The sequence below is a fragment of the Vicia villosa genome, unplaced genomic scaffold (assembly GCF_029867415.1).
Source record: "Vicia villosa cultivar HV-30 ecotype Madison, WI unplaced genomic scaffold, Vvil1.0 ctg.002372F_1_1, whole genome shotgun sequence".
Lineage (NCBI taxonomy): Eukaryota > Viridiplantae > Streptophyta > Magnoliopsida > Fabales > Fabaceae > Vicia > Vicia villosa.
In genome coordinates this window covers 168,416-312,594 of record NW_026705911.1, presented here as the reverse complement: position 1 = coordinate 312,594, position 144,179 = coordinate 168,416, and positions in this window count along the sequence as shown.

The following is a 144,179-nucleotide window of genomic DNA, read 5'->3' as shown; positions in this document are numbered from 1 at the left end:
GGCAAAAGCGCTTTCGTAGGTGTGCTGTTAAAAGCCAAATTTGGCGTAGTGGCAATAATCCAAAAGCAATAAGCCATAGTAAAAATCGAATAAATAATAACCAAAAATAAAAATCTAAGACCTAAAGGCCAAATTAGGGTAAACCAAAATTTTAAAACATCTTCCTCAGCAGAGTCACCAGCTGTAGCAAACTGCTTTAAAAATTTACGTTTAAATGAGCCGCCACCCACTACTTGTTTTATGGGTAAGAGGGAAACCCTTAATAAAATAAGAGACAGGTAAATTAGGCAAAGGAAGGTGTTAGGCACCCTTTGTTTCCCTTGTACTCAAAGAAACCCATTTAGCCTTTAGGTTTTTAAAAAGAGGTTTTTGACAATTGTTGACTAATAGATAGAAAAAAAAATAGAAGGAGGCCTCATATCAGGGGTTTAATCACCGCCAAAAAGGGAAAAAACCTAAGGGTTTGGAAAATAAGATTATGATCGTGAAAATGAAAATTTAAACCAAAGTGTAGCAATAATAAAACATGAAGGACAAGGGGAGACCTCATGTATCATCATTGGCAAAAAATAAATATTTTTTTAAAAAAGAAAGGAGCCTCATATAAAACTAGTGAGTTTACCCGTGCGAGGCACGGAATAAAAAACTTATGCTAAAACTTTTTTTTTATAATTTCTTATAATTTATAAATTAATCTATGGTAATATTAAAAATTGTTTTTCTATTAGTAGTAGACATAAATATTGTATTAAAGTTTATATAAAATTCATGTGGTATATTATTCTTTTACTATTAACTTATTTGGGTCAAGAAATCCTAGAAATTTTAAAATGTATTAAGAGTCTTACATTAAATTAAATAATATAAGTGTGGTAATCATCATTTTAAAAACTTATAAACTTATAGAAATCAAGTGAAAAGAGTTTATAAAAATAAGTTATTTAAGTAAACTATTTTGGAATAGTCTTATAAGTATGCTTATAAATATTAAAAGTTTTGAATTTTGTTAGCCTGACAAAAATATTTAACATTTAAACTGGGCACTTTATATGGACAAAAAAATACTTTAAATGTAATAACTTAGCTAATCATAAAAGAAACTATATATGCAATATACTTGTGAAAAAAACTCTAGCAGATAGTAGTCAACCTCAAGTTAGAAAAAGACGTGTAAATATTGATAGTTACATAGACTTATAGCTTAAAGGAAAACCAACTAAAAAATGTATTTGTTTAAGTTTATATCAACATAATATTTAACCTCAAACAAATAATAAAAATAGAAATGATACTGTAAATATTTAGGGTTATGGATAGTTGTAAGCCCTTATTGAGTTCCAATATTTTTCTTCCCCAAATCTCTCCTAAATCCCACATGAAATCCACTAAGTACATATTAAAGTCAATTATCATCCTTTGAAACAATGTTGTTTTGACCTTGTCGGAACTACTTCAAAACCTGCTAGTGATGTTGACAATTGAAAGGAAAATGCAAAATATCAAGGAAACAAATTTTATTTTCATGAAAGTCATTTTTTAAGCAATCTGTATAGTACATGACATCAAGACTTGGTTGCAAATAATTGATTCGAAAACTATATAACCAAATGACATGGCTTATTGATTGAACAACCTAACATAAATTAAAATTCAAATAGTGTTTAGTGTAGAATCAATTGGATGAGCATATAGTATTTTTTCTGCAAAATGTTTTTGATGTAGAAGCACCTATGTAAAATCAATTTGAGGGGCTAAGAATATTTATTCCATTCAATATTTGAAAATGTAATGCAAATAACACAAATAAAAAGACATTTAAATGCAGCTAGAAACCAAAATTTTCCTTAAATGTAGAGACATGAAGAAACTTTTTCTTAAGCATCTTAGTCATGAAAATTGGAAAAACCCAGACTTTAACTCATGTAATGTAATATGGACAAAATACACTCACAAAACACTCATTCACAAATATCTTCATTCAATTTTTCTAACTCACACATAGGTCTTTAACTCAATACATAAAAAATGAAAATATTGTTTAACTAATTTTCCTTTATTTTCAGCAAAACAAAGTTAAATGTTGATGCTCTGTCAGTTCTGTATTATTGTCTAATGTTTGGCTAAAACATATAATAGCAGTAAATGGTCAAAATGTGAATCTTGCAAGTTTAAAAAGAACAAAATGTTAGACGCTGGCCTATAGATCTAGAGGGGGGGGGGGGTGAATAGATCTCTCTAAGTTTTTACAGATTTTTCTACAGACTCGAGCGAAAGCGGTTCTGAATCGACTTGCGTCTATTCTGGACCGCTATTGCAAAGGTCGTATGTGTTTCAAAACCAAAGAGTGAGTGGAATTGATGGTGAAGTAATATGATAGCTAACCAATACGTTTAACAACTGAAATCCAATTAACTTCTAGATTGACAACTTTGATTTGCAATGCAGTAAGATTGGATTAAGCAAAAACACAAACACTTGGTGATACGTTCAAATTGATAGTGATTCAAGTTGTGGTGAATTGTGATGTTTGTGCAGTACTTTAATTCACAATTTTAACACTTGAATCGTTGATCAATTTTGCACTTATAACCAATTATGAACAGAAAGTAAAAGAGAAAGTAAAAGCGACAAGAACACGATATTTGTTTAGGCAGTTCGTCGATCGTCCTCGCTACGACTACGTCTGCCCCCATTTCCAAATTGAAATTGGGTAATCTTTCATTAATGTTGAAAGTAGTATATACAAAGAAGATAACAAAGCGATAAACGATAAACCAATTATGTCGATCCTTTGAATCTTCTTCCCCCTTAATCTTGAGCCAGATCAAGGTTATCCAAGAGCTTCACTTTGATTCCCTTCTGCAGTGTCTTGATTCCTTGAACTCCCCGTTCCTCAATCGTTACACTCAGCCGAATCCTCAATGAACGCCTCTTGATAAAAACCCCCAAGAACCACCCGTCGTGGAGGACAAAACCCGCAGATTTTATTCACCAACAAACCCCACAAACCTTCACCCACTAGGAATCTTCAATTCCGTTCCATGGACGTTATCGAACTCATCACTAACCCGCAACGCAAGAATGATTATGTGTAATTGTGTTGGAGATGATGAAGAACGAAGATGAGAAGCGTTTATGTATCTTTCAGTCGTTGGTGTTACTTGAATAATTACCCTTGCACAATATATATGATTGCATAACAGTTAGAACCAAGAAAAACTGATTTTTGAACTTTCTTGATCAGTTAGGTCGACCACTTGTAGTGCTTAGGTCGACCTAACAGAGCTTGCAGAATTTTGCTCCCAGTTAGGTCGACCTGTTGAAGGAGTAGGTCGACCAGAATCCTCTTCTGATGCATTCTGGGGACATTTTCACAGATTAGGTCGACCTAGTTGCCATGTAGGTCGACCTAGCAGACTGATATGAAGATTTCTTCATTTTGAGTCGACCTAAATGGTCTGTGAGTCGACCTAGCAGAGGTATATGGATTTTCCTTCATTTTAGGTCGACCTAGGTTGACAGTAGGTCGACCTAACTGCTGATTTTCTGCATTTTTCATGTCCAGCTTGTGTTGAGTCGACTTATATGCATAGTGGATCACCTTGTGCTTTCATGAGTGATCAAATGCTTTGCTTTTCTGATTCCTCCTTGTTGTTTGAATGCTCATTTGAGTTTGCCATAAATCAAAAACATCTTTGAGTGTAATCTTGTATTCACACAAAACAGGTATAAGCAAGATGTTAGATGGAATGTCATGACATCAACTCACGACATCGCGCCTGCAGAACTGAAAGGAAGATTCAGTTTGTACTTAACAGATACAGGATATTCATAGAATATTTTGTAATCCTGTGTGGCGCATATTTAAAGGTCAAAAGAATAATTGAAGAATCGGATCAGAAGATTGAAGATTAAGGAAGAATCAGATCAGAAGATTGAAGATTGAAGATTCATCAGTTTCTAATTTAGGAGATAAATTAGGAAACTCATGATTAAAAGACCTTATTTGTAGCAGAATATTTCTGCATATTGTAACAACAAGGAGTGCTGCGATTTGTAAGCCCAAATCCTATTGGGATCAAGTTATAAATAGGAAACTTTGTAACCTAGTTTTAAATAGAAATCCTTGTTTTTTAACGATGTAGTCATTAGGGTTTCTATAGGTAGACCACTCAGGTTGTGGGATGGCTGCCATGTCCTTCTCGAAACCTGTAGGTTAGAGAAGTGATTGTCCTCACTCGAAACCTGTAGGTAAGAGTTGAATATTGTAAACTTGATTGAAGCTGTGAAGCAAGATCAAGTATGTGTTCATTGTTAATTGTGTAAATAACTGTTGCAGGGTTGTAACAGTTAGGTATCACTAGGGAGTGAGCAGAGGTTCTCTCGTCTTGGATGGAGTTCGGAGATAAAGGTTGCATTGGGTAGTGACTAGGTAAACCAGAGGTTGTTTATCTGTAAACCAGAGGTTGTTTACATAAAATAGTACTACTGATAGTGAAATCTTCTTCATGGCTTGGTAGCCCCCAGAGTAGGTAGTTAGACCGAACTGGGTTAACAATTAACTGTGTTATTTATCTCCTGCATTGTTTGTTCAGTTATGAATGTTATGACTTTGTTTATAACATCAGGTTGAAAAGTGTTAGCTGTTCCTAAACAGAACCATATAAAGATTATAATCTGGTTATGTCTACTGAACGTGTGTGATCCCAGGTCTCATTGACTCTTATTTAGGAGTAATTAATTAATGGGGGATCCTTCTATTCTTCTTATGCTACATTAATAACAGATCTGATGTCTTGACATCGGGATTGACATCCGAGTCTGTCATACCAGAATTTTCAATTGGTATCAGGGCAGGCATCCTATCTGTTTCTGGATGAGATCCATAAGGGATAAATTCTGGTTGTGGTAAAAGTAGAAGAGTGTTTGAACAAAGAATGTTCATATTGTATGGTCCCTTGAAGTGGAGGGTGGACCTATATGATTAGACCTACCTGACCTAAGAGCTGTGTTGTTGGAACAAGGAGTGCTAAATCCAAAGACTTCATGCGGGAGTGAAGAACTTGAATTTCAGAACTAATTCGACCGTTATATATGGATAGAGGAGAACCGTTTCAAAACCTTCATGCGGGAGTGAAGATATTGATAAGGTAATCTCTATATTTTTGGGAGTTTTTCAGGTCAGGATTTTGGTTAGGTCTAGTTAGTTGCTTGGTGCAGAAATAAGCATTGTTCAAGGTTGAGCAGCAATCAATCTGTAGTTGTCATGCTTACTACTAACACTTAAAGTAAGCATTGTGTGAATTCTGTTGAGGTATGACTATTTTCCGCTGCATAGTCTCTGAGAAACCCTAGGGTTGTGTATAGTCAACAAAATGTATGGCAGGTATTGTCAGCTATAATTAAAGTGTCAAAGATACTTGAGTATCCTCTCAAGTCCACTCACAATGACATGGTTTATTAGAGCTAATGAATATCAACTGATCAATGATATTCATAATTATCTGCAAATGTGTACCTTGAAATCTTCAAGGTTGAAGTGTTCCTAGAAGGAGGACAAATGTTCTACTAGATGTTAGGACATTAAGAACTGGTATAAAGCTACCAGCAGAAGAACAGATGTTCTGGTGCTAAACTAATGTAGTGTGAAAACATTGGTTTGGAACCTACTCCTGGTCTGGAAGAGGAGACATCTGGCTAAGTTAATCAGGATACGATTAACATGTGCTCAGTTCCACTAAGAAAACTCATGAAGGTATTGCTTTATAATCCTTTGTGTTATACTTATGAAGAGCCTATATCTGTGAGTTTCCTCAGATCAACGAAACCAGATAAGTATTCATAACCATAGAGCAGTTGTTGGAGCTGAATAATGTGTCTCTATCACAGTGAAATATGGTTAAGAATGTATATTGCCCTAGTTGTTATCCAGAAAGGGTAGTGTTGTTTGAAATCAAGGAAGTCAGATGGATCTGACTAATTCAGTGTCATGCTATGACTAAGTCAGTTCCAGAAACCTAGCTGAGGGAATCTCCTCTATAGGTACAGACTATGGCATCCTTCATCTCAAAATCAGAATAAAAGTCTGAAAAAAAAGGTTATTAAGATGCTGGCTACTTTATCCCTTGATGTATCTGGATATTGCTGATAATTGGATTATTCTGTTACTAACCTGAGTGTTGTCAATTTGACATTAAAGATGTTAACCAAGAACCATGAAGGATGATGTCATATCTGATGTTACAACATCTCAAGATCTTTAGTTATTTTATTTATTTGCCAAGAACAGAAAGTATAAATGTGAAGAGGTAATCATTCAGAATGACCTAGTGTGAGTAGCAAATTCTAACTGAAAAGCTGGTAAGTACTTTGACGGGAGACTTAGTACTTATTAGGTTTAGAACCTGGATACTGAACTGAGAAGAAGTTCTTCTAACCATGAGTTCTCAATTATCTTCACACATCAAAGAAGAGGGCAAGAGTCTCTGATGTGGCATACTGATTTTGTTAAATATCTTGATGGAAGCTGGATATTTACAAGATCTGTATAAAACAACTCAGACGTGTATATTGAAGATCAATTTATGGTTATACAATCATAGTTTCTTCTATTTCAAGTTACAGAGTGTGGCAATCTGAATCTTGCGTAGCAAGCAAACTGAGGTTTCTAAACTTGGAAACTGTGACAATTCCAAATGAAGGGAACTTCAAGGACAAACATCAAAGATGCCCTAAAAGTTGTATATCTCAGGGTAAGTAAAAGAGTACGAAGATCAGCAAAGACAGTGTTTTTTGCTTCTATCCATTTACAAAGTCTTTTCAAAGACTAATCTTGAAGAAAGAAGAACAAAGTCACACAAAAACCTCGGAACATAACTTAAATCATGTTTATTCTCAAAGACCAGCAAAGAATATTCTTTGCATTATCATCTGACGACATGAATTGATGGTGTGTATCACTTGTTCTGATCTAAGTGCATGATCCAACCTATGCACAAGTCTGCCTGGTGCAGTTCGTTCTCAAATAACATTTCTTGATGAAGACATTGGTTAAAGTCCAGGTATGTTGTTTAAATTGCTCAGGTTTATCGAGTCTTTTCGTTTTGGTTGAGTCTTGTTTAAGTCCCTCATGTTCTTCTTTCGAATATGAGAAGTGTCTAGAGTCTAGGTTATGGTTGTCTATTTAAGTCAATCATAGGGTTTAAGAGTAGTGTCCAGGCATTGTTAAGTTTGAGGTCATTCTTTGCAACTGTTTGGTAAAGAATAAAGAGTCTTGTTTCAAGTCGTGGACACAAATTGTTTCTTGTGTTCCAAGTCCTCTATAGAGAAAGTGTCATCTCTATGGATAGTCAGAGTTTGTTTGAGTTAAAATGAACTTGTGTCTTAAGTGGTACTAACATCACAAGGTACGTATTTCCTGGAAGAAGGACTGGGAATATACATTAGAAGTTTGAAAAAGCAACATTATTGTCTAAAGTGACAGTTCAGGCATAATGTGGATTAGAATGGGCAGGTTTTGATCTGGATGATAGTAATGTGTTCTGGCAATACATAATTACTTTCATGATGAAGACTTCACTTTGCAAAAATGACTATGAAGACAAAAGTGAAGGATAGAAAAACACTTAGAAGGGGGGGTTTGAATAAGTGTGACTTTAAAAACTCTTAAGATAAAAACAATTGCACAATGATTTTTATCTTGGTTCGTTGTTAACGAAACTACTCCAGTCCACCCCCTTAGAGTGATTTACCTCGCCTGAGGATTTAATCCACTAATCAACCTTGATTACAATGGTTTTCCACTTAGATACCTTCTAAGTCTTCTAGAGTATTCTGATCACACCTTGATCACTCTAGGAACCTTTTACAAATAAATGTACAACAAATTCTTACAAGAGTATTACAATGCTTCTTATTAAGCTATAATCACAACTGTGATATTTCTCTTAAGTTCTAAGTGTCATACCCCAAAATTTGCCCGTCTCATTTCATCTTCAAGGGTTCAAGGCTCAATGGTTAAACTCAAGTCACTCTCTCCTACTCAAAGGTTCATGTCATACCCCAAAATTTGCCCATATTATTTCTCCTGTGCAAATTCAAATCAATACACAAAGCTCTAAGACACGCTCTCCTAAACAAAGGTTCAAGAAACTAGGGTTTTCGTTGTTCTAAGGAAATCAATGGATCAAAAGCTCTAATACATTTCATATGGTCTATGATATTCCAAACTACTTCCATAACAAAATTCAGGGCTCAATTCGAAAGACTGATCACTCAATTGTTCAGGAAGTCAACAGTCGTCTAAGTTAACCTAAAAGTCAACTGTGGTCAAAGTACAATCAAAACTCCTGATTTTTTGTCAACATCCTTATTTTGAAGTATCATTCACCAATTGATCAAGAATTGATCATGGTTCATCAAGGATAGATCAGAAATCAATAAATCAAAAAGTTTCTAAATTAGGGTTTTCATAGGAGAAAGTCAACTGAACTTTTACCAGCCATAACTCCTACATGGAACATCAGAAATTTTCCATCCATAGCTCATTTTGAAGGAAATTGAATCCTCTACAAATTTGTCTCTCACATGCCAAGTCTAAAAATGCTTCATTTGAGAGATATGGACCAAAACATTATAGGTCCTTTTCAAAAGTCAACCAAAAGACATTTTTTTCAAAAGAACACACAAGGAGAATGGAAAATCATTTTGACATGAGACCAAAAACACTGGTTAGAGGTCTCTTCAAGGTTTCTAAAAAGTCCAAGAACTTGGAAAAATATTGAAGTATGAGGAAATGGCAAGGTGTACAAGTTCACCTATTTCCAAGGGCATGTATAAAGAGAAAGGGTCCAAAACTCCAAATATTCCCAAATGGGCCTATTTTCCTTTTATCTAATCTCTATCTTAAGCTCAACCACGACCCAACAACATTTTCTTTTACTTTTATTATTATTATTTATTTTATATTGGAATTTAAATTACTTAAAAGTCAATATAAATTAAATAAATAGTAAAAATAGTGAGAGATTGGTTTTGATTTATTTCTATCAAATATTTCATGCCATAATAAAGTTTAAATCAAATCAAAGAAAATTGGAGAGAGATTGGAATTCAAATGGACCAAATTTAGAAATTTCTCAATTATATCAATGGCAAAGATTTAATCCAATTTTTGTACCCTAATGCATCCCTATAAATGCCCAAACGTGTTCAGAAGAAAAGGATTCGGTTTTGGCAAGGATTTGCAGTTTCAAAAATCTCCCAAAACTCACAAAAAACCTTGAAGAAAAGAGAGGGTGGCGGATCGAATTCTAGGGCGTTTCAGGCACTGCAAAGCGTCGCATTCCATTCCCTCGAGGTTTCTGTACGTGACTGTATCGTTACCATCACTCCGAACGCACAAAATCAACCCCATCGCCCTCACGGTTTGTTCTTCAAATTTTGGAATTCGATTTTGTTGATTCGCGATGCATAAGTTCATTCGGGTTGCATAAATTTGTTTCCTATGATGCTCTGAATGTTCATGATTGTTTAATTTAGTCAGTGTTTGCTTGCAACGTGATATGCCATGATTAGGTTTAGAGGTCTTTAAATTGGGGCTTTGCGGGTATAGGACGAATTGATTTCAATTACAGGTACAATGGAGTTCGTGATGAGTAAATTTTGGTTGCTTGTATGAAGTTCTGATGTTTGCAGGTTATTTAGTTGCCAAAAATTCGTAGCTAAATCCTAGCAATCCGTAGTTAATAAAACCAGTGCCCAGGTTGAAGATGATGGTGTGGCATGATCTCACTGGCCAATTTGAATCTGGCGCGCGTTTTGGTGTTGCGTTCTTTTTTATTTTATATATTCCATAACGCGCATTCTTTATATAACTAACAACGTGTGGTTGAGTTGGAATGACATTTCAGCGGTCAAGCAAGAGGCGAGGGTTCGATCCTCGTCTCAGACATATTTTTTTCCAGTAAATTAACCTTGCAGATCCTATGTGGGCCGTCAGTGGAAGCCTACCATATACTCTCGGTTTATGGCCTTCAGATTATCCTCTCTCCAGATCCAGCGTGCTAGATGCTGCAGGCACACCGTACACCATCAAGCTTTCACCACACAGGATCAGCTAAGTCTCTCTATCTAATTTATTTTTATTTTTTTTATTATTATTCTATCTTAATTACATCAATATTTTTACCTTTATTTTCTTATTTCTTTTTTATAATTATTATTTGTAACTTTTATTTAAATGACAAACCTTATTATTTTCAAATCACAATTATTTATTTTATCGAAAGTTCGATTTTTTACAATGTTACTAATATTTGTTTTTACTACTTATTTAAAATTCAATTCTTTTTCATAAATACTTTTAATCGATTAAATAATTAGGATTTAATCCAATAATTATTTAATTGGTATATTAAATCGAACCTTCGACTTTGGGCATTATTTAAATCTTTTTTAAATTATTTAATGGTTTCTAACCCTGATTTACGCCGATAAATCTGGGTTTCGATCAGTTAATGCACTAACGTTTCTCTTCTTGGCGCCCAACTTTCAGGATTTATCAGAATTCTTCAGCCACGTGCCTTGCCAGATCGAAACAGCTAAGTTTCTGATTCTATTTTATCATTTTATTTTGCTTAATTAAAACAGGGTTTACTTTAAATAACTAATAATTAATTTGGTGTTTATTTATTTTATTAACCATGGTTAACTTGTGCCCTAATCAGGGTTTATGAGAATCATTCCTACACTGAAAATTTTCCATTTTTCTTCTTTGTGCCCAATTGTCTGGATTAACAACAGGATTTTTCCTCCGACTACGCGCCACGCCCCTCACAAAGCTAAGTCCCGATTAAACTTCCTTTATTATTTCCTTTTCTTTTCTTTTATATTTAATATAATATTATTTTCCTTTTATTCTTTTAATCATTTATTTTACCCTCCCAATTTAAAAGAATTTACATACACTCACGCCTTTTTCTGTCTGCCTTTTTGCCTTTTCAGGGTTAATCTCGAGGCTACCCCTTACTGCCAACCATATCAGATCAAATTCAAAGCTAAGTGCCTATTTATTTATTTGTCTTAATTTCTTTATCTTTTTATTTTTTAGGGTTAGCTTTGTTTGCCTCCGAACCGATAATGCACTCACCCTATTTTTGTTTGCTATTCTTCCCACTTTTTTTTCAGGGTTTGCCAATTGCCAAATCTTTAAATATCGGTAAACCTAAACCCTGGTCTTGATTATTACTTGTGTTAGATCTATAATATTATTTTTATCCCGCTGGTTTCAATTCCCCTCTCCTCCGCTGGTTGCAATTTCCCTTCCCCCATTATCACTATTAATATTAATTGTTGTGGTTAGTAATTTTAGGGAGTGCAAGTCTTAAACTGAATTAGAATAACTAATTATAAGATAAATATTTGAATATAATCACGTGATTGCTGCACCCACGCACTCTTTTGGGGTAACCTCTATGTTGCCTTGTTGCTTGTTGCCTTCGATTTTGATCAAATAGTCAAGTCCCTCCGAGCGTAGGGATACCTTAGCTTGCTGCCTACAAATTCAAAATCATCATAGACCCTCGGAATAAAAGATCATAGTCCCTTCGAGTGGCCTACTAATAAAATGATCTCGTCCCTCGATGTTGACTCGATAAATGATGATAGTCCCTTCTATTGCTAAGGTATCCTTACTGTTGCCTAATGACTATAATGTCCTTCCCTTAGACAACCTGCCCTCTTCATCGTAGGGACAGTCTTATGGAGAACGATTATTCTCAATGACCCTTTGATGACCCGCGCATCCAATTGAAATACTTCCTGCCTTCTCATGGTATGGATAGACCCTTTCGCCCGAAAGACTTAAAGAACACGAAAGACAAATCTTAGGGTAGGTAGTTCTTAATTGCTTGCTCATATTCATACTCAACCAAATTCAAATGCTTTTCACACCTCCTTTTCAAAAAACTTTCAAACAAGGCTACACTTATTTACAAGCTAAAGTCCTTAACGAAATCTTTTTACTATTCACACACTACACTTTTCAAACAATTCAAACAAACAAGTGAGCTAAGCAATTAAGAGCCCATGGATAACCATGGATGCAAAGGGTGCCTTACACCTTCCCTTTGTATAACCTACCCCCGAACTCAAAATCTTTCAAAGGTCTTTCCTGTTCTTTTTGCCTTTCCAATTGGATAAAATAAAAGTCGGTGGCGACTCTGGCTATCCGCACATTTCAAATAAAGTTAGTTCACCGTATTACAGAACTGGCGACTCTGTTGGGGATTTTTCGATTTAAAAGAGGGGTTACCTTAAAAGTTTAGGATTCACTTAAATGTTTTCTATTGTTTGCTTTGCTTGTTTTATTTTTCAGGGCTGTTTTGGGAAAATTGAAGGACGAATCCTATTCCCGGATTCAAGAACAATTAAGATTAGGAGCGGCATAGTCATGGAGACCCCCCTTGTGCATGCTTGGGGTTGGTCAAAATGAAGTCCGCGCTTGAGTTAGGCCTCCACTAGTTATTGTGTACCTCTTTTGCATGAGAGAGGTTTACGCATGTATCTTTGGGTGCGTCGGAGCTCAAGGACCTTGAGTCACCTTTAACCCATCCTGACTTTTAGGAACGTAGTGGGAGGGCTATTCTTGGTGCATCCCATGTTATGGTCGCTACCCGATACTACAGCTCTGATAGGTTTCTTCCTAAAGTATCATTGCGTGGTATGCATGTTCCATGTTCAAGGGTGCTTTAGAGGGGGCTGACAATTCTGGGTCACTTGGTAGAACCCGTTGCTGAAATCTCTTTATCCATAGAAATACCCTTGGGAAAGACACCTGATCAGACTCCATACAAGCCTTAAGCCAAAAATTGTGTGACTTGTTTGCGTTTGCTACTAACCTTCGCTTCCTTGCAGGTTTTAAGGACTTATTTGTCCTTACTATCTCACACTATGCCAAATGAACTTCATTCGCATAAGATTATGACATCATGACATCATGACATCATAAGCATAACATGATTAACTAACCCTTTCAAGGATCTTAGGAATCTAGGGCGCACAATTTCAGGTGCCCTTATCAAAGACTGAATTCCTATCAAGGGGCAAGAGGATTTATTTTCCTCTGGCCGCATGCCTTCCGACTCTGAGACTCAGTACCTATCAAGGGGCAAGAGGATTTATCTTCTTGTAGTCATGTACTTGAAAATTCAGAAGTATCCCGAATCAGAGGCTATGACCCACTAGATATGGTGAACTTGATTCCCAAAGAAGAACATCCAAAAAACAGAGTTCTTCAAACGAAGATGCGACCAAATCATTTTCTATTGTTGCTAACTAAATTCCTAAAGATCCTTGAAAAGATTGCATTTGCATTCATAACATCACATAAAACTAACTTTTCCTTTCAAGTCGACCAACTGGTCAGAAAAATACCATCAACAAATCAATCTCTGTCAGATATACATTCTGGAAAGCATATCCCTCCAGACATTCTGAAAACACTTACATCAGATATACATTCCGGAAGCTCGAACTCCGGACATTCTGAAAGTTCCAATCAGATGAACATTCTGGAAGCTTGACCCCCAGACTTCTGAAACATTCCAATCAGATGTACATTCCGGAAGCTCGAACCCCGGACATTCTGAAGGTTCCAATCAAACGAACATTTTGGAAGCTTAACCCCCAGACTTCTGAAACATTCTAATCAGATATACATTCCGGAAGCTCGAACCCGGGACATTCTGAAACATTCTTATCAGATACACATTCCGGAAGCTCGAACCCCGGATACTCTGAATCTTTACACCAGTTCCATAACAACGACGCAAGCTAGATGCACCTAAGCGTCAATTCACCAAGATTAATATGTCATTGTCTCACGCATTACAACATCGGTTGAAGTTCGAATTGACTATTCTGAGGGACCCTCCTAAGAATTCTAACACCTCCACTCTTGGCTATAAACTCAATGCGAGGTGCGCGTACCATTCCAACAGTCCTAGACATGACACTAATAATTGTTAACACAGAAGAAAAAGATCCAAGACATGATCGATGCTGTTGAAGTCGAGTTCAATCCTCCTGAGACTCTTGTGGTGATTACCGCTCCCACGCCTAGTCATGACAATACTGATCGACGTCTAGAAGGATGCACTTTTTGGATCATTAGTCCTACTTTCATTTGCAATTTCTTTTCTGTTCGTTTAAACATTCGACTCATGATAGACATTATCTATTTTAATAATCATCATCAGTGCATTGCATATGCTTGCCTTGAATTAATTATTTCGCTATCACTCATTTTAAATTATGTCTTTACTTTGCATATGTTTTGTGATATTCAACTCCTGCTAAGTTGTAAGCCTTTTAAGGGAGGATGACGAAAACGATACCGCAACCTCATACAGTATGCTTTTGAACGGACCATGTTGACGATGTACATGCATTGTTTCAATTCCTAAACAGTGGAGATATAAGGATGTTAATCCCTCGTCAACCCCTTTGAGCCTAAGAAGTAGAAGTTTCTTTCTTGTACTAATTAAAACCCTTGATCATAACCTGGGGCAGGGTAGTTCTCAGTTAATTTGTCTGTGCATTCTATTTTTAAGAGAATCATTTAGCACACCTTTCGACAAAGGTTTCAATCACAAGCGTTCATCCGCACACATCAAAGAAGTGTTGGAGATGTCAATCAAAAGCCAATGATGGTTCATCAATCACTAAGTAAGGCAGTCAATATCTTTAAAAAAAAATGATGATGAAAAACATACATACAAAGAAAAGCCTGCTAATTCAAAAAAATCAAAAAGAAGACTTAGGCAAAAATCAAGGCATCCCGCTGACTGTAAGCCCAAAATAGACAGTTCGGGCAAAAGTTAGGGAAATCAAAAAAAAAAGAAAAAAGAGAAGTCAATAAATTCCAGAACAACACAATGTTGTGACTACCAAAAGGAAGAAGTGACTGCCTTCTCAAAAGTTCTCTGTGCTTGTGAACTATCATTATTATCAAAGGTGCAAATCCAAAAGTCTCTTGGAACCTGAATGCATAAGTTGAATTAACTGAGCTTAGGACTGAAGATCATCACGAAGAGGGGTGGGTACAAATAAACTTTGAGCCTTTATCTTTTGTTTCTTAAACCGTGAACCAAGCCACGTTACAACCCATAAAAGTCCTAATTGAAGCATGGTTAGTTCAAAAGCATCCTGTCACCAAAAAGGTATCCCGACTCCTAAAGGTTTACTAAAATGCTGTGTCGATATTTCGCTTCTACAAAAATAGCATGTTTTTACAAATATCACGCTTTTACCTCTCTTGTTTTAATGTTTTTCAAAAAACTCAAAACAAACATATGCATTGCATCTCATGAATTCATTATTAAACATATTCTGCTACATAATTTCAAATGTTAGCAACAGAAAGAATTTGCACAGGGTACAACTAATGACTGAAAGTTATCCCGACAGACAAAATTACTCTGAGAAGCAATGTCTCCTACGTATACAAGGGGCATGGCTCGCTTTGCCCAATCAATCTGGGGCAATCAGGGCAGGTTTCAAAAATCTCTCAGGAAATATCAGCAATCAGGGGCACGCATCCAAGTAGATATGAAGCTACCTCCCAATCTGGGGCATCATACTGATTACTAGGGGCATGTCGCCCATACTACACGTCTCATAAAGTCCTCGCAAGGCGAATCTTATCAAAATCTCTACTAGCGGGGGCAAATCTATGCAAGTCCAGTTTGACATCTTGATCAATACTCAGCGGTGTGTCCTAATCAAATCCAGGAATGGTAGTTACTATAATACTGGGGGCAATGTTCAAGGCATCCATGCCTTCCCACAGCTCCGATTTCACAAGATCATATCCCCAAGCAGAAATCATAAATCCCCAGCTGAGCATCTCCAAGAAAAGATCAAAACATCAAACTCACAATGGCATAGAGATTTATCTTCTCAATCAAGATGCTTCGAGTAACATAAATCATAGCCATACATCATATACATCACATGCATATTCATACATTGCATGCGGTTATAATTCATACATAACATACAAAGCGTCCCATTCATTTTTGAGAACTCCATCTCATTCATTACATACATCATAAACATTGCATAAAACTGACATTGTTACCAAGTGAATATTATCTGACAGGTACATTACAAAGGTTCGAATCTTATTCAAAGCAAAGCCTAACGCACGACCCTCCAGACATCTACGAATGCAAATCGAATTAGTCTAACGCACGACTTATCCATCAACCTAACGCACGGTTTTCCAGACATCTGAGGATGCAATTGAGATTAGTCTAACGCACGATTTATTCCTCGACCTAACGCACGGTTTTCCAGACATCTGAGGATGCAATTGGGATTAGTCTAACGCACGACTCATCCTTCGACCTAACGCACGGTTTTTTCCAGACATCTGCGGATGCAGTTTGGATCAGTCTAACGCACGATTTATCCTTCAACCTAACGCACGGTTTTCCAGACATCTACGGATGCAATGTGGATCAGTCTAACGCACGACTCATCCTTTTACCTAACGCACGATTTTTCTAGACATCTACGGATGCAAATTGGATCTGATCTGACGTACGACATATCCTTCAGCCTAACGCACGATTTTCCAGACATCTGCTGATGCAAACTAGACCCAGTCTAACGTACAACTCAACCTCAGTCTATTCCTCAAAAACAGTCTAACGTACGACACATTCTAACTCTCAAGTATATCAAGTCGGATGACATCTTTAAGCCCATCTCCGACAAAAAGTACCTACTTCAGCGAGGGCAAATTTCTGGGCATTCTAGTGTTCAATCCTCTTCTACCCTCAGATTCTGACAGGCACACATGCCAGTCTACATCTTCAGATATAAGAAAATTGAACAGGGGCAGCTGTCATACCCCAAAATTTTCCCATATTATTTCTACTGTGCAAATTCAAATCAATACACAAAGCTCCAAGACACGCTCTCCTAAACAAAGGTTCAAGAAACTAGGGTTTTCGTTGTTCTGAGGAAATCAATGGATCAAAAGCTCTAATACATTTCATATGGTCTATGATATTCCAAACTACTTCCATGACAAAATTCAGGGCTCAATTCGAAAGACTGATCACTCAATTGTTCAGAAAGTCAACAGTCGACTAAATTAACCTAAAAGTCAACTGTGGTCAAAGTACAATCAAAACTCCTGATTTTTTTGTCAACATCCTTATTTTGAAGTATCATTCACCAATTGATCAAGAATTGATCATGGTTCCTCAAGGATAGATCAGAAATCAATAAATCAAAAAGTTTCTAAATTAGGGTTTTCATAGGAGAAAGTCAACTGAACTTTGACCAGCCATAACTCCTACATAGAACATCAGAAATTTTCCATCCATAGCTCATTTTGAAGGAAATTGAATCGTCTACAAATTTGTCTCTCACATGCCAAGTCTAAAAATGCTTCATTTGAGAGATATGGACCAAAACATTATAGGTCCTTTTCAAAAGTCAACAAAAAGACATTTTTTTTCAAAAGAACACACAAGGAGCATGGAAAATCATTTTGACATGAGACCAAAAACACTAGTTAGAGGACTCTTCAAGGTTTCTAAAAAGTCCAAGAAATTGGAAACATATTGAAGTATGAGGAAATGGCAAGGTGTACAAGTTCACCTATTTCCAAGGGCATGTATAAAGAGAAAGGGTCCAAAACTCCAAATATTCCCAAATGGGCCTATTTTCCTTTTATCTAATCTCTATCTTAAGCTCAGCCACGACCCAACAACATTTTCTTTTACTTTTATTATTATTATTTATTTTATATTGGAATTTAAATTACTTAAAAGTCAATATAAAGTAAATAAATAGTAAAAATAGTGAGAGATTGGTTTTGATTTATTTCTATCAAATATTTCATGCCATAATAAAGTTTAAATCAAATCAAAGAAAATTGGAGAGAGATTGGAATTCAAATGGACCAAATTTAGAAATATCTCAATTAAATTAATGGCAAAGATTTAATCCAATTTTTGTACCCTAATGCATCCCTATAAATGCCCAAACGTGTTCAGAAGAAAAGGATTCGGTTTTGGCAAGGATTTGCAGTTTCAGAAATCTCCCAAAACTCACAAAAAACTGTGAAGAAAAGAGAGGGTGGCGGATCGAATTCTAGGGCGTTTCGGGCACTGCAAAGCGTCGCATTCCATTCTCTCGAGGTTTCTGGACGTGACTGTATCGTTACCATCACTCCGAACGCACAAAATCAACCCCATCGCGCTCACGGTTTGTTCTTCAAATTTTGGAATTCGATTTTGTTGATTTGCGATGCATAAATTCATTCGGGTTGCATAAATTTGTTTCCTATGATGCTCTGAATGTTCATGATTGTTTAATTTAGTTAGTGTTTGCTTGCAACGTGATATGCCATGATTAGGTTTAGAGGTCTTTAAATTGGGGCTTTGCGGGTATAGGACGAATTGATTTCAATTACAGGTACAGTGGAGTTCGTGATGAGTAAATGAACTCATCCATGCTCTCACTTTTGATTTTGGTTGCTTGTATGAAGTTCTGATGTTTGCAGTTAATTTAGTTGCCAAAAATTCGTAGCTAAATCCTAGCAATCCGTAGTTAATAAAACCAGTGCCCAGGTTGAAGATGATGGTGTGGCGTGATCTCACTGGCTAGTTTGAATCTGGCGCGCGTTTTGGGGTTGCGTTCTTTTTTATTTTATATATTCCATAAGGCGCATTCTTTATATAACTAACAATGTGTGGTTGAGTTGGCATGACATTTCAACGGTCAAGCAAGAGGCGAGGGTTCGATCCTCGTCTCAGACATATTTTTTTCCAGTAAATTAACCTTGCAGATCCTATGTGGGCCGTCAATGGAAGCCTACCGTATACTCTCGGTTTATGGCCTTCAGATTATCCTCTCTCCAGATCCAGCATGCTAGATGCTGCAGGCACACCGTACACCATCAAGCTTTCACCACACAGGATCAGCTGAGTCTCTCTTTCTAATTTATTTTTATTTTTTTTTTTATTATTCTATCTTAATTACATCAATATTTTTACCTTTATTTTCTTATTTCTTTTTTATAATTATTATTTGTAACTTTTATTTAAATGACAAACCTTATTATTTTCAAATCACAATTATTTATTTTATCGAAAGTTCGATTTTTTACAATGTTACTAATATTTGTTTTTACTACTTATTTAAAATTCAATTCTTTTTCATAAATACTTTTAATCGATTAAATAATTAGGATTTAATCCAATAATTATTTAATTGGTATATCAAATCGAACCTTCGACTTTGGGCATTATTTAAATCTTTTTTAAATTATTTAATGGTTTCTAACCCTGATTTACCCCGATAAATCTGGGTTTAGATCAGTTAATGCACTAACGTTTCTCTTCTTGGCGGGCAACCTTCAGGATTAATCAGAATTCTTCAGCCACGTGCCATGCCAGATCGAAACAGCTAAGTTTCTGATTCTATTTTATCATTTTATTTTGCTTAATTAAAACAGGGTTTACTTTAAATAACTAATAATTAATTTGGTGTTTATTTATTTTATTAACCATGGTTAACTTGTGCCCTAATCAGGGTTTATGAGAATCATTCCTACACTGAAAATTTTCCATTTTTCTTCTTTGTGCCCAATTGTCAGGATTAACAACAGGATTTTTCCTCCGACTACGCGCCACGCCCCTCACAAAGCTAAGTCCCGATTAAACTTCCTTTATTATTTCCTTTTCTTTTCTTTTATATTTAATATAATATTATTTTCCTTTTATTCTTTTAATCATTTATTTTACCCTCCCAATTTAAAAGAATTTCTATACACTCACGCCTTTTTCTGTCTGCCTTTTTGCCTTTTCAGGGTTAATCTCGAGGCTACCCCTTACTGCCAACCATATAAGATCAAATTTAAAGCTAAGTGCCTATTTATTTATTTGTCTTAATTTCTTTATCTTTTTATTTTTTAGGGTTAGCTTTGTTTGCCTCCGAACCGATAATGCACTCACCCTATTTTTGTTTGCTATTCTTCCCACTTTTTTTTTCAGGGTTTGCCAATTGCCAAAGCTTCAAATATCGGTAACCCTAAACGCTGGTCTTGATTATTACTTGTGTTAGATCTATAATATTATTTTTATCCCGCTGGTTTCAATTCCCCTCTCCTCCGCTGGTTGCAATTTCCCTTCCCCCATTATCACTATTAATATTAATTGTTGTGGTTAGTAATCTTAGAGAGTGCAAGTCTTAAACTGAATTAGAATAACTAATTATAAGATAAATATTTGAATATAATCACGTGATTGCTGCACCCACGCACTCTTTTGGGGTAACCTCTCTGTTGCCTTGTTACCTGTTGCCTTCGATTTCGATCAAATAGTCAAGTCCCTCCGAGCGTAGGGATACCTTAGCTTGCTACCTACAAATTCAAAATCATCATAGACCCTCGGAATAAAAGATCATAGTCCCTTCGAGTTGCCTACTAATAAAATGATCTCGTCCATTGATGTTGTCTCGATAAATGATGATAGTCCCTTCGATTGCTAAGGTATCCTTACTGTTGCCTAATGACGATAATGTCCTTCCTTTAGACTACCTGCCCTCTTCATGGTAGGGACAGTCTTATGGCGAACGATTATTCTCGATGACCCTTCGATGACCCGCGCATCCAATTGAAAGACTTCCTGCCTTCTCATGGTATGGATAGACCCTTTCGCCCGAAAGACTTAAAGAACACGAAAGAAAAATCTTAGGGTAGGTAGTTCTTAATTGCTTGCTCATATTCATACTCAAACAAATTCAAATGCTTTTCACACCTCCTTTTCAAAAAACTTTCAAACAAGGCTACGCTTATTTACAAGCTAAAGTCCTTAACAAAATCTTTTTACTACTCACACACTACACTTTTCAAACAATTCAAACAAACAAGTGAGCTAAGCAATTAAGAGCCCATGGATAACCATGGATGCAAAGGGTGCCTTACACCTTCCCTTTGTATAACCTACCCCCGAACTCAAAATCTTTCAAAGGTCTTTCCTGTTCTTTTTACCTTTCCAATTGGATAAAATAAAAGTCGGTGGCGACTCTGGCTATCCGCATATTTCAAATAAAGTCAGTTCACCGTATTACAGTTCAGATCAGGGTTTTCTAACTTAAAAGTCAACTCAACTTTGACTGATCATAACTCTCACATGGTTTGTCAAAAATTGTCCAACCAAAGCCTATTCTCAAGGAAATTTCATTCTCTACAACTTTGATGTTGGGCCCAAAATCAAGAAATGAAACATTTGGGAGATATGGACAAAAACATTACAGGTCCTTTTAAAAATCAACATAAAACACCTTTTAGGTCAAAGCTCATAACTTGAACATGGAAGATTCAATGGAGATGAAACCAAAAAGGCCATTTAGAGGACTCTTTGAGCTTTCCAAAAAGTCTTAGAACATGGTCATAGGGCAAATAACAAAGGAGATACATGGTTTAGAAGTTGGGCGATTTTCAAGATGTGCATGAAACCCTAATTACTCAAAACTTGGTTTTTTAACTAATGGGCGTAGAATTTATATTTCAAACACATCCATGATATATATAAGAGCCTACAAAACTATTCTTATCCTTTTTGTATTTTTTATTTATATCTTATTTGAATTTTATTCATATAAATGCAAAATAAATAAAATATAATGCAAGACATATGAATTAAATAAGGGGGCTTTCATTTTTAATCATCCAAGGGCCCAAATAAAATCATATGAAGGTCTAAAGTAGTGGGAGCTTGATCATGAATAAAGGAGGTCAATTTTAGAAGGAATTATACATAAGATTTATCAAACTTCTTTCTCTAAAAAAACACGAGATGACCAACCCAATTTAGAACCCAAAATTACTCTCCATATATAACCAACATGCTGCAGCCATAGGGCGGGGGGTTCGGAGACGTCCAAAAACAAGGGTTTGAAGGAGGAGAAAACGCAAGAAATTAGGGCACGGATAAAACTTCCTCTACAGCCATTATCAATTGATTCCAACCATTCCATCACACTCCTGGGAACTCTAAGAGTTGATACCACCCGATATACAGGCCTGGAGCACGTGAAAAAGCATCACACAAGTCGTTCACGGTTTGTTCAGTCTTAAGAAATCAAACTCTTATTTCTTGCATCTTTGCTTAGTTTTATATGCATATTACTTCTTATAATGATGTTTGGGACGGTTTAGACTCGTCGTTCACAAGTTTTGACGTAGGAACGGAGGTTAGCCATGATTAGGGCACAAAACCTATGCATGCTCGTTTTCATAGCTACGGTCATTATTGGTGCAAACTAACCATCCCATTGAATTCGTGGCACACGATTTAGTGGATCTGGGCGGAGCTGGCTTTCGTTTCGTTGTTATTTTGCAGGGTTCGAAAACCTTCTCGCCGGAGAAGATAAAGGTCTCGCCGGAGAGGGAGACTAGAAATTCTGTTCCGGTGACTGCATGTCTTGGGGTCACGCGTGGCATCCTCTTAATGGATGGTCAAAGGGCGCTCTGTCTCCCTCCAGGCGTGTGAAAACGTGATTGGTGGGTCAACGAAGAAAGCTCTCTCTCTCTCTCTCTCTTCTCTATTGGTTCGCACAGATGGATGGGGGGACCACGTCTGGTGTTTTGTTTGATTCAACCATTCATAACTTATATTGGTATTTATCAACTATTATGTATCATTTAAATGAATGACTAACGCAGCCTATGTGGTAAGGAGGGGAGATGTAGAATCATGAGGGAACCGGTTCGATCCTCAGGTTCCAATATTTTTTTGTGAATAACATGTTCCCGGATCCAGCGCCCCATCCCATACGTGGTGCACCATGCACACTCGTTGCCAGCCACAGGATCTCCTGCCATCTGGATCTAACGTACCCAAAGTTGAGGATTCACAATGGACACCCAGGGAGCCAACACACAGGATCTCAGCCCAGGTTTCCTTTATTTTTTTTTATATATGTTATTTATATTTTATTTATATAAATGTTTAATTACATTAATATATTTTAGTGTATATATTTTATTTAAATTAGGATTACATGTAATTAAATTAGGATTTAGGATTTGCCCAATTATGTCGATTATTCGATTTAATTAGTTTTTAATTATTATAATCACAAAAATTCTAGAAAGGTCATATGCACTAGGGTTTGCCCGATCCCATTGCCCCTTTGGCGAAACATTAACCTTCGATTAATTCTCTCCTCGATCCGACTAAAGCTATTAGTCGCACTAGACGAGAGATAAAATAATAAAGTGACAATTAATTTTAATTATCAAATTAAAATACATTTAATTTGCTGCCCGCGACGATCGAACCTATCGATCTGAGTAACCAGCAATGCCCCCTTAATCCGTTAGCTATACTAATCAAATCTATTGATCATCGCATCTAACGGTGACATATCAAATCAGGGTTGTACGCCCAAACCTAAAACACATCAAACCACAAACCACAGATTTTCATCTCTTCAATACTACAAAGGTAATTCAAAATACCTTTTCAAAACTGCGAAACGGTAATTCAAAATACCGTCAACACATTCATATCAAATTCTAAGGCGTACAACCCTGTGCCCAAACTACGTTGACTCTGATTCTCCCTAAGGAGATACGTAGGCACTTGGATAACCAAGGCGAGTCCCCTTCCTAAAAATCTCAATTTTCCCCTATTCACTTCTTTAGCTATTAACCTTAACTTTTAGCCATAAACTGTTACCTTAGATTAAAAGCCAATAGGAAAGGGTTGAGGGTGCCTAATACCTTCCCTCGACCTGATTATAATAACTTACCCAGATTTCTTAACTGCGTAGGGCTTCCTATTCGCCCTTCAGAATAGGTGGCGACTCTAAAATCTATATCTTTAGGGTAGGTTGCTACAGCTGGCGACTCTGCTGGGGAAGTACACTTTTGGTTAATTATTATGCTCCTAAGGCTTGAGAGGGTTTAGGTTTTTGGCAAACTTTTTTAGGTTTATGGCTAACTTTTTAGGGTTTGGCAAATTTGCCAAAATTAGGGTTTTGGAGTAGGATTTAGGTTTATTTCTTTTTTTTATATTTAAATATTTAAATTTATTTATATATTTATTTATAATTTCTATGGATTTAGGGTTTTATGTTTAAATATTTAAATCTTTATTTACCTATTTATTCATTTACAATTTTATTCATTTATATCAACTCGATTAAATATTTATGTTAATTGAATATTTGGTATTTTTATCGCATTCTTGGGATATATAAATTGTTGTCAAACCTAAGCGTGGGAATTATATTTAAGACCAGAGGGGAAATACATCGCCTACGAGTCTTATTTTAATTCCACTCAGAGTGGGTTGAATATCCGGAAAGGTCTGATACGAGGCTTGACCTTGTTGAGGGCTGGACTTGATATTTGGCTGATCTCTCTGGGAACCTACCCCTAAAACTCGAACCTCATGGATAAATGAGTTGTTCTAAAATCGAAAGAGACAAAAAGTCTCGGCGGCTATGAACGACCCCATGAGACCTTCTAGAACATACCAATGGGAAGGGTAGGCACCCTAAGCCGTTACGTCGATCCTATGAACCTAGGGCTTATGTGCTTACGTGCTTATTATATATGTGCAATTTATATACTGTAAATTCCTTGCATTTTAAATTTTGCAGGTACTCCTACGCGTTCCCTGGCATGCAGGGACTCTATTTCTAAGACCATGTCCTTCATACGAAGGACACCTCCATCTATGCACGTTGATTGGCCTCTCGATGGCCATGAGACCTAGTGACTGTCATGAACGGTCACTTCGCGCCTGTATCTACGCACTCCCTAGCCTGTAGGGACCTTCCTTATATATCCTTGTATTCTTACAACTATGTGTCCTTCCCACGAAGGACATCCTCGTTTACGCACGTCGATTAGCCTCTCGATTGCCATGCGATCCGGTGACTACTTTGAACAGTCACCATGTGCTTACATCAACGCGTCCCCTAGTCGGTAGGGATTCTACTTCTAAAAAATCGCATCCCTCATACGAAGGACAACTTCATTAGCATGCGTTCGATTGGCCTCTCGATGGCTATGAGATCTAGTGACTGTCCTGAACGGCCACTCCATGCTTGTTTTCGCGCACCCTCTAACTTGTAGGGTTTGGATTCCCATCTCTACGTCTTTCATCCCTAGGGATTTCTCTTCATCCGATATCGTCCTTAGATAAGTTGTGTTCCGCACAGAGAACCTTCCCACCAAGGACAACTTCATTGGTACACGTTGATTGACCTCTCGATGGCCATGAAACTTGGTGACTGTCTTGAACGGTCACCAACCGCTACCTTCTGCATACTCTCGAGTCTAAGGGATTTCCTTTAGCGTGTCATAACATTTATCTTGCAAAGATCCCACGAGGGTCTAATGTCGCCTCTAAGGCTATCCCTATGATCATATGTCACACGTCTGCATGGCATGCAAGGAGTTACAATACAAGGAGTCTCTCGCATACGCATGCATTTGCATTTTCATGCAGTCATACATTTACATTTGCATCTTCGCCCGCATCCACCCGTTCCGTGCTAGCCGATTTCCCGAGACTCACAAAAAAATCAAAAGGATCATAGACTATGGAGAAAGGAGGATAAATTATCGAGAACGAATTTGGTCTCACAAGGAGGAAAAAGGATGCCTTTCGTCATGTCACATGTCCATGCCTTGTCGTAAGAGGATCATAAATACAACAAAGGTTATCATCGAGCAAGGATTAGTTCAACAAAAGAGTTCCCTCATAGATGCAATCAAGGGGTATCTAGTCATAAAGGGGTTCGTCTTAGAACATATCAAATTTACAAGGATGCTCTACGATAACCTAGGGGCAAGGATTAGTCCAACTGGGGCAAAATCCTGGACAAACATGCATAAATACGATGGAGAGAAGGAGACGTGTGTTAACTCCACACCAAGGGGAAAAAAGGGTCATAGGGTCTCACTATCAATCTACAAACTCTGGAGGTTACGAACGGTGTGATACTATCCTTAGGAAAAGCAAAAGAGGTTCAGTCAAAGGAAACTCATGAAGTTCCGATACGACGAAAACCCACCGCTAACAATTTATTCCCGACAGGTTTGACATGCCTAAGGAAAATTCTAGGTTTCCCTTACTTCTACAAGTCTAAAGAGCTAAGGAGTAAAACAAGGTTAACAGATTTACAAAGGAGATTGCCCCTAGGATTAATAGGTTTTGTTATGCTCAGAATTTCAACCCCTACGATCGCTAAGTGTTTCTCAGGATAAAAGTTGTATCTTCAGATTAGCAATTCTAATGGGATGACCATGCAGGTTTTGGAGTCAATACATTCGCTCACTACTACGAATTTCAATTTCAAATTTAGGGTTATTAACAAACTTGAGGGAGAATGACGAATACAAATAACTAAATTTCGCTAAACGTATGCTTTCGAGGTAAGACCGAACCGAGGATGTACAGGCATTGTTTCAATTCCCAAACAGTGGAGATATAAGGATGTTAAGCCCTCGTCATCCCCTCGAGCCAGAAGTTGGAGTTTGTTTCTACTTTTTCAAAAAAACCCTGATTTTAACCAGGGGCAGGGTAGATTTCAATTAATCTAATGGTGTATTTTGGTTGTCAAGAGAATCAGTCAATTCAAGCAAAGGTTCAAGCATATTTTCTTCCTCGCGTTCATCCAAGGTTGAGGAAGCAATGGAGATAACATTCATAACATCTTCTTCCTCAATACATCATTCAAGATCGAGGATGTATCAAAGTTGAAGCATACAAATCAAAGTCAACATGGCAGTCACAACATTCAAAATCCAAGGATCAAAAGGAGCATTCAAAAATGACTTAGGCAAAAATTTGGGCATCCCGATGGATCAAACTTTAAGGAATTGGTTCATGCAAAAATAAGGGATACAAAGGCGAAATACAAAGGATAATCTTGTGACTGCTAAACCATTAAAGCTTCACATCAATGCTTGGATCTTCACAACATTTTCATCAATGCTTGGATCTCTACTGAGGCTTTTACTCAACATCGAAACCGAAACGATTCTCTTACATACAAAGCACATCCATTGGATTAAGCAAATTTTTAGGATCTGGAGAACATCAAGGAGAAAGGGGTGGGATAAATAAACTTTGAGCCTTATATCTGTTGTTTCTTAAAACCGTGAACCAGGCAAAATTACAACATTCAAAAGTCCTAATTGAGGCAAGGTTAACTACGAAAGCATATTAAGCAGGATTTGTTATACTGACTCCTAAGGTTTGTTAAAACTATTTCTAACAACTACGCTTCTTCAAGTATTCTTTTCTAATCATCCAGTCCTAATTCATAACGGACTTCGACTTCAAAACTTGCATACGCATCGCATTGGAGTTACTTTTCGAAGGGTACGACGTCGTCTACGAATATACACTTAGTATCAAGGAAATCTTGAGACTGGTTTAATTAAAGGCGATCATTTCGAATAAAGACTCTGGAATGGGGGGAACCACATCTAGAGGGTTCTCCTAAACAGGGGCAAAATTTCAAGGATCGCAGGGACATGTAATCGAATATCCTATTAACTAGGGGCATTCATCCTAAAGGTTCAATCGACTTGGGGAACACCTCGAAGCAATAACAAACAGGGGCATGTCAAACATGAGAAGAATTCAAATTCAAAAGGATAGAACACTATGGATAGTCTTCCATATACTGGAGATCAAGGGCACACCCTTTAATCTAAACGTCAAAGCATCTAACAAGTATATTTTCTCGGGGTACTTCCTTCATGGCTCGGAGATCATAGGCATCCTTTTCCACTAAACAGTGGGGCATTGGATAACAAATCCATAAGGAAAACAATTCAAAGGTTAAAGGCGTGGAGTAATTCAAAGGGTCAAACCGGGGCCAGGCGCACAACAAAAGAAAAAGGCTTTCTCACACTTTTCAAATCTTCCTCCCAACTACGATCTTCAAAAACAGGTATCGGGGAATCGCACTAGCATCCAACAACCTTACAACACTAGCAAGCTATATACGCTTTGGTTGTCAACAAGCTATCATTGGAGCATCATGCAAATACATATAAATCATACATTACATACGTTGGTTGATACATTACACCATACCTTTCCAGGTAGTCTTCTTTAAGACAAATCTTACGATCCTTTCTAAAGAACCTCTTCAGGTAGTCTTTTCTAAGACATTCATCATCCTTTCTAGGAATCTCTTCAGCAGTCTTCTTTGAGACAAATCCCACGATCCTTTTCAGGAACCTCTTCAGGTAGTCTTCTTTAAGACATTCTAAGAACCTTTTTAGGTAGTCTTCTTTAAGACATTCTCTTCTAAAAACCTTTCTAGGTAGTCCTTTCTAAGACATTCATCATTATTCCAGGAACCTCTCCAGGTAGTCTTCTTTAAGACATTCTAAGAACCTTTCTAGGTAGTCTTTTAAGACATTCCTTTTCTAAGAACCTTTCTAGGTAATATTCTCTAAGACATTTCTATTCTTGCTAAGAACCTTTTTAGGTAGTCCTTCTTAAGACATCTTTCAGCCTCTTCAGGTGGTCGTCTTTAAAGACATTCCTCATTCTTTGCTAAGAACCTTTTCAGGTAGTCTTCTTTAAGACAAATTTTCATATCCATTCCAGAAACCTTTCCAGGTAGCCTTATAGAAGACATTACTTCGTTCCACTCGTTACATCAATCAACATATACATAAGCATAAGCATTACCCGCATACATAAACATTACCAAGCCAACATAAGCATAGCCGTGGTTTAAACAGGCTCAATAAGGAGATAAAATCTTAGGATTGACGTCACCATCAGCATACATACATACGCATTAGCATATGCATATCATCTAGTGCATTCACATACTACAAAAGTCTTCCGACCCTTGAGTCGCCAGTTTCCAAACCTTGTGTTGTGATAGGTGTGTTTTCCGACCCTCAAGTCGTGAGTTTCCAACCCTCGTGTTGTGATTGAGGTGTTTTTCGACCCTCGAGTCGTGAATGTCCGACCCTCGAGTCGTGAGTCTCTAAACATATCGTGTCCTTCCGACCCTCGAGTCATGAATATTTGGCATGCTACTTTCTCCGACCCTCGAGTCGTGAGTCTCCAAACAGGTGAATCTTTTTCATGCAGGTACGCTTGTCAGAACCTTGGCAGGCAATTCCTTTGATACAGGTAAGTTTGCTAGAACTATAGAAAATGATCTCTTCTCATACAGGTACGCTTGTCAGAACCATGGCAGGTAATTCTTTTCATGCAGGTAAGTTTGCTAGAACAATAGCAAATAATTCCTATTGGTGCAGGTAAGCTTGTCCGAAGCAGGGCAAGCGACTCCTATTGGTACAGGTAAGTTTGCTAGAACTATAGCAAATAATTCATATTATACAGGTACGCTTGTCAGAACCATGGCAGGTAATTCCAAATGGTGCAGGTGAAATTTGTCTGAACCAGGGCAAATGATCCAAATGGTGTAGGTGAAATTTGTACGAACCAGGGCAAACGATCCAAATGGTGTAGGTGAAATTTTTCCGAACCAGGGCAAATGATCCGAATGGTGCAGGTGAGTTTGCGATAACCCTTGCAAATGATCCTATTGGTGCAGGCGAGTTTGCGATAACCCTCGCAAATGATCCTAATGGTGCAGGTGAGTTTGCGATAACCCTCGCAAACGATCCTAATGGTGCAGGTGAGTTTGCGATAACCCTCGCAAACGATCCTAATGGTGCAGGTGAGTTTGCGATAACCCTCGCAAATGATCCTATTGGTGCAGGTGAGTTTGCGATAACCCTCGCAAATGATCCTATTGGTGCAGGTGAGTTTGCGATAACCCTCGCAAATGATCCTATTGGTGCAGGTGAGCTTGTTAGAATCATAACGAGTGATCCCTCTTACAAGTCCGTGCTATGTAAGACTCAGGCTTTAGCAGGACGATTCTTTTCTCTCACACTCAAATAAAGGGGTTTTGCAAAGGGTTCTACAACAAGATTTTCAAAGGTTTCTTCAATTGGGTTTATCACGTGAGTCCCTCGGCAGTGACATTCTCCAAAACACCATCAATAACAATCAAAGGTGTTATCTTTCTTTTCAGAACTACTAACATACTTTAACTGACAATCATGCATCATTCAACTAACATACCTCATTCATACATTATGCATATACATACATGGCTCTCATTTATTTTGAGAAGCTCACTGCATCAGGCATCGCATGCATCATAACATTGCATAAAATTCAAGTTGCCTTTTTAGGCCATACTACAATCAAAGCACAGGGTTCCTTCCAGAAAGCATCTGGTTCACATTCACAAAAAGAGTGGTATTTACCTTGGGTGGCATCTGTAAGCCCATCTCCTACGGAACTTCTTCCCATGCAAATTTCAGGGCATTTCAGTGTCCAATCATCTTTTACCTTTAGATCACGATAGGCAGACGTGCCTATCTGACTCTTCAGGTTTAAGAAGATTGAACAGGGGCAGCTGTCATACCCCAAAATATGCCCGTCTTATTTCATCTTCAAGGGTTCAAGGCTCAATGGTTAAACTCAAGTCACTCTCTCCTACTCAAAGGTTTAGATCAGGGTTTTCTAACTAAAAAGTCAACCCAACTTTGACTGATCATAACTCTCACATGGTTTGTCAGAAATTGTCCAACCAAAGCCTATTCTTAAGGAAATTTCATTCTCTACAACTTTGATGTTGGGCCCAAAATCAAGAAATGAAACATTTGGGAGATATGGACAAAAACATTACAGGTCCTTTTAAAAATCAACGTAAAACACATTTTAGGTCAAAGCTCATAACATGAACATGGAAGATTCAATAGAGATGAAACCAAAAAGGACATTTAGAGGACTCTTTGAGCTTTCCAAAAAGTCTTAGAACATGGTCATAGGGCAAATAACAAAGGAGATACATGGTTTAGAAGTTGGGCGATTTTTAAGATGTGCATGAAACCCTAATTACTCAAAACTTGGTTTTTTAACTAATGGGCCTAGAATTTATATTTCAAACACATCCATGATATATAAGAGCCTACAAAACTATTCTTATCCTTTTTGTATTTTTTATTTATATCTTATTTGAATTTTATTCATATAAATGCAAAATAAATAAAATATAATGCAAGACATATGAATTAAATCAGGGGGCTTTCATTTTTAATCATCCAAGGGCCCAAATAAAATCATATGAAGGTCTAAAGTCGTGGGAGCTTGATCATGAATAAAGGAGGTCAATTTTAGAAGGAATTATACATAAGATTTATCAAACTTCTTTCTCTAAAAAAACACAAGATGTCCAAGCCCATTTAGAACCCTAAATTACTCTCCATATATAACCAACATGCTGCAGCCATAGGGGGGGGGGGTTCGGAGAGGTCCAAAAACAAGGGTTTGAAGGAGGAAAAAACGCAAGAAATTAGGGCACGGATAAAACTTCCTCTACAGCCATTATCAATTGATTCCAACCATTCCATCACACTCCTGGGAACTCTAAGAGTTGATACCACCGATATACAGGCCTGGAGCACGTGGAAAAGCATCACACAAGTCGTTCACGGTTTGTTCAGTCTTAAGAAATCAAACTCTTATCTCTTGCATCTTTGCTTAGTTTTATATGCATATTACTTCTTATAATGATGTTTGGGACGGTTTAGACTCGTCGTTCACAAGTTTTGACGTAGGAACGGAGGTTAGCCATGATTAGGGCACAAAACCTATGCATGCTCGTTTTCATAGCTACGGTCATTATTGGTGCAAACTAACCATCCCATTGAATTCGTGACACACGATTTAGTGGATCTGGGCGGAGCTGGCTTTCGTTTCGTTGTTATTTTGCAGGGTTCGAAAACCTTCTCGCCGGAGAAGATGAAGGTCTCGCCGGAGAGGGAGACCAGAAGTTCTGTTCCGGTGACTTCATGTCTTGGGGTCACGCGTGGCATCCTCTTAATGGATGGTCAAAGGGCGCTCTGTCTCCCTCCAGGCGTGTGAAAACGTGATTGGTGGGTCAGCGAAGAAAGCTCTCTCTCTCTCTCTCTTCTCTATTGGTTCGCGCAGATGGATGGGGGGCCCACGTCTGGTGTTTTGTTTGAATCAACCATTCATAACTTATATTGGTATTTATAAATTATTATGTATCATTTAAATGAATGACTGACGCAGCCTATGTGGTAAGGAGGGGAGATGTAGAATCATGAGGGAACCGGTTCGATCCTCAGGTTCCAATATTTTTTTGTGAATACATGTTCCCGGATCCAGCGCCCCATCCCATACGTGGCACACCATGCACACTCGTTGCCAGCCACAGGATCTCCTGCCATCTGGATCTAACGTACCCAAAGTTGAGGATTCACAATGGACACCTAGGGAGCCAACACACAGGATCTCACCCCAGGTTTCCTTTATTTTTTTTTATATATGTTATTTATATTTTATTTATATAAATGTTTAATTACATTAATATATTTTAGTGTATATAATTTATTTAAATTAGGATTACATGTAATTAAATTAGGATTTAGGATTTGCCCGATTATGTCGATTATTCGATTTAATTAGTTTTTAATTATTATAATCACAAAAATTCTAGAAAGGTCATACGCACTAGGGTTTGCCCGATCCCATTGCCCCTTTGGCGAAACATTAACCTTCGATTAATTCTCTCCTCGATCCGACTAAAGCTATTAGTCACACTAGACGAGAGATAAAATAATAAAATGACAATTAATTTTAATTATCAAATTAAAATACATTTAATTTGCTGCCCACGACGATCGAACCTATCGGTCTGAGTAACCAGCAATGCCCCCTTAATCCGTTAGCTATACTGATCAAATCTATTGATCATCGCATCTAGCGGTGACATATCAAATTAGGGTTGTACGCCCAAACCTAAAACACATCAAACCACAAACCACAGATTTTCATCTCTTCAATACTACAAAGGTAATTCAAAATACCTTTTCAAAACTGCGAAACGGTAATTCAAAATACCGTCAACACATTCATATCAAATTCTAAGGCGTACAACCCTGTGCCCGAACTACGTTGACTCTGATTCTCCCTAAGGAGATACGTAGGCACTTGGATAACCAAGGCGAGTCCCCTTCCTAAAAATCTCAATTTTTCCCCTATTCACTTCTTTAGCTATTAACCTTAACTTTTAGCCATAAACTGTTACCTTAGATTCAAAGCCAATAGGAAAGGGTTGAGGGTGCCTAACACCTTCCCTCGACCTGAATATAATAACTTACCCAGATTTCTTAACTGCGTAGGGTTTCCTATTCGCCCTTCAGAATAGGTGGCGACTCTAAAATCTATATTTTTAGGGCAGGTTGCTACAGCTGGCGACTCTGCTGGGGAAGTACACTTTTGGTTAATTATTATGCTCCTAAGTCTTGAGAGGGTTTAGGTTTTTGGCAAACTTTTTTAGGTTTATGGCTAACTTTTTAGGGTTTGGCAAATTTGCCAAAATTAGGGTTTTGGAGTAGGATTTAGGTTTATTTCTTTTTTTTATATTTAAATATTTAAATTTATTTATATATTTATTTATAATTTCTATGGATTTAGGGTTTTATGTTTAAATATTTAAATCTTTATTTATCTATTTATTCATTTACAATTTCATTCATTTATATCAATTCGATTAAATATTTATGTTAATTGAATATTTGGTATTTTTATCGCATTCTTGGGATATATAAATTGTTGTCAAACCTAAGCGTGAGAATTATATTTAAGACCAGAGGGGAAATACATCGCCTACGAGTCTTATTATAATTCCACTCAGAGTGGGTTGAATATCCGGAAATGTCTGATACGAGGCTTGACCTTGTTGAGGGCTGGACTTGATATTTGGCTGATCTCTCTGGGAACCTACCCCTAAAACTCGAACCTCATGGATAAATGAGTTGTTCTAAAATCGAAAGAGACAAAAAGTCTCGGCGGCTACGAACGACCCCATGAGACCTTCTAGAACATACCAATGGGAAGGGTAGGCACCCTAAGCCGTTACGTCGAACCTATGAACCTAGGGCTTATGTGCTCACGTGCTTATTATATATGTGCAATTTATATACTGTAAATTCCTTGCATTTTAAATTTTGCAGGTACTCCTACGCGTTCCTTGGCCTGCAGGGACTCTATTTCTAAGACCATGTCCTTCCTACGAAGGACACCTCCATCTATGCACGTTGATTGGCCTCTCGATGGCCATGAGACCTAGTGACTGTCATGAACGGTCACTCCACGCCTGTATCTACGCACTCCCTAGCCTGTAGGGACCTTCTTTATATATCCTTGTATTCTTACAACTACATGTCCCTCCCACGAAGGACATCCTCGTTTACGCACGTCGATTAGCCTCTCGATGGCCATGCGACCGGTGACTACTTTGAACAGTCACCATGTGATTCCAATAACGCGTCCCCTAGCCGGTAGGGATTCTACTTCTAAAAAATCGCATCCCTCATACGAAGGACAACTTCATTAGCATGCGTTCGATTGGCCTCTCGATGGCTATGAGATCTAGTGACTGTCCTGAACGGCCACTCCATGCTTGTTTCCGCGCACCCTCTAACTTGTAGGGTTTGGATTCCCATCTCTACGTCTTTCATCCCTAGGGATTTCTCTTCATCCGATATCGTCCTTAGATAAGTTGTGTTCCACACAGAGAACCTTCCCACCAAGGACAACTTATTTGGTACACATTGATTGACCTCTCGATGGCCATGAAACTTGGTGACTGTCTTGAACGGTCACCAACCGCTACCTTCTGCATACTCTCGAGTCTAAGGGATTTCCTTTAGCGTGTCATAACATTTATCTTGCAAAGATCCCACGAGGGTCTAATGTCGCCTCTAAGGCTATCCCTAGGATCATATGTCACACGTCTGCATGGCATGCAAGGAGTTACAATACAAGGAGTCTCTCGCATACGCATGCATTTGCATTTTCATGCAGTCATACATTTACATTTGCATCTTCGCTTGCATCCACCCGTTCCGTGCTAGCCGATTTCCCAAGACTCACAAAAAAATCAAAAGGATCGTAGACTATGGAGAAAGGAGGATAAATTATCGAGAACGAACTTGGTCTCACAAGGAGGAAAAAGGATGCCTTTCGTCATGTCACATGTCCATGCCTTGTCGTAACAGGATCATAAATACAACAAAGGTTATCATCGAGCAAGGATTAGTTCAACAAAAGAGTTCCCTCATAGATGCACTCAAGGGGTATCTAGTCATAAAGGGGTTCGTCTTAGAACATATTAAATTTACAAGGATGCTCTACGATAACCTAGGGGCAAGGATTAGTCCAACTGGGGCAAAATCCTGGACAAACATGCATAAATACGATGGAGAGAAGGAGAAGTGTGTTAACTCCACACCAAGGGGCAAAAAGGGTCATAGGTTCTCTCTATCAATCTACAAACTCTGGAGGTTACGAACGGTGTGATACTATCCTTAGGAAAAGCAAAAGAGGTTCAGTCAAAGGAAACTCATGAAGTTCCGCTACGACGAAAACCCACCGCTAGCAATTTATTCCCGACAGGTTTGACATGCCCAAGGAAAATTCGAGGTTGCCCTTACTTCTACAAGTCTAAAGAGCTAAGGAGTAAAACAAGGTTAACAGATTTACAAAGGAGATTGCCCCTAGGATTAATAGGTTTTGTTATGCTCAGAATTTCAACCCCTACGATCGCTAAGTGTTTCTCAGGATAAAAGTTGTACCTTCAGATTAGCAATTCTAATGGGATGACCATGCAGGTTTTGGAGTCAATACATTCGCTCACTACTACGAATTTCAATTTCAAATTTAGGGTTATTAACAAAATTGAGGGAGAATGACGAATACTAATAACTAAATCTCGCTAAACGTATGCTTTCGAGGTAAGACCGAACCGAGGATGTACAGGCATTGTTTCAATTCCCAAACAGTGGAGATATAAGGATGTTAATCCCTCGTCATCCCCTCGAGCCAGAAGTTGGAGTTTGTTTCTACTTTTTCAAAAAAACCTTGATTTTAACCAGGGGCAGGGTAGATTTCAATTAATCCATTGGTGTATTTTGGTTGTCAAGAGAATCAGTCAATTCAAGCAAAGGTTCAAGCATATCTTCTTCCTCGCGTTCATCCAAGGTTGAGGAAGCAATGGAGATAACATTCATAACATCTTCTTCCTGAATACATCATTCAAGATCGAGTATGTATCAAAGTTGAAGCATACAAATCAAAGTCAACATGGCAGTCACAACATTCAAAATCCAAGGATCAAAAGGAGCATTCAAAAGAAAAGAGGAGAAAAAAACGCCCGCTAAGTCAAAACGGAAAATTTCATAAAAGAAAACAAAAATGACTTAGGCAAAAATCAGGGCATCCCGATGGATCAAACTCAAAGGAATTGGTTCATGCAAAAATAAGGGATACAAAGGCGAAATACAAAGGATAATCTTGTGACTGCTAAACCATTAAAGCTTCACATCAATGCTTGGATCTTCACAACATTTTCATCAATGCTTGGATCTCTACTGAGGCTTTTACTCAACATCGAAACCGAAACGATTCTCTTACATACAAAGCACATCCATTGGATTAAGCGAATTTTTAGGATCTGGAGAACATCAATGAGAAAGGGGTGGGATAAATAAACTTTGAGCCTTATATCTGTTGTTTCTTAAAACCGTGAACCAGGCCAAATTACAACATTCAAAAGTCCTAATTGAGGCAAGGTTAACTACGAAAGCATATTAAGCAGGATTTGTTATACTGACTCCTAAGGTTTGTTAAAACTATTTCTAACCACTACGCTTCTTCAAGCATTCTTTTCTAATCATCCAGTCCTAATTCATAACGGACTTCGACTTCAAAACTTGCATACGCATCGCATTGGAATTACTTTTCGAAGGGTACGACGTCGTCTACGAATATACACTTAGCATCAAGGAAATCTTGAGACTGGTTTAATTAAAGGCGATCATTTCGAATAAAGACTCTGGAATGGGGGGAACCACATCTAGAGGGTTCTCCTAAACAGGGGCAAAATTTCAAGGATCGCAGGGACATGTAATCGAATATCCTATTAACTAGGGGCATTCATCCTAAAGGTTCAATCGACTTGGGGAACACCTCGAAGCAATAACAAACAGAGGCATGTCAAACATGGGAAGAATTCAAATTCAAAACGATAGAACACTATGGATAGTCTTCCATATACTGGAGATCAAGGGCACATGGTCATAGAACATGGTCATAGGGCAAATAACAAAGGAGATACATGGTTTAGAAGTTGGGCGATTTTCAAGATGTGCATGAAACCCTAATTACTCAAAACTTGGTTCTTTAACTAATGGGCCTAGAATTTATATTTCAAACACATCCTTGATATATATAAGAGCCTACAAAACTATTCTTATCCTTTTTGTATTTTTTATTTATATCTTATTTGAATTTTATTCATATAAATGCAAAATAAATAAAATATAATGCAAGACATATGAATTAAATCAGGGGGCTTTCATTTTTAATCATCCAAGGGGTCAAATAAAATCATATGAAGGTCTAAAGTCGTGGGAGCTTGATCATGAATAAAGGAGGTCAATTTTAGAAGGAATTATACATAAGATTTATCAAACTTCTTTCTCTAAAAAAACACAAGATGTCCAAGCCCATTTAGAACCCTAAATTACTCTCCATATATAACCAACATGCTGCAGCCATAGGGGGGGTTCGGTGAGGTCCAAAAACAAGGGTTTGAAGGAGGAAAAAACGCAAGAGTTGATACCACCGATATACAGGCCTGGAGCACGTGAAAAAGCATCACACAAGTCGTTCACGGTTTGTTCAGTCTTAAGAAATCAAACTCTTATCTCTTGCATCTTTGCTTAGTTTTATATGCATATTACTTCTTATAATGATGTTTGGGACGGTTTAGACTCGTCGTTCACAAGTTTTGACGTAGGAACGGAGGTTAGCCATGATTAGGGCACAAAACCTATGCATGCTCGTTTTCATAGCTACGGATATTATTGGTGCAAACTAACCATCCCATTGAATTCGTGGCACACAATTTAGTTGATCTGGGTGGAGCTGGCTTTCGTTTCGTTGTTATTTTGCAGGGTTCGAAAACCTTCTCGCCGGAGAAGATGAAGGTCTCGCCGGAGAGGGAGACCAGAAGTTCTGTTCCGGTGACTGCATGTCTTGGGGTCACTGTCATACCCCAATTTTTGACCTAAGATACCACCTCATATCATTGCATATGCATCATTTGCATCTCTAACAAATTGCATAGTTTGTGTTTGCTACTTGTGACTCAGCAGGGATTTAATCAAGAAATCACTCATCAGTACAAGCAACAATCAACTAGGGTTTTGTTCTCCCTTCATCTCAAATGAATCATCTTCATCAATAATCAACATTTGGTCCTCAGAGATTCATTTCAACAAGCTCAACAGCTTTGAATCGACTGAATTAGGGTTTTGACTGAAGACAGTATACTCCTGACTTTTGCTCAGAATTTGATCTAATGACTTGGGACATGACCTCAAGACCCCAAGCACATCATTTTGACCTAATCCATTGGCTCAAGACATCTCCTACACAAGGATTGATCAACAGTGAAATTTCAAATCATCAGATTAGGGTTTTGAACTATCAGGGACTAAAAATCAGGGATCACATTTGGGAAATCCTAAAAATCCCCAGGGAGTCAATCAAAGGTTTCAATCATCTTCAAATAATCCCTATGACAATATCCCATGGAAATTGCATCTCAATTCAAGATTCACAGTCATCAATTTCATCAGGTCGACAATTAGGGTTTTTGACCTAATTCACTGAACCACTGACTTTTTAATCAGGACATGGTGCCACAACTCAAACCATGGCTCAATATCCTCTAATGCTTCAATGTGATCCATTCATACCATTCATATGGTGAGGATAACCTGTTTCATTTGAAATCTCCAGAAACGCGATTCGTCTGAAAAAGTCAACTGTACAAGATCACCATTGACTTCTGGGGAATTTTGGTCAACCATGACTTTTGAAGTTAAAAATCATCAATATATGATATATGAAGTCATTTGATCAAGAAAAATCAAGAAAATCAATCAAGAATCAAAAAGTCAAAAGTTTGACTTTCATACTTAGAAAATTTTTCTAAGTGTTTTTCATGGTTTCTTCCAAACTTTGGAGGGGAATAACTCAAAATTTCACCTACAAACTGAAAAAAACTTCCAACATGAAAGTTGTAGATTTTGATCCAATAAACAACTTTGACACAAATAATTTTTTTCCATAAGATCAACCATTTAAGAGATATGGAGCTTCAAAGTTGGTATCTTATGAAAATTTCACTTAAAACTTCATTTTCTTCAAAGTTCATGGAACTTTTTCACCCATTTCCTTAAGAGACTTGAGGAAACTTTCAACTAGGATTTTGAAGTGTGTAACATGAGCTTTCCAAAATGTCAAAGAGCATGAAAAAATATGGAGTGTAGCCATGGTTTTGAATTTTGACATTAGTGAACTTTTCACTTGAAATTTCAAGTCATTTTGCCAAAGTTATGAACCATTTTGCCAAATGATCCAAGTAATGATGCATAGATGCAATAATTGGAGATATTTTTCTGATTTGAGATCAGAATGGAAGAGGATAAGAAGCTAGAGTTTTAACCATGGTTTAGTCACTTTTAACCATGTGCATTAAATGTAAAGATTCCATTTTATCTTCAAATGCCAAATCACCAATTCTTGATCAACTTGCAAAGCTTTGTATTCAGAAACCTTGGCCTATAAATAGAGGTCCTTACCTCATTCAAATTCACACCAAAACCTCACAAAAGATAGGTTTCTCTCTTCTTTCTTGAATTACAAGTTTCATAAAGTTTCAAAGAGGAGAAAATGCAAGTTTCATCCCTTGCAAGTTCTGACCAAAGTGATGCTTCCCACAAACCATAAACATCACATATGATGTGTTTGAACCATCCATACACCCCAAAAACACCTAAAACTCAAAATCACTACCTCACTTTACAAATATGCATAACATGAGACTTATCATGCCAAATTTTATTTAAGCTCATTTCTGACCAAGTTAATCATCCAAACACCATCCATGTACCATATATGAACTATCCCAATCATCATCCATGATCTGAAACATCAAAATCATCAAATTCGATCCTCACACCATAGCTCTGCAGATCGGGTGCCACAAACTGATCAAAAGGTTTTCAGTTCATTCCAAGACTTCAAACATGTTCCATAAGGTCCACTGAAGGTGTTCAGATCAAGAAACAACATCTGGAATCCCTCATTTGCAGAATTCGATTTCCAGTTTTGACATTTTTAAGGTAAGCTCTCTTGAACTTCAAACTCTATCATACATGCATCATAAATGAAAAACTGCCATACTATCTTGTTTCTGCACATGCATGGATCATTAACCCTCAATCAATTGCCAATTATCTTGCACAAACACGATTTCAGATTGAATTAGGGAATTAGGGTTCTTCGTGTTCATCAGAAAATTAATGATCTTAGAGTGAAAATAAATGAAATTAAATGATACCATCATGTTCCTTGTGGAAAATCGAGCAAGATAGGCTATTCACTTGATCAAAACAATCCAGTTTTCAGAATTTTCAAATTCAAATTAGGGTTGTGTTCTTGGCGCCATATTTTTGAAACTGAAATTTGGAAATCATCTCAAAATATATTTTAATTCGTTGCAAGTATTAACAGACCACGCGCGTGGTCCAGTTGGCCAAGTTTTTGGATAATAACCTCAAGGTCACGAGTTCAACACTCCTAGGGGCCAAACCATTTTTTTTACACTATTTTTTCTTCATTTTCTTTAACAACTTTAATTAATTATTTAACCAATGAAATTAATTCATTTTTCATTCATTTTTTACACACTTCTTGTTTAACACATATATTTTAAGAATATCAAAAAAAATCATCAAAAAATATTTATTTGATACATTTTTTAATAGTTTTAAAATGACTTGTTTTTAAGTAATTTTAATACTTTTAAATATTATTTTTCATTTGATTTTCAAAGTTAATCACTTGTAAATATTTTTTGAAGCAAACCCTAATCATATAAGTGTTAATTGAGGATAATCTTTTGTTTATCTTGATTAAATTGACTTCTTTCAAAATTCAAATCGTTTTTAAAACGAGCAATCGCGTTTCTTTTCAAAAAAAAAACGATAAACCATTTCTTTTTGAAACTACTGATTAAATCTTTTTAATTGATCAATTGATTTTCAAAACGATGTGGGGCCTCTCGAATATTAGAGAGTATAAGACCCACTCCTTTTTCCTTTTACAATTTTTCTTTATACAGAAAACTCTTTCAAAAAAACAAACTTTCAAGCAGTTTTTTCAAACAACGCGTCTGTAAATAAAACGATCAACCATGTTTTGTAAATATACCATGGGCCTCCATGTAGGTATAAGTCCCAAGCCCTTTTGTACATACCCATTCCAGTACATGAAATTAGGTATTTCATTGTACGCCTTTTGTACATATCTCAATCTGTTTTTCTAAACTTTAAATAACAAACCAAAAATGAAGGTTTTCTTTAAATCTTCCCAAAAATATACCACGGGCCTCCATGTAGGTATAAGTCCCAAGCCCCTTTGTAAATACCTGTTTACATAGCTTTGAATAAACTCAAGTGGACTTCTCCCCGAGTATAAGTCCCGAGCCCTGTGTATACAAATGGATCATGCTTACAGGTATATTTCCTTCATAAACTCCATTATATACACACACTTTGTCATATATGTATAACTGTTCATATTTGTTCATGTACTTGTTCATATTTGTTCGTACTTGTTCATACTTGTGATTGTGTTATATGCTTATTCAACTTAGTACAACACTAGGTTCCCCATAGCCTCCTATTGGGCTTCGTGCAAAGAATCTCCCTAGTTTAGGTTAGGACATAGAGTATGGTTTCCCGGTGAAATCGCTCTAAGAGCTCAAACCAACTATACCATGCCTCCCCTTGGGCTTTGTACAAACGAGTGTCCCTCCCATAGCCTCCTCTTGGGCTTACAATGCAAGGACCCTGGATTGTCCCTCCCATAGCCTCCTCTTGGGCTTACAATGCAAGGACCCTCGGATAGCCTCCTCTTGGGCTTCGTACAAGGACCCACGGGCTTCTTATAAGCATCCCCAATATCCAAATCAAATACCCTAGGAGATTAGACATTTATCATCTCTATGATAGGAGTATCTCATCTATATCATCACAAACAATCAAACAATCAATCAATCAATCAATCAAACTTTTTTTGCCACAAGGCTGGCTAATCAATCAAACTGTTTTACCACCGTACTGGATGATTAATCAAAGTTTTTGTCACAAGGCTGACTTCATTGAAACTTTTGCCACAAGGCTGGCTGATTAATCAAAACTTTTTGTCACAAGGCTGACTTCATTGAAAGTTTTTGCCACAAGGCTGGTTAAACAAACAAAAACATCTTTATCATTCTAAGCACCCTAAGTGGCATGGCCCCGGGCTTATAATGAAAAGATTTTCAAACAAAAACAAACAGATGTATGTGATGATATAGATTAGATACATCGAACATTTAGATGACATTTGTCTCTTTTCCTTTGCTTCCACTAGCATAAGTGGGAACTACGATTGCTCTGACTTTCTCAACATCCCTTTGAGAATACGTAGGCACAAGGTCGTATCCTTGGCGAGCAAAACTTCTCTCTCAAACCACTTCAAACCTTAGCACCCGTAGACCCGAGCTACAGATGCTCTGATTCCCTCTAAGGGATATGTATGCAGAGGATTGCGATGATCTTTGCGAGCATAATCAAACAAACACCTTAGGTCCCACCTCTTTCTCACAAAAACCTCCACCATAACAAGAATGGAATAAACAAAGCAAAGAAACCTATAGAGTACTATAGATACGTTGGGTGCTAATACCTTCCCTTCGTATAACCAACCCTCTTACCCAAGATCTCTCCCCCCACTTTTAGGTTATTGCAGCTTTTTTCCTTTTCCTCTTTTGGAAACAATAAAAAGTTTGGTCCGTACAAAAGAAAAATCATTTTTTGAGCACTCGAGCCCAAAGAAGGCATCAGGTGTCTCATTTAGAAAAAACAACGATTTTTCGCCCGCGACAGTCACGCGTGGCATCCTCTTAATGGATGGTCAAAGGGCGCTCTGTCTCCCTCCAGGCGTGTGAAAACGTGATTGGTGGGTCAACGAAGAAAGCTCTCTCTCTCTCTCTTCTCTATTGGTTCGCGCAGATGGATGGGGGGCCCACGTCTGGTGTTTTGTTTGATTCAACCATTCATAACTTATATTGGTATTTATCAATTATTATGTATCATTTAAATGAATGACTAACGCAGCCTATGTGGTAAGGAGGGGAGATGTAGAATCATGAGGGAAGTTGTTCGATCCTCAGGTTCCAATATTTTTTTGTGAATAACATGTTCCCGGATCCAGCGCCCCATCCCATACGTGGCACACCATGCACACTCGTTGCCAGCCACAGGATCTCCTGCCATCTGGATCTAACGTACCCAAAGTTGAGGATTCACAATGGACACCCAGGGAGCCAACACACAGGATCTCAGCCCAGGTTTCCTTTATTTTTTTTATATATGTTATTTATATTTTATTTATATAAATGTTTAATTACATTAATATATTTTAGTGTATATAATTTATCTAAATTAGGATTACATGTAATTAAATTAGGATTTAGGATTTGCCCGATTATGTCGATTATTCGATTTAATTAGTTTTTAATTATTATAATCACAAAAATTCTAGAAAGGTCATATGCACTAGGGTTTGCCCGATCCCATTGCCCCTTTGGCGAAACATTAACCTTCGATTAATTCTCTCCTCGATCCGAATAAAGCTATTAGTCGCACTAGACGAGAGATAAAATAATAAAATGACAATTAATTTTAATTATCAAATTAAAATACATTTAATTTGCTGACCGCGACGATCGAACCTATCGATCTGAGTAACCAGCAATGCCCCCTTAATCCGTTAGCTATACTGATCAAATCTATTGATCATCGCATCTAACGGTGACATATAAAATCAGGGTTGTACGCCCAAACCTAAAACACATCAAACCACAAACCACAGATTTTCATCTCTTCAATACTACAAAGGTAATTCAAAATACCTTTTCAAAACTGCGAAACGGTAATTCTAAATACCGTCAACACATTCATATCAAATTCTAAGGCGTACAACCTTGTGCCCGAACTACGTTGACTCTGATTCTCCCTAAGGAGATACGTAGGCACTTGGATAACCAAGGCGAGTCCCCTTCCTAAAAATCTCAATTTTTCCCCTATTCACTTCTTTAGCTATTAACCTTAACTTTTAGCCATAAACTGTTACCTTAGATTCAAAGCCAATAGGAAAGGGTTAAGGGTGCCTAACACCTTCCCTCGACCTGATTATAATAACTTACCCAGATTTCTTAACTGCGTAGGGTTTCCTATTCGCCCTTCAGAATAGGTGGCGACTCTAAAATCTATATTTTTAGGGCAGGTTGCTACACTAAGCTTAAATCTCACTAAGATATTACAAGAGTAGTGAGGTTGAAGATGAAGTTTTAGAGCTTTTGAATTTGACAGCTGTAGCGGGGAAAATCTGATATCGAAGCCATGGGATTGACTCGAATCAATATTTCATTTGAAATCGCCACCGCGCTTTATTTTTTCAAAGGAAAAGGGAAAAGTACGAAAAACCCAAAGTTTTGTTTTTAAAACAAGAAAGAGAACTCAGGTTCGGGTGTTGATTATATGAGGGGAAGGTTTTAAGCACCCCTCATATCTGTGGTACTCCACAAGAACCTTTTTGAAAATCTGTGTCGTGTGTGCTAAAAAACGGTTTGTTTTATTTTTAAAATAAGCTCGGCAAAGCGTTAAGCTTTGTGCCTACATACCTCCTCGGTGCAATGGAGAAGTCAGAGCTAATGTAGTTCCGCTTAAAGGGAAAAACGTTTTTAAAACGAATAAACACTTTATCGTCGTCGGAGAGAAATACACAGCCATTGATCTTGAGCATGAGAACAAATGAGTTCTTTGCTTCGCAAATGAAAGAAGGGCTCCAACTCGGATAAAATCGACGAGTATGCCACTAGCTCTCTCACGCGGAAAAGATCTCATTATATCAATCAATTTCAAAATCGTGGGGTATAACCACTCGTTCCGACAATTAACAGTGTCTAAACTTTTGAAGAAAAGAGGCCACTAAGGGCAAAAGATATTTTTTAAGAAAAAAGGTTTTGAAAATATTTGCAAACATAAGAAGGTTTTTGAAAAAGGGAGAAGATTTTGAAAATTTAAGAAGTGGGAGGAGATGAAGAGGCTATCCTGTTGCGTAAAATAAAAGCTAAGGAAAAGAACGGTCTAACCGAAGAAGAAGCCAACACTTGACATTATGAGTCAAGGTAGATTTCCCATCCTTTGGAATATCAATACTAAACCAACATTATCACTTGGGGATCCAGATGAACTTATTGTCTTAGCACCACTTTGCATTAAGCATATTAAAATTCTGACAAAAATCGGGCAGAGTAACGGCTGTTTTCGGGTAAAATCCTTATCTCAATGCCTTGGAATTAACCATCAAGGGCTTTCAAGGAAATACCTGCACACATAAACAGACAACAATCCAATGCCAGACAGACAGAACAATCACAAAGTAATAACAGAATGAAAGTTCAGAGGTCCTAAGTCCATAAGTCCGAATCTCCAAAATGCTCAGGATAGTAACCAATAGTCCGAAAGAGAACCTTATGTGTTTTTTAGATTTTGGTTGATTATTAGTGTTTTAGCATAAAAGTAAAGTATGGTCCAAGTGGACAAAGAGAAAATAGCGGAAACATAAACGTCCAAATGGACAAAGAAAAAATAGCGGAATGTAAATATGATGAAATGATAAAATAAAGCGATAAAGCGAGAAATATAAAGAGCGGTATAATAAAGTGCGGAAATTAAAGTTAGTTGTTAGATGTTAAAGATAACCATCTTGAAACTTGTCAAGTATGTTATCAAAGTTAGTAGTAAAGATCGATGGTGAGTGAAGGATGTTCTCGGATTTAAATTCAATGGAACTTTATCAGAAGCTTGATAAAATCATAGCGACTACACGATAAATTTCCATAAGTCTTAAATCAACCGCATACAATTCTCTTCCATATTTGATCTTTTTTGTTCGGGACACGAAATATTGTGCTATGTTAAGCAGATCGCCAAGTGATTTATGTAGAAATCACCCTACAACGAGGCCGGTCAAAACTTTATGTGCTAATGCATGCGAGAGAAATGATATGTAGATCATTCTCCGAAAGCAATACCGCACGAAAAGAAAATAGGTAACGATCTAACCTTTACTAAGAATCCATAAGAATTCTCAAAGTGTTAAGACTTTCATCGATCAAAAGAAAAAAAAGGAGAAGAAGAAGATAAAATGCATAAAGTAAAGTCAACTCACACTATCATTAATATCATTCATCTAATATTATGGATTTGGTCCTTTCAAACCTATCAACATCCTAGATCCAATGATATTAATGAAATGGAGGAAGAAGAATAAAATTCACAAAAGATAATCAACTCACACTATCATTAATATCATTCATCTAATATTATGGATTTGGTCCTTTCAAACCTATCAACATCCTAGATCCAATGATATTAATGAAATGGAGGAAGAAGGAAGCCAAAACAAGCATAAAAAAGGCCAAAAAACACATTCTGCCAGCAGGAAATCGATTTCATGCAGGGGGAAATCGATTTCCATAGTGCAGTTTTCAAAAAAAACAAGTTACGTTCAGCAGGAAATCAATTTCAGCCTTAAGGAAATCGATTTCATTAGTGTAAATTTCAGCAAAAACATCATTTAAAGGCATGAAACTTGATTTGAACAAATATACAAACACCTTATGATCACACATCAACTTGAGCACGAAATTTCCATCACAAAACCAGCAAATATCATCAATATAGCATCAAAGATGCATTGAACACAAGCAATAAAGATCTACATCATGGATCTAGCAAATTACCACTTCTTGAACAAAAGTCTTGGAGTAGCTTCAAGAGCAAGCACAAAGTGTATAGATCCTTCAAATTTGGAGATGAACAACCAAAGAAAAGAGAGAAATGTAGGAGGTTTAGTTCGAAATTAGCAAGACTCAATGTGAATCTCACTAATCTTATGAAAATGAACTTTGGGTGAGGGTTTTGGAAAGGGTGAGAAATGAATTTGCAATCAATTTTTTGGCTCTCCAAGCTTGAGAAATAAGAGAGTAGTGGCCTCTATTTATAGGATGAGAGCAAGAGTAGTGGCAATTTGGTCATTTGCTCTTAGTTTATTAACTTGTGTTTAATTGGTGATTAAAGTGGCATTTAAATGGTAAAAAATGGTAAAATGAGGTTAAAATGGAATTAATGAAGGGAATTATTTTAGTGAGGTGGAAAATTGGTATAATGAAAAAAATGGTCAAAGAAAATAGGTGCCAAAATCAAATCAAGCTTCCCTCTCTATTTTTTTTGAATTTCTCCTTAAGGAAATCAATTTCCCCCAGGAGTGAAATCGATTTCACTCTGTTCCAGAAGAGAATTTGGCGCAAAATACACTAGGGAAATCGATTTGCCCAGGAGGGAAATCGATTTCATGCTGTCCAAAATGTGATTTTGTTGAAAATTGCTGTAGGGAAATCGACTTACCCAAGAGGGAAATCGATTTCATCAGTCCAAAATGTGGAAAATGCTTTGTTTATTGCATGTCTTGGCTTGGTACCTACAAAACAAAAGCCTATAAAGAAACAAAGCAATATTTTTGGTATTTGGGTTAGTATAATATGCATACAAGATAAACAATCATTGGTGCTTGACGGTCCCTCTTATTGATGAGGTGAGTGCAACACCACAAACAAAACTTCCAAGTGAAGCTCTTGATTAATGATTGGGATATAAATGATATATGATCTTAGGGTCAAAAATTGGGGTATGACAACAGCGTTAATGTATTTTTGCGCAAGAGTTGTGTATTCAGCTTCTCATCAGAACTTCTATATATAGGCGTTTTGAGAAGATGACCGTTGGGAGCATTTAATGCTGTCGTCCTCGGTTTTTTTCGTGGGATACGAACTGACTCTTCTTTTTATTTTGAGTTGTGAAAATCAGAGAGTCGCCACCGACTTTTATTTTATCCAATTAAGGAAAGGTTTATAAAAGAAATAGAAAAAGACCTTAAAGAGATTTTGGGTTCGGGGGTAGGTTATACAAAGGGAAGGTGTTAGCACCCCTTTGTATCCATGGTTATCCATGGGCTCTTAATTTCTTAGCTCACTTGTTTGAATCGTTTGTCTTGCTTTGAAATGCTTGTATGTGGTTTTAAATACTTTTGTAAAGAATTAACTTTGTAATGATCCTTGTGCGGATGTATACAAAGTGTTTTATCTTTCGAAAGATGTTTGATGGTTTGAAAAAAAGATTTTTAACTTCGTAATGATCCTTGTTCGGATATATACAAAGTGTTGTCTTTTTGAAAGTTTTGTTTTGGAAAAACAGTGATATGTGAAAAAGCTTTTGTTGTCTTTGATTGAGAAAGCAATTAGGAGATCTACCTTAAGTTCGTAAGGTCCTTTTCTTATTTCTTTTAGAAAATTTTCTTTGACTGGATACAGAAAGAAATTATTTGAATCGCTTTTGAAACAGTAGAATTAATTTTGAAAAGAGTAACAGAGAGATTACACTAAGAGGTGCAAGTGTGATTGTGTTTTATTTTCAGATATTTTTGTCTTTGAAATTAGTGAAATTATTTTCAGATATTTCAGATATTTTCAGATATTTCAGATATTTCAGATATTTTAAGATAAAAGGAAAATATTATTTGGATTTTTGGATGGTTGATTTTAATTAAAGTTAATGCATAATTAATTTAATTAAAAGGTTAGGAATTAGAAATAAAATTTAAACCTAAAAAATTAAGTCTAAAATATGTCCAAGTTGTTTGTTAATTAATTTTAAAATAAAATTAATTTTTTGTTTGATTTTTTGGAATTAATTTGGAGATTATTAAGCTAATTAACATATAATTATACAAATAATTATACACATAAATTTAACTTAAAGAGAAAAATATTCTAAATATGTACAAAATTATTTTATAATATATAAACTAATTTTAATAAAAATAAAATATTTTTTTTGGTATTTTTTTATAGGTTAAAAATTAATTAAAAGATAAATATATAAATTCTAATTAATTAAACAAAATATTTTAATTATGAAGAAAAATAACATATTTTTATGTCAAAAAATAATATATTATTTTATCACTCTAAAAATATTTTTTATATAATTTTTTGATTTTTAAAACTATTTTAAATTAATTTTACAAGGAAAATCAAATAAAATAGAAAATATATTAAATATATGATCTGGTGTGGCTGATAGGAGGGTATATGATATGGATGCATGTTCAGGCGCGTTGGATGAGCTGGCAGGATGATCGTGTGGCTCAGATGTTGAGGTCACATGGCATATGCGTGGATGGCAAGCACAGAATCTGGCTGGATTTAAAAAATACACACGCGCGTTTTTTAGCCAATGGGGTGGGGACACCTAATCATCTTCTTCCCTCCTCCGTCGTTTAAACCCTGCAACAACCCTATAGCTACAGACAAGCGTTGCTATAGGCTATAGTGACGGTTTTCAGACGTAGCCATAGCTCCTTGCCATTAAAACCTGAAAATCAACAACAATAAACGACTACAAGCAGCCTAGATCGACTATAAATCACCTCACGAGTCCAATGGATCTATTAATTGGCTTGAAATTACTTCTACATGGAATCCCTAATTTCAAGAACTTAAAACCCTAACATGGCATATACCGATTCCTGCTTCAAAACTCAACAAGAACAACCCAGATACGTTCCAAACAATCATGTGAGTCATAATATGCAATCAAAACATGTTAATAATGAGTGAAAATATGAAAACAAATTTGAGTTTGAGTGAGACCAAACCGTGGCATGTATTACTCGATTTTGGGTGTTTTGATTGATGATAATGATTGGAATAAGTTCAGGGATGTTTGAGGATCGTGTTTAGATAATTATTTGGACTGGAAATTAGCTTAAACTAAAAATTCAAAATTTGAATTTCTTTGAAAATTTCAAGTTTCTACAAGAGTGATATAAGCATGTGTTTTGTTCTGAATTTGTCTCTCTTTTCTTACTGAAGTATGCTAAGCTATTTATGAACAACAAGAGTGCTGCAAACTTAAGCTAACAATTATTGATTGCTTTTGAACTTTTGAATTTTTTAATATAAAAAGCTTTGAATTCTTTGGCCATGGCTTCATTTTTCTTCACCCTCTTGCTCTAGGCCTGCTGTACATCTCTATGCTGCAGAAGTTAAGCCATCTTGGTGACTCAAGCTAAGGACAAAAGCTTTGGATAATTGTCTTGAACCATTTCTTTTTTAATTTAATTTTAAATGTAATACTTCAGCAGAGACAGCATTGAAATCTTTGAAGTAGTGTGCCCCAGTTGTTCGACAATATTGTAATCACTTTTGCAGATGATTTTTAATATTTCCTCCATTTCTTGCCTTGACGGATCTTCAACAGTGACTTCAATAAGTACTTGAACTGGTTCAACTAGTGGCTCTTTACCTCGAGCGTTGATATTTTGATTAGGAACTGGAACCTGGACTGGATTAGTAGCAACATTTGGAGAAATTTCTGGTGAAAAGATCCTTCCACTTCTTGTAATCTTACTAGTCCCCACAATATTATCAACAACTAGATTAGTAAAATTCACGGCCTCTTCAGTCAAGGTGTCTTGTTTAACTCCATGAACATAAACACTAGCGTCATAACTCCACGGGACAGCTTTGTCTGAGGAATATGGAAATGGAGCCGGACTGGTGATGATTACATATGCCATTCTGGGTGTAGCAGAAATCTTGAAGGGAACCTTGATAGGGATTTTTAATGGCATGTTAGAAACCACTGAGACGTCCTCTATCTTCATCCCATTTGAAAAAACTTCGCACAAATTATCTATAGAAGGAAGTTTCTCAAACATAATGATACGACGATCCATCCACTTTTGAATTCCTCTTTTCAGATTCTCACAACCATTGGGTAGGTGTGCACAATAAAAGCAATCAGGGTCACATCCTGGAAATCAACCAGCTTGTATTAGCTTTCTTTTGACTTCAAGGAGCGGAGTTGACAGCTCTCTCACATCATAGATATAAACAGTGTCCATGATAGCATTAACGGTCTTGTCGTGTTTTGGCATAGGCACAGTGATAACATTTGGAGTCTCTGGAGGATCGAATTCAATTTCCCCAGCATCTATCATGTCTTGGATTTTATTTTTCAGGGCCCAACAGTGATCTGCGTCATGTCCAGGACAGTTGGAATGGTATGCACATGTTGCGTCGGGGCGATAACTAGGAGAGGAAGTGTTGACATTCTTCGGAGGATCTTTCAATGTAATCATATTTGCTTTTAACAAGTGTTGCAATGCTTGAGAGATTGGCATATTGATTCTGGTGAAGTTTCTTCTCGGTGCATCTGGTCAACGCGTATACTTCGGCGGTTGATCTTTTTGAGGTGCAGATGCAGAGATCAGAACAGCCCCTACAGATTGGTGATGCTCACTTTTGCGACTTTTCTGACTGTGCACTGTATTGACTTGATTTCTCCCACTGATGGGCCTCTTTGTAGTACCAGAGGAGGATCCTACTTGAATTTTTCCACTTTGAATGCCGCTTTCAACACGCTCTCCAGTTAATATCATGTCAGTGAAACCTAACGATGAGCTTCCTAGCAGATGACTGTAGAAAGGGCCAGTTAAAGTGCCCATGAACATGTCGACCAGCTCGCGATCAGATAAGGGTAGTTGAACCTTTCCAGCTAGATCTCTCCATTTTTGTGCATACTCTTTGAAACTTTCTTTTGGTGCCATAGTCATGCCTCGTAGTTGAGTACGGGTTGGTGCAAGGTTAGCGTTGTATTGATACTGTTTGTAGAAGGCAGCAGCCAAATCTTCCCAAGTGTGAACTTTTGCACTTTCCAGTTGATAGTACCACTCGAGTTGAGTACCCGACAGACTTTCTTGGAAGAAATGAATCCACAATTTGTTATCTGCCGTATGAGGTAGTATCTTCCTCACATAGGACCTTAGATGCAGCTTTGGGCAAGAGACTCCATCATACTTTGCAAAGACAGGAACTTTGAACTTTGGAGGGATAACAATATCTGAGACGAGTCCAAGATCATTGAAGTCTAAACCAGGTATTTTCTGTATCTCCATAGCTTTCATGCGTTCTTCCAACTGCTGGTATTTGTTATCACCCTGTTCGTCTTCAGAGTGATAATCTTCTTCATCAGGAGAGAGAGAGAGAGAGAGAGAGAGAGAGAGTTTGGCAGAACCTTGGTTGTTGTGGTTGTCTTCTTGATCACCTTCACCGACTACTTCAGGGATTGGTGCTTTTCTGGGCATCCTAGCTGGGACTCTGACTTTCCTCACGAGGTGGCTTAAACCTACAGATCCATTGGGCTTCTTTTTCTTCTTGGTCATCAGGGCTTTCAGTTCGTGTTGCCCCTTTGCTAGCTCCAGAATTGCTATCTGAACTTGGGCGTTTTGTGCCTCGAGATTCTTGATGCTTGTTTCGGAATCCATCCCTTCTAACTGAAATAAACAGCGAGGAGATGAGAAACCTGTTATGTGAACCTGTTATGCAATGTTTATGAATGAGATGTATATGCAATGTTTTCAAGGATCTTAGAATTTAGATTTGTTTAAACAAGAGAGAAACAAACATTTATTAGTCAAACAATTTATTTCTTTTTTCTTTTCTTTTGTCTTCTTTTTTTTTCTTTGCCTCTTTCGGGCTTACAAGATAAAGCACAAATAAAGAAAATAAAGGATCCTTCAAGCCTCCCATGGACGCTTTCTCTTTGCACCCAGGAACGTGTTGATCTGTTGTTCTTCATGGAGTTGTCTGGTGAGCTCCAACACTTTCCTCTCATAGTGTTGACAGTGTGCTTTGAAGGTGTCTCTTTCTCCTTTTAGTTGAACCCAAGATTTGTGCAGCTCTTCCAGGTCAGTTGGCATGTCCGGATGTAAAATAACTCGAGGTTCGTCCCCTTCAACTTCTGGCTCAATAGTCACAGGTAGGATAGCGGGATATGGCATGATGAACTTCTGAGCACGAGCACGCACCCACTTGAGGTAAGGCTCCATGGGAATAGAATTCCATTGTCCTAAAGTCTTGCTTTCTACTTTGTAGACACTGCCCCAAGCATGTATAAACCTTCGTCGATATCTTTGGGAATCATCTTCGTAGTCGAACACAATGCCATGGATAATCATGTCATGAGGACCATTTCTTCGTGCATATCCGAATTGGCGCAAAGCTAAAGAGGGGTTGTAAGTGATACCTCCCCTAATGCCAAGGCGTGGCACATTAGGGTACTCCCCACAATGGTCAATGAGAGTGATGTCTTTTTGAAAGAAGTTGTTCCATCGGGTATCTGAATGAGACAAAGACATAATCCTGCGAGACCATTGCATCCTTTGCTCGTTTCTCAATACTGATCGGCGAAGGTGTAATGTAAACCATCTAGCCAGTAGTGGTACACAGCACATAAGATTTCCTCGCTTTTTCATGGTACGAGTGTGTAGAGAATGTAAAATGTCTCCCAGTAAAGTAGGTACCGGATTGCGGGTTAAGAAAATGTTGATAGCGTGCACACTTATGAATTGGTTGGGATTAGGGAATAAAACCAACCCATAAATCAAAAGAGCCGCAACTTCTTCAAAATCTTGGTAACTCCTATTTTTTAATAGTGATCGAGCCTTTCCCATTAAGAACTTAGCAAGCAAACCCTTGACTCCACTCTTTGTTTCCCAATTGGACTCGATTTCTGACTTTCGTAAATGTGAGGCAGCAGCAATGATTTCAGGCTTTGGAATCCTTTCTAAACCAGTGAAAGGTAATTGATCTCGAACAGGCAACCCAATCAGTTCAGAGAACTCTTCCAAAGTGGGTACTAGCTGGTAATCAGGAAATGTAAAACAATGATGTTCGGGATCAAAGAATTGGAACAGGACCCGTATCATGTCTTCTTCAAATTTTGAAGTAAACAAATGGAGTAGGTGACCGTGCTTTTCGGTTAATTGAGCATTTCTGGGAAATTTTGATATTAAGTCCTTAAGTTCAGATGGTACTGTTGAAATGTTGATCCGGATATAATCTCTGGTAGTGGGAGCCATTACCTGCAATAACAGAACAAAGGTAAACTCTTCGATCCTTGAAATGATTAGTGAAAAAATGATATGTTTATGATGCTTATGATGTCATGATGTCAAACATGTGGAAAACACAAACAAATCAAACAATAGCCTTAGGTTTAAAGGCTTGCATGAGGTTCATAGGTGATACCCTCCCCACTGAAGTTGAGTTGGTTTAAACCTATATTAAAATGATATTCGGGTTCTATGATCCTTGGAGACAACATCTCAATACGGCACTCGGACGGCCGATCAAAACATTCCTCGAGGATAACCAACTTTGATCAATTTCAAAGCCAGTCACTTAATAGGCCACAAGTCAAGTTCAACTAAAGGTTCTAAGACAAATTAGTGCTTAATGACATTTCGGAAGCCTAACATACTCCTTGATCGTTTTCAAGGGATATCAGTACAGACCAAAGTGTCGCACTAACGGTGACTACCAGATCAACCGTATCGATACATGTCGTACAGTTTCCTTGGTCTATTGTCACATACTTAAGGTATCTCGAGATTCGGGTTAGAATCTTTCACACAAGTAAATCCAATACCCAAACAAACCTTTGAAAAATAGAGCAAACAAGACAAGCAATTGAAAACATCGAAGTTATCTAAACTCTAAGGTAACCCCTTTTGAAAACATTTGTTTTTTGAAATCCCCAGCAGAGTCGCCAGTTCTGTCGTCCTCGGTTTTTTTCGTGGGATACGAACTGACTCTTCTTTTTATTTTTGAGTTGTGAAAATCAGAGAGTCGCCACCGACTTTTATTTTATCCAATTAAGGAAAGGTTTATAAAAGAAATAGAAAAAGACCTTAAAGAGATTTTGGGTTCGGGGGTAGGTTATACAAAGGGAAGGTGTTAGCACCCCTTTGTATCCATGGTTATCCATGGGCTCTTAATTGCTTAGCTCACTTGTTTGAATCGTTTGTCTTGCTTTGAAATGCTTGTATGTGGTTTTAAATACTTTTGTAAAGAATTAACTTTGTAATGATCCTTGTGCGGATGTATACAAAGTGTTTTATCTTTCGAAAGATGTTTGATGGTTTGAAAAAAAGATTTTTAACTTTGTAATGATCCTTGTTCGGATATATACAAAGTGTTGTCTTTTTGAAAGTTTTGTTTTGGAAAAATAGTGATATGTGAAAAAGCTTTTGTTGTCTTTGATTGAGCAAGCAATTAGGAGATCTACCTTAAGTTCGTAAGGTCCTTTTCTTATTTCTTTTAGACAATTTTCTTTGACTGGATACAGAAAGAAATTATTTGAATCGCTTTTGAAACAGTAGAATTGATTTTGAAAAGAGTAACAGAGGGATTACACTAAGAGGTGCAAGTGTGATTGTGTTTTATTTTCAGATATTTTTGTCTTTGAAATTAGTGATCTAGCGCTTCAGTTATTATTCTTGCCATACACGCAATTTTATATGTACAGAAATTAAAGTGCGGGAATGTAAAATGCGGAAAATAAATCTACGCTATTACATCGATTGTGCGAGAAATGTAAACTACGCTATTTACATGAATTTGTCAACCTATACACTTATCTATGAATTTAAATTGCAATAAGATAAAAGGAAAATATTTTTTGGATTTTTGGATGGTTGATTTTAATTAAAATTAATGCATAATTAATTTAATTAAAAGGTTAGGAATTAGAAATAAAATTTAAACCTAAAAAATTAAGTCTAAAATATGTTCAAGTTGTTTGTTAATTAATTTTAAAATAAAATTATTTTTTTGTTTAATTTTTTGGAATTGTTATGGAGATTATTAAGCTAATTAACATATAATTATACAAATAATTATACACATAAATTTAACTTAAAGAGAAAAATATTCTAAATATGTACAAAATTAGTTTATAATATATAAACTAATTTTAATAAAAATAAAATATTTTTTTTGGTATTTTTTGATAGGTTAAAAATTAATTAAAAGATAAATATATAAATTCTAATTAATTAAACAAAATATTTTAATTATGAAGAAAAATAACATATTTTTATGTCAAACAATAATATATTATTTTATCACTCTAAAAATATTTTTATATAATTTTTTGATTTTTAAAACTATTTTAAATTAATTTTACAAGGAAAATCAAATAAAATAGAAAATATATTAAATATATGATCTGCTGTGGCTGATAGGAGGGTCTATGATATGGATGCATGTTCAGGCGTGTTGGATGAGATGGCAGGATGATCGTGTGGCTCAGATGTTGAGGTCACATGGCATATGCGTGGATGGCAAGCACAGAATCTGGCTGGATTTAAAAAATCCACACGCGCGTTTTTTAGCCAATGGGGTGGGGACACCTAATCATTTTCTTCCCTCCTCCGTCGTTTAAACCCTGCAACAACCCTATAGCTACAGACAAGCGTTGCTATAGGCTATAGTGATGGTTTTCAGACGTAGCCATAGCTCCTTGCCATTAAAACCTGAAAATCAACAACAATAAACGACTACAAGCACCCCAGATCGACTATAAATCACCTCACGAGTCCAATGGATCTATTAATTGGACCTGAAATTACTTCTACATGGAATCCCTAATTTCAAGAACTTAAAACCCTAACATGGCATATACCGATTCCTGCATCAAAACTCAACAAGAACAACCCAGATACGTTCCAAACAATCATGTGAGTCATAATATGCAATCAAAACATGTTAATAATGAGTGAAAATATGAAAACGAATTTGAGTTTGAGTGAGACCAAACCGTGGCTTGTATGGCTCGATTTTGGGTGTTTTGATTGATGATAATGATTGGAATAAGTTCAGGGATGTTTGAGGATTGTGTTTAGATAATTATTTGGATTGGAAATTAGCTTAAACTAAAAATTCAAAATTTGAATTTCTTTGAAAATTTCAAGTTTCTACAAGAGTGATATAAGCATGTGTTTTGTTCTGAATTTGTCTCTCTTTTCTTACTGAAGTATGCTAAGCTATTTATGAACAACAAGAGTGCTGCAAACTTAAGCTAACAATTATTGATTGCTTTTGAACTTTTGAATTTTTTAATATAAAAAGCTTTGAATTCTTTGGCCATGGCTTCATTTTTCTTCACCCTCTTGCTCTAGGCCTTCTGTACATCTCTATGCTGCAGAAGTTAAGCCATCTTGGTGACTCAAGCTAAGGACAAAAGCTTTGGATAATTGTCTTGAACCATTTCTTTTTTAATTTAATTTTAAATGTAATAAAATTAAATTAAAAAAAGAAACAAAAATGTCATGGGCCTAATGTTGGTCATGGGAGCCCTTTTACATCATTAGAAACATGTTTGGATCATGAATGCTTGGCCTCTTTTGGAAAAAAAAAACTATTTTGATCAATGCTAGTTTCATGCATTTTCCCAAATAATAGCCAACTTCAACAAGGCATAACTCCCTCAATTTTGATCATATGAAGGAGTTCTTGTACTTTTTAGAAACCTCAAGATGTCCTCTACAAGCTACTTTGGAAACTTTTTTGCATTTGGAGAAGTTATCTTGATGTTATGGCTTTTGACAAAAAACCACTTTTTGTTGACTTTGAAAATGACCTGTAATGTCTAAGCTCATATTCTCCAAATGGTAAATCCAATTACCATGGGATCAATTTCATTTGAAAGATAATTTAATTTCCTTCAAAACAAGCTTTGGTTGGAATTTTTTGAATGAACGAGGAGAGAGTTATGGCCGGTCAAAGTTCAGTTGACTTTTTAGGAGAAAACCCTAATTTTGAAACTTAGGGTTTTGTTGATTTTTGAATTTTTCTTGATGAATTATGATCAACCATTGATCAAATGATGAATCTTTTGACAAAATATGGATGTTGACAAAAAATTTCATTTTTGACCGTCTGTTGACTTTTCGGTCAAACTGGTCGTCTGTTGACTGTTTGAGCTGCTGACTGTGCGTCCGAGCGAATCGAAGCTTGAAAATTTGTATGGTGGTACTTTGAGACATATGGAGATCCTTGAAATCCATTTGAGGTCTCAAAAAACTTGTTCTCCTGAAAAAAACAAAAGCCCTAATTAGGGACTGTTTGTGTAGGAGTCAGTTAAGCGTACCTGATTTTTGTGCAGTGTTGAGTCTCTGTTGATCATGTGATTATCAGAAGACTTCTAGAACAAAAATCTTGGAATTTTGAAATGCAAAAGATTGAATTGAATGGTGATACAAAAACGGAGAATCGTGCTGTCAGCGGGTTTGACTGTTAACTGGCTGTCCGGGAATTAACATAACAGTTAAAGTGAAAACTTAACAGTTAAAGTTAATTTTTCTTTTTGTTTTTTGTTGTGTTAATGGTGAAAACTTATTTACCTGAGTTGTTAGAAAAACACAAACATAATAAATAATTAAAATATATCGTACGCGAACGAAATTACCGATAATAATCTTGAAAAATATTTAATGCACAGAAAAATAAATATTTAACTAGCAATAAACACACATAATACTATCTTGATAATTAAACGACGGTACGAAAGACAATACAATATTTAATACTGACAGTACAAATATTACATAATATAACGAACAGTACGACAAATAAAATGAACGGTACATTATTTGAAAGCGAAAGATACGACAAACTTTAAGTATGACGATTAAAAACCCATGCTATAAATAACAACATATAGATGCACGGGAGTGTAAGCATCCCAGGTCCGCATTTTTCAGGACTATGCAGACAGAAAAAGGACATGATCACAACCAAAACAGTGATGACCATAATAAAAAACGTATCCATCCACTTTGCCATTTTTGCCGGGGAAGAAGAGAAAATAATTATGAGATAGAAATTTGGGAAATGAGTGAAATTTGATGTGAGAATTTGTGGAAAAAATGAGGGGTATTTATATAGTGAAAAGAAGGATGGAGACGTTGGGGAATGAAGTGATACCGTACAAAAAAGGAAAATTTGAGTGGTAGTAAGATTTGAAAGAAAGTGTATGGTAGGGTTTGAAAAGAAAGATGTATGGAATAAAGTTAGGATTTGATTAGAAAGAAAGAGATTTGAAAAGAAAGGAAAAGATTTGAAAACAATAGTATAGTACAAAAATTAGTGGGAAACAAAAACTAATAATAATTTAATTGTTACCAGTACAGTCTGAATCCCCGGACTCTGCGCCTGCAAAATTTAATTCTGTATCAATTGCGTCAGTACTATTTATCTGCAAATAAATCTCAAATAAACATCGTGTGTGAAGTGATAAACAGTACTTGCTTCTTATCTGATCTTTGTAGATACAACGTTTGAATATCAGAGTCATTCAGCTTGGTGCAGAGCATCTTCTTGTCTTCTGACTTTGAAGTGCTTCTAGCGTAATACCATAAGAACTTCAGTGCTTCTGCTTCTAAACTCAAGTTCTTCTGATGCTTCAATAGACCATGTTCTGATTCTGCTTGACCATCTTCTAATGTCTTGCGAGAGCATGTTCTGATGTTGCATACTTGAACCTTCTGAGTCAGTGCTTCTTGCGCTAAATTGTGCATACTCTTTATATATTTCTTGAAATAGAAAATGCATAGGATTAGAGTACCACATTGTCTTATACAAAATTCATATACATTGTTATCATCAAAACTAAGAATATTGATCAGAAAAATTCTTATTCTAACAATCTCCCCCTTTTTGATGATGACAAAAACATATATAATTGATATGAATTTGCAATCAGAATATCAGACGACTAAAGACAATTACATAGTTATAGCATAAGCATATAAACATAGTGTGAATATGTCTCCCCCTGAGATTAACAATCTCCCCCTGAAATAAATAATGGAAGAATTTATAAATAAAAGACTTCCCTGAGTATTTTCCATTTCAGTCGAGACGTTCACATTTTGCCTAGAACTTCGGAACATTCAGAGCTTTAGCTTCTTGCTTCCATAGGACAGCTTCAGAGCTTTGAATTTCTTCTTGAATCATAGCATGCTTGATTGTATCAGAACATTCTTGAATGTATTAGAGCATCATCAGAGCATCTTTACATCCTGAAATGTTTCAGAACAAACTAGACGACAAAAGTCAGAGCATGAATGAATCAAAATATTCTTTTAAGAAAGAACATGTATCAGAGCAATGCTAAAAAAATATCAGAGCAAACTTTGATAAGTTCTTAAAAGAAATATGTATCAGAACATATGAGAGATAAGAATGTGTTAGAGCAAATTCTTCCACGAGAATATCAGAACATTCTTTCTTCTTGCTTCTGATCTTGAAGCTTCACAGCACTAAGCTTGCTTCAATTCCAAGAACATGCTTCTTTATAGAATTGCTTTTCCTCATGTATTTTCTTCTCATGTTGAGCTTTTTCAGAATATCTTCAATCCTGCAAAAAATCTCAAAGACATAGAACTTGCAAATAATGTTAGGAATGTTGAGACTTAATCCCAGCAACTGATATAATAAACCAAATCAATTATCACGTTTCTCCCCATTTTTTGTCATAACATCAAAAAGCATTTAAAAGATTCAGATGAAAAACAATATGAGTGAAGAAGATAATATTTCATTTATTCAATAAAATATCAGAAGATACAAAAAGATAGAAGCAGATGCAAGAAACAGATGCAAGAAACAAGAAAACAACTAAGACCAAAGGACTACGACTAGCCTAGCTTAGAAACTATTTTGGCCAGAAGGTTTTGAATCTCATAAGTGCTTGCAGACTGCGTCTTCATGAATGAGCGAAACTCATTGTGAGTATCCTCATGCTTATCCAAACGAGAAGCAAGATCAGCTTGATTCTTTTGAAGAGCCTTCATGGCGTTCACCAGAACAAAAGGTTCATCAGAAGAAGCTTCACAGATATCATTCAATGGAGTAGCATGCTCAACAGCAGCATCAATCATGAGAACATCATCTTGATTTTCCTGAACAGGAAGTTTCTCAGCAGGATGATTCTCAGCACTTTGCTTCTCAGCATCAGCTTCTGACATGGAAGCATCTTCAGCATATTTTGGAACAGGGATATCAGAATCTTCATTTGCAAGAGCCTAAAGGATCTCAGCCAGATTCCTTGGAGGTGTAGGAGCAGCAACTTCTAAAGGATATTCAACAGACGGATATACCATATCTGGTGCTTTCTCTGAGGGATTCTCCCTTAGTCAGTTGAACAATGACTGAAAGTCTCCAGTCAGAACAATGAATCGAGGCTTCCATACAACCAATGCAAGGCATGGTTCATCTTCAAGCTCATCTACTAACTTCTTCTCCTCAAGAGATCTCCAATTTCTGATTGGATGATAGTACTTACCATCATCAACTTCTAAGAAATAGCCAGGAGAACCAGATGCCTCAGCCACGCATCTCTTCTGGATGTTCATAGCATCAAACTGAAAGTCCTTCTTAAAGATATTCCATAAGCTTCCAATAGCAACATGATCCAACTTGGAGTCATGAGCAGCTCTTAAAGTTTCCAACCTTTTTCTGAACTTAAGCTTGAATAGGTCAAAGCAGATATCAAGAGAGGGTTCAGGAGGATTAAAGGTGAAACGATAATCAGGGTACAGAAGACAATAAGGTTTGGATTTTCTTGAGAACAAAGCAGGGGTTAAAGAAGGTGGAGAATCAGTGGTGAAGGTGGATGAAGATGAATTTTCAGAAGGTGTTGGGGAATGGCATTTAGTGGTTGAGGGTTCAGAATTTGTGTAGAAGGAGGTGGTTGGTAACTGTTTGGAATGGTGAAAGAATTTTGGGGTTCAGAAGTAGGAGGCTTTTTCTGAGAGGAACAGGCAGAAGAATCTGCACGAAAAGCTTTCTTAATGCGCTTCTCAAGGTATTCATCAGATTGTACTTTGAGAGGGTTGAAGGATTGCTTCTGCTTCTTAGCTGGCTTAGCATTAGGTCCTGCTTCTGAGGCCTTTCTCTTCAATTTATTTTCTTTCTTCTGTTCTTTCTTTCTCAACTCATCCAGAGATGGAAGAGTTCTCCCTCGAATCCACGCAGGATCAACAGACATTTGAGCTTTGACACATGACTTCAAATAGCGCTAAACAGACTTGTCTAGCTCTTCTTTGAACATGTGAGAGAAGCTCACAACAGGAGTTCTTCTAGTCAGAATATCTGGAAATATTCTTGGAATAGAAGTTACCTTTTCAATCAACTTCATCTTTTGTAAATCAAAAGCATTCAGAATACGTCCTTGTATGACAGTTAAGAACATGGGTGAACCAACAACTCTCAGAAGATCCATCAAGTCACTTTCAATCAGAATATCTGAAATCATTCTGGCAAGAGGGATAGTGTTCTTCTTGAAACTTGGATTCTTCTTACGTTCTTCATCTCTTGATTCTTCAATATTTGTCTTCAAATGTTGAAAGAGAATGTTTGAGAGATTAACTTTTATACCTTTTCCAATGCAGAAAAGTACATACTTCTGATCCTGATTTACATAAGTAGCAGCAAGAGATAGTTTTCTATGATAAAGAGATCCCAGAATAATCTCAGCCCAAACTCTATAGGAAGGCTTCAAAGAAGTAGTTTGATGAGATGCAGATCCAGAGGAAGACAATTCTTTATCAAATTTATCCCAATCAACTCTACCATGAAGAGAACCTGTGATTCCATCTAAGTCATCAAGACCATACAGCTTCCTTATCATCTTCTCAGTCACAACAACTTCATGCCCTAATACGAAGGAGATGATAGCAGTTGGAGTACCTGTTGCGTGAGTCCAGAAATCCATGACCAAGAGAGGATAAACTGATCCAACCAATCTTTCAAAGTAGTTTGACCAACCTTGTACCAACATTGCAGCCTTGGTTTTGAAATCATGTTCCAAAAGATTTTCAAAATCCACCATTGTTTCGCATAGAACTTCCAGTTCATCATATGGAATAGAACAAGTCTTCAAGGGATGATATCCATATTTGTGTTGAACAAGATCTGAATCAACTTAGATAATGAAACGTTAGTAATAATAGAATCAGAACTTCTAATTGATCAACATCAGAACTTCTTATAAGAAGATAAAGCAAAATCATTTCAGAACTAATCCATACGTCAGAACTTCTCATCTTCTCATTCTGGGCATAAATCCATACTGATATTCTTCATAATGAACTTAAACTTATCTTCAGCAATGGGTTTTGTAAAGATATCAGCCCATTGATGGTCTGTATCAACAAAGTTCAAAGATAGAACACCCTTCTGAACATAGTCCCTAATGAAATGATGTTTGATCTTAATATGTTTAGCTTTGGAATGCAAGATTGGATTCTTAGGCAAACAAATAGCAGAAGTATTATCACAGAAGATAGGAATTTTACTCTCATATATCTGATAATCTTCTAGCTGACTCTTCATCTAGAGCATCTGAGTACTACACCCAGCAGCAGCAACATATTCTGCTTCTGTTGTGGAGAGGGCAATTGTAGCTTGCTTCTTACTGTACCAGGAGATCAGATGACTTCCAAGAAATTGACAACTTCCAGAAGTACTCTTTCTTTCAATTATATCTCCAGCGTAATCAGCATCACAAAATCATACTAAGTTGTATTCTTTAGATCTTCTGTAGGCTAAACCAACATTAGTAGAACCTTTCAAATACCTCAGAATTCTCTTAACAGCTGTTAAGTGAGATTCTCTAGGATCTGATTGGATTCTTGCACACAGACACACTGAATAAAATATCACGTCTAGAAGCAGTAAGATATAGAAGAGATCCAATCATACCTCTGTACAACTTCTGATCTACCTTCTTACTTACCTCATCCTTACCTAAGATACACGTTGGATGCATAGGAGTCTTTGCTTCTTTGCTTTCAGAAAGATTAAACTTCTTCAGAAGTTCTTTCACATACTTGGTTTGGTGAACATACGTTCCTTCTGATGTTTGATTGATCTGGATCCCAAGGAAATACTTGAGTTCTCCCATCATGCTCAATTCAAACTCAGCCAGCATAGACTTAGCAAACTCCTTTCCAAGTGTAGCATTAGATGTTCCAAATATAATATCATCAACATAAATTTGGCAAATTAAAAGATCCTTTTTAAAGGTTTTACAAAAGAGAGTAGTATCCACTTTTCCTCTAGTGAAACCTTTACCTAGAAGGAAAGAACTTAATCTTTCATACCAAGCTCTAGGAGCTTGCTTCAATCCGTATAATGATTTCTTTAGTTTAAAAATATGATCTGGAGACTTAGAGTCTTCAAAACCAGGAGGTTGGTGGACATAGACTTCCTCATCTATATAACCAATTAAGAAGGCACTCTTAACATCCATCTGATATAGAGTGATGTTATGTTGAGTGGCAAAAGAAATCAATAAGCCAATAGATTCTAACCTGGCCACTGGTGCAAAGGTTTCTGTATAGTTTATACCTTCTTGTTGACTATATGCCTGAGCAACCAGTCTGGCTTTATTTCTTACAACTTCTCCTTTTTCGCTTAGCTTCTTTCTGAAGATCCACTTCGTACCAGTGATGTTAAATCCTTTTGGTCTAGGAACAAGATCCCACACATCATTCCTTGTAAACTGATTTAGTTCTTCTTGCATGGCAATTATCCAGTCTGCATCTTCTAGAGCTTGATCAATAGAAGTTGGCTCGATCAGAGAAACAAGACCTAATTGACCTTCTGCATTGTTCTTAAGGAATGCTCTTGTTTTGATAGGATCTTCTTTCTTTCCAAGAATAACATCTTCTCGGTGAGCAGAGTAGAGTCTAGAAGATCTTCTGACAGTTGGCTCTTCAAAAATTATGAGATTCTCTAAAGAAGCAGCAACTTGATCTTCCGATCCTTTGCTTCTGGGTTCTTCAGCTTCTGATACTTCGCATCTTGGTTCTTCAGCTTCTGAAATTGAGATATCTATATCTGCAAAATTCTCAAACTGCTTTGGCTTTTCAAGACCAAGCTTATCATCAAATATGATATTGATTGATTCTTCAACAATCAATGTTTGAGTATTGTATACTCTATAGCCTTTAGAGCGTTCAGAATATCCAAGAAGGAAACACTTATGTGCCTTAGAATCAAACTTACTCAGATGATCTTTAGTATTCAGAATAAAACACACACATCCAAAAGGATGAAAAAAATAAAATGTTGGGCTTTCTGTTCTTTCACAATTCATAAGGAGTCTTATTAAGAATAGGTCTAATAGAGATTCTATTCTGAATATAACATGCAGTGTTTATTGCTTCTGCCCAGAAATGCTTAGCCATATTGGTTTCATTGATCATGGTTATGGCCATTTCTTGTAGAGTCCTATTCTTTCGCTCTACAACTCCATTTTGTTGTGGAGTTCTAGGGCAAGAGAAATCATGGGCAATACCATTTTCTTTGAAGTAAACCTCAAAGAATCTGTTCTCAAATTCGCCACCATGATCACTTCTGACCTTTATGATTTTACACTCTTTCTCAGATTGGATCTGAGTGCAGAATTCAAAGAACACTGAATGAGACTCATCCTTGTGTTTCAAGAACTTTACCCATGTCCAGCGACTATAATCATCTACGATGACTAATTCATATTTCTTCCCTCTGACAAATGCTGTTTTGATTGGGCCAAATAGATCAATGTGCAGAAGTTCTAGGGCCTAGAGGAAGAGACAACATTCTTAGACTTGAATGCAGGTTTGGAAAACTTCCCTTTCTGACATGCTTCGCAAAGAGCATCTGATTTGTATTTCAAATTAGGGAGTCCTCTGACCAGATTTAGTTTGTTAATCTGAGAAATCTTTCTCAAACTAGCATGGCCTAATCTTTTGTGCCAGACCCATTGCTCTTTGCTAACAGACATAAGACAAGTTACCTTCTGATTCTTAAGATCCTGAAGATCAATCTTGTAAATGTTATTATTTCTCTTGCCTGTAAATAGGATTGAGCCATCCTTCTGACTTACAGCCTGACAAGACTTTTGATCAAAGATTATGTCATTACCATTATCACTTAATTGACTTATGGACAATAAGTTATGAGCTAATCCATCTACCAGAAGAACATTAGTTATATAAGGAGAGTTACCAGTACTTATGGTTCCTGAGCCAATTATCTTGCCCTTCTGATTTCCTCCAAACTTAACTTCTCCAACAGATTTAAGCACCAGGTCTTGGAACATAGACCTTTTTCCCGTCATGTGCCGCGAGCACCCAGAGTCCAGGTACCGTGACATGCTTTCCTTTGTCTTCTTTGCAGCCAAGGATATCTGCAACGGGAACAATCTTTTCCTTAGGTACCCACATTTTCTTGGGCCCTTTCTTGTTAGTTCTCCTCATGTTCTGATTGAACTTGGGTTTAGCATTATAATTAACAGGAGGTACAGCATGATATTCCTTAGGTTGAGCAACATGATATTTTCTATTTTGTGTCACATGCTTCTTAGTGTGTGTAACGTGAAAGCTTTTAGCATGTGAGGTGAGCTTAATATCATGGGAGTGGCCATACTTGAACTGATCATACAATGGCTTGTATGTGATTTTCATATCATCTACAGGTTCAAGTTTGTATGGGGTATCACCCTCATAGCCTATGCCAACTCTCTTGTTTCCACTAACAGCATATCTCATAGAGGCAAGTTGACTTCTTCCAATACCTCTAGATAAGAACATCCTAAAGCTAAAGTCGTATTCTTTAAGAATATGGTTCAGACTAGGAATAGACTTTTTTGAGTCAGAAGGAGATCCAACATCTTTGGATAATTTTAAAACTTTTTCCTTCTGTTCAGAATTTTCTACTTCCAGCTTCTTAGTTTCAGATTCAAATAGCTTTTTCAGCTTTTTGTATTTGATACTAAGATGAGCCTTGAGTTCCAGAAGTTCTGTTAAACTGGAAACTAACTCTTCTCTAGATAGTTCATAAAATACCTCTTCAGAATCTGAGTCTGATGTAGATTCTGATCCATCATGAACTGTGGCCATCAGCGCAATGTTTGCCTCCTCGCCTTCAGAGTCTGATTCTGATGAATCTGAATCATCCCAAGTTGCCATAAGACCTTTCTTCTTATGAAACTTCTTCTTGGGCTTCTCCTTCTGATGCTTTGGACACTCACTCTTGTAATGTCCTGGCTCATTGCACTCAAAGCATGTGACCTTCTTCTTGTCATATCTTCTGCTTCCAGAAGATTCTCCTTTTTCAAGCTTCTTAGAACTTTTGAAGTTCTTGAACTTCCTATGCTTGCTTTTCCAGAGTTAGTTTACCCTTCTAGAGATCATGGACAGTTCATCTTCTTCTTCCAGATTTTGATTCTTCAGAATCTTCTTCTTTAGCCTGAAATGCGTTAGTACATTTTTTTATAATTAGATTTTAACTGACTTACCTTTCTTCTGAGGTTCATTAGCATCTAACTCAATTTCATGACTCCTCAGAGCACTGATCAACTCTTCAAGAGAGACTTCATTCAGGTTCTTGGCAATTTTGAATGCAGTCACCATAGGACCCCATCTTCTTGGCAAGCTTCTGATGATCTTCTTGACGTGATCAGCCTTTGTGTATCCCTTGTCAAGAACTTTTAATCCAGCAGTTAGAGTTTGAAATCTTGAGAACATTGTTTCAATATTTTCATCATCCTCCATCTTGAAGGCTTCATATTTCTGGATTAAAGCAAGAGCTTTAGTCTCCTTGACTTGGGCATTTCCTTCATGAGTCATTTTCAATGATTCATATATGTCATGGGCAGTTTCCCTGTTAGATATCTTCTCATATTCAGCGTGAGAGATAGCATTAAGCAAAATAGTCCTTGACTTGTGATGATTTTTGTATTGCTTCTTTTGATCATCACTCATTTCTTGTCTTGTCAGCTTTACTCCACTAGCTTTCACCAGATGTTTGTAACCATCCACCAGAAGATCCCATAAGTCACCATCTAATCCAAGAAAGTAACTTTCGAGTTTATCTTTCGAATATTCAAAGTTTTCACCATCGAATACTGGTGGTCTAGTGTAGCCATTGTTACCATTTCCATTGTATTGCTCAGCAGAGCCAGATGTAGATGTAGGTGTTGGAGTATCACCGGCCATCTACGCTATGTGTTTTTCTCTTCCTGAATCTTTTCTAAACACGGTTAAGTGCTTGCACCTTAGAACCGGCGCTTTGATGCCAATTGAAGGATAGAAAAACACTTAGAAAGGGGGGTTTGAATAAGTGTGACTTTAAAAACTCTTAAGATAAAAACAATTGCACAATGATTTTTATCCTGGTTCGTTGTTAACGAAACTACTCCAGTCCACCCCCTTAGAGTGATTTACCTCACCTGAGGATTTAATCCACTAATCAACCTTGATTACAATGGGTTTCCACTTAGATACATTCTAAGTCTTCTAGAGTATTCTAATCACACCTTGATCACTCTAGGAACCTTTTACAAATAAATGTAAAACAAATTCTTACAAGAGTATTACAATGCTTCTTAATAAGCTATAATCACAACTGTGATATTTCTCTTAAGTTCTAAGCTTAAATCTCACTAAGATATTACAAGAGTAGTGAGGTTGAAGATGAAGTTTTAGAGCTTTTGAATTTGACAGCATCTCTGTATTTTTGCGCAAGAGTTGTGTATTCAGCTTCTCATCAGAACTTCTATATATAGGCGTTTTGAGAAGATGACCGTTGGGAGCATTTAATGCGTTGCGTGATCCGTACAGCATTGCATTTAATGTTTCACTCTTTTGTAAACTACCTCGAGCCTTGCTTTTCTTGCTTTAAATGACTATGCCTTTAATAGCTTCTAACGTTCCTTTTGTCTGTCATCGTAGCCTGTCATATTGTACTTGCTTCTGATCTGATCTTTGTAGATACAACATTTGAATATCAGAGTCATTCAGCTTGGTGCAGAGCATCTTCTTGTCTTCTGACTTTGAAGTGCTTCTAGCGTGATACCATAAGAACTTCAGTGCTTCTGCTTCTGAACTCAAGTTCTTCTGATGCTTTAATAGACCATGTTCTGATTCTGCTTGACCATCTTCTGATGTCTTGCGAGAGCATGTTCTGATGTTGCATAATTGAACCTTCTGAGTCAGTGCTTCTTGCGCTGAATTGTGCATACTCTTTATATATTTCCTGAAATGGAAAATGCATAGGATTAGAGTACCACATTATCTTATACAAAATTCATATACATTGTTATCATCAAAACTAAGAATATTGATCAGAACAATTCTTGTTCTAAAAAAAAGTTCTATGATCGGATCAACACAGCTAAGGATAAAGGAAAATCTCTTCTGTTCAAGGAGTATGTTAATCAATGTGTGAGATTGAAAAACACCTTATCAAGAAGGATTTTGAAGTGTCTTAAGCAGACCATGATCTGATTCAAACATGGTAAGGTTATGCTCAACAAAATTCAAGGAGTGGCAGTTCTGTTTGTTGAGATTGTGGCAACCTCTCTGTGTGTGCTTTTAGTATCAAGAGGTCATCTGTTGATCGTTTCTGAAGGAGATAAGTTCTTAGGCAAGGGTCTGTTAAGAAAAAATAGTTGAAACTTGTGGAGAATACTAGTAGTACAAATGTGAGACACAATGTTATGACATTCTACTTCTGGTGTAAGTATTTATTGTAAGGAACAAATTTTCTATAGTGAGTGTGTTCAGCAGGATTGTTAAACAGAGGGTGCGGCTCTTGAAGATACGAAGATGAGTCTTATATTTTCCATTCATCATGTCTTGATAAGTTTTGAAAGTCAGAATGAAGCGTACGTTAGACTTTATCTGAATTTGAAGTGTTGAGAAGTAGTTGTTAAGTGTTAGTCGTGTCAGCACCGTTCGTGGTAGCTGAATTAGTCTTTGGAAAGGATGATCGTGTCTACACCATTCGTGATGATAGAATTAGATCTTTGAAGGTCGATCGTGTTAGCACCATTCGAAGTAACTGAATTAGATCTTTGAAAGTTGATCGTGTCTACACCATTCGTGATGATAGAATTAGATCTTTGAAGGTCGATCGTGTCAGCACCGTTCGTAGTAACTGAATTAGATCTTTGAAAGTTTGTCGTGTCAGCACCGTTCGTAGTAACTGTGTTAGACTTTGGAAAATTTGATCATGTCTACACCGTTCGTGATGATAGAATTAGATCTTTAAAGGTCGATCGTGTCAGCACCGTTCATAGTAACTGAATTAGATCTTTGAAAGTTTGTCGTGTCAGCACCATTCGTAGTAACTGAATTAGACTTTGAAAAAGTTGATCGTGTCTACACCGTTCGTGATGATAGAATTAGATCTTTGAAGGTCGATCGTGTCAGCACCGTTCGTAGTAAGTGAATTAGATCAGAAATGTTGTTTACCTGCTTGTACCTGTGTCCTGAAAAACTGAAGTTAATTTTTATGCAATGTCATGGTGCATGTATTATATGACGAGTCTCTCAAAATAAATGAGAGACTCGTATATTTATCATGAAGTAATGTATGCAATATGTCATGATGTCATGATGTTATGATGTTATGATGTCAAGTAGATAACAAACACAAACAAGTCACACAATTGCCTTAAGGTTAGGCTTGCATGAAGTCCATAGGTGCATACCCTCCTACCTTGCGTTTAGTTGGTTCAACCTGTCCTAAAAGAGTAACCGGGTTCTATGGTGCTCATATCCCTGATCTTTCTCGCGGGAATTGTCTCAACATGGCACTCGATCGGCCAGCCAAAAGCATCCCTAAAGTCCAATCTCAATGAGTGTAGCATCGAGGATCAACCGGCTTCAGTCAGGAATCCAAAGCCAGCCATCTCGCTACTTCTTATAAGCCAAAGTCAAGTTCAACTAAGGTTCTAAGGGCGAATTAGTGCTTATGACACCACGCGGTAGCCAAACGTCTCCTCGATCAGATTCAAGGGCCATCAGGACAAACCAAAGCGTCGCACTAACGGTGGCTACCAGTTCAACCATAATGATACATGTCGTACAGCCTCCCTGGTCTATTGCCACATACCTAAGGTACACTAGATCTGGGTGTAGGATCTTTCACACAACAGAATACCCAAAACAGCCTTTAAAGATAAAACAAACAAATCAAACAAGTGAAAACATTTAAGTGAATCCTAAACTTTTAAGGTAACTCCTCTTTTATTCGAAGTATCCCCAGCAGAGTCGCTAGTTCTGTAATACGGTGAACTGACTTTGAAGAAAATGTTGCGGTAAGCAAGAGTCGCCGTCGACTTTTATTTTATCCAATTTAATAGAAAGGCTAAAAGAACAGAAAAAACCTTTAAAAGAAATTTTGAGTTCGTGGGGTAATTTATATAAAGGGAATGTGTAAGGCACTCTTTGCATCCATGGTTTTCCATGGGCTCTTAATTGCTTAGCTCACTTTGAAATGTTTGAAAATGTTTGCAATGAATAAAGAAAAAGATTTGAATAAGGACTTTAGCTTGTAAATAAGCGTAGCCTTTTGAATTTTTTTGATAAAAGGGTAAAAATAAATTTAAACCAGAGCAAGCAATTAGGAGATAATTACCCCTATTAAAAAGTTTCTTTTAGCCTTTCAGGGCTATCCATACCATAAGAGGGTAGAAAATCCTTTTATTGGAGGTTGAAGGGTCATCGAGATATCGTTCGCCATAAAATTGTCCCTACCATGTAGAGGTAGGTAGTCTTTAGGGAAGGATAGAATAGTCATTTTTAGGCAACCAAAGAGGACACCTCAGCAATCGAAAGAGACTATTACATCATATTATAGGCAACTTCGAGGGACGAGATCATATAACTGAAGGCAACATCGAAGGGACTTATGATCTTTAGTGATGAGAATGAACTGAGGGCAACATTTGCTGAGGCATCCTCGTATCCGAGGGACTTGATTATTCTGTAATAAACAAGGCAGCAAATAACAAGGCAACAGGCAACAAGAGGGGTTACCTTTAAAGGTGTGTGGGTGCACAATCACATGATTCAATTCGGATAATTATCTTTTAATTAGTGACCTAAGTTAAGTCAAGGCTTGCACTCCCTAAGATTACTAACCACGCAGTAATAATACAAAGCATAACAGTTTAAGTGCCTTCAAGGCCAAACAATACAAACCAGAAGCAGTTACAAAAATATATTAACCATGGGGAGGGGGAATCACAGTGATAAAGAAAAATGGGTTAGCCACAAGTAATAATATTGGGTTAGAAATAACAATAACTAAATGAGAATAAGTTTAGGGTTACCACAAGGTTTGAGCTTTAATCGGTTGGTTAATCTTGGAAATTAACGAAGGAAAAATAATAAGGGTTAGTTTATTACAGATTCATTGACTATTGATGCAAACCCTATTTTAAAAAAATAAAAAATAAAATGATGTTAAACAAGAAATTAGAAACTTAGCTTTTTGATCTGGTGTGGCGCGTGGCTAAAGGATCCTGGGGTAGCCCTGAAATTTTGCACAAAGAAGAGAAATTTTAGTGCATGAGTGATCTAATGACAAACCTTGCAACCCTGATTAGGGCACAAGTTAACCATGGTTAATACAATAAGAAAACTAAGTTAATTAATTATTGGTTTTTACCCTAATTAATTAAATCGGCAAAAGTATGTTTTCGATTAAATTATCTAACCCTAATAATTAATTTAATCAATTAATAAAAATATCAACCTAATTAAATAATTAAACAACTAAATTAAATTAATCATTTAATTATTTAAATTAAATAAAGATTATTACCAACAACTAAATTAAATTAATTATTTAATTATTTAAATCAAATAAATATTATTAGAAACAAATTATTATGATTTTTTAAAAAAACAAAATTAGTAGAAGTTTTATTAAATAAACAAAAAAACAATTAAATAGAAAATAGTATTGAATAAATAAAAATTAAAAAATTGGAAAACTTAGCTTTGGATTCGGTGTTACGCGTGGCTGAGGATCCTTGGTACACCTGCGCTTCAGGGCGCGTTGGATTGAAGGAGATGATGATCGGATGGCCTGGATTGAGAAGCTGCACCATACGCGTGAGCATGAGAAGCACTGAATCTTTGGACACTACACCTAGGCAGCGCGCGTTTTTTCTTTTGAACTGGGCCATTGCCAGACTGCCACGCCATCACCCCCAACCTCTGGCCGTCGTCTTAGATCCCCCATGCTTTACCTACGATTTTAACAACCGTTGCCATAGACCTGCAAATCACGAATGCAAGCAAACACAACCAAAAATCTTTCGCGACCACACCATGGTGATCGTGAAGGATAGAAAAACACTTAGAAAGGGGGGTTTGAATAAGTGTAGCTTTAAAACTTGTAAGATAAAAACAATTTGCACAATGATTTTTATCCTGGTTCGTTGTTAACTAAACTACTCCAGTCCACCCCCTTGGAGTGATTTACCTCACCTGAGGATTTAATCCACTAATCACACGAGATTACAATGGTTTTCCACTTAGACAACTTCTAAGTCTTCTAGAGTATACTGATCACAACCTGATCACTCTAGGATTAATCTGCTTAAATACCCTCTAAGACTTTCTAGAGTATACTGATCAACAACCTGATCACTCTGGTTCTTACAACTTAATGTAAACAAATTCTAAGAGTTACAATGCTTCTTATAAAGCTATTATCACAACTGTGATTTTCTCTTAAGTTTAAGCTTATTCTCACTAATATATTACAACAGCAATGTAGTGAGGTTGAAGATGAAGTTTGAGAGCTTTTGATTTGAAAAGCGTTTCAGCGTTTTTGCATAAAGTCTTGTATTCAGAATTCATAATTCGTAACATAGCTTCTCATCAGAACTTCATATTTATAGGTGTTTGAGAAGATGACCGTTGGGAGCATTTAATGCTTTGCGTATTCCGTACAGCATTGCATTTAATGTTTCACTCTTTTGTCAACTACCTCGAGCCTTGCTTTCGCTGTGTCTACTGACGTTGCCTTTAATAGCTTTCAACGTTCCTTTTGTCAGTCAGCGTAGCCTGCCAACTAGTACTTGCTTCTGATCTGATGTTTGTGTAAACAACGTTTGAATATCATCAGAGTCAAACAGCTTTGTGCAGAGCATCTTCTTGTCTTCTGACCTTGAAGTGCTTCTGAGCGTGATACCATGAGAACTTCATTGTTTCTGCTTCTGATCTCAAGTCCTTCTGATGCTTCCATAGACCATGTTCTGATTCTGCTTGACCATCTTTTGATGTCTTGCCAGACCATGTTCTGATGTTGCATGCTGAACCTTCTGAGTCAGTGCTTCTTGCGCTGATTTTGTGCATACTCTTTGTCATACCCTAATTTTTGACCCCCCTGAGATGACATATCTTCAGGATTTTCATCAAGTCAAAGCAAGTACCCAGAGCAACCTGACATTCAATCGAGGGTGTTCAAAGACAAGAAAACTCAGGCAAAGGATCAATCAATAAAGGGATTAGTCTCTAATACAATCATAAGACTCAAAAGCCTCATTATTACACCTATGATTGATTGAGACACCCAGTCATCTAAGCACAGGATTACTCAGATCAACAGACTAGGGTTTGGAGCCTATCAAGGACTAAAATCAGGGATCACCTTTGGGAAACCCTAAAAAGCCCTAAGAGATCATTCAAAGACATCAATCATCTTCCAATATCTCATATTACAAGATCTACTAGATATCACACTTCAATTCAAAGTCTACAGTCATTATTTTCACATGGTCGACAAATTAGGGTTTTTGACCTAATTCACCAAGATAGTTGACTTTTAATCAGGGCATGAATCCAAAACTCAAGACATGATTCAATAATCTCTACTACCTCAATATAATCCATTTACATCATTCATTTGAGGATAAGATCTTGTTTCTACACAAAAGTCCAAAAATTCACTTTGTCAGGCAAAAGTCAACTGTATGGGATCACCTTTGACTTTTAAGGTTTTTGGTCAAAAAATGACTTTCAAAGATCAATATCATCAATATATGGATATTAAAGTCATTTGACCAAAGAAATTCAAAGAAATTCATCAAGGAGCAAAAAGTCGGGAATTAGGGTTTTTGAAGGCATGGTGAGAACTCGAAATTTCACCTACACAACTCAAAAAACTTCCAACATGAAAGTTGTAGATCTTGCAAAATAAAACAACATCTTACAAAGGAGCTTTTTTCAAAAGATCAATCATTTATGAAGTTTTGGAAATTTTGAAGTTTAGGTCATAAACACTTAGAAATTTTTCTAAGTGTTTTAACCTAGTTTTCATCCAACTTTGGGCTCATTTTTCACAAATTTCCCAAATGATTCTGAAGAAGACATAAACTAATGATTTAAAGTAGATGTTTAGGGCTTTCCAAATTGTGTTCAACCTTCTCCAAATTCAATTTGAGCTAAGAGTTATGCTTGTTCAAAGTTGGCCTCATGAAGTAAAATTATAGGTCATGGACACTTTTGGACTTTGCAAATTTTGTGCAAATAACCTCTCTTATGGATGCTACACGACCCATAACACATCTGAAACCATGCCATGCATTCATTTTCACCATGCCATAAGAATTGAAGAAGATTCTAAAAACAAGAACATGTGATTATGTAATGATTACATTTGTGAATTTATGGCAAATTGATGAATCACCCAAGGAATCTTCTCATCAACCAATTAGAGCTCACTTTGCATCTGAAATGTCCCCTAAGATCAGATAGAATCAATGGATAGGGGAAGCTAGCCCGAAAATGCATCATTGCATTTTGGAGATTCTTTGAATTTCTTCATGGCTAAGAAACCAAACTCACTACACTAAGCAAGCTCACCACAGCCAATTGATCTGCATCCATTTGCCTATAAATACAGAGGCATTCCTCATTCAAAAACACACCAAAGCAACCATATTCCTTGCTTTCTCTTTCTCTTCTCATGTTCATTGTTTTTCAAAGTTCTTTGGCAAGAAGAATCGATTTCTTCAAACCAGAGCTCATCTTTGGGAAGTGAACATTCTAACATCTCAAGGGAGGTCATTTGAGGTGATCCAAGCACCTGGATCACTTCTGTAAGTGGAGGAACACCATTGTTGCTCTCACTTTGGAGCATTTGCAGTTGGAGGTCCATGGAGTAATTCAGGAGGTTCCGAGCCAAGCCAATCATCCAGACACACTCCTCAGGTCATAGTGAAGCTAACCAGATGGCTGCAGCTCATCTGTAACTCAAGAATCAACACCCTCCAGGTTCACTTGAAGCTGAAATCGAGGGAGGTCCATAGAACAATTCAGAAGGATTCAGGCTACAATAAGCATTCAGTTAGCATCATTGAGTCTCAGGGAAGCTATTGAGATCATTCATTCAAGCCCAGGTGCTCTCTATCATCCTCACGACCTCCATTTTCAGAGGTAAGTTTCTGAACCTCACCTCTTTAATTTAAGCACTCTTTGAGTTAAGGCTCGATTCTATCTTGTTTAGCATCATCAGAGGATTGAAAACCCTCTATCATCTTGCATTTATTCATTTTGTTTGTCATTTAATTTCAAATTTAGGGTTTATGTGTTCTTAGAATTTTCTGAGAAATTAGGTAGCTATAGTTCATATAAATAAATGTTAGTTACGTATCTGGATTCGTGAGGAAATTTAGAACAAGATTGATGTTTACATCATGTCATTTAGTTGAGAAACCAGAGAGTTAGGATTTTGAAAATCCTTGAGCTCGAGGAAGAAGATGACTATGGCCATGGCGCGCAAAATTTGAATCTGGGGCCAAAGTTTATTTTATTTTGAATGGTAGGCGTTCCTTAAACGACTGAACAAACTTGCCCTAGTGGCCTCCCATACGCCCTTAGTCTCATCATGCCTCAAGTCTGGGGTTCGAATCCCCCTCGCCCCAGACTTTTTGATTCTTTTATTTTTCAAAGATTTACTACTTGTTTTGAAACATAATCAAATGGTTGCAAGTTACTAACACCAAGCGCGCCTTGGCCCAGTGGTGTTATTTTGAGTGAGTGACCTAGAGGGCGTGGGTTCAAACCTTCCAAGGGCCAAAACTATTTTTTTAACACCAATTTCTTGCATTTTTCTCACAAACTTCACACAATTAATTCACCTATCAAATTAATTCATTTTCACTTCATTTTTCACACACTTGTTATTTAATATACCTATTTTATGAATAACCAAAAAAATCATAAAAATATTATTTATTTCATGTATTTTAATTAGGTTTAAAATAGTATGTTTTAAATGTTTTCTTAAACACTTTAAAATATATATTTTCATTTTATTTTAACCTAATTACTTTGTGAATAATTTTATGATAAAACCCTATTTATTTAGGTCTTAATTAGGTATAGATTTCATCTTTGCCTTAATTAAGTTGACTTTTGTCAATTTACAAAACTGTTTTCAATCTCCGATCAAACAGATGATTAAGGTTTTCAAACAACAAAACCTTATATCATTTCAATCATTTTCAGCTGTTTCTCATAAACAGTAAATCATTTTCAAGTGGGCCTCTAATAGAGTGTAAGTCCCAAAAACACCTTCTCTTCTTAGCTTGTTTTCAAAACTGTATTTTCAAAATCTTCTTTCTGTTTTCAAAACATTCTTCTGGTATTTGAAGGGCATTATTCCCGGTGAAACTCTTCAGATACCTATGTGACCTTTGTCCATCTTCACTTCTTCTGTTTTCAAAAACCATTAACTGTTTATGATATATATATTCAATTGTTATCAACAAAACAACAAAAATACTGTTGAGGCTCTGTACATACTTCTTCAATGGCCTCCACTCCATCCAGGTTAGGCTTTACAAGCTTTCAATTTACAGTCTTTATTTAAATTACTGTCAAATATAAACTGTGCATATATATATTAGTTTAGAACTACATTTGAGTATAAACCTTAGGACAGTTAAACTATATATATATATTATAGGAATATGACCTAGGATTGAGAATGTCTTCCCGGTGAAGGCTCTTTCCTAATTAGAGATCTGTAGTTCAAACCCCTAAGATGAATTATTCCCGGTGAAACATCTTGGCAAAAGCCTTAGAATCCAAAAATATAGGACACATCCACCCAAAGAGGAATTATTCCCGGTGAAACCTTTTACCCATTTGCTTAGAGCCAAAATAAGTTCAAAACTACATAGCTTTCTCTTGTGCTATAACAAGGACCCTCGATTAGCCTCCTCTTGGGCTTTGTACAAGGACCCACAGGCTTCTTAAAAGCATTTCCAGCTTCCTCTTGAGCTTGTATACAAGGACCCATCAGGTTTCTTATAAACATAGGAACAGGTCTTTAGTTACCTTTTAGCCTACCCTGGTGAGTTTCTTCCAATTTAAACCAGACTTTAAACAAGCTAAGTTTGTCTCAATTTTGCATTGAGTACACCTTTTGGAATGAGAGACATGGACAGTCTCTATCACCCTTATCTTCATCAATCTTCCTTAGCAGAGTCTAGGATCTATGTTTGTTTTCTCCTCAACATGTGTCAGCCTTCATCTTGGGCTTTAAACAAGAAGTCTCCACTAGATAATCTTTCTGCCAATCATTTCAATAAAAACCCCTGGAAAGGGTTAGCCTCCAAATCAAGTCATCATTTCAATCATAAAATCCCTGGAAAGGGTTAGCTTCCACACATTCTTTCATTTTTAATATAAATCCCTGGAAAGGGTTAGCCTCCAAAGTCAATTATTAAAATGTCAAAAAATAAAGATTCATTTCTCTTAGGAGATAATTTCCCCAAAAAAAAGTCAAAACCCCTGGAAAGGGTCAGCCTCCAAAAACATGATAAAGTCAGTCTTTTAACAGACAAATTCACCAGCTGAGTCAAAATCCCTGGAAAGGGTTAGCTTCCAAAGAAAAACAGTCTTTTAATAAATAAAACCTCCTCAGTAGAGTCAAAACCAACAAAAATAGTTAGCCTCAACCTTGGGCTTCATACAAGGCACCCAAACAATAAAACTCCCCTGTCAAGAGTCAGCCTCAACCTTGGGCATTGTACAAGGCAGATAATAGAGTCTCCCCAGTGAGTTCTTCATCATTCAGTAGTCACAACCTTGGGCTTTGTACAAGGCAGATAAACCATATTTTCATGTGTCAAAGATTCCTAACACCTAGGATCTTTTCCCCATAGAGTCATCCATACTCAGTTCATTTAAGAGTCTGCCACAACCTTGGGCTTTGTACAAGGCAGAAAATAATGTTTTTTTCCTAGCTAGAGTCAGCCACAACCTAGGGCTTTGTACAAGGCACATAAAATAGAGTCATTCATTCAATTATCCTCAGCAATCAGCTACAACCTTGGGCTTTGTACAAGGCACATAAATAGAGTCTCCCTAAGTAGAGTCAGCCTCAATTCTGGGCTTTGTACAGAACACAAAAATACCCTGTAATTAATCCCCATTGGAGTCATCTCCCAGAGTCAATAATATTAATTAATCAATCAAAAAGCCTCAAGCTTGGGCCTCATACAAGCCAGCTAAAGTCAAATCTTTTATACAGTAGATAGACATAGCTTATCTCTATAGAGAGATATTTTTACTACTCTACCACATTCAAACAAACAAACATTTCATTTCAATTTTAATCAAGTCTCCCATTTAGGATTTTGAAAGGCATGAGCTGGCAGTAAAACCCAGACATGTGGTAACTTTCCCTAATTTGGATGAGCAACTTTCTTTCATTGAAGAGGCATTTGACTGGTATACTTGCACATACACAAGTAAGGTCCCCCTCTTGAATGAAATGAATCCAGTTATTCTGTCACTCTTTTAAATGTTTGTGGTAGAATAGTACTAATACCTCTCTGTAAAGATGATTTCATGTCTCTTTACTGTAAACAGAGATTTAATTCCAAGCTTCAACCTTGAGCTTCAAGCAAGGCACCAAAAAAACAAGTAATTTCCCTAGTTAGTTCCCCGAACTACATTAAGCTCTGACTTCCACTAGGGATATGTAGGCATGAGGTTCACAAGGAATCTCAGCGAGCTAATAAAATACCAAAAATAGTCAGTTTGTCTGTCTGTCTGTCTTTTAAAATCAATTCAATTCCTTCTCCTAACACAAAGGAGAAACTTTCCCAATCATTAGCAGCAAACACAATCACAATGACACAGAGAAGGTTCCTGTAGAGTACTACAGATATGTAGGGTGTTTAAACACTTCCCTATGTATAACCGACCTCCCGGACTCCAGAATTTCTAGTCTAGGTGAAATCCCCACACTTAGCAAACTCCTAGGGTTTAGTTGAGATCTTTTTTCCCCTTTCCTACTCGTAGGACAAATAAGAAAGTTCGTGTGATATCGTAGGAAGAACTGAAACAAAATTCATCCCACCACGGGCGCATTCTCCTTCCAAATTTCGCGTGAAGGGTTTAGCGTGCCGTCCTCCCAAGTGAAACGGGGAGGTAAAAGAAAACGACACCACACTCTTTATATAATTCCTGAAATGGAAATTGCATAGTATTAGAGTACCACATTATCTCATACAAAATTCATATACATTGTTATCATCAAAACTAAGAATATTGATCAGAACAAATCTTGTTCTAACAATCTCCCCCTTTTTGATGATGACAAAAACATATATAAATGATATGAATTTGCGATCAGAATATCAGACGGCTAAAGACTATTACACAGCTATAGCATAAGCATATAAACATAGTGTGTGAATATGTCTCCCCCTGAGATTAACAATCTCCCCCTAATATAAATAATCTCCCCCTGAAATAAATACTGGAAGAAATTTATAAATAAAGGACTTCCCTGAGTATTTTCCATTTCAGTTGAGACGATCACATATCCTTAGATCTTCAGAACATTCATAGCTTCTGATTCTTGCTTCCATTGGACAGCTTCAGAGCTTGAATTTCTTCTTGAGTCATTGCATGCTAGATTGTATCAGAACATTGTTGAATGTACCATAGCATCATCAGAGCATCTCTACATCCTGAAATGTTACAGAACAAACTAAACGACAAAAGTCACAGCATGAATGAATCAGAACATAAAATATGTATCAGAACATATAATATGTATCAGAGCAAAAACAATAATGTTTCAGAGCATATTTAGAACTAAAACATGCATCAGAACATATAAGGAATAAGAATGAGTTAGAGAATATTCTATCATCAGAATATCATAACATTCTTCCTTCTTGCTTCTGATCTTGAAGCTTCACAGCACTCAGCTTGCTTCAAATTTTCATGAGCTTGAATCCATACAGAATTGCTTTTCCTCGTGTCTTTGCTTCTCATGTTGAGCTTTTAAGAATATCTTCACTTCCTGCAAAACACTCAAAGACATAGAACTTGCAAATTCTTGTTATAAACGTGGAGACTTTCTCCCAGCAACTGATAAAATAAATCAGATCATTTATCACATTTTCTCCCCCTTTTTGTCATAACATCACAAAACATAAAAGATTCAGATGAAAAACAAACAATATGAGAGAAGGAAGGATAATTTTCATTGATTAGCAAAGGAGAATCATTAGAAAATACAAAAGAGGATGCATAGAAGACAGATGCAAGAAACAAAGAAAAACAACTAAGACACAAAGACTAAGACGACCTTAGCTTAGTCATAATCTTGGCCAGCATGTCATGAATCCCAACATTGCTCTCAGTCTGCCTCTCCATGAAAGTGCGGAACTCAGCATTGGTAGTATCTTGCGCGTCCATGCGAGAAGCTAGGTCAGCTTGGTTCTTCTGAATAACCTCTAGAGTCTTCACCAGAAGAGAGGGTTCACCAGAAGAAGCTTCACAACTTTTGTCCAGAGGGACAGCATTCTGAACTGCAGCTTCCATTATTAGATCATCACCTTGATTTTCCTCAACAGGAATAGTCCCAGCAGGATGATCTTCAGCATCAGCTTCTTCCATAGAAGCATCTCCTTCATATTCTGCAGCAGGAAGGTCAGAATCTCCATCCTCAAGAGCTTGAAGAATGGCAGCAAGATTCCTTGGAGCAGAAGGACCTTCAACTTCTGGTGGGTCAACAACTTCTGGAATGACCAAATTAGGGTCTTTCTCAGAAGTTTTTCCCTCAGAAAGTCAAACAAGGACTTGAAGTCTCCAGTCAGAACTGGATACTTAGGTCTCCATATCACAATCTCCCTGCAAGGATTGGCTTCCATTTCCGCAGAAATTCGCGCTTCTACAAATTCATCAATGAATTCCTTCTCTTCAAAAATATATCTCCCTCCAAGACGACTGAACCAGAAGTCTTCATAGGGTCTCAAAATTCCACAAGGTCGTGGAGCAAGTTATACACAAATTTCCTGAAGTTCTTCAAAATAAGCATCTGCTTTTCTTCGGAAGATTCTCCAGAATTTTCGCATAGCAACATCGTTTAATCCAGCATTCTCAACTATTCTGAGAGTATCAAAGACTCTTCTGATGTTCCTCTTTACCATCTCATAGATTACACCAATAGGGTATGCTCGGCGAGATTTTATTTTGGTTATGGGGGAATCTGGGTTTGGGACAGAATAGGGTTGAGGCTCTCTATCCAAACGGAAGGATGATTCTGCTTCAGTCTCAAAATCTAACACTACCAACTCAGCTTCAGGACGAGGCTTGGGTGTGTAATTGCAGTCACGGAGCAATTGCTCATGTGATGCAGAATCTGGAATATCTGATAGAGAAGGATTATTTTGAGAAGAGGAAGGAATTGGTTCATAGGTTGCATGAGGTGGGGGTTGAGAAGTGGATATATTTGTGTGAGGTGGAAAGAGAGTTTGAAGGGGTTGGATGTCAAGAACAGGGGTTTCAATGGCCTGGTCAGAAGCAAGGTTGGTTATGGGTGGAGATGAAGGAATGGGAACATTTGTGATGGGTGAGTGAGGAGGAGTAAGAGTTTTGGTTACAGGAGAAGAAGGAGGTGTAAGAACATGGAAGTTTATGGGTGATCCTGATGGGGCTTTTTCTGGTTGATTTACTGGTTCAGGGGTTTGAGCAACAGCTATTGGTGCAACTTCTGAACGTAAAGCAGGAACAGAATCGGGTTCAGAGAGATGTATACCTTTGGACACCTTCTGAACTGCTTCAAACACAGCCTCCAGCTTCCTCTGCTTCTTACTCTTCTGCTCTTCCATAATCTTTGCCTTTCCAAGAGAAATTTCTCTTCTTCTGACAGATTCCAGTTTCTCCTTCTCACTATCAACAGCCTTCTGACCGTCAACTTCTTGATTTGTTGGTCCTTGAATGATTTCCTCTTGCTGATTCACAGCTTCTGCTTGCTGATTCACAGCTCCTTGAACTTACTCATCTTCATCTGAGGCATCAATGATCAATTTTCTTTTTCTTGCCTTCTTCTTTTCAGCAACCTTTTCATCTTCCACATTCTTATTTTTCATCTTTCTCTTCTTCTTCTTCTTCTTCTCAGCAGTCTCTTTTTCACTATCTTTCTTTTCAACTACAACTTCCTGAACTTCTTCAGCAACAACTTCTTCTAGAACGGCTTTCTCAACAACAGTAGCAGCAGCTACACTCTGGACTTCCTTCTCCTGGTTATTAGAAGGATGGTCAAATTTTCGCTTTGTCCTTCTTTCCTTCTTGACAATAGCTTCAGGTGCAGCTTCTGAAACATCTTCTGAAGCAGCAGGCCTGGAAGTGAAAACTTTCTTGCGACCACCCTTAGCAGGAGCAACTTTGCCTTCTTCTTCCTTGAGTGAGTTTAGATATATAGTTCTGACTCCTGGCACCTCACTTCTGAAGAAGGACTCAAAGTCAGCAAGAATAGGATCTCTTCTGCTTCTTGCTCCAGGAAGAGGTTGAGGGATTTTTACAACAGCATCAATAACACTCATCTTTCTCAAGGTGAGAGCATTCAAGCAACTTCCAGTATCAACAACAAGATCTTTGATGATCCCTTGAGCTTCCAGGTCCTCAACAATCTTGGAATGAACCAGAAGATTTGTAATAATTCTTCTAAAAGGAATAATAGTACACTTCTTCTTTCTGAAAGCATTTCTGGAATCCCTCACAGCATTCCACATGTGGTTGAAGATTATGTAGATAACATCAACCTTCTTCTGAGTGGCAATGCAATACAGAATGTATTTCTGCTCATTATTGACGAAATCTGCAGAATGGGTTGCTTTCCTGTGATAGAAACACCCCAGAAGAATCTTGGTCTAGATTTTGTAGAGATCCTTCATGCCCTTGACACGATCGATTTTCTTCACGTCTTTATAGAGAGTAGCCAATAGCTTGTCCCACTCAGCCCTTTGATCAATTTCATAAGCACCCTCAGGGTTTCTTAGATAAAACATCATTCTCAGGATGTTTTCAGTAACAACCACAAACTTCCCATGGACAAAGGACAGAATAGATTTAGGAGCAACAACAGCATGCACCCAAAATTCCTTTACAAGATCTGCGTAAACCGGTCCACAGAACTCATCAAATAAAGAGGTTCATCCTTGAAAAATGATATCTTCTTTAAGATGATACTCATGTTCTTCAAGACTGTCAAAGTCTACCATAAGTTCACAGATAACTTCCAACTCTTTTTTGGGAATAGAGCAGGAGATAACCGGAACGATTTGCTGATCTTCTTCTTGAAGATGGAGAGGAACAGATGAACCAGCGTTGAGAGATGATGAAGTAGCCATTGAAACATTACTGAGATTGCAAGAAATACTTCTGAGTTTGCGCTTAGGGTTAGAGAAAAGGGAAAAGAGGTTACAAAAATGCATGCACAAGGAGAGAGAGAGAGAGAGAGAGAGAGAGAGAGAGAGAGAGAGAGAGAGAGAATGGGAGAGAAAAAGATAAACGTTATGATTTGAAATATATTTATAGATGCGGATTTGAAAAAGAATGCAATAAAATTATGAGAATGAACAGTTACAGAATCAAATGAAATCAACTGCATTAATTGATGAGTGACGTTAGGTGAGAGAACGTGGTAATTGAAATGATTTAACACAGTTACCTAGGGCGGCGTCCCATCAAATTCACTCACGCTTTTACAATCCGTGCAAACACGTGTTCGCCATCAGAAACACTTGATGATAGTTGTGTTGCATTGCATTTGCTTCTGATGATGAATAGAGCCTTTCATCTTCTGATTCTGGTCACTGACTCTGACTATCATTCTTTAGAAAAGATCTAGTTCTAATAGGATCATCTTTCTTTCCAAGAATCACATCTTCTGAGTGAGCTGAGGTGAGTCTAGAAGATCTTCTGACTGTTGGCTCTTCAGAAATTCTGAGATTCTCTAAAGATGCAGCAACTTGATCTTCTGATTCTTTGCTTCTGAGATTTTCAGCTTCTAAAACTTTGCTTCTTGGTTCTACAGCTTCTGATATATCAATATCTATATCTGCAAAATTCTCAAACTGCTTTGGCTTCTCAAGACCAAGCTTATCATTAAATCTGATATTGATTGATTCTTCTACAACCAATGTTTCAGTATTGTATACTCTGTAGCCTTTAGAGCGTTCAGAATATCCAAGAAGGAAACATTTTTGTGCCTTTGAATCAAACTTACCAAGATGATCTTTAGTATTCAGAATGAAACAGACACATCCAAAAGGATGAAAATATGAAATGTTGGGCTTTCTGTTCTTCCACAATTCATAAGGAGTCTTATTTAGAATAGGTCTTATAGAGATTCTATTCTGAATATAACATGCAGTGTTTATTGCTTCTGCCCTGAAGTGCTTAGCCATATTGGTTTCATTGATCATGGTTCTGGCCATTTCTTGTAGAGTCCTATTCTTTCGCTCTACAACTCCATTTTGCTGTGGAGTTCTAGGGCAAGAGAAATCATGGGCAATACCATTTTCTTTGAAGAACTCCTCAAAGAATCTGTTCTCAAATTCACCACCATGATCACTTCTGACCTTTATGATTTTGCACTCCTTCTCAGATTGAATCTGAGTGCAGAATTCAAAGAACACTGAATGAGACTCATCCTTGTGTTTTAAGAACTTTACCCATGTCCAGCGGCTATAATCATCTACGATGACTAATCCATATTTATTCCCTCTGATAGATGCTGTTTTGACTGGTCCAAACAGATCAATGTGCAGAAGTTCTAGCGGCCTTGAGGAAGAGACAACATTCTTAGATTTGAATGCATGTTTGGAGAACTTGCCCTTCTGACATGCTTCACAAAGAGCATCTGATTTGTATTTTAATTTGGGAGTTGTTAGGAGTGAATTAATGGTAAATTCATGTGTTAATATAAGTAAATTATTTTCTAAATTAATGCAAATTGTGATAAATCTATAGGTTTTTAATAAGAATTGAACTGAATAAGTTTAGTTCATTTGTAAAGCAAATTGAATCACTTATGGGTACTATTAATGCATGTTTAGAACTGAAAAAGAGCTTTATAAGAACATGAGGAGGAAAGAAAACTGGAAGTCTCAAAGGCAAAGCAAAAAGAAGAAGTTTGAGCAAGAGCGCACCGCGGGAGTCCAGGACGGCGCCGCGCCAAACTCACTGTTTTTGACCGCGCCGCGCCAACCCGTTACCGCGCTGCGGACGCGACGTTTCAGGCCCAAAAGTTATAAATAGAAGCCCTAGTCTTCAAAGTAAAAGGAGATCTTTAGTGAGCGAAATTAGGAGAGCATTCTAAGTTTGAAGCCGAGAACAATAATCGAAGGCCAAATCTTTACCAATTGAAGACATTCCGTTGATGAAGATGAATCCCTCTATTCATTCTTGTGTGTTCTTCATGTCTATGGAGAGCTAAATTCCCCTTGTTGAGTTTAAGGTAGTATTTAACCTATGAATATACAATACCATTGATTCTTTCCTATGAACAATTGTTTGAATTTATTATCAATAAGAAACCTTGTTTTTATTTTAAATCATTGTGGAGTCTTTGATCGAAAGAAAAGATTCTAACTTTTGCCCTAGGTTACTATATTGATTCAATCTCAATTTGCAGAGATGGAATTGTGATTGGGTTTTCATAATTATCGTTCCTTATTACTATTATCGATATTGATATTTGGAGAGATCGAATCTCGTATCGGTAAAAGTTTATCTAATTTGATTTGCAGACATGGAATCATATTTGAGGATAAGTGAAGATAATAATTCGAATGATTGTTCAATTGTGAATTAATTGACCTATTGTATAGGAATAGGTTGATGAACCCTGAAGCTCAACGTATCTCCTTAATCGTTAACAAACTTTCAGCATTTGCATTTAAATTATTGTTTAGATTTGATAGCATTATAATTATAAAACAAATTCAACTACTTGTTCTCACTCAAAATAACTAACTGTAGGACGGCAGTGATATTAAACCAATCACTGTGGATACGATATATACTGAAAATATTTACCCACAAATACTTTCAACAAATTGGCGCCGTTGCCGGGGATTGGTGTCAATATTGCACGCATTGCAATAGTTTTATTTTGAGTTTTTGTTACTATTTTATTGAGTTGGTTGTTTCACTCGTGTGTTAGTTTTTGCAGAAATTCGTGTATGCGCAGCAAAGTTCCCAGTGATCAACTTCTTTTTGATCCCGAGATCGAAAGGACCGCTAGGAGGTTAAACAGCAAAACACGAAGAAGAGCAAACATAGCAAGAGCCAGAGACAACGCAACTGCGACATCGTCACAACAACTTGAAACAATTGACGAGTCGCAAGAAGGACTTTTCTTTCACGAACTATTTGCTGAAGAAGAACAGGAAGTTATTATACAACCTACTGTCATCAACATGGCTGCTACGGGTCCATGTGCAAATAGTCCAAGACTCAACCTGCAGTTCGCTAGAACTGCCGCCAACGGGCGACCGACAGAATTGAAGACCGGTATCATACAATTGATTTGTGCAAGTCCTTTCGCCGGATTGGACCACGAAGATCCGTACACGCATCTTACTCAGTTCTATGAGTTAATAGGTACAACTGGTGTAGCTCAAGCTGATGAAGAGACACTATTCAAGAGGTTGTTCCCACATTCTTTGTTATCTAAGGCAAAGGATTGATACTTGGATCAACCCGAAACAATGATGACCGACTGGAACACCTTAGAAGAAAAGTTTTTAGAAAGGTTTTACTCTCAAAACCGATTCTTTGAAGCAAAAACAGCAATAGCCGTATTCTCTCAAGGAAGTAATGAATCATTGAATGAAGCATGGGAAAGGTATAAAGCTATGTTGAGAAAGTGCAAAGGACACGGTTTTGCAGAAGTTGATCAAATCCACATGTTTCGTAATGGTCTCACACCTACAAACAAGACACTCTTGGATGCCACAGCTGGTGGTTCACTTATGTCCAAAACCCCTGCTGAAGTTACTCAGATAATAGAGCGAATGGCTCTGAATGATCGTCAAGGGAATCATGATCGAACTGTCAGAGAGAAGAAAGCCGGAATTTTGGAATTGAATAACAGTGATGCTCTGCTGGCCCAAAATAAGTTACTAACATCGCAAGTGGAACTTTTGACACAACAAATGTCTAAACTACCACAACAACTCAAGGAGCTGAATGGTGTATCTAACTCTTATCAAGTTGCAAAGTGCGAGTTATGCAAGGGAGAGCATCAGACAGGATTTTGCCCGCCGGTGTTGGAAGAAGAAATGAATTACATGAATAACAATCAAGGACAAAGACAGAATCAATATCAGAATCCTCCGTATCAACAAGGTTATCCACCAAGGAATAACAATCAAAGTTATCAACAAAGGCCACATAATCAAGGATATCAACAACAAACCTTTCAACCTTACACTCAATCGTCGCCACAACAACAAGGAGGACAATCTAAGTTGGAAGAGACCATGAATCAGTTCATACAAATGTCAATGACAAATCACAAAAATCAAGAGGCAACTATAAAGAATTTGGAAACTCAAGTGGGCCAACTGGCTAAACAGCTTGCAGCGAATCATCAAATACAACATTCTCAGCCAACACTCAAGAGAATCCAAAAGAGCATTGGAAAGCGGTGGTAACAAGAACTGGGCAAAAAGGAAGTAATAATGAAGTTGAAAAGAATGATGTTGAAGATGATACGGAGGAGAAAGCTGAAAAACATGATGGAGAAGATGAAGAATATGAAATTATTGATACTAATGCTGAAGAAGAAAATGTGAATAAAGAAGTTAAGAAGAAAGAAAAGCTAAAAAGAAAGAGTAGTAGAGAAAAGATGGCAAGCAACGTGATACCAAGTCAACATTTGCCATATCCCCATGCTCCATCAAAGAAGGACAATGCGAGGCAATATGCAAGGTTTATGGAAATTTTTAAACAACTACAAATTAATATTCCATTCTCCGAAGCAATTGCTCAAATGCCAAAATATGCGAAATTCATGAAAGATATTTTGACAAAGAAGAAAAGACCGGAAGAAGAAGAAGTTGTTATACTTGATGCACAATGTAGTGCTATAATATCACGCCTTCCTCAAAAGGCAAGAGATCCTGGAAGAGTCACATTGCCGGTTACAATTGGCAATCAAAATATTGGGAATGGATTGATCGATTTAGGATCAAGCATCAATTTAATTCCTCTATCAATAGTGAAGCGGTTGGGAAATATTGAGATGAAGTCAACAAGAATGACTTTACAATTAGCAGATAAGTCAACCACTCTTCCTTATGGAGTTGCACAAGACATGTTAGTAAAAGTAGACAAATTTTTGTTTCCAGTAGATTTCGTTGTGATTGACATGGAAGAAGATAAGGAGTCACCTATCATACTTGGAAGACCATTCATGAAAACAGCCCGGATGATGATCGATATTGATGATGGTATCATGAAGTTAAGAGTTCAAGATGAAGAGGTATGCTTTAATCTCTTCGATGCCATGAAGCAACCAAAAGACAAGAATGACTGTTTTCGCATGGATGTTACTGAAGAGAGTGTAGTTGAAGTGGCAAACCAAATTCATCTATCTAGCCCTTTGGAGAGATCTCTTGTCGAATCATTTAATGTACTTACTCAAGAAGAAGAAAAATAAATTGAGTTTTTTTTAAAAGTACTAGAAAAAGGTGGCAACACGATCACGAAGGAGGACAAGGTAGAAGATTTGGAGCTAAAAAAGGGAGTTACAGAGTCAAAGATAGAATTAAAGTTACTCCCACCTCATTTGAAGTATGTCTTTCTAGATGAAGAGGGAAATAAACCGGTTGTTATCAGTTCTAAGTTGACTACAAGAGAAGAGGCAAGACTCATTCAAATTCTCCAAAAGAATAAAGCTGCAATTGGATGGGTATTGGCGGATTTGAATGGTATAAGTCCTGCATATTGTATGCACAAGATCATGTTAGAGGAAGAATTCAAACCGGTAGCTCAACCGCAAAGAAGACTAAATCCAACAATGAAAGAGGTAGTAAGGAAAGAGGTGATCAAACTTCTAGAAGCATGTATGATTTACCTAATCTCTGATAGTGCATGGGTCAGTCCAGTAGACGTTGTACCAAAGAAGGGAGGCATGACGGTAATCAGGAATGACAAGAATGAACTTATACCAACAAGAATTGTAACCGGGTGGAGAATGTGCATCGATTATCGTAGACTCAACAAAGCTACAAGAAAATATCACTTCCCTCTACCATTCATGGATCAAATGCTAGAGAGGTTATCGGGGCAGAATTACTATTGCTTCCTAGATGGGTATTCCGAGTACAATCAGATTGTGGTAAACCCAGAAGATCATGAGAAGACAGCTTTTACATGTCCATTTGGAATTTTCGCATATAGGAGGATGCCATTTGGATTATGTAATGCTCTAGCTACTTTCCAACGTTGTATGCAAGCCATATTCTCCGACCTCATTGAAAAAAGTATTGAAGTATTCATGGATGACTTCTCAGTATTTGGTAAAACCTTTGATACATGATTGAATAATTTGGATGTGGCGCTTGGAAGATGTATCGAGACCAATTTGATTTTGAATTGGGAGAAATGCCATTTCATGGTAACTGAAGGAATTGTACTCGGACACAAAGTATCTTCAAGAGGACTTGAAGTGGACCAAGCCAAGGTGGAGGTAATTTCAAAACTCCCACCTCCAGTAAATGTCAAAGGAGTAAGAAGCTTTCTAGGTCATGCAGGATTCTATAGAAGACTCGTAAAAGATTTTTCAAAGATTGCCAAGCCTTTAAGTAATTTACTCAACCAAGGTACGTGTTTTAATTTTGATAAATCTTGTGAACAAGCTTTCAATGACCTAAAAGAACGGCTAGCCACCGCACCTGTGATCGTAGCACCCGATTGGAAAAACCATTTTGAACTTATGTGTGATGCTAGCGATTATGCCATAGGTGCGGTATTAGGCCAGCGAAAAGGAAAAAAAATTCAAGTCATACACTATGCAAGTAAGGTGCTAAATGATGCTCAAGTCAATTATGCCACCACAGAAAAAGAATTGTTAGCTATAGTGTATGCCCTTGAAAAATTCAGATCCTATCTCATTGGGTCAAAGGTGGTGATTTACACAGACCATGCGGCCATTAAATATCTGCTCACCAAACCGGATTCGAAGCAAAGACTCATTCGTTGGGTTCTTCTTTTGCAAGAATTTGACATAGAAATCTGGGACAAAAAAGGTTCAGAAAATGTGGTAGCAGATCATCTATCCCGTTTGGTCAATGTAAATGTCACGAATCAAGAAGCTAAAATAAATGATGAATTTTCGGATGAACAACTTTTTCAACTCCAAATAAGACCCTGGCTCGCCGGTCTTGCTAATTATAAAGCAACCGGTATGATACCGGAGGACTTTGATTGGAACAAAAAGAAAAAGTTGTTAGCCGATGCAAAATACTATGTGTGGGATGACCCATATTTGTTCAAGATAGGTAAGGATGGTATTTTAAGAAGATGTGTTACTGAAGAAGAGGCCCAACAAATCTTGTGGCACTGTCATAATTCGCCTAGTGGTGGACATTTCAATGGATGGAGGACGGCAACAAAAGTTCTCCAATCCGGGTTTTTCTGGCCTACTATTTTCAAAGACGCACACCACCATGCAAAGAATTGTAACAAATGTTAAAGAGTTGGTGGGATAAGCAAACGAGATGAGATGCCACTTCAAACCATTATTGAAGTAGAAGTTTTTGATTGTTGGGGCATCGATTTCATGGGGCCATTTCTTCCTTCTTTTGCTAATGAATATATTCTAGTTGCAGTGGATTATGTCTCCAACTGGGTAGAAGCCATCGCCACACCAAAAGCGGATGCCAAAACTGTGCTAAAATTTTTGAATCGAAACATATTCACACGTTTTGGCATGCCTAGAGTGATTATAAGCGATGGTGGATCCCACTTTGTTAACGAGCAGGTAACAAAAGTGCTGGACAAGTATCATATCAACCACAAGATAGCGTCACCTTATCATCCCCAAACAAATGGACAAGCAGAGATCTCAAACAGAGCAATCAAGAATATTCTAGAGAAGACTGTGTCAAAATCCCGAAAAGACTGGTCGGTAAGAATAGATGATGCCTTGTGGGCCTATAGGACAGCATACAAAGCACCGACTGGAGCATCAGCATCTCCGTTCCAGTGGAGGTGGAACACAAAGCATTATGGGCACTACGATTCTTCAACAGAGATGATAGTTTGACTTATAAGAAAAGGAAGAATCAAATCCATGAGCTTGAGGAATTCAGATACCTAGCATATGAATCTAATAAAATGTACAAGGAAAATATGAAGAAGTACCATAATAAGAGAATCAAGAAGAAAGAGTTCAAGGTGGGAGACCTTGTATTACTATTCAATTCTAGGCTCAAGCTCTTCCCAGGAAAGTTAAAGTCTAAGTGGTCAGGACCGTTCGTAATTAAGGAAGTCAAACCATACAGTGCCATTACTATCGAGGATAGTAAGAGTAAAGAAAGTTGGACCGTTAATGGAGAACGGTTAAAGAACTACCTTGGGGAGAGTTTGATAGAGAAGTGTGCACAATCTCACTTTTGAGCACTTAATAGAAGGTGTTCGACCGTCGAGCCATGCGACGTTAAGCGAAGCGCTTGTTGGGAGGCAACCCAATGAAGTAAGTTCTTTTATTTTCCTTTTAATTTTTATATTCATATCATCAAATTAGTGCGATGAGAGTGAGAAGGAGTACAAATCAAAAATTGAAGTGGGGAAGTGTAACAATTTGTTAGCTTAAGAGAAATGCAAAAATTCGCAATGCCGCGCCGCGAGCATAAAGAGCGCGCCGCAACGCCAAACAGAGAGTTTGGCGCGGCGTAGTGGTAAAAGTGCACGCCGCGGCAGTGCGTAAAAGAGCTTTTATTTGGAAACCACTCACTTTCCCCCTCATTCTTTGTTTTTGAAAACTCTCTCCACTCCTCAGAGCAAAAATTGCATATTCGCAGTTGTCACTCAATAATCTCGTCAATCTCGTTCATTCTCACTTAATCTGCAGCAAGGTATGTATCTTCTTCCCTTATTCTTGTGTTAGTCACCACATGTATTCCAAGGTAACCCTAAAACTTTAGGTATTAGGAACACATAAAGGAAATTTTGAAAACCCTAGGGTAGATGACAATGATCTGGTGTTCAATTGATACTCTATTGTATGGTTAAGGGGATTGGGAACCCCAGAAAAAGGACCCATTGCAGGGAAACCCTGGCAGTTGCGCCGCAGCCGCGCCGCGGGTAACTGCAGTCGCGCCGCGACTGGGTTACTAATTTCCAGATTTTGTTCTTTTCTTTTCTAATCCTAACAATATACATGTTGTGTGCTGCTGTTTGCCTTGTAATTGCAGATGAGCTCTTCCAAAAGAGGACGAACCAAGACAACAAGTTCTGGTCCTAGGGGAGCACGTGCTTCAACTGCCCAGGGTGAGAGATTTTTTGGTCGGGCTCAAGCAGAAAGATTCAAAGATTTGGGGTCCAAAACCATCTTAACTGAGAAGTTGGTCACCACTTTAGGACAAGGAGGAGGTCCTTATGCTATTATGTGGGATTACCTGGAGCATAGAAACTGGCAGCATGTGTTTCAACCACACACAGTCATTGATTACGACATCGTGAAGGAATTCTATGCCAATGCTATCAAAACCACAGATGAAACGGTGGCTTACACCTATCAATCATTTGTGAGAGGAAAAAATGTGGCATTTGATAGAGATTCCATCAATGAATTCTTGGGTGAACCACTCCAATTAGCAGAGGATGAGAAATGTTTTTATAGGCAAAATATGCTTAACTGTACTGACCTTGTGGAATAGATGTCTGAAAGAATATGCATTCCAGGAAGAGGACCAGAACTTAGTAAGCAAGGAAATCCGACTCACTACAACAGGAAGGATCTGAACATCCATGCAAGGGGAATTCTGTCTGTGATCTTGTACAATATCAGGCCAAGGACGCATGTGACCACCATTCCTTTAGATGTGGCATTTCTGATGACCGTCATCATGTCTGAGCATACCGTTGATGTCGCATTCATTCTCTCAAATGAATTGCGCCGAGCAGCATTGAGTGACACACAACATGGCATTAATGCCAAATGTGTGCTTCCCCTTCCCGGTCTAATTATGGGATTATGCGAGGAGGCAGGGGTAGAGTGCTCGGGGCAAGGGCATCATGTGATTAACACTTTTATTGATGATGTTTTTATTAACAGGTTTTGTGCAAAGCCATTCTACAGGGATCAAAAGGCGGCAGCTGCCGCGTCTCAGGCTGGACCATCTGCATCTACAACACCACCTCCCAGTAGTGCATCAGCATTTGACCCTCTGGTTGCGCATCACTATTATTCAGCCATGTTAAAGGCTAACCAGAGGTCTCATATATTTTTGCACGATGCTATACAACAGTAGTACAAGAACCTTTATGCTGCACCTGAGGAGAGAACTTTCCCGACCCGGGAAAGCTATTTCACTTATTGTGGTTGGCCGGAATCCAACCCTTTTCCGGTAGGGGGAGTGCAGGTGTTGAAACTAATAACCAGGCACAAGAGAATGAAGCGGAGGAGGATGCAGATATTGATGCCGAGATTGATTCTATGTTTGATAACTGATATGATGATAATTTCTGTTTTATTGTTGATGTTTTTTTTTTGTATTCTATGACTAGCTGACCTGTACTCTGGTGAACCTTAGGGTCACTATGACTTGTTTATTTCTTTGAAGTTTATGTTAAGTATTGCATTTGGTTTTGTCTCTTTTCTGTTTATCTCGAGTTAGAGTGAGTAGTCCCACAACAGAATGAAAATCTCAAGTACAGTGCCAACAATGGAGCAACATGCGTGAAAGCGGTAGTGAGTGAAGTAAATTTTTGAAAAAAATCTTTAGTTCACTTTCTTTTTCAATAAAGTGACAAAGCAGGTATGAAATTTTAAACTCAAACTCCTAATGTGTGCATGAAATTTAGGTTGTTAGTAAATACTTATCAGAAGTTCTTTATAGTACACTATTTTATTGGATCGGTTTAGCCTTAACCATTGTGAGGAAAGCCTTCCATTGTTTACTATATGCAGGAGACCATCAATTGTTTTGACTTGTTTGTATCATGCTAAACCGTTTGTCGCATCGTTTGTGGAAATCTGTGAAAGTGATTTAGGCACTTGTTTGAATCTGAGAGTTTCTTTAAGCCAATTCCAACGGAAAACTTATTTTCTTTTGTGAGAGTGTGATCCTTTGCTAACCATTCTTTGAGCCTGAGGTCAAGATAAGCATCATAATATGCACCAAGGAAAATACCTGGTGAGTTTTGATCTCAATAAAAAGTTTTGTTTCGAACCATCAACCAAAAAATAATAATTTTGGTGATGTGTTTCTCTTTGACCTTTCTTAGAAAGTAGGGGAGCATTCACATAATCTAAGTACAGGTTGATCTCCAAGTTGGGGAGAATCACAATCCAAAGAAAAGTAAGTACAAGTGGTAATCGGTGAAGGAAAAAAGAAATTCGTAGCTCGAAAAAAAAATATATATATATATATATATATAGAAAAAAAAGAGAAAAACAACGTTTGAATCTAACAGTTGTTGAAAAAAAGAAGAGAAAAAAACCGAGCTACGAATGAGAAAAGATGACAAGGTGAGAAAGCAAAAGTTATAGAGAAGGAGGAATGAGTTATGATTTGGATGCTTCCCTAGATTAGGAACAACCCTTGATTATCTTCTTTTCTTTGAATCTAAACCATATTACAACCCTAGAAAGACCTTCTGATTCTCAGATTTCCACAGGACTTGATGCTAACAATTTGGTGAACGTATGATATGGATCCTTGTTGATTTAATTGTTTGGATGAGTGTTGAACCCCTCTGTTGTTCATCATACTTTTTGATGAGAGTGATTAGTGCTTGTCATACCCCAAAATTTGCCCATACTATTTCTCCTATTCAAATTCAAATCAAAATACAAAGCTCATAGACACATTCTCCTATACAAAGGCTCTAAACTAGGGTTTGATTTATTTAAAGGGAAATCACTGAATCAATGGCTTCAAGACATCTCATATGGCTCAATATATCCCACATTATCTCCATGACAAGTATCAAGTCTCAACTCAAAGAATTGGTCACTCAAAGGTTCAGAAAGTCCACAGTCGACTGGTTAACCTAAAAAGTCAACTGTGGTCAAAGCAAAGTCAAAACTCCTGATTTTTTTGTCAAGATCCTCGTATTAAAGTATCATTCACAATTTGATCAAGAATTGATCATGGTTCATCAAGGAAAGATAAAAAATCAACAATTCAAAAAGATTCTAAATTAGGGTTTTGCATAGGAAAAGTCAACTGAACTTTGACCAGCCATAACTCTCACATGGAACATCAGAAATTTTCCACTCAAAGCTTATTTTGAAGGAAATTTGATTCTATACAAAATTGTGTCTCACATGCCAAGTCTAAAAATGCTTCATTTGAGAGATATGGACCAAAACATTACCGGTCCTTTTCAAAAGTCAACAAAAAGACACTTTTTTCAAAAGGACATAAAATGAGCATGGAAAATAATTTTGATGTGAGACCAAAGACATTGGTTAGAGGACTTCCTATGGTTTCTAAAATGTCTTAGAACACTTCCATACCTCAAAAAATGAGAGAGATAGGCCTTGTCAAAGTTAGACTATTTTGGAAGGGAAAATGTGAAAGAATTTGGATTTTTTTTCAAAGGAACCCAATCTTTTATGGCCCAAACTTGATCTCCAAGATATCTAAGGCCTCAAATCTGAATGCCACGAATTTTGAAATATTTGTTTGATTTTATGTGAATTTTTAATCATTTAAAAGTGATTTTAATTCATGGAAATTAAGTAAAAATCAAATATTCAATTAAAGATCCAATTTCAATCAAATCCAATCAATATTTGAACAAAATATCCAATCAAATTTCGTGCACCCTCAATTTGGAATGATTGAATCAAACATTGGCTTGAATTAGAAATATATTTTCCAAAAATATTTTCCAAAATTTCCAAGATCACAAATATTGGATTCAATGAGATTCTTCCTTGTTTGAGTGACCTAATTTGTACTACTATAAGTAGGGAACTCATTCAGAACATTAGGGGACGATTTTCTGCCTCCAAAGAACCATAACCAAGTTCATAAAAAACTCAAGAAACTTCAAATTTGATTTCAGAGTTTGGGGTGTTTTCAAAGATTTTCAAAGGTGTAAGCGCGGTCATTAGGCATCCTTGAAGCCATACTGATAATTCTAAGGCTCTTACAAGCCCAGAATCGGTGAAGGTACGCAATTTCGCCTCTTGTACTTTTTGGATTCAATTGCTTTAATTCATGGTGCATAAGCCTATTTTAATGGTGTATATCTGTTTGTGATGATCTTCTGAATATTTCTGGGCCTTTAATTGGATTGTTACGCGCTTAGATAGTATTTCACCATTGTTAGGTTTGAATGCTCCGAATTAGGGTTTAGTGATACAGACGAAATTAGGCCGAGATATTGCCTTCATCACGTTCAGAAGGACGAACCCAATCGATCCATGGTGTCGTATTGTGTTTTTGCGCGTGTTTTTGTGGTTTTTTTGGTTGCAGGGGCTATGGCTACGGTTTAATGTCCGTAAGTAAAAGCTTGCATCTGCCCAGAATTCTGAGGTTGAAGATGAAGGACCAGCGCGCCAAGTTTTGCGTTTGAAATTTCATGGGATGAGATTTTCAATATATTATTTGATACGTGGTATGATAATCAGCGAATGATCAATGGCCTAATGGTAGAATGATGCCTCCCAAGGCTGTGAATGCATAAGACGTGGGTTCGACCCTCCCGGGGGTCATATGTTTTTGCTGAATTTCTGTGTTAACTTTCATACAATGATTCTGTGTGGAACATGACGCGCCTATACTATGGGATCTTCAACACCAGCCATTAGATCTCCCCAGTCCAGATCCAATGTTTACTAAAGTGGAGGTGCACCATAGACTTCAGAAGAGACACCACACATAATCGCAGCTAAGTGCTTTTTTCTATTTTTTATTTCAATTGCATAAATGTTTTTCTCTAGTTTCTTTTTCTACTATTATAATTATTTTTTATATACATATTTATTTATTTATTCCAATAAATTAGTTTTTCTTATAATAGATGTATAATTATTTATTTTTATCGATAGTTCGGTTTTATAACTATATTAATATTGGTCTTTTATATTATTAAAAAACTCAATTTTCACTTAAAATATGCTTTTAATCAATTAAATAATTAGGATTCAATCCGGTAATTATTTAATCGTTATATTTAATCAAACTTTTGTTTTTTTACCCTTTAAATGGTTATTGTAAATATTAAAATTGTTTTGACAATTAGGATTCGTGTTTTAGGGTTTGTATTTTCGTGGAACTATAATGCACTAACATTCCTCTTCTTTCGTACCTAATTTTCAAGGTTAATTTTCAAGGTTAATCAAGAGATTCTCCGACTACGCGCCTTCAAGATCCGAAGCTAAGTCTTTAATTTAGTTATTATTTTAAAGCCTATTTTTGTTTTCCTTTTCATTTTAGGGTTTGCCCTTATATTTCTAAACTGTGCATACACTCACTCCATCTCTTTCCTGCCTTTGCCATTTTCAGGGTTACCCCGAGGCTTCCTCCGCCTGCCAACCATATCAGATCAAATGCAAAGCTAAGTTGCTTTTTATTTATTTATTTAAATCCTTTATCCTTATATTTTAGGGTTAACCTCGTTTGCCTTCGAACCTGATAATGCACTCACCCTCTTTTGTTTGCCATTTTTCCTTTTCAGGGTTTGTCGAATGCCAAAGCTACGTCGTTGGTAACCCTAAACCTTATTGTATCTTATGGCTTTTATTATTACTTATGTCAAACCCTATTAAGGGATCCACTGGTTTCATTGTCCCCTCCCCCATATTACTGTTTCTTGCCTTATGTTATCTGCGTGGTTAGTAAAATAGGGAGTGAGAACCATTAAATTGATTTAGCCTCACTAATTTACAAGATAATATAATTGAATATAATCACGTGATTGGTGCACACACGCACGCTTTTGGGTAACCCTCTCTGTTGCCTTGTTGCCTGTTGCCTGTTGCCTGTTGCCTTGTTGCCTTGTGTTTTTGCAGAATAGTCAGTCCCTCGAATATGAGGATACCTCAGCCATGTTGCCTCGATAAAAGGTCATGAGACCCTAAAATGATGCTGCCTTCGATACACTAACATGACCTCGACCCTCGGAAGTTGCCCACGGAAAAGGCTGAGGTATCTCCTGGCTGCTTACGAAAAGGCTATTCTGATCCTTCCCTTAGACTACCTGCCTCTCTATGGCATGGGTCAGTCTTTGGGCGAACGATAACTCGATGACCCTTCTACCTCCAAACGAAAGGCTTCCTGCCCTCTTATGGCAAGGATTGACCCTTTCATTCTGAAAGGCTAAAAAGAGACCTATCATCTGAGTTTAAGGTAATTGCTCCTAATTGCCTTGCCATGCTCTATTTTCTATATTCTTTCTCAAAATTCTTCAAAAACTGGCTACGCTCATTTACGAGCTAAAGTCCATTTTCCCCTTTCATCTACATTTTCTGAAAACGAGCAAGCAAAGCAATTAAGAGCCCATGGAAAACCATGGATGCAAAGGGTGCCTTACACCTTCCCTTTGCATAAATTACCCCCCGAACTTAGATTTCTTTAAAAGGTTTTTTTCTGTTTCTTTTAGCCTTTCTGAATTTGTTTGGATAAAATAAAAGTCGGTGGCGACTCATGCTTAACCGCGACATTTCGATTGATAAAAAGTCAGTTCACCGTATTACAGAACTGGCGACTCTGCTGGGGATAAATTTCGATAAAAGAGGGGTTACCTTAAAAGTTTAGGAATCACTTAATTGTTTTCTATTGTTTGTTTTGCTTGTTTTATTTTTTCAGGGCTGTTTTGGGAAAATTGAAGGACGAATCCTATTCCCGGATTCAAGAACACTTAAGATTAGGAGTGGCATAGTCATGGCGACCTCTTTCACATATGTGGGAGATGAGTCAATATGAAGTTCACGCTTGAGTTAGGACTCCATAGCATATGCACACCTTTCTCAAATGAGGGGGGGTCTATGTATGTGTCTGTGGGTGCGCCGGAGCTCATGGACCTTTAGTTACCCTTAACCCATCCTGGCCTTTAGGAACGTAGTGGGGGGACTACTCTTGACAAATGTTGAGAACTAGTCGCTACCCGATGCTACAATTTAGATAGGTCCTTTCTCAAAGTATCATTGCATGGTGCAAATGCATCATGTCCGAGGGTGCTTTAGAAGGGCTGACAATTCTGGATAACTTGTAGAACCCGTTGCTGAAATTTCCTTATCCATAGAAATACCCTGTGGAAGGACACCTGATCAGACTCCATGCAAGCCTTAAGCCAAAAATTGTGTGACTTGTGTGACTTGCGTGACTTGTTTGTGTTTGCTACTAACCTTCGTTGCCTCGCAGGTTTTGTTGAAAGGACTTGTTTGTCCTTACTATCTCACACTATGCCTAATGAACTGCATTCGCATGACATCATGACATCATGACATCATAAGCATAACATGATTTAACTAACCCTTTCAAGGATCTCAGGGATTTAGGACGCACAATTTCAGGGACTCCTATCAAGGACTGATTTCCTAATCAAGGGGCAAGAGGATTTATTTTCCTCTGGTCACACACCTTCCAATTCAAAGACTCAGTACCTAGCAAGGGACAAGAGGATTTACTTTCCTCTGGCCATGTATCTTCAAATATAGAAGTATCCCGAATCAGAGGCGATGACCCACTCGGTATGGTGAGCTTGACTCTCAAAGAAGGACATTCCAAGACAAAAGTCAGAGTTCTTCAGACAACGAAGCTGTGACCGATCATTTTCTAATGTCGCAAACTAAATTTCCTAAAGATCTTTGAAAACACTGCATCTACATTCATAAACACTGCATAACAGGTTTCCGCAATAGGCTTCCCATTCTCTCTCGCTGTTTATTTCAGCACAAATGGATCTCGAGCAATCAGTCAGAAATCTCCAGGCCCCGAATATCCGATTCCAATTTTTGATTCTGAACTTGGTCAAGGGGCAAGACAAGTTGAAAAACCTTGTTAACCCAGAAGAAAAAGGATCAGCATATGCAACAAAGCTTACTCCATTGCACATGCCATTGTCTCACATTCTGCAACAACTGCTCAATCAGAATTTGATAACCCTATTGCCTCCATATTCAAGTCCTGCCAATACTGCTCTTGGGTACAAGTACAACGCAAGATGTGCTTATCTGTCGAATGGTCCTGGTCATGATATAGAGGATTGTGGACCATTGAAGCATGAGATCCAAGATTTAATCGATGACAAGATCGCTGATTTCAATTCACCCGAGGGACCTTATATGACTGATGTTGCATATAACCAGAAAGGCCTTAATGAACGCAACCAATTTGTAGGGGCAATTCTGATCTCTACACCAGCTCCACAACAACGAAGCAAGCCATATACACCTAAGCGTCAATTCACCAAAATTAACATGACACTGACTCAAGCATTACAACATCTGTTGAAAATCGAGTTGATTACTCTGAGGGACCCTCCTAAGAATCCCAACACCTCTTCTCCTCGCTATAATCCCAACGCGAGGTGTGCATATCACTCCAATAGTCCTAGACATGACACTGAAAACTGCTGGACATTGAAGAATAAGATCCAAGACATGATCGATGCTGGGGAAATCAAGTTCGATCCTCCTGCAACTCCTAACGTGATCACTGCTCCCATGCCTAATCATAACAAGAGTGCTAATAATGTGGATGGCTAGAAGGATGGACTTTAAGATCATTAGTTTTACTTTCAGTTGCAATTTCTTTTTTTGCTTGTTTAAACATTCGACTTATGATAGACATTATCTGTTTTAATAATCATCATCAGTGCATTGCATATGTTTGTCTTGAGTAATTTATTTCGCTACCACTCATTTTAAATTATGTCTTTACTTTGCATATGTTTTATGATACTCAATTCCTGCTAAAGCTGTAAGCCTTTTGGGGGAGGATGACGAAAACGATACCGCAACTTCATACAGTATGCTTTTGAATGGACTATGTTGACGATGTACAGGCATTATTTCAATTCCTAAACAGTGGAGATATAAGGATGTTAATCCCTCGTCAACCCCTTTGAGCCTAAGAAGTGGAAGTTTCTTTCTTGTACTAATCAAAACCCTTGATCATAACCTGGGGCAGGGTAGTTCTTAGTTAATTTGGCTGTGCATTCTATTTTAAGAGAATCATTCAGTACACCTTTCAACAAGGGTTTCAATCACAAGCGATCATCCGCACACATCAAAGAAGTGTTGGAGACATCAATCAAAAGCCAACGATGGTTCATCAATCATTAAGCAAGGCAGTCAATATCTTTCAAAAATAAAAAAATGAGAAAACATATATACAAAGAAAAGCCTGCTAAGTCAAAAATCAAAAAGAAGACTTAGGCAAAAATCAAGGCATCCCGCTGACCGTAAGTTCAAAATAGACAGTTCAGGCAAAAGTTAGGGATATCAAAAAGATGAAAAAAGAGAAGTCAAAAAAAATTTCTGAACAACACAATGTTGGCGACTGCCATCTCAAAAGCTATCTTTGCTTGTGAACCATCGTCATTATCAAAGGTGCAAATCCAAAAGTTTCTTGGAACCTGAATGCATAAGTTGAATTAGCTGAGCTTAGGACTGAAGATCATCACGAAGAGGGGTGGGTACAATCAAATTTTGAGCCTTTATCTTTTGTTTCTTAAACCATGAACCAAGCCACGTTACAACCCTTGAAAGTCCTAACTGAAGCATGGTTAGCTCAAAAGCATACTGTCACCAAAAGGGTATCCTGACTCCTTAAGGTTTACCACAAATGCCGAGTTGATATCACGTTTTTACAAACATCACATTGTTACAAATATCATATTTTTACAAATATCACGTTTTTTACATCTTCTGTTTCAATGCTTTCAAAAATCAAGACAAACGTATGCATTGCATCTCATGAATTCATTAATAAACAAATTCTGCTACATAATTTCAAATGTTAGCAACAGAAAGAATTTGCACAGGGTATGACTAATGACTCAAAGTTATCTCGACCAACAAAGATTACTCCAAAAAAAAGCAATGTCTCCTGCGTATACAAGGGGCATGGCACGTTTTTCCCGATCAATCTGGGGCAATCAAGTCAAGATTCCGAGAATCTCTCAAAGACGCCAAAACAATCAGGGGCATGCAGCCAAGAAGATCTAAAGCTACTCCCCAATCAACATGGGACATTGTCTTGGGCCTATGATTACTAGGGGCATGCCTCCCATAGTGCACATCTCATAAAGTCCCCGCGAGGAAAATCTTTCCAAAGTCCCTACTAGCAGGGGCAAATCTATGCAAGTCCAGTTTTGACATCTTGATCAATACTCAGTGGTGTGTCCTAATCAAATCCAGAAATGGTAGTTACTATAATACTGGGGGCAACTTTCAAGACACCCATGTCTCCGCATAGAGTCGGGTTCACAAGATCATATCCCCATAGAGTAATCATCTTCAAATGCTCTCGTCCCGACAAAGACATGGCTCCCCAACAGAGTTTACATCTTCAACACTACCGGTTCTCCAACACTTTGCTCTTCTCCAACATGGTTTACTAATATCTTTTTCCCAATCAGGGTACATTAAGTTGCTGATCATCCCCAAGCAGAAATCATAAATCCCCAACCAAGCATCCCCAAGACAAGATCAAACATCAAAATCACAACGATACAGAGATTTATTTTCTCAAAACACTCCAAATAGCATCAGTCATACATCATATATTCATACATTGCATACATCACCTCATAATAAATTCATACATAACATACAAGTTTCTCATTTATTTTGAGAGACTCGTCACATAAATACATGCATCATGGCATTGCATGCTGCTAACTTTGTCTTTCAGGCAAGTTCCCAAGCAGACGAATATCATCAACAAATCATTCTTATCAGATATACATTCCGGAAGCTCGAACCCCGGACATTCTGAAAATTCCAATCAGATGCACATTCTGGAAGCATGACCCCAGACTTCTTAAACATTCCAATCAGATATACATTCCGGAAGCTCGAACCCCGGACATTCTGAAAGTTCCAATCAGATGAACATTCTGGAAGCATGACCCCCAGACTTCTGAAACATTCCAATCAGATATACATTCTGGAAGCTCGAACCCCGGACATTCTGAAAGTTCCAATCAGATGAACATTCTGGAAGCTTGACCCCCAGACTTCTGAAACATTCCAATCAGATATACATTCCGGAAGCTCGAACCCCGGACATTCTGAAAGTTCCAATCAGATGAACATTCTGGAAGCTTGACCCCCAGACTTCTGAAACATTCCAATCAGATATACATTCCGGAAGCTCGAACCCCGGACATTATGAAAGTTCCAATCAGATGAACATTCTGGAAGCTTGACCCCCAGACTTCTGAAACATTCCAATCAGATATACATTCCGGAAGCTCGAACCCCGGACATTCTGAAAGTTCCAATCAGATGAACATTCTGGAAGCTTGACCCCCAGACTTCTAAAACATTCTTATCAGATATACATTCCGGGAGCTCGAACCCCGGACATTCTGAAAATTCTAAACAGATGCACATTCTGGAAGCATGACCCCCAGACTTCTGAAACATTCTTATAACTCTCATCTTTCGACACTCATTCAAGACACAATTCAGAAACAATCCAAGATCTAATTCAGTTACTACGAACGGTGCTGACACGATCAATCTCCAACAAATACTTCTCAGTGGATTCAGTCTAATGTACGACTCATCCTAAGTATATTCTTCAGATACGGTCTAACTACGACGTATTCTAATTCTCAGGTCTACCAAGCCGGATGGCATCACTAAGCCCATCTCCAATAAACTTTCTCTCAAGGCCTGGATGGCATCACTAAGCCCATATCCAATAAACTTTCTCTCAAGGCCTGGATGGCATCTTTAAGCCCATCTCCGACAAAAGTCCCTACTTCAGCTAGGGCAAATTTCTTGGTATTCTAGTGTTCAATCATCTTCCACCTTCAGATACCGACTGGCACACAAACCACTCTACATCTTCAGGTTTAAGATAATTGAACAGAGGCAGCTGTCATACCCCAAAATTTGCCCATACTATTTCTCCTATTCAAATTCAAATCAAAATACAAAGCTCATAGACACATTCTCCTATACAAAGGCTCTAAACTAGGGTTTGATTTATTTAAAGGGAAATCACTGAATCAATGGCTTCAAGACATCTCATATGGCTCAATATATCCCACATTATCTCCATGACAAGTATCAAGTCTCAACTCAAAGAATTGGTCACTCAAAGGTTCAGAAAGTCCACAGTCGACTGGTTAACCTAAAAAGTCAACTGTGGTCAAAGCAAAGTCAAAACTCCTGATTTTTTTTTCAAGATCCTCGTATTAAAGTATCATTCACAATTTGATCAAGAATTGATCATGGTTCATCAAGGAAAGATAAAAAATCAACAATTCAAAAAGATTCTAAATTAGGGTTTTGCAAAGGAAAAGTCAACTGAACTTTGACCAGCCATAACTCTCACATGGAACATCAGAAATTTTCCACTCAAAGCTTATTTTGAAGGAAATTTGATTCTATACAAAATTGTGTCTCACATGCCAAGTCTAAAAATGCTTCATTTGAGAGATATGGACCAAAACATTACCGGTCCTTTTCAAAAGTCAACAAAAAGACACTTTTTTCAAAAGGACATAAAATGAGCATGGAAAATAATTTTGATGTGAGACCAAAGACATTGGTTAGAGGACTTCCTAAGGTTTCTAAAATGTCTTAGAACACTTCCATACCTCAAAAAATGAGAGAGATAGGCCTTGTCAAAGTTGGACTATTTTGGAAGGGAAAATGTGAAAGAATTTGGATTTTTTTTCAAAGGAACCCAATCTTTTATGGCCCAAACTTGATCTCCAAGATATCCAAGGCCTCAAATCTGAATGCCACGAATTTTGAAATATTTGTTTGATTTTATGTGAATTTTTAATCATTTAAAAGTGATTTTAATTCATGGAAATTAAGTAAAAATCAAATATTCAATTAAAGATCCAATTTCAATCAAATCCAATCAATATTTGAACAAAATATCCAATCAAATTTCGTGCACCCTCAATTTGGAATGATTGAATCAAACATTGGCTTGAATTAGAAATATATTTTCCAAAAATATTTTCCAAAATTTCCAAGATCACAAATATTGGATTCAATGAGATTCTTCCTTGTTTGAGTGACCTAATTTGTACTACTATAAGTAGGGAACTCATTCAAAACATTAGGGGACGATTTTCTGCCTCCAAAGAACCATAACCAAGTTCATAAAAAACTCAAGAAACTTCAAATTTGATTTCAGAGTTTGGGGTGTTTTTAAAGATTTTCAAAGGTGTAAGCGCGGTCATTAGGCATCCTTGAAGCCATACTGATAATTCTAAGGCTCTTACAAGCCCAGAATCGGTGAAGGTACGCAATTTCGCCTCTTGTACTTTTTGGATTCAATTGCTTTAATTCATGGTGCATAAGCCTATTTTAATGGTGTATATCTGTTTGTGATGATCTTCTGAATATTTCTGTGCCTTTAATTGGATCGTTACGCGCTTAGATAGTATTTCACCATTGTTAGGTTTGAATGCTCCGAATTAGGGTTTAGTGATACAGACGAAATTAGGCCGAGATATTGCCTTCATCACGTTCAGAAGGACGAACCCAATCGATCCATGGTGTCGTATTGTGTTTTTGCGCGTGTTTTTATGGTTTTTTTGGTTGCAGGGGCTATGGCTACGGTTTAATGTCCGTAGGTAAAAGCTTGCATCTGCCCAGAATTCTGAGGTTGAAGATGAAGGACCAGCACGCCAAGTTTTGCGTTTGAAATTTCATGGGATGAGATTTTCAAAATATTATTTGATACGTGGTATGATAATCAGCGAATGATCAATGGCCTAATGGTAGAATGATGCCTCCCAAGGCTGTGAATGCATAAGACGTGGGTTCGACCCTCCCGGGGGTCATATGTTTTTGCTGAATTTTTGTGTTAACTTTCATACAATGATTCTGTGTGGAACATGACGCGCCTATACTATGGGATCTTCAACACCAGCCATTAGATCTCCCCAGTCCAGATCCAATGTTTACTAAAGTGGAGGTGCACCATAGACTTCAGAAGAGACACCACACATAATCGCAGCTAAGTGCTTTTTTCTATTTTTTATTTCAATTGCATTAATGTTTTTCTCTAGTTTCTTTTTCTACTATTATAATTATTTTTTATATACATATTTATTTATTTATTCCAATAAATTAGTTTTTCTTATAATAGATGTATAATTATTTATTTTTATCGATAGTTCGGTTTTATAACTATATTAATATTGGTCTTTTATATTATTAAAAAACTCAATTTTCACTTAAAATATGCTTTTAATCAATTAAATAATTAGGATTCAATCCGGTAATTATTTAATCGTTATATTTAATCAAACTTTTGTTTTTTTACCCTTTAAATGGTTATTGTAAATATTAAAATTGTTTTGACAATTAGGATTCGTGTTTTAGGGTTTGTATTTTCGTGGAACTATAATGCACTAACATTCCTCTTCTTTCGTACCTAATTTTCAAGGTTAATTTTCAAGGTTAATCAAGAGATTCTCCGACTACGCGCCTTCAAGATCCGAAGCTAAGTCTTTAATTTAGTTATTATTTTAAAGCCTATTTTTGTTTTCCTTTTCATTTTAGGGTTTGCCCTTATATTTCTAAACTGTGCATACACTCACTCCATCTCTTTCCTGCCTTTGCCATTTTCAGGGTTACCCCGAGGCTTCCTCCGCCTGCCAACCATATCAGATCAAATGCAAAGCTAAGTTGCTTTTTATTTATTTATTTAAATCCTTTATCCTTATATTTTAGGGTTAACCTCGTTTGCCTTCGAACCTGATAATGCACTCACCCTCTTTTGTTTGCCATTTTTCCTTTTCAGGGTTTGTCGAATGCCAAAGCTACGTCGTTGGTAACCCTAAACCTTATTGTATCTTATGGCTTTTATTATTACTTATGTCAAACCCTATTAAGGGATCCACTGGTTTCATTGTCCCCTCCCCCATATTACTGTTTCTTGCCTTATGTTATCTGCGTGGTTAGTAAAATAGGGAGTGAGAACCATTAAATTGATTTAGCCTCACTAATTTACAAGATAATATAATTGAATATAATCACGTGATTGGTGCACACACGCACGCTTTTGGGTAACCCTCTCTGTTGCCTTGTTGCCTGTTGCCTGTTGCCTGTTGCCTTGTTGCCTTGTGTTTTTGCAGAATAGTCAGTCCCTCGAATATGAGGATACCTCAGCCATGTTGCCTCGATAAAAGGTCATGAGACCCTAAAATGATGCTGCCTTCGATACACTAACATGACCTCGACCCTCGGAAGTTGCCCACGGAAAAGGCTGAGGTATCTCCTGGCTGCTTACGAAAAGGCTATTCTGATCCTTCCCTTAGACTACCTGCCTCTCTATGGCATGGGTCAGTCTTTGGGCGAACGATAACTCGATGACCCTTCTACCTCCAAACGAAAGGCTTCCTGCCCTCTTATGGCAAGGATTGACCCTTTCATTCTGAAAGGCTAAAAAGAGACCTATCATCTGAGTTTAAGGTAATTGCTCCTAATTGCCTTGCCATGCTCTATTTTCTATATTCTTTCTCAAAATTCTTCAAAAACTGGCTACGCTCATTTACGAGCTAAAGTCCATTTTCCCCTTTCATCTACATTTTCTGAAAACGAGCAAGCAAAGCAATTAAGAGCCCATGGAAAACCATGGATGCAAAGGGTGCCTTACACCTTCCCTTTGCATAAATTACCCCCCGAACTTAGATTTCTTTAAAAGGTTTTTTTCTGTTTCTTTTAGCCTTTCTGAATTTGTTTGGATAAAATAAAAGTCGGTGGCGACTCATGCTTAACCGCGACATTTCGATTGATAAAAAGTCAGTTCACCGTATTACAGAACTGGCGACTCTGCTGGGGATAAATTTCGATAAAAGAGGGGTTACCTTAAAAGTTTAGGAATCACTTAATTGTTTTCTATTGTTTGTTTTGCTTGTTTTATTTTTTCAGGGCTGTTTTGGGAAAATTGAAGGACGAATCCTATTCCCGGATTCAAGAACACTTAAGATTAGGAGTGGCATAGTCATGGCGACCTCTTTCACATATGTGGGAGATGAGTCAATATGAAGTTCACGCTTGAGTTAGGACTCCATAGCATATGCACACCTTTCTCAAATGAGGGGGGGTCTATGTATGTGTCTGTGGGTGCGCCGGAGCTCATGGACCTTTAGTTACCCTTAACCCATCCTGGCCTTTAGGAACGTAGTGGGGGGACTACTCTTGACAAATGTTGAGAACTAGTCGCTACCCGATGCTACAATTCAGATAGGTCCTTTCTCAAAGTATCATTGCATGGTGCAAATGCATCATGTCCGAGGGTGCTTTAGAAGGGCTGACAATTCTGGATAACTTGTAGAACCCGTTGCTGAAATTTCCTTATCCATAGAAATACCCTGTGGAAGGACACCTGATCAGACTCCATGCAAGCCTTAAGCCAAAAATTGTGTGACTTGTGTGACTTGCGTGACTTGTTTGTGTTTGCTACTAACCTTCGTTGCCTCGCAGGTTTTGTTGAAAGGACTTGTTTGTCCTTACTATCTCACACTATGCCTAATGAACTGCATTCGCATGACATCATGACATCATGACATCATAAGCATAACATGATTTAACTAACCCTTTCAAGGATCTCAGGGATTTAGGACGCACAATTTCAGGGACTCCTATCAAGGACTGATTTCCTAATCAAGGGGCAAGAGGATTTATTTTCCTCTGGTCACACACCTTCCAATTCAAAGACTCAGTACCTAGCAAGGGGCAAGAGGATTTACTTTCCTCTGGCCATGTATCTTCAAATATAGAAGTATCCCGAATCAGAGGCGATGACCCACTCGGTATGGTGAGCTTGACTCTCAAAGAAGGACATTCCAAGACAAAAGTCAGAGTTCTTCAGACAACGAAGCTGTGACCGATCATTTTCTAATGTCGCAAACTAAATTTCCTAAAGATCTTTGAAAACACTGCATCTACATTCATAAACACTGCATAACAGGTTTCCGCAATAGGCTTCCCATTCTCTCTCGCTGTTTATTTCAGCACAAATGGATCTCGAGCAATCAGTCAGAAATCTCCAGGCCCCGAATATCCGATTCCAATTTTTGATTCTGAACTTGGTCAAGGGGCAAGACAAGTTGAAAAACCTTGTTAACCCAGAAGAAAAAGGATCAGCATATGCAACAAAGCTTACTCCATTGCACATGCCATTGTCTCACATTCTGCAACAACTGCTCAATCAGAATTTGATAACCCTATTGCCTCCATATTCAAGTCCTGCCAATACTGCTCTTGGGTACAAGTACAACGCAATATGTGCTTATCTGTCGAATGGTCCTGGTCATGATATAGAGGATTGTGGACCATTGAAGCATGAGATCCAAGATTTAATCGATGACAAGATCGCTGATTTCAATTCACCCGAGGGACCTTATATGACTGATGTTGCATATAACCAGAAAGGCCTTAATGAACGCAACCAATTTGTAGGGGCAATTCTGATCTCTACACCAGCTCCACAACAACGAAGCAAGCCATATACACCTAAGCGTCAATTCACCAAAATTAACATGACACTGACTCAAGCATTACAACATCTGTTGAAAATCGAGTTGATTACTCTGAGGGACCCTCCTAAGAATCCCAACACCTCTTCTCCTCGCTATAATCCCAACGCGAGGTGTGCATATCACTCCAATAGTCCTGGACATGACACTGAAAACTGCTGGACATTGAAGAATAAGATCCAAGACATGATCGATGCTGGGGAAATCAAGTTCGATCCTCCTGCAACTCCTAACGTGATCACTGCTCCCATGCCTAATCATAACAAGAGTGCTAATACTGTGGATGGCTAGAAGGATGGACTTTAAGATCATTAGTTTTACTTTCAGTTGCAATTTCTTTTTTTGCTTGTTTAAACATTCGACTTATGATAGACATTATCTGTTTTAATAATCATCATCAGTGCATTGCATATGTTTGTCTTGAGTAATTTATTTCGCTACCACTCATTTTAAATTATGTCTTTACTTTGCATATGTTTTATGATACTCAATTCCTGCTAAAGCTGTAAGCCTTTTGGGGGAGGATGACGAAAACGATACCGCAACTTCATACAGTATGCTTTTGAATGGACTATGTTGACGATGTACAGGCATTATTTCAATTCCTAAACAGTGGAGATATAAGGATGGTAATCCCTCGTCAACCCCTTTGAGCCTAAGAAGTGGAAGTTTCTTTCTTGTACTAATCAAAACCCTTGATCATAACCTGGGGCAGGGTAGTTCTTAGTTAATTTGGCTGTGCATTCTATTTTAAGAGAATCATTCAGTACACCTTTCAACAAGGGTTTCAATCACAAGCGATCATCCGCACACATCAAAGAAGTGTTGGAGACATCAATCAAAAGCCAACGATGGTTCATCAATCATTAAGCAAGGCAGTCAATATCTTTCAAAAATAAAAAAATGAGAAAACATATATACAAAGAAAAGCCTACTAAGTCAAAAATCAAAAAGAAGACTTAGGCAAAAATCAAGGCATCCCGCTGACCGTAAGTTCAAAATAGACAGTTCAGGAAAAAGTTAGGGATATCAAAAAGATGAAAAAAGAGAAGTCAAAAAAAATTTCCGAACAACACAATGTTGGCGACTGCCATCTCAAAAGCTATCTTTGCTTGTGAACCATCGTCATTATCAAAGGTGCAAATCCAAAAGTTTCTTGGAACCTGAATGCATAAGTTGAATTAGCTGAGCTTAGGACTGAAGATCATCACGAAGAGGGGTGGGTACAATCAAATTTTGAGCCTTTATCTTTTGTTTCTTAAACCATGAACCAAGCCACGTTACAACCCTTGAAAGTCCTAACTGAAGCATGGTTAGCTCAAAAGCATACTGTCACCAAAAGGGTATCCTGACTCCTTAAGGTTTACCACAAATGCCGAGTTGATATCACGTTTTTACAAACATCACATTGTTACAAATATCATATTTTTACAAATATCACGTTTTTTACATCTTCTGTTTCAATGCTTTCAAAAATCAAGACAAACGTATGCATTGCATCTCATGAATTCATTAATAAACAAATTCTGCTACATAATTTCAAATGTTAGCAACAGAAAGAATTTGCACAGGGTATGACTAATGACTCAAAGTTATCTCGACCAACAAAGATTACTCCAAAAAAAAGCAATGTCTCCTGCGTATACAAGGGGCATGGCACGTTTTTCCCGATCAATCTGGGGCAATCAAGTCAAGATTCCGAGAATCTCTCAAAGACGCCAAAACAATCAGGGGCATGCAGCCAAGAAGATCTAAAGCTACTCCCCAATCAACATGGGACATTGTCTTGGGCCTATGATTACTAGGGGCATGCCTCCCATAGTGCACATCTCATAAAGTCCCCGCGAGGAAAATCTTTCCAAAGTCCCTACTAGCAGGGGCAAATCTATGCAAGTCCAGTTTTGACATCTTGATCAATACTCAGTGGTGTGTCCTAATCAAATCCAGAAATGGTAGTTACTATAATACTGGGGGCAACTTTCAAGACACCCATGTCTCCGCATAGAGCCGGGTTCACAAGATCATATCCCCATAGAGTAATCATCTTCAAATGCTCTCGTCCCGACAAAGACATGGCTCCCCAACAGAGTTTACATCTTCAACACTACCGGTTCTCCAACACTTTGCTCTTCTCCAACATGGTTTACTAATATCTTTTTCCCAATCAGGGTACATTAAGTTGCTGATCATCCCCAAGCAGAAATCATAAATCCCCAACCAAGCATCCCCAAGACAAGATCAAACATCAAAATCACAACGATACAGAGATTTATTTTCTCAAAACACTCCAAATAGCATCAGTCATACATCATATATTCATACATTGCATACATCACCTCATAATAAATTCATACATAACATACAAGTTTCTCATTTATTTTGAGAGACTCGTCACATAAATACATGCATCATGGCATTGCATGCTGCTAACTTTGTCTTTCAGGCAAGTTCCCAAGCAGACGAATATCATCAACAAATCATTCTTATCAGATATACATTCCGGAAGCTCGAACCCCGGACATTCTGAAAATTCCAATCAGATGCACATTCTGGAAGCATGACCCCAGACTTCTGAAACATTCCAATCAGATATACATTCCGGAAGCTCGAACCCCGGACATTCTGAAAGTTCCAATCAGATGAACATTCTGGAAGCATGACCCCCAGACTTCTGAAACATTCCAATCAGATATACATTCTGGAAGCTCGAACCCCGGACATTCTGAAAGTTCCAATCAGATGAACATTCTGGAAGCTTGACCCCCAGACTTCTGAAACATTCCAATCAGATATACATTCCGGAAGCTCGAACCCCGGACATTCTGAAAGTTCCAATCAGATGAACATTCTGGAAGCTTGACCCCCAGACTTCTGAAACATTCCAATCAGATATACATTCCGGAAGCTCGAACCCCGGACATTATGAAAGTTCCAATCAGATGAACATTCTGGAAGCTTGACCCCCAGACTTCTGAAACATTCCAATCAGATATACATTCCGGAAGCTCGAACCCCGGACATTCTGAAAGTTCCAATCAGATGAACATTCTGGAAGCTTGACCCCCAGACTTCTGAAACATTCTTATCAGATATACATTCCGGGAGCTCGAACCCCGGACATTCTGAAAATTCTAAACAGATGCACATTCTGGAAGCATGACCCCCAGACTTCTGAAACATTCTTATAACTCTCATCTTTCGACACTCATTCAAGACACAATTCAGAAACAATCCAAGATCTAATTCAGTTACTACGAACGGTGCTGACACGATCAATCTCCAACAAATACTTCTCAGTGGATTCAGTCTAATGTACGACTCATCCTAAGTATATTCTTCAGATACGGTCTAACTACGACGTATTCTAATTCTCAGGTCTACCAAGCCGGATGGCATCACTAAGCCCATCTCCAATAAACTTTCTCTCAAGGCCTGGATGGCATCACTAAGCCCATATCCAATAAACTTTCTCTCAAGGCCTGGATGGCATCTTTAAGCCCATCTCCGACAAAAGTCCCTACTTCAGCTAGGGCAAATTTCTTGGTATTCTAGTGTTCAATCATCTTCCACCTTCAGATACCGACTGGCACACAAACCACTCTACATCTTCAGGTTTAAGATAATTGAACAGAGGCAGCTGTCATACCCCAAAATTTGCCCATACTATTTCTCCTATTCAAATTCAAATCAAAATACAAAGCTCATAGACACATTCTCCTATACAAAGGCTCTAAACTAGGGTTTGATTTATTTAAAGGGAAATCACTGAATCAATGGCTTCAAGACATCTCATATGGCTCAATATATCCCACATTATCTCCATGACAAGTATCAAGTCTCAACTCAAAGAATTGGTCACTCAAAGGTTCAGAAAGTCCACAGTCGACTGGTTAACCTAAAAAGTCAACTGTGGTCAAAGCAAAGTCAAAACTCCTGATTTTTTTTTCAAGATCCTCGTATTAAAGTATCATTCACAATTTGATCAAGAATTGATCATGGTTCATCAAGGAAAGATAAAAAATCAACAATTCAAAAAGATTCTAAATTAGGGTTTTGCAAAGGAAAAGTCAACTGAACTTTGACCAGCCATAACTCTCACATGGAACATCAGAAATTTTCCACTCAAAGCTTATTTTGAAGGAAATTTGATTCTATACAAAATTGTGTCTCACATGCCAAGTCTAAAAATGCTTCATTTGAGAGATATGGACCAAAACATTACCGGTCCTTTTCAAAAGTCAACAAAAAGACACTTTTTTCAAAAGGACATAAAATGAGCATGGAAAATAATTTTGATGTGAGACCAAAGACATTGGTTAGAGGACTTCCTAAGGTTTCTAAAATGTCTTAGAACACTTCCATACCTCAAAAAATGAGAGAGATAGGCCTTGTCAAAGTTGGACTATTTTGGAAGGGAAAATGTGAAAGAATTTGGATTTTTTTTCAAAGGAACCCAATCTTTTATGGCCCAAACTTGATCTCCAAGATATCCAAGGCCTCAAATCTGAATGCCACGAATTTTGAAATATTTGTTTGATTTTATGTGAATTTTTAATCATTTAAAAGTGATTTTAATTCATGGAAATTAAGTAAAAATAAAATATTCAATTAAAGATCCAATTTCAATCAAATCCAATCAATATTTGAACAAAATATCCAATCAAATTTCGTGCACCCTCAATTTGGAATGATTGAATCAAACATTGGCTTGAATTAGAAATATATTTTCCAAAAATATTTTCCAAAATTTCCAAGATCACAAATATTGGATTCAATGAGATTCTTCCTTGTTTGAGTGACCTAATTTGTACTACTATAAGTAGGGAACTCATTCAAAACATTAGGGGACGATTTTCTGCCTCCAAAGAACCATAACCAAGTTCATAAAAAACTCAAGAAACTTCAAATTTGATTTCAGAGTTTGGGTGTTTTTAAAGATTTTCAAAGGTGTAAGCGCGGTCATTAGGCATCCTTGAAGCCATACTGATAATTCTAAGGCTCTTACAAGCCCAGAATCGGTGAAGGTACGCAATTTCGCCTCTTGTACTTTTTGGATTCAATTGCTTTAATTCATGGTGCATAAGCCTATTTTAATGGTGTATATCTGTTTGTGATGATCTTCTGAATATTTCTGGGCCTTTAATTGGATCGTTACGCGCTTAGATAGTATTTCACCATTGTTAGGTTTGAATGCTCCGAATTAGGGTTTAGTGATACAGACGAAATTAGGCCGAGATATTGCCTTCATCACGTTCAGAAGGACGAACCCAATCGATCCATGGTGTCGTATTGTGTTTTTGCGCGTGTTTTTATGGTTTTTTTGGTTGCAGGGGCTATGGCTACGGTTTAATGTCCGTAGGTAAAAGCTTGCATCTGCCCAGAATTCTGAGGTTGAAGATGAAGGACCAGCGCGCCAAGTTTTGCGTTTGAAATTTCATGGGATGAGATTTTCAATATATTATTTGATACGTGGTATGATAATCAGCGAATGATCAATGGCCTAATGGTAGAATGATGCCTCCCAAGGCTGTGAATGCATAAGACGTGGGTTCGACCCTCCCGGGGGTCATATGTTTTTGCTGAATTTTTGTGTTAACTTTCATACAATGATTCTGTGTGGAACATGACGCGCCTATACTATGGGATCTTCAACACCAGCCATTAGATCTCCCCAGTCCAGATCCAATGTTTACTAAAGTGGAGGTGCACCATAGACTTCAGAAGAGACACCACACATAATCGCAGCTAAGTGCTTTTTTCTATTTTTTATTTCAATTGCATTAATGTTTTTCTCTAGTTTCTTTTTCTACTATTATAATTATTTTTTATATACATATTTATTTATTTATTCCAATAAATTAGTTTTTCTTATAATAGATGTATAATTATTTATTTTTATCGATAGTTCGGTTTTATAACTATATTAATATTGGTCTTTTATATTATTAAAAAACTCAATTTTCACTTAAAATATGCTTTTAATCAATTAAATAATTAGGATTCAATCCGGTAATTATTTAATCGTTATATTTAATCAAACTTTTGTTTTTTTACCCTTTAAATGGTTATTGTAAATATTAAAATTGTTTTGACAATTAGGATTCGTGTTTTAGGGTTTGTATTTTCGTGGAACTATAATGCACTAACATTCCTCTTCTTTCGTACCTAATTTTCAAGGTTAATTTTCAAGGTTAATCAAGAGATTCTCCGACTACGCGCCTTCAAGATCCGAAGCTAAGTCTTTAATTTAGTTATTATTTTAAAGCCTATTTTTGTTTTCCTTTTCATTTTAGGGTTTGCCCTTATATTTCTAAACTGTGCATACACTCACTCCATCTCTTTCCTGCCTTTGCCATTTTCAGGGTTACCCCGAGGCTTCCTCCGCCTGCCAACCATATCAGATCAAATGCAAAGCTAAGTTGCTTTTTATTTATTTATTTAAATCCTTTATCCTTATATTTTAGGGTTAACCTCGTTTGCCTTCGAACCTGATAATGCACTCACCCTCTTTTGTTTGCCATTTTTCCTTTTCAGGGTTTGTCGAATGCCAAAGCTACGTCGTTGGTAACCCTAAACCTTATTGTATCTTATGGCTTTTATTATTACTTATGTCAAACCCTATTAAGGGATCCACTGGTTTCATTGTCCCCTCCCCCATATTACTGTTTCTTGCCTTATGTTATCTGCGTGGTTAGTAAAATAGGGAGTGACAACCATTAAATTGATTTAGCCTCACTAATTTACAAGATAATATAATTGAATATAATCACGTGATTGGTGCACACACGCACGCTTTTGGGTAACCCTCTCTGTTGCCTTGTTGCCTGTTGCCTGTTGCCTGTTGCCTTGTTGCCTTGTGTTTTTGCAGAATAGCCAGTCCCTCGAATATGAGGATACCTCAGCCATGTTGCCTCGATAAAAGGTCATGAGACCCTAAAATGATGCTGCCTTCGATACACTAACATGACCTCGACCCTCGGAAGTTGCCCACGGAAAAGGCTGAGGTATCTCCTGGCTGCTTACGAAAAGGCTATTCTGATCCTTCCCTTAGACTACCTGCCTCTCTATGGCATGGGTCAGTCTTTGGGCGAACGATAACTTGATGACCCTTCTACCTCCAAACGAAAGGCTTCCTGCCCTCTTATGGCAAGGATTGACCCTTTCATTCTGAAAGGCTAAAAAGAGACCTATCATCTGAGTTTAAGGTAATTGCTCCTAATTGCCTTGCCATGCTCTATTTTCTATATTCTTTCTCAAAATTCTTCAAAAACTGGCTACGCTCATTTACGAGCTAAAGTCCATTTTCCCCTTTCATCTACATTTTCTGAAAACGAGCAAGCAAAGCAATTAAGAGCCCATGGAAAACCATGGATGCAAAGGGTGCCTTACACCTTCCCTTTGCATAAATTACCCCCCGAACTTAGATTTCTTTAAAAGGTTTTTTTCTGTTTCTTTTAGCCTTTATGAATTTGTTTGGATAAAATAAAAGTCGGTGGAGACTCATGCTTAACCGCGACATTTCGATCGATAAAAAGTCAGTTCACCGTATTACAGTGCTGATTCAATTACAACTGTGTAATGTTTTGAACTTTTGGAGGTAATTTACTTTCAAAATTTGTTTCATGTATATGTTCTGAGTTTGCAGGAAGATGAAGAGTATCTGAAGTAATCACTGAATTGAACCACTTGAAAAATCTTTTTGAAAAACTTGTTGCATGATTGTTGGTATGTTTGGTCGTATTCATTGAGGTAAGTAATTTGTTTAGGGACAAACAAAGCTCTAAGTTGGGGAGAGTTTGTTAGGAGTGAATTAATGGTAAATTCATGTGTTAATATATGTAAATTCTTTTCTAAATTAATGCAAATTGTGATAAATCCATAGGTTTTTAATAAGAATTGAACTGAATAAGTTTAGTTCATTTGTAAAGCAAATTAAATCACTTATGGGTACTATTGATGTAGGTTTAGAACTGAAAAAGAGCTTTATAAGAACATGAGGAGGAAAGAAAACTGGAAGTCTCAAAGGCAAAGCAAAAAGAAGAAGTTTGAGCAAGGGCGCGCTGCGGAAGTTGATCGGTAAAATAGCAAGTGTACTATTTTGCCTCTGTAGTAATAATAGGGAAATTCCCCGAATGTCGATCTCAAGGACTGCACCTTAATATCGAGTTTCAATAGTGGTTCAATTAAACAAAAACTATATTTGGAGTTTTGTTTGCAAATTGTGACTAACAATAATTAAATAAGCAGAAAAGTAAATTGGCTTTTTGACAAATATGAGTATTATGCTAGTGTAAAGTGTGTGACTATTTCTATAATAACCTTGGATTCAGATCTCCTCAACAAGTTCATACTATTCAATTACCAGCCCTTTAGATTATTTTCCCCTAAGTCCTTAGCGGGAAAACCTTTGAACATTCATCCTAAATCCTAAGTCCTTAGAGATTTATTATGAAATCAAGTAATTGTTTTATCAAGAGTTAACCGGTAACTATAGGGTATCCCTAGTCCTAGGTGATATCTACTATAATCTAATCGTACAAAAACCTTAACAACCGCGGTCCAGCAAATCGTTAACCGTAAATCATTCCTTGTTTGTCCGACAAAGAAAGCATAAAAACATTGTATAATCAAATTGAATAATAAAACATGCAATTGAGGAAATCAAGAATTCAAAGTCATTACAAGATCCAATCAGGGACACCCCCTAGCATTGGGGATTAGCTACTCATATCGTTCAAAGAAAACAAAATATAAAATAGAGACTTTACAAGAATTGAGATGATAGTTGATCTTCAATCGCTTCCGTTCATGATAACCTTCTTCTCTCCCAAACCCTTGTTTTCTCCCATCTTCAATCGTGCTTCTTCTCTCGGCCAAAAAGTCCTTTTCTCCTTCTCCAAATCACTTATTTATCCTCATAGGTTTCCTAGTCTAGGTAAAATACCAAAACTGCCCTCTGGTTCTTTAAAAAACACAAAATGCTGAATTTCTAAAATCTGACGCGCAGGCTGACACAGCCGTGTCAGCTGACACGGGCTGACCGTGTCAGCTTCTGCCACTTTTGGGAAGAATTCTTCAGCAGGTCGGACACGGCCGTGTCACTTGACACGGTCTGACCGTGTCCGACTCTGCCTCTTTTGGCTTTGACTTCAACATCAAAGTTGTAGCTCTTTTCGTTAGCGAAATTTTGCCACCGGAACCGCGTCATTTCGAGTTACGAAGCTCCAGTTATGATCAAAATACTATACGCCTGTCACGGTTTTCAGCTTCTTTTACACCAACACTTGTGCAATTTCCATCTGATCCAGAATTAACCTACAACCACCAAGTAGAGAGATCAAAAGCACCTAATAGACAAAGATAAATGACACAAAAACAAAATGCACACAAAATAACTAGAACTAGATGAATCAAAGAAAAACACTTAAAAACAACCACAAAGTGTTACCAAGTATGACGATCTTATGCCGAATTTATGACGGAATCAAGTAGAAATGGTGACCGATCAGGAGTCCAGGACGGCGCCGCGCCAAACTCGCTATTTTTGACCGCGTCGCGCCAACCCATTACCGCGCCGCGGACGCGACGTTTCAGGCCCAAAAGTTATAAATAGAAGCCCTAGTCTTCAAAGTAAAAGGAGATCTTTAGTGAGCGAAATTAGGAGAGCATTTTGAGTTTGAAGCCGATAACAACAATCGAAGGCCAAATCTTTACCAATTGAAGACATTCCGTTGATGAAGATGAATCCCTCTATTCATTCTTGTGTGTTCTTCATGTCTATGGAGAGCTAAATTCCCCTTGTTGAGTTTAAGGTAGTAGTTAACCTATGAATATACAATATCATTGATTCTTTCCTATGAACAATTGTTTGAATTTATTATCAATAAGAAACCTTGTTTTTATTTTAAATCATTGTGGAGTCTGTCGCACGCTCGCGAAAAATGAACAGAGTCGCCACCAATATATTTATCCCATAAGGGAAAGGAATATCAGAAAACCTAACAAAGGAAGGAACAGGGTCTTGCGACCAGAGAATCAAGGTACGGGAGTCGGTTACGCAAGGGGAAGGTATTAGCACCCCTCACGCCCATCGTACTCGATGGTATCCACCTATGTTTGTTTCTATCTAAAGGGTGTGTACTATGTCTATGTCTAAATGCGAAAGAATGCAAAAGGAAATACGGGGAAAAGAAGGAATTATTTACAAATGTGCTCGTTCAAGCCCCGCGACTTGATGCCTACGTATCCTTTTCAGGAATCAGAGCGCCGTAGTTCGGCTCAAGATTTTCTGTTTGTTTTTGTGTTTTTTAGTTGGGCGGAGTTAACGCTCGCGCTCTTGCATAAGGGGACAGCCTAGGATGCAATGGAGCGGAGATAACAATGCCCTTAAGAAAGGAGGTGAGAGAGTGATTTTGAGCGTTTCGAGGAAATCCCTTAAGCAAGGGAAACTCGAGTTACTCTTTGGTTGGTGTTTATTAGAAGTTGGGAACTTACGCCTGAATGGTACCCTTAAGCAAGGGAGATCCAAGCACTCGAACATTCCCTTAAGCAAGGGATGTTCAAGCTTCCATTCCCTTTTTAAGAATTTTCACTTTGATTATTAATGTTTTAAGTATTTTCTTTGTTTTTTTTATGGGATTTTAATCAAGCATTTATTAGATGTTTTAAAGTTGAAAAGGAAAAGAAATGAAAATGGGGGAAACTAGCCTAAGTATTAGCCTAGAATTATTATTCATGTACAAGGGATTATCTACCTAAAGTTATGTTAACATAAAAATGGAATCGATTCTAAGGGAGCGAATGAATGATATTAACAAAGTAGGCCAAAAATATGGCCAAAAACAAGTAACAAAAATCACATGACAATTATACAAAAATGACATGAAAATAGTACAAAAGCAATTCAAGCATTAGTGCAAAATTAAGCTAAAAAAATACTACTATTTTTTATACGGTTTTTATGAAGGAAATTCTATCAATTCTCAAAATTAAACTAAAAAATACTACTATTTTTATATGGTTTTTATGAAGGAATTTAAATGTCAAAATTACCCAAAAAATCTACTATTTTTATGAGCTTTTTTTTTTATGTCAACGATTACCTAAAAGTCTAACAAAATAGTGATTATTTAATCTCTAAAACTTAACAAAATCTTATTGTTTTTATATGTCCTTTTTTATCTAAATCTAGAAAAAAAAACTAAAAGAAAAATTAATCTAATTACAAAGATATGAGAACAGGGGGTTCAGACTGAAAATGGTGGTGCATATAGCAAAGGCGCTGGGCCCAGGGTGTTGGCCCAGCAGTTGTTTTTTTGGTTACAGATTTTCTAAGTGCCAAAAAAAAGCGTGGGCTTCAGGAGGGGTGTAATGAGCATTTTCGGTGATAGGGCCCAAGCATGCATGGTCCAGCAATGTTTTTTGTTCAAATTTCTCTTATGTCCAAAAATGGTGGTGCGTGGGCCTCTATGGGGTGAGAAAGCAGTTTCGTGACCAAAGCCCAAATGAATGGATCAGCATGCACAGTTTTATTCAATTTAATTCTAAGTATCAGATTTATTCACATTAACCTAATTAAACACCATTAACAACAATTAATCCACATCTTAAATCTATTAATCAAGTTTAATTCATATTAACACCTAGCTTAACTCTCATTCAGTAAATAGAATAAAAATAAAAATAAATAAAAAGGCAAAGGGATTTAGGGTTCGGTGTGACCTTTGGAGTTCTGAAGCGTTCACCTTCCTTCTTCTTACGAACAAATGGCGCCGGAGAATTTCCTTCTCCGATTGCACTACCGGTCGTCGCGAAGCCCTTAACGCCACCACGGATTGGTTCGGCCTCGCCTCTTCTAACCTCGTCTCAACTTCCTTCTTTGTAGCTCTCTCTCATCTCTCCCGATTCCATAAACTCAGGCGCGACATCGCTGACCTCTTGAGCTCAACTCTCTTCTCTGGTTCGATACGACGGTGCTTGAGCTTCCAACAACTGCTTGAACTCTCTTTTCTTCCTCCGATTCGAACGAATTTCGCACAGAAGGTCTCGGCGCCTCGACGACGAAATAAACACGTGAGCAATTCTCTACTCAGGTGCTCTTCTTGTTCCTTCACCTTTCTTGTTTTGTTGCGATTCACGTGTTGGCGATGATATGTGTTTTGCTGTGTTGATGAAGGATGAAGATGCGATTCCAGTATTGAACGATGAGATCGATGGAGGTTGTTGTTGACGAGTTGATCTTGAAGATGATTGAAGGTGACGAAGTTTCGCAATGATGATTTTTGCGGAGCAGCAGAGGAAGGATGATGAAGTTCTTCAGGTAAATTCCGAGTCCGTTCTTAACCTTGTTTTTGTTCGTGAACCTTCTTCTATCATCTTCTTCGATTTTCTTCTTCTTGAACTTCAAATCTGTTTCTGAATTTCTGTGTGATTAAAGGCGTTATGCAGTGTTGTTGAGATGGAGATTGATGTGTTTGTTAGGGGATGAAGGTTGAGCTCGGTTGAAGGAGTTTCAGAGGTTGAAACTCCAACAATGGTGGTGATGAAGTGGAGAGGTGAAGATGAAGAGAGTGAGAGATGGTGGAGTCTGAAGCCGTGAAGAAGTGGGAGAGAATGGAGAATGAAGGTGGTGGATTGTGGAGTGAAGGAGGAAAATGGCGTGTGGAAGAGAGGTGAAGATGATGATTTCTGTTATATAGAAGTGGAGGTTGAAAAGTTAGTTAGAGGGAGAAGGCTTTAGAACCCTTGGATTAGATGAATTCTGTTGGTGGATTAAGGGTGGAGATTGAGTTTGTTTTTAGGTGGTTATGAGTTCAGAAAGTTAGTTATTGATTCTGTTTTTCTGTTAGGAATTGGTTGGGGGAGAATTCTGTTTTGAGAGTTGAGAGATTCTGTTAGAAGAAGTTAGTGCTCAGTTAAGGGTGGTTTAGGTTGTTAGAAGTTTAGTTAGAAGTTAGTTATGGAATATGCTGAGTTGGCACGATTTGAAAGTTAGTTACCAAACTGTTAGAGTCATAGAATGGTGATTGTATTTGGTATTTGGTGAATGATATTGAGCTTGTATGTAGGACTGGCGATAGCATAGAGGGAGTCATTTATGCATAGGTTATCTCACGATTTATTTGACTGTGACTGGCTGTAGATAAATATGACCCGTGATGCTCTGAACTATGAATTTTAATTGCTCTGAAAAGTATGTTAAAATTGTGTACCTGCTGCATGTTTTTTCTTTTTTCAGTTTGTGATGTATATGGTGGATGAAGATGTTAGTAATACAAGTGAGTTCGGGACTGTTATGAGAATCAAGAGTGGGTTAGCAAAGTCAGTTATGAATAGGTTGTTGGTAATCAAATAAAACTGAGATTTTTTGGTTATCAAATGGTTTTAGAGGTACTGTTTGGAGCTGTTTATATTTGGAAGTTAGTTTATGTTGTTGGAAAGTTTGTTATGGTTGGTTAGGTAGTTAAGAGGCAGTTAGGGTTCAGTTGGTGAATGGTGATAGGTTGTTGGTAGTTAGTTTATTTGAATATATGGTTTGTGAATGAATGTATGGGATTGCTTGACTGATGTAGTGGTGAAAGGCCCTGATTTCTATTGAATGTAGCTTGGACTGAACTCCCCCTCTTTTTTTTAGAACTTGTATAAACCGCCAGTTATATTCAAAATACTTGAATGCAATGTGTTCCTGCATTTTCCCATCTATTGCTGGACAATAACACTGAGCTTTCTAATATGGAATATCGGTCCTTTCAGGCCTGCGCAGGTGAGAGTTACAGAGGATTATGAGCTGCTGTTTGTAATGAACGCATTAAGTTGAAATCATGCTCAGATGCAATGTACGCAGTCTGTATGTTTGGCTTAATGGTCTTGAAATGTCAATAGGTTAGAACTTTGTATTGTATTTCTTTTATGCAAACTCTGAATTGGTGTCATGCTGCAGGTCTGATACAGGTTTTTCACTTGGCTTGGACATGGAGTGAAGATATAGTTGGATGAAAATGCTTGAAGGAAATTGGAGGCGTGGTTACGAAATTAGAATTCAAGAAACAGGCTTGAACACTTCAAAAGAATAGGTTTTAGGAAGCTGATAATATTGTGGAGATATTTTTTGTGTAAATTATTTTTGGTGGTGTAATGATAATCGAAGTTGTTCTCTTCAAGTGGACTTTGAAATATCATGGGAATGTAATTTGACAGAACCTTAGAATAGTGGAGTGTTGACTTTTGATTTGAATGTTGACCTTTTCAAATAAACCTTGACTTTTCCTTGTACTTGTAATGGATTTGAATACATGACTTCACTCTTGTACTTTAAGTAGTATATGATTCTTGCATCTTCTCTCATACTCATTTGAATTTTAAATTCAAAACATATACTTTCTTAGATTTCCATCTTTGCAAACTTAGTGAAGCAATCCAAGTGGAATAGTAACCAAAGATATGGATCAACACGAATTTAGTCAAAAGGGCAACTTTGCTTGATGTAGTCAACAACCTTGCAAATAATCTCCACATGTCTTTTTTCCTCAATAAATCAATAACATCTTTAATTGACTTGCAAGACATTCTTAAGCATGCCGAGACCACCAAATGCCTAGGGAAATAAACCCTAGGTTAAAACATTCCATGTGAATAGAATTCCTCTCATCAAGTGCCTTTCAAGATCTGAACTAATCATAGTCTCGATCATGTGCAAGACGCCATCCTTGAGGAGATAAATAACCTTGCAAAGACCTAAGTGAAACCTCAACTTGCTTTATGACCTTTGATCCCATGCTTTTATATGCTTTATGTAATTAATGAATGCAAAGCCGTGCAAATGCCCTAATGAGGGTATGCGGATGAAATGGGAAGCTCAAGCCAGTTAAAAGTAAAGGGGTAGGACAAATTTGGGGTATGACAGCTGCCCCTATTTAATCGTCTTAAACCTGATTGTGAGATTGACGCCAGCCTTTCGAACATTCGAGGTAGAAGAAGATTAAATATCAAAGTGCCAGAAATTTGTTCTAAAGAGAAGATGGTCTAAGTGTTATCCTTATTTTTTCATTTTGATACCTACTGGGGAAAGAGAAGTTATTGTCTTTATGATGGAGGGATTTATGGTAAGCAATAGTTGGATGGTGAGAGCTTGTAACGTAGCCAAGGTGCCAATACAAGGTTCTCAAAGGAGGTGGTTGTTACGTGTGACAGTGATTGGAAAGGAAATAGGTTTGACAAAAAGGTAACATAGACAAATGTTTTAAGAGAGATACAGACGAGTATTGAAAGAAAATACAGACGGATACCAAAGGAACGACACAGACGAGCATCGAAAGAAGATACAGATGAGTACCAAAGGAATGACACATACGAGCATCGAAAGAAGATACATACGAGTACCAAGGGAACGACACATACGAGCATCGAAAGAGGATACAGACGAGTACCAAAGGAACGACACATACGAGCATCAAAAGAAGATACATACGAGTACCAAAGGAACGACACAGACGAGCATCGAAAGAAGATACATACGAGTATCGAAAGAATGACGCATACGAGCATCAAAAGGAGATACAGACGAGTATCGAAAGAATGACACAGACGAGCATCAAAAGAAGATACATACGAGTACCAAAGGAACGACACAGACGAGCATCGAAAGAAGATACATACGAGTACCAAAGGAATGACACATACGAGTGTCATACCCCAAAATTTGCCCACACTTTTTAGTGACAAAAATTTTCAAAATTACTTTCAAAATTGGATTTTATAAAATCTCGGGTTCATTTACATTGACATCCTGAATTTTATAAATATTCGATTTAAAATCTATTTTAAAATATAATAGTTTACTCTTAAATTATTTATATTTTAATAAATAGAAAATATTAACCGATACTTCATATGCTTTTAATTGGCATTATATTTCAAACAAATAATATAGCACAATTGGTAAAGAGGTAAGGTTTGTAAATATAAAGTCCCGGGTTCAAATACCACTTCTAACATTTTTTCTATTTGTTACTAACTTTATTCCTCTTTCAAATCTTTTCTTATTTATCACAAAAAATGTATTTTTTATTATTTTTAATTAATTTTCGCACTAATTAAATATGTTTTTTTAAAAGAGTCAATTTTCACTTTTTTGTATTTTTTAGTCAAAAAAATCAATAAAAATCATAAAATATTCAAGAAATTCAAAAAATAAGTTTTTTTAATATTATTAGTTGCACTTTTTGTATCTTAAGGACCAAGTTAAGATGAATAAGGAATTATTGATATAATATTTTCAATATGGTAAAAATCAAATCAATTTAATTTGATATTTATTGTATTAATTAGTTATTGATATTATTCCTTGTTTTATTTGGCCTAATTTTCTAATACAAATAGATACTATTCACGTACAATATGGGGGCGGATCCTAATTCCACAAAAACAAAAAAGACCTTCTCTTTCACGTACAGTTTTCTAACGTATTCTCCACTAACCCTCACTCTCTCTTACATAGAAATCAATCCTAATTTTCATACACTCTTTCTCTCTTACACGAATAATCATCCATAGTTTAACAATTTCCAACCATTAACCTTTATTTTCAACAGTCTGTACATATTATCACACCAAAAAACCATCCCTACCATCTTCAGAGAAACCAAACCAAATTTCTCACTCTCATCAACCTTTTTCAAACCTGTAAAAAAAAACAGTAGAACATAAGTTTCTCATCCACCAAAATCATCAAACAATACCCAAGCTAAAGCAAAAAGTCACTACTCAATACAACACCAACCATTCATTCATCACAAAACCATGACGTGAAGCTCTCTAATAGAATTTCAAATTAAATCTAACAATTTTCTTTTTTTTTTCTCATCATTAACTTTTACAGGAAAAACAATAACATTCTCAGAACAAAGAGGAGGAAAGAAGCTCCAACGAAAACCCTTGCCTCAAGTTGCCTCTCAAAAGTTCCAAAAATCTCAAACAACACAACTTTTTCGTTTTCGGACTTACAGCTTCCTTAAAGATTAATCAGTCATTCCAATCTTCTCTACAGGTAGTATGAAGTGATAATGGACCTATGATAATGTCCCATAACATGCATAACGTTAATCTCATGTTCATATTATTCATACACTATGATTTTTTCGTTTATCATGTTTTGACGTTTTTACCTTAAATCTAATGTTTTGTATAAGTTCATGGTATTGTTTAAGACAGGATTGGGCCTTTAGATTGAAGTTTAAACGTGTGGAATAGAATCCACCATTGCTAGGGCAAAGAAAAGCTTCCTATCGGATTCATATTTATGGACGTTTATAGCCGAAACTAACGTCATATTTGTGTTCAGAAGAAGATTTCCAGTCGGCATGTGCTATTTGTGTTTTCGTTTGATCCGTTTTTTGCAGGTGTTCAAAGTGCAGATTTTGCTACGAAACTTTCATGAAGAAACCATAGCTAAATTGCAGCAGATTCGTAGCAATTATGGGTCAAAATATCCAGGTGATATAGGATGGGGAAGACGAACGCGTGGCGTTTTGGGCTCTTCCGATTCGTTGCTTCGTTACACGCGGGGCCCAGCTGAAGTTTTTGTTTGACTTGTTTTTTTCAACTTTCACGCGTTATGATTTTTGTTAATTGATAATTGGTATTCTAACAACTAACCGTTGCAGCTCAGTTGGTCAAGGGTGTATAATCATGACCTAGGAAACCAGGGATCGATTCCTGGGTTTGTTTTATTTATTTTCTCTGTTCTAACCTTATTTTCTAACCAATTTTTAGTGCAAAACCATTAAAATAAAACCATAAATAACTAATCAATAATTTAACTTTACCATAAAAGTTAAATATATTTTTTTTAATAAATTAGTAAATTAGGTTTAATATTTTTAAATATAACTTTTATTTTCTTTATAATTTAATTAAATAGATTTAAATTAGTTAATGGTTTAAATAACCTAATAATTAATTTTAATTTAGGAATTAATCAAGTAGATTAAATTTATTTAATTAACTATCAAACCTTACTTTCTCCCGATTTCTTTTCTCATCTCTAAAAAACCCTTGTATGACGTATGTTTGATTTATTTCATGTTTTTTTAGACATTAGAATGTATATAGGTCAAAAAATGTAAATATTATAGTAAATCTCTTTACTTTCTTGCACTTTTAATTTCCGCATTTTTATTTTCCTGTAAATTATAAACTGCTTAGATGTATGTTTAGGATTGTATGATACAAAATAAAATCAGTCGCTAGCTAACTAATAATTCAAGATAAATAAATATTTGAATCCAGCACACTTGCACTCACTCACCCTTAAGGTACGCCCCTCTTCGGTTGCCTTATGATTATACGGTCATGTCTCTCGAATGTGAGGATACTCTTAGCAAGGTTGCTTACGAATAAAAATCATCATAAAAGATCATAGACCCTTCGAGTCGCCTTCGGTATGAATGATCTTGTCCCTCGATGTTGCCTTCGTTTAAATGATGATAGTCCTTTCGAAATGCTAAAGTATCCTCATAAGTTGCCTTCTATGACCGCTCAATGACCCTTCGATGACCCACACGTCCAATATAACAGGGACTACCTACTTCTATATAGTATGGATAGTCCTGGGAACTTTAAAAATTACAGAAAAAGACCAATCAATTAGGGTAGTGCTCTTAAACTGCCTAGCTCAATAAAAACATCTTTTCAATATTCTTTCAAAAAACTAAGGCTACGCATTTACGCTAAAGTCCTTATACTCCTTTTCAACTCAAAACAAACAAACATGAGCTAAGCAAGTTAAGAGCCCGTAGAAAACTACGGATGAAAAGGGTGCTTACACCTTCCCTTTTCATAACTTACCCCCCGAGCCCGTTTCTTTTAAAAAAGGGTCTTTTTCTGTACTTTTTACCCTTCCTAACATTGGACAAAATAAAAGTCGGTGGCGACTCATGCTCACCGCAACATTGTTGCATATAAAAATAAAAGTCAGTTCACCGAGTTACAACGAGCATCAAAAGAAGATACATACGAGTACCAAAGGAACGACACAGACGAGCATCGAAAGAAGATACATACGAGTATCGAAAGAATGACGCATACGAGCATCAAAAGGAGATACAGACGAGTATCGAAAGAATGACACATATGAGCATCGAAAGAAGATACATACGAGTATCGAAAGAATGACGCATACGAGCATCAAAAGGAGATACAGACGAGTATCAAAAGAATGACACATACGAGCATCAAAGGGAGATACAGACGAGTATCGAAAGAATGACACATACGAGCATCAAAAGGAGATACAGACGAGTATCAAAAGAATGACACATACGAGCATCAAAAGGGAGATACAGACGAGTATCGAAAGAATGACACAGACGAGTGTTTGAGAAGCTTGGTAGATGGACTTACTGGGGATTGGGATTTAGTCTTGAAATGATTTTCCAGGACGGAAGGCAAAGGATACGCAACACGAGGGTTGGATCTGAAAAATTTTCCCGTACGAGGGAAGGAATCACGGAGACTAGGGATGACTAGGCTCGGCAATAAGATGACAGTAACCACGGGGGATTACGGGGATATTGATGCTTACGCAGCATAAGAATTACATTAATCCCTCAGGCCAAAGGCGGGGTGTAACTCTTCAAGAGTGGCAATCGTTCGAATCGCCACACACCAAGTATGATTATTCAAACGATTGAAAAATGAAATGGGTTGAATGCCCACCCTCATTCGCACTCTAATCTTCGCGCGGCACACGGGAAATAACCATGACAAGACTAGAGATGACTAGACTCGACAAGAAGATGATAGTAACCACTGGGGATTACGGGAACATTGATGCTTACGAAGCATAAGAGCTACATTAATCCCTCAGGCCAAAAGGTTGGGTATAACTCTTCGGAGCGGCAAACGTTTGAATTGCCACACACCAAGTATGGTTATTCAAACGATTGAAAAATGAGATGGGTTGAATGCCCACCCTCATTCACGCTCTAATTTGCACGCAGCATACGGGAAATAACCTCGGAGACAATGATTCTAACGAAGAAAGACATTATGTCCGATCCATACTGGAGAGAGAAAACGAGAATTCTTCTGGGGATTAAGGATATTAGGTATCGGCACCGTGGCATAAGGAGATTTGTAATGTAGTAGCAGATATCAATCGGAGTTTGTAAGGACAATATTTTATGTGGGGAAGTATCGTCATCTTGATTAAGTGTTGATTTGTATTATCTGGCTTATGCTTTGTATGCATGTTTGAATTTTCTATGGCGTAATGCTCCATTTTGATGGATATGCTATGCTTTTGAGGATGCAATGTTATATGCAGTGAATACTATATGCAGAATGCCAAATAAAGGCCTTGGTGAGGTAGACACCAGAGAGAATCCCCTTTGTGTTAAGGACAATGTGGAGGTGCCAATAGATATTGGACTTTGATTTGTAAGATGCACTTTTCTTTGACTTGAAGAATGATTTCTGACTTCTCACCATGTGCCACTACTTGGAGGATTTTTCAGCTTGAGGAGATTCCCTCGATTCACCATGTTGGGGATGAGAAATCCAGGTAATGAGCTTTGGTTAGGGAAGTAGGACAACTCCTAGGAGAAATAAACTCCTATGCTTGAGGAATGGAACAAACTTTCGGGAGAAATAAACTCCATGCTTGGGGAGAGACCAAGGTTCTAGGAGAAATAAACTCCTATGATTAGGGAGAGGACAATAAGACTCAGAAGATCGTGCCCCAAGTTTCATGACCCATGAAGGAAATTGCCCCAGTGGATCCTTGGAGAGACTTGTCAAATCTCGACGTAACTGCCCCAGATTGGTTGAATTTGAGAGAGGTCCCTCGACTTGATTGCCCCGGATACGCCAAATTTGAGAGGTCAAACCTCGATTCAATTGCCCCTGATTGGGTACATCTTACTAGAATCCTCAAGCTTTCTTTGTTTTGAAGTCAAACCAACGTGGAAACAACTTTACCACGCTCAACGGAGTCTTCAAACTCTTCTCCACAGAGTAATCAAAGAACGCATCAACTATTCATGCCCAACAGAGTTCTTTAGAGAACCTTCCCCTTGATGGTCAACATTTGGAATGATTAGCTTTTACTCCTCGGAGTTCTCAAGTCTCTTGAACTTTGACATAGTCAAGTTACTCACTGATTCTCACCATGGTAATTTCCTTGATTTTAAGCACATATTTTGTATGCAAAAGAATGTTAATTCTAAGAATGATAATTCTAATGCAAAGCCTATGTCAGTCTTGAAGTTTTAAAACTTTTTATTGGAATGAGGTTGCGTCCTCTTGTGAATGGATCACTAGTCGACACAACCTCGACTTTTGCATATGAAAGATAAAGCAAGCATACGATACCAACATGGATATGTGTCACGCTTCATTGGGAGTCAGTTAAACACTATCTCATCGGAGTGCACTTTCAAAATAAACCCAACTTCAATTAGGACTTTTAAGGGGTTGTAACTTGGCCGGGTTCACGGTTTTCAGAAAACAAAGGATTTTTAGGCTCAAAAATATTTGTACCCACCCCCTTCGTGATGTTCTCCAGTCCTATGTTCAGTTAACTCGACACGAGTGCTCATCCCTCACAAGGAATTTGGAATGGTTGAGGAATCAAATGAGGTTCTTTGGACGTGGCAGTCGCTCACCTTTTATTCTTTGGTGTCTGATCACACAACTTTGTTCTTTTGAGAAGGATTTTTATTTTGTAATCCTTGTTTTTCGCTTCTGCTTTCCCTAACTTTTGCCTGGACAAATTCTCTTGAATTTTATTTTGGAGTCCAGCGGGATGCCCTAACTTTTGCCTAAGTCATTTGTTTTCATGTTGTTGACTTAGCGGGCTCTCTTTTTTCTCTAATTCTTTTTTTTTTTGAACAAGTCGTGTGATCTTGCGTTGCTTTCGATTTGTTTGAAAGATTATGACTGCCTCATTCTTTGATTGATGATGGATAACCATTGTGGTGTCGTCATCTCTTAACCTCTTGATGGAATAAGGATAATCATTGCGGTTTTGATATTCCTCGACCTTTGAAGGATAACCATTGTTGTATCCTTAGATGTGTACCTTTTTGGTGAGTTTTGAACACTCGATCAAGTTAAATGAACACTACCCTGCCCCAAGGTTAAGATAAGGGTTTTTATGATTAGAAAAGAACTCCTACTTCAAGGCTCAAAGGGTTTGACGAGGGTCTATCTCCCTTATATCTCCGGTGTTTGGGGATTTGAAATAATGCCTGTACATCCTCAGTAGGGTTTTATTCAAAAACACACAATTAGAGATTTTGCATTTTTATTTTTCATCATTCTCCCTCAGCTCTTTGCCTAAGCAAGATATTAGTAAAGTTGGTATCGTAATGCCAAAAACATTTTATGAGTGATAACGAATGGATTACTTCAAGACAAACATAAACAATGTATTATGATTTTCATTCAGAAATTAACAAGTTTTTACATGCTAGCAATGCTTAAACAAACAATGAAATGTTACGAATGAGAATACAATGAAGAACTGAATGGCTGCCATTGTTGAGGAGACTTGACTCCGTCTGGACTTGTTGATCTCGAATACTTTCTGTAGTTCCTTCCAAACCCTTCGGATTACTTCAAAAGAAAACCCCAACGAAGTCACCCAAGAGTTGTAAATTTTTGCCTCACTTTAGGGATTCGAGCAATGCGAGTGATGCAATGCTCAAGATAAGAGTACGTCTTGCTTATCCCTCGTGCGGGAGCCCCAAGTATTGTTGCTAGAGTAGTAATCTCCATCATAAATGGAAAGAATCTTGTATGATCATCAAACTCAAGAGAGCTGCTTGTGGTGAAGAAGACCCAATACTAGAATCTTAACCAATTGTGATTCCAACAAACAAGGAAACGAATGAGCACAAGGCAATAGAATCACATCAATTTGTTTCTCATATTCTTCTTGTCTTTGTTAACTAGCAAGGCCACTGAGGAGGAGATCCTGAGAAAAGGCAACTGATATATGAAGTAGAACCTTGAGAATGAGAAGCGTTGTGAAAAACACTCTTGATTACCACATGGAAGAAGATTTTGACGAAGTCACCCAGGAATTTGTAATGCTTTAAGGGATTCGAACAAAGCAAATGGCGCAATGCTCAAGATAGACCAGGTCTTGCTTATCCCTCGATCGGGAGCCCCAAGCAACTTCCACACATGCACAAGAGATGATTGCCAACTTAGCTTCAATATCCAAACCATCTGGAGTGAGTAAATGACCCTTGCAGTTTTCTTTTTGACATCAGGCACAAACCAACAATATCTAAATCATCGGAGTCACGAATTTTTTATGGCTTCCAAACTTATCTCCAAGAGGTGAAACCTTTTGTCAAATTCAATACTTGGAAACTTGAAGACTTCAATGATGTGAATTCTTTTTACCAAGAATAGGAATCTCAACATTGTTTCAAACATTCTGATACATAAGACCTTCTCATGGGTGAGATCAACATTTGCATTTGGCCTAGGAGGAACTCGTCTCAATTCTTCTTGTCAAAGAGAAAACACTTGAATAACCTCCATACACTGATTCATGTCAGTCTCCATTTCTGTTCTTATCCCATTTAAAAACCCACAGAGTTGTTCCAATATCAACATTTAAGCATTTAACGATGAGAAGTCAATTGTGTTGCTGAAGTCAGAATTTGAGTAGAAAAGGCCCCCATAAGTTGCTGATAGAACCATGAAATGCATGATAGTATGAATGTATGTTTCATTTATGGAGAATCCTAAAGTCTTTTCACACTTTAATTTCTCTTTTATCCTTTTTTTTAATCAAAGCTTCATTTTGTATATAATATTTTTTCTCTTTTTTTTTTTTGAAATAGACTTTAGGATCCCTCATAAGTGAAGTGGGTAAAGCAATGATGTTATGCAATGCAAAAGCATGGGATCAAGGTCCATATAATCTTAGTAGCATCTGTGCAATCTCTGGATAACGGATGTGAAGCCTCTGTATAAGTCAAATGTCACAGGATCAAAGGTTCGACGCCTTTTTTGAATACCAGAATATCAAGAACCATGAGAACAGACCAAATAAAGGTCCGACCTCAACTATGAAGAAGCAATGGTATGTAGGAGCCAAGGTTTCCTGTCCCACCCCAATCTCACGGGTATGTAGTCTAGACACGGACAAGTGGTCCCTAATGGTCACTAGGGTCTACAGATCCCATGGGGTACAAAGTGTTTGAGGCAACAAGCGTGCCAGACACAGTGTTCCATGAAAGAACCTCGCCCAGTTGTGGTACCCCATGTCGAGCTCGATCCTAGCAAGAGCCACGGGAGTCAACATGAGCATCCATGCTAATCCTATGTGTCACTGGCCTGGGTAGTGGGCCTTTTACCTCACAAAAACCCCCCACCTGCAAAACAAAGCAGAAAAATATGTGGCCCCCACGGGGACCCATAATATAGTCCAGATGCATGCAGAAAGTAAACATGATATGCAAGCATATATACAAGATGTAAACATATAAACAGAACAAAGAAACACCCAATAAAAGAAACAAACAAAGGCTAGGATCGACTTGCTTAGGTATCCCCAGCAGAGTCGCCAGCTGTCGCACGCTCGTGAAAAATGAACAGAGTCGCCACCAATATATTTATCCCATAAGGGAAAGGAATATCAGAAAACCTAACAAATGAAGGAACAGGGTCTTGCGACCAGAGAATCAAGGTACGGGAGTCGGTTACGCAAGGGGAAGGTATTAGCACCCCTCACGCCCATCGTACTCGATGGTATCCACCTATGTTTGTTTCTATCTAAAGGGTGTGTACTATGTCTATGTCTAAATGCGAATGAATGCAAAAGGAAATACGGGGAAAAGAAGGAATTATTTACAAATGTGCTCGTTCAAGCCCCGCGACTTGATGCCTACGTATCCTTTTCAGGAATCAGAGCGCCGTAGTTCGGCTCAAGATTTTCTGTTTGTTTTTGTGTTTTTTAGTTGGGCGGAGTTAACGCTCGCGCTCTTGCATAAGGGGACAGCCTAGGATGCAATGGAGCGGAGATAACAATGCCCTTAAGAAAGGAGGTGAGAGAGTGATTTTGAGCGTTTCGAGGAAATCCCTTAAGCAAGGGAAACTCGAGTTACTCTTTGGTTGGTGTTTTTTAGAAGTTGGGAACTTACGCCTGAATGGTACCCTTAAGCAAGGGAGATCCAAGCACTCGAACATTCCCTTAAGCAAGGGACGTTCAAGCTTCCATTCCCTTTTTAAGAATTTTCACTTTGATTATTAATGTTTTAAGTATTTTCTTTGTTTTTTTTATGGGATTTTAATCAAGCATTTATTAGATGTTTTAGAGTTGAAAAGGAAAAGAAATGAAAATGGGGGAAACTAGCCTAAGTATTAGCCTAGAATTATTATTCATGTACAAGGGATTATCTACCTAAAGTTATGTTAACATAAAAATGGAATCGATTCTAAGGGAGTGAATGAATGGTATTAACAAAGTAGGCCAAAAATATGGCCAAAAACAAGTAACAAAAATCACATGACAATTATACAAAAATGACATGGAAATAGTACAAAAGCAATTCAAGCATTAGTGCAAAATTAAGCTAAAAAAATACTACTATTTTTTATACGGTTTTTATGAAGGAATTTCTATCAATTGTCAAAATTAAACTAAAAATTACTACTATTTTTATATGGTTTTTATGAAGGAATTTAAATGTCAAAATTACCCAAAAAATCTACTATTTTTATGAGCTTTTTTTTTTATGTCAACGATTACCTAAAAGTCTAACAAAATAGTGATTATTTAATCTCTAAAACTTAACAAAATCTTATTGTTTTTATATGTCCTTTTTTATCTAAATCTAGAAAAAAAACTAAAAGAAAAATTAATCTAATTACAAAGATATGAGAACAGGGGGTTCAGACTGAAAATGGTGGTGCATATAGCAAAGGCGCTGGGCCCAGGGTGTTGGCCCAGCAGTTGTTTTTTTGGTTACAGATTTTCTAAGTGCCAAAAAAAAGCGTGGGCTTCAGGAGGGGTGTAATGAGCATTTTCGGTGATAGGGCCCAAGCATGCATGGTCCAGCAATGTTTTTTGTTCAAATTTCTCTTATGTCCAAAAATGGTGGTGCGTGGGCCTCTATGGGGTGAGAAAGCAGTTTCGTGACCAAAGCCCAAATGAATGGATCAGCATGCACAGTTTTATTCAATTTAATTCTAAGTATCAGATTTATTCACATTAACCTAATTAAACACCATTAACAACAATTAATCCACATCTTAAATCTATTAATCAAGTTTAATTCATATTAACACCTAGCTTAACTCTCATTCAGTAAATAGAATAAAAATAAAAATAAATAAAAAGGCAAAGGGATTTAGGGTTCGGTGTGACCTTTGGAGTTCTGAAGCGTTCACCTTCCTTCTTCTTACGAACAAACGGCGCCGGAGAATTTCCTTCTCCGATTGCACTACCGGTCGTCGCGAAGCCCTTAACGCCACCACGGATTGGTTCGGCCTCGCCTCTTCTAACCTCGTCTCAACTTCCTTCTTTGTAGCTCTCTCTCATCTCTCCCGATTCCATAAACTCAGGCGCGACATCGCTGACCTCTTGAGCTCAACTCTCTTCTCTAGTTCGATACGACGGTGCTTGAGCTTCCAACAACTGCTTGAACTCTCTTTTCTTCCTCCGATTCGAACGAATTTCGCACAGAAGGTCTCGGCGCCTCGACGACGAAATAAACCCGTGAGCAATTCTCTACTCAGGTGCTCTTCTTGTTCCTTCACCTTTCTTGTTTTGTTGCGATTCACGTGTTGGCGATGATATGTGTTTCGCTGTGTTGATGAAGGATGAAGATGCGATTCCAGTATTGAACGATGAGATCGATGGAGGTTGTTGTTGACGAGTTGATCTTGAAGATGATTGAAGGTGACGAAGTTTCGTAATGATGATTTTTGCGGAGCAGCAGAGGAAGGATGATGAAGTTCTTCAGGTAAATTCCGAGTCCGTTCTTAACCTTGTTTTTGTTCGTGAACCTTCTTCTATCATCTTCTTCGATTTTCTTCTTCTTGAACTTCAAATCTGTTTCTGAATTTCTGTGTGATTAAAGGCGTTATGCAGTGTTGTTGAGATGGAGATTGATGTGTTTGTTAGGGGATGAAGGTTGAGCTCGGTTGAAGGAGTTTCAGAGGTTGAAACTCCAACAATGGTGGTGATGAAGTGGAGAGGTGAAGATGAAGAGAGTGAGAGATGGTGGAGTCTGAAGCCGTGAAGAAGTGGGAGAGAATGGAGAATGAAGGTGGTGGATTGTGGAGTGATGGAGGAAAATGGCGTGTGGAAGAGAGGTGAAGATGATGATTTCTGTTATATAGAAGTGGAGGTTGAAAAGTTAGTTAGAGGGAGAAGGCTTTAGAACCCTTGGATTAGATGAATTATGTTGGTGGATTAAGGGTGGAGATTGAGTTTGTTTTTAGGTGGTTATGAGTTCAGAAAGTTAGTTATTGATTCTGTTTTTCTGTTAGGAATTGGTTGGGGGAGAATTCTGTTTTGAGAGTTGAGAGATTCTGTTAGAAGAAGTTAGTGTTCAGTTAAGGGTGGTTTAGGTTGTTAGAAGTTTAGTTAGAAGTTAGTTATGGAATATGCTGAGCTGGCACGATTTGAAAGTTAGTTACCAAACTGTTAGAGTCATAGAATGGTGATTGTATTTGGTATTTGGTGAATGATATTGAGCTTGTATGCAGGACTGGCGATAGCATAGAGGGAGTCATTTATGCATAGGTTATCTCATGATTTATTTGACTGTGACTGGCTATAGATAAATATGACCCGTGATGCTCTGAACTATGAATTTTAATTGCTCTGAAAAGTATGTTAAAATTGTGTACCTGCTGCATGTTTTTTCTTTTTTCAGTTTGTGATGTATATGGTGGATGAAGCTGTTAGTAATACTAGTGAGTTCGGGACTGTTATGAGAATCAAGAGTGGGTTAGCAAAGTCAGTTATGAATAGGTTGTTGGTAATCAAATAAAACTGAGATTTTTTGGTTATCAAATGGTTTTAGAGGTACTGTTTGGAGTTGTTTATATTTGGAAGTTAGTTTATGCTGTTGGAAAGTTTGTTATGGTTGGTTAGGTAGTTAAGAGGCAGTTAGGGTTCAGTTGGTGAATGGTGATAGGTTGTTGGTAGTTATTTTATTTGAATATATGGTTTGTGAATGAATGTATGGGATTGCTTGACTGATGTAGTGGTGAAAGGCCCTGATTTCTATTGAATGTAGCTTGGACTGAACTCCCCCTCTTTTTTTTTAGAACTTGTATAAACTGCCAGTTATATTCAAAATACTTGAATGCAATGTGTTCCTGCATTTTCCCATCTATTGCTGGACAATAACACTGAGCTTTCTAATATGGAATATCGGTCCTTTCAGGCCTGCGCAGGTGAGAGTTACAGAGGATTATGAGCTGCTGTTTGTAATGAACGCATTAAGTTGAAATCATGCTCAGATGCAGTGTACGCAGCCTGTATGTTTGGCTTAATGGTCTTGAAATGTCAATAGGTTAGAACTTTGTATTGTATTTCTTTTATGCAAACTCTGAATTGGTGTCATGCTGCAGGTCTGATACAGGTTTTTCACTTGGCTTGGACATGGAGTGAAGATATAGTTGGATGAAAATGCTTGAAGGCAATTGGAGGCGTGGTTACGAAATTAGAATTCGAGAAACAGGCTTGAACACTTCAAAAGAATAGGTTTTAGGAAGCTGATCATATTGTGGAGATATTTTTTGTGTAAATTATTTTTGGTGGTGTAATGATAATCGAAGTTGTTCTCTTCAAGTGGACTTTGAAATATCATGGGAATGTAATTTGACAGAACCTTAGAATAGTGGAGTGTTGACTTTTGATTTGAATGTTGACCTTTTCAAATAAACCTTGACTTTTCCTTGTACTTGTAATGGATTTGAATACATGACTTCACTCTTGTACTTTAAGTAGTATATGATTCTTGCATCTTCTCTCATACTCATTTGAATTTTAAATTCAAAACATATACTTTCTTAGATTTCCATCTTTGCAAACTTAGTGAAGCAATCCAAGTGGAATAGTAACCAAAGATATGGATCAACATGAATTTAGTCAAAAGGGCAACTTTGCTTGATGTAGTCAACAACCTTGCAAATAATCTCCACATGTCTTTTTTCCTCAATAAATCAATAACATCTTTAATTGACTTGCAAGACATTCTTAAGCATGCCGAGACCACCAAATGCCTAGGGAAATAAACCCTAGGTCAAAACATTCCATGTGAATAGAATTCCTCTCATCAAGTGCCTTTCAAGATCTGAACTAATCATAGTCTCGATCATGTGCAAGACGCCATCCTTGAGGAGATAAATAACCTTGCAAAGACCTAAGTGAAACCTCAACTTGCTTTATGACCTTTGATCCCATGCTTTTATATGCTTTATGTAATTAATGAATGCAAAGCCGTGCAAATGCCCTAATGAGGGTATGCGGATGAAATGGGAAGCTCAAGCCAGTTAAAAGTAAAGGGGTAGGACAAATTTGGGGTATGACAGAGTCTTTGATCGAAAGAAAAGATTCTAACTTTTGCCCTAGGTTACTATATTGATTCAATCTCAATTTGCAAAGATGGAATTGTGATTGGGTTTTCATAATTACCATTCCTTATTACTATTATCGATATTGATATTTGGAGAGATCGAATCTCGTATCGGTAAAAGTTTATCTAATTTGATTTGCAGACATGGAATCATATTTGAGGATAAGTGAAGATAATAATTCGAGTGATTGTTCAATTGTGAATTAATTGACCTATTGTATAGGAATAGGTTGATGAACCCTAAAGCTCAACATATCTCCTTAATCGTTAACAAACTTTCAGCATCTGCATTTAAATTATTGTTTAGATTTGATAGCATTATAATTATAAAACAAATTCAACTACTTGTTCTCACTCAAAATAACTAACTGTAGAACGGCAGTGATATTAAACCAATCCCTGTGGATACGATATATACCGAAAATATTTACCCACAAATACTTTCAACAGGAGTCCTCTGACCAGATTTAGTTTGTTAATCTGAGAAATCTTTCTCAAACTAGCATGTCCTAATCTTCTGTGCCAGACCCATTGCTCTTCAGAAACAGACATAAGGCAAGTCACCTTCTGCTTCTCAAGATCTGAAAGATCAATCTTATAAATGTTGTTCTTTCTCTTGCCTGTAAATAGGATTGAGCCATCCTTCTGACTTACAGCCTTGCAAGACTTTTGATTGAAGATTATGTCATAACCATTGTCACTTAATTGTCTTATGGAAAATAAGTTATGCGCTAATCCTTCTACAAGAAGTACATTAGTTATGGAAGGAGAGTTACCAATACTTATGGTTCCAGAGCCAATAATCTTGCACTTCTGATCTCCTCCAAACTTGACTTCTCCACCAAATTTAAGCACCAGGTCTTGGAACATAGACCTTCTTCCCGTCATGTGTCGCGAGCACCCAGAGTCCAGGTACCATGACATTTTGTGCTTTGTCTTCTTTGCTGCTAAGAATATCTGCAACAAAAATTATCTTCTCCTTAGGTACCCACAGTTTCTTGGGTCCTTTCTTGTTAGTTTTCCTCAAGTTCTGATTGAACTTGGGTTTAGCATGATAAGTAATAGGAGGAACAACATGATATTCTTTAGGTTTGGCAGCATGATATTTTTTAGGTTGTCTCACATGCTTCTTGGTGTGTGAAGTGTTAAAACTTTTGGCATGTGAAGTGAGCCTAATATCATGTGAGTGGCCATATTTGAACTGATCATACAATGGCTTGTATGTGATTTTCAAATCATCAACAGGTTCAAATTTTTGTGAGGTATCACCCTCATAGCCAACGCCAATCCTTTTGTTTCCAGAAACACCATATATCATAGAAGCAAGATGACTTCTGCCAATACTTCTAGATAGGAACTTTCTGAAGCTCGAGTCATATTCTTTCAGAATATGATTGAGACTAGGAATGGATTTTTCTGATTCAGAAGGAGATCCAATATCTTTGGATAATTTTAAAACTTTTTCCTTCAGTTCAAAATTTTCCACTTCCAGCTTCTTAGTTTCAAATTCAAATAGCTTTTTCAGCTTTTTGTATTTGATACTAAGATGAGCCTTGAGTTCCAGAAGTTCAGTTAGACTGGAAACTAACTCTTCTCTAGATAGTTCAGAAAATACCTCTTCAAAATCTGATTCTGATGTAGATTCTGGTCCATCATCCACTGTGGCCATCAGTGCAAGGTTTGCCTACTCGCCTTCAGAGTCTGATTCTGATTCTGATTCTGAATCATCCCATGTTGCCATAAGACCTTTCTTCTTATGAAACTTCTTCTTGGGATTCTCCTTCTGAAGTTTTGGACATTCATTCTTGAAGTGTCCAGGCTCATTGCACTCATAGCAGATGACCTTCTTCTTGTCAGATCTTCTGCCTCTAGAAGATTCTCCTCTTTCAGGCTTCTTTGAACTTCTGAAGCTCTTGAACTTCCTTTGCTTGCTCTTCCAGAGATGATTTACCCTTCTGGAGATCATGGACAGTTCATCTTCTTCTTTTGATTCTGATTCTTCAGAATCTACTTCTTCAGCCTGAAAAGCGTTAGTGCATTTTTTATAATTAGATTTTAATGCAATAGACTTACCTTTCTTCTGAGGCTCATTTGCATCCAGCTCAATTTCATGGCTTCTCAAGGCACTGATTAGTTCTTCCAAAGAGACTTCATTCAGATTCTTTGCTATCTTGAATGCAGTCACCATGGACCCCATCTTCTGGGCAAGCTTCTGATGATCTTCTTTACATGATCAGCCTTGGTGTAGCCTTTGTCCAGAACTCTTAATCCAGCAGTTAGCGTTTGAAATCTTGAAAACATCTTCTCAATATTTTCATCGTCCTCCATCTTGAAGGCTTCATATTTCTGGATTAGAGCAAGAGCTTTTGTCTCTTTGACTTGAGCATTTCCTTCATGGGTCATTTTCAATGACTCATATATATCATAGGAAGTTTCCCTGTTAGATATCTTCTCATACTCAGCATGAGAGATAGCATTCAGCAAAACAGTCCTACATTTATGATGATTTTTGAATAGCTTCTTTTGATCATCATTCATTTCTTGTCTTGTAAGCCTTACGCCAGTAGCTTTCACTGGATGTTTGTAACCATCCATCAGCAGATCCCATAAGTCACCATCTAGACCAAGGAAGTAACTTTCAAGTTTATCTTTCCAGTATTCAAAGTTTTCACCATCAAATATTGGTGGTCTAGTATAACCATTGTTACCATTTCCATTGTATTACTCAGCAGAGCCAGATGTAGATGTATTTGATGGATCTTCACCAGCCATCTTGTATTGAAGCATTTTTCTCTTCCTGAATCTTTTCTAAACACGGTTAAGTGTTTGCACCTTAGAACCGGCGCTATGATGCCAATTGAAGGATAGAAAAACACTTAGAAAGGGGGGTTTGAATAAGTGTAGCTTTAAAACTTGTAAGATAAAAACAATTTGCACAATGATTTTTATCCTGGTTCGTTGTTAACTAAACTACTCCAGTCCACCCCCTTGGAGTGATTTACCTCACCTGAGGATTTAATCCACTAATCACACGAGATTACAATGGTTTTCCACTTAGACAACTTCTAAGTCTTCTAGAGTATACTGATCACAACCTGATCACTCTAGGAACAATCTGCTTAGATACCCTCTAAGACTTTCTAGAGTATACTGATTAACAACCTGATCACTCTAGTTCTTGCAACTTAATGTAAACAAATTCTAAGAGTTACAA